Source organism: Morus notabilis, unplaced genomic scaffold, assembly GCF_000414095.1.
Source record: "Morus notabilis unplaced genomic scaffold, ASM41409v2 Scaffold196, whole genome shotgun sequence".
Classification (NCBI taxonomy): domain Eukaryota; kingdom Viridiplantae; phylum Streptophyta; class Magnoliopsida; order Rosales; family Moraceae; genus Morus; species Morus notabilis.
In genome coordinates this window covers 65141-181774 of record NW_010361517.1, presented here as the reverse complement: position 1 = coordinate 181774, position 116634 = coordinate 65141, and the positions used below count along the sequence as shown (strand labels likewise).

The 116634-nt window shown below is 34.2% G+C and overlaps 13 protein-coding genes across 15 annotated transcripts; 7 read left to right on the top strand and 6 right to left on the bottom strand.

The window, feature by feature from the left end:
- The first annotated feature begins 6971 nt into the window (after window positions 1–6971).
- On the top strand, window positions 6972–9307 carry LOC21391060 (F-box/kelch-repeat protein At5g60570). Its single transcript, XM_024166802.1, has 2 exons — window positions 6972–7122; window positions 7424–9307. Exon 2 carries the CDS (start codon window positions 7833–7835, stop codon window positions 9006–9008), a length of 1176 nt encoding a protein of 391 aa, XP_024022570.1. The 5' UTR covers window positions 6972–7122; window positions 7424–7832; the 3' UTR covers window positions 9009–9307.
- Window positions 9308–13466: 4159 nt separating this feature from the next.
- LOC21391058 (probable E3 ubiquitin-protein ligase LOG2) lies at window positions 13467–16911 on the top strand. The gene is made up of 4 exons (XM_010099900.2): window positions 13467–13681; window positions 13947–14553; window positions 15330–15810; window positions 16423–16911. The coding sequence occupies exons 2-4, from the start codon at window positions 14051–14053 to the stop codon at window positions 16537–16539; spliced, it is 1101 nt and encodes a 366-aa protein (XP_010098202.1). The 5' UTR covers window positions 13467–13681; window positions 13947–14050; the 3' UTR covers window positions 16540–16911.
- Window positions 16912–18664: 1753 nt separating this feature from the next.
- LOC21391056 (zinc finger CCCH domain-containing protein 24) lies at window positions 18665–28157 on the top strand. Its single transcript, XM_024166795.1, has 14 exons — window positions 18665–19289; window positions 23480–23572; window positions 23665–23994; window positions 24120–24192; window positions 24421–24553; window positions 24669–24822; window positions 25082–25165; window positions 25462–25584; window positions 26036–26206; window positions 26300–26434; window positions 26533–26628; window positions 26762–27136; window positions 27455–27498; window positions 27587–28157. The coding sequence occupies exons 1-14, from the start codon at window positions 18768–18770 to the stop codon at window positions 27831–27833; spliced, it is 2580 nt and encodes an 859-aa protein (XP_024022563.1). The 5' UTR covers window positions 18665–18767; the 3' UTR covers window positions 27834–28157.
- A 1491-nt stretch (window positions 28158–29648) lies between these two features.
- LOC112091954 lies at window positions 29649–31111 on the bottom strand. Its single transcript, XM_024166789.1, has 2 exons — window positions 30259–31111; window positions 29649–30172 (listed from the first exon to the last, which is right to left on the bottom strand). Exons 1-2 carry the CDS (start codon window positions 31109–31111, stop codon window positions 29649–29651), a joined length of 1377 nt encoding a protein of 458 aa, XP_024022557.1.
- Window positions 31112–40671: 9560 nt separating this feature from the next.
- LOC21391055 (E3 ubiquitin-protein ligase MARCH7) lies at window positions 40672–46449 on the top strand. 2 transcript variants are annotated; one of them, XM_024166800.1, is made up of 8 exons: window positions 40672–41118; window positions 42175–42672; window positions 42903–43068; window positions 43698–43995; window positions 44551–44623; window positions 44718–44808; window positions 45112–45191; window positions 45701–46449. In XM_024166800.1, the coding sequence occupies exons 1-8, from the start codon at window positions 41035–41037 to the stop codon at window positions 45854–45856; spliced, it is 1446 nt and encodes a 481-aa protein (XP_024022568.1). In that variant the 5' UTR covers window positions 40672–41034; the 3' UTR covers window positions 45857–46449. The 2 variants fall into 2 exon arrangements, with proteins under 2 accessions (XP_024022568.1, XP_024022569.1); XM_024166801.1 differs by lacking the exon at window positions 40672–41118 and adding an exon at window positions 41424–41461.
- Window positions 46450–47927: 1478 nt separating this feature from the next.
- On the top strand, window positions 47928–50130 carry LOC112091955 (yrdC domain-containing protein, mitochondrial). Its single transcript, XM_024166807.1, has 5 exons — window positions 47928–48116; window positions 48239–48473; window positions 48957–49132; window positions 49390–49681; window positions 49811–50130. The coding sequence occupies exons 1-5, from the start codon at window positions 48023–48025 to the stop codon at window positions 49875–49877; spliced, it is 864 nt and encodes a 287-aa protein (XP_024022575.1). The 5' UTR covers window positions 47928–48022; the 3' UTR covers window positions 49878–50130.
- Window positions 50131–51660: 1530 nt separating this feature from the next.
- Window positions 51661–58404, top strand: LOC21391054 (4-hydroxy-3-methylbut-2-en-1-yl diphosphate synthase (ferredoxin), chloroplastic). Of its 2 annotated transcripts, XM_024166793.1 has the most exons (21): window positions 51661–51906; window positions 52437–52667; window positions 52887–53044; window positions 53425–53531; window positions 53625–53725; window positions 53808–53884; window positions 54406–54525; window positions 54625–54855; window positions 54998–55114; window positions 55209–55283; window positions 55382–55459; window positions 55578–55637; window positions 55725–55787; window positions 55971–56033; window positions 56237–56318; window positions 56514–56652; window positions 56795–56872; window positions 56956–57115; window positions 57207–57305; window positions 57420–57524; window positions 57883–58404. In XM_024166793.1, exons 2-21 carry the CDS (start codon window positions 52460–52462, stop codon window positions 57982–57984), a joined length of 2223 nt encoding a protein of 740 aa, XP_024022561.1. In that variant the 5' UTR covers window positions 51661–51906; window positions 52437–52459; the 3' UTR covers window positions 57985–58404. The 2 variants fall into 2 exon arrangements, with proteins under 2 accessions (XP_024022561.1, XP_024022562.1); XM_024166794.1 differs by lacking the exon at window positions 55971–56033 and having other exon boundaries at window positions 56174–56318.
- Window positions 58405–59680: 1276 nt separating this feature from the next.
- LOC21391053 (vegetative cell wall protein gp1) lies at window positions 59681–60909 on the bottom strand. Its single transcript, XM_010099895.2, has one exon. It carries the CDS (start codon window positions 60468–60470, stop codon window positions 59961–59963), a length of 510 nt encoding a protein of 169 aa, XP_010098197.1. The 5' UTR covers window positions 60471–60909; the 3' UTR covers window positions 59681–59960.
- A 2483-nt stretch (window positions 60910–63392) lies between these two features.
- On the bottom strand, window positions 63393–67778 carry LOC21391052 (protein disulfide isomerase-like 1-4). The gene is made up of 12 exons (XM_010099894.2): window positions 67131–67778; window positions 66862–66991; window positions 66224–66389; window positions 66002–66120; window positions 65777–65857; window positions 65065–65151; window positions 64879–64953; window positions 64711–64779; window positions 64510–64590; window positions 64304–64438; window positions 63993–64049; window positions 63393–63896 (listed from the first exon to the last, which is right to left on the bottom strand). Exons 1-12 carry the CDS (start codon window positions 67694–67696, stop codon window positions 63711–63713), a joined length of 1752 nt encoding a protein of 583 aa, XP_010098196.1. The 5' UTR covers window positions 67697–67778; the 3' UTR covers window positions 63393–63710.
- Window positions 67779–70092: 2314 nt separating this feature from the next.
- Window positions 70093–74647, bottom strand: LOC21391051 (probable serine/threonine-protein kinase PBL28). Its single transcript, XM_024166809.1, has 9 exons — window positions 74558–74647; window positions 74079–74214; window positions 73637–73980; window positions 72896–73131; window positions 72582–72708; window positions 72063–72125; window positions 71794–71971; window positions 71183–71315; window positions 70093–70421 (listed from the first exon to the last, which is right to left on the bottom strand). Exons 1-9 carry the CDS (start codon window positions 74640–74642, stop codon window positions 70179–70181), a joined length of 1545 nt encoding a protein of 514 aa, XP_024022577.1. The 5' UTR covers window positions 74643–74647; the 3' UTR covers window positions 70093–70178.
- A 5933-nt stretch (window positions 74648–80580) lies between these two features.
- Window positions 80581–82737, top strand: LOC21391050. The gene is made up of 3 exons (XM_024166808.1): window positions 80581–80653; window positions 80780–80899; window positions 82491–82737. Exons 1-3 carry the CDS (start codon window positions 80633–80635, stop codon window positions 82605–82607), a joined length of 258 nt encoding a protein of 85 aa, XP_024022576.1. The 5' UTR covers window positions 80581–80632; the 3' UTR covers window positions 82608–82737.
- Window positions 82738–90581: 7844 nt separating this feature from the next.
- LOC21391048 lies at window positions 90582–91425 on the bottom strand. The gene has a single exon (XM_010099890.2). The coding sequence runs from the start codon at window positions 91378–91380 to the stop codon at window positions 90955–90957; it is 426 nt and encodes a 141-aa protein (XP_010098192.1). The 5' UTR covers window positions 91381–91425; the 3' UTR covers window positions 90582–90954.
- Window positions 91426–96583: 5158 nt separating this feature from the next.
- Window positions 96584–99177, bottom strand: LOC21391047 (aquaporin PIP2-7). The gene is made up of 4 exons (XM_010099889.2): window positions 98770–99177; window positions 97801–98096; window positions 97144–97284; window positions 96584–97020 (listed from the first exon to the last, which is right to left on the bottom strand). The coding sequence occupies exons 1-4, from the start codon at window positions 99062–99064 to the stop codon at window positions 96907–96909; spliced, it is 846 nt and encodes a 281-aa protein (XP_010098191.1). The 5' UTR covers window positions 99065–99177; the 3' UTR covers window positions 96584–96906.
- Between the last annotated feature and the right edge of the window lie 17457 nt (window positions 99178–116634).

The following is a 116634-nucleotide window of genomic DNA, read 5'->3' as shown; positions in this document are numbered from 1 at the left end:
CCCTTATATGATCCCCCCCCCCCCTTTTTTTTTCTTTTTTTTTTTTTTTTTTACGTTATGAAAATAAAAATAAGACATTTTCAATTTTAAACAAAAATTATTTTTAAAAATACGTTTAGTAATTTTATTAAGAGATTATTTTTAATGTAAAAAAATTTATTAATATTTTTTTTCTCTCTCAGCTCGAGAAAAGAGAAAACGAAGACGAAAAATGAAGAGTAACCAAACTAGACAAGCAATCAAACTTATGCCTTATTTTTTTGCGTTTTATTATAATCAAACTTATGACAAATTATAGGGTGGAGTGGAACCCACCCAACAACTTTCACCAATAAAAGTTCTATTTTTTACTGTTAAATTAAATTTTTAATAATTAAAATTACATATATTTATATTAAAAATTTATAATGTATTTTTTTATAAAACTGACAATTAAAAAAGTAATTTAACGATTAAAAATAAGAACTCTGGGAGTAAAATTTTTTTTAGGTTCCACAGTAAAGGCTGCCCAAACTTATATATAATTCCTTCATTTTGAAACAAACAAAAAAATTATGATGTACCCTTTATTGCAAAAGTTTCTGTATTTATTAATTATTGATTCCCATTTTTAAAAATAAAAAAATAGCAAGAACTGATAATATGCAATTTATGGATTTTAGACGCCACTAAAGTTTTTTCTTTTCTCTCCAATTTGATTTGGTAAGCCGTCCAAGTTTTTCCAACCTGGCTGGTTTTGGTTCAGAATCCAAAGCCTTTTTTTTCACTTATTTTTTAAAATCCAAAGCTGCATTTAATGACTCGTAGTTGTTTAAATTGTCATTATCTATCATCTCCGGCTCCAACCAATTAAATGTCAATATCAATAATAGCATTTTCGTCGTTTCCAACAAATATTAGAAACCTTATTTTGTACTCAATGATTGAATTTTATCGTAAATATGACAAATATAATAACTCAAAAGAAACAAAGAAATAAAAGACACCTGTAGATTCCTATTTATGACCAATGATATTTTATACACATTAAAAGGTGTAGCTGAAATCTCCATACCTAATTAGAAATTGGAAATGAGAAATTATTTCTATGATTCTTCTGTTTAGCATATGAATGATGCATGTGAAAACCTGCAAATGAAACACATTTTTTGTTCAAGGCTGTATTTATTTATTTTGCAAATTATTTTGTGTTTTTTGTATTCTTAATACGTTTTTAATATAATTTAGGAAAGGTTTCAAGCTTTTGAGGTTGACAAGTGGCTTAAAATGAAGTGGTCCTGTTTTATAGTTGAAGAAAAGTATTAGATTCCCCTCCATCTTTTTATGCAATATTATTATGTATAAAAAGGAATTTACAAATTAAATTATGCAAATCAAAAGCAGAATAAAAGCACTTGGTGCTTCCAATACCATGTTTATTATTTTAATTTTCTGACAGTGATTTAGGAATTTTTTTTTTTTTTTTCATTTTCCTTGGAACCATAATTAAGTACTGGTACTTTTTTTTAATAGAAATTAACTACTGCTTAACAAGCCGACTTCGCTATGATAAAAGCTCAATTTAGTTGGACCATATCTTAACACGTGGACTTTCTTTAATCACGTGCAATCAAATAAAATAAAGGTTAATGCGTGTATTAAAGCCTAATGCAATACAATACTGATGAAAATGAAAGATTGGGCAATTTATATTTAAATAAATTAGTATATTCCAAATTAATAATCTTCATTAACTATTTATGAATCAGTTGTTTTTTAATGATTTGAAAATGTGATGCATACTCTTCTTTAAGAATTTTAGAAATGAAAGATGCAATACACTACTGGAAATTTCTCCCGTAGGACCAGAAAATAGAAACTATCGGTAGTTTTATTTTTTTCAACCGTTTTCAGTCGTCATATTTGTATCAAAAATTATCTATTATGCATATTTTTTTAATCTCATTTAATTCTGACTAAATCTAATGATTAAAAAACTAGTCATACTGATAGAACAACCTACTAGAAATAGTCCCTACACTATTTTACTTATTTTTAGTTTTTTTTCCCCTCTGGAAGTAATATTTGATCCATGAATCATAAGCCCAAGCAACTAGTGGTGCATGTATTTTTTTTTTAATTTAAAAGAGTTTCTCCTATAGGATCAAAAAAATAAAATTATTAGTAGTTCTATTTTTTTAACCGTTTTCAGCTGTTATATCTGTATTAAAATCTGTCTATTCTGTATATTTTTTTAATCTTATTTAATTTTAATCAGATTTAATAATTAAAAAATTAATCTTATTGATAAGACGGCCTATTTGAGACATTCTTTAATTTAAGAAATTGTCATAATTACCCTTTAACGAGAAAAAACTTGTTAATTTAATTGATGGGCTAACCACAATAGGTATGATTAAAGTATAAAAGTCACAGTTGATGGGATTAAGGAGTGGACGACAAAGAAACAAACAAAAGAAGAAAAGATGAAAAAAAAAGTAATAAAATAATACGAGAAGGATAATCAATTGGTCCAATGCCAATAGTAGTGCTTTTGGTTGCACTTTCGGCCAAAAATAAATAAATAAAAGGAAAAAAAAGTTATGATGGTGCCTTTATTTTTCTCAAGTAGGTTACGTCAAAGTTCAAAATTGTCTGTAATTCCTTCCTTGCTCATTTATTACATACTAAACTTGAGCTTTTATTTTTCTCTATTTTTCTTTACTTGAAAATAATATATAACAATTTAGGGTCCGTTTAGTTTGTTGATTTGAATTTTTAATTCGAGTTAAAATGCGACTTTATGTAATAATTTTTTACTATAACAAAAAAATTAGATGTGGTTGTTTCTAAGAACATTTTACTATAGCAAAACTCGAATCGATAAAATGAACAAGACCTTATTTATTGACTTTGTTGAGCTTTTGCATCATTACCATGGAAAATTCTACAGTATGTTTGAAAAAATAACTATTGGTGGTGTTTTATTTTGAATTGTCATATGCCTTATAAATTCTATTAATTTTGTCTAATCTCTTAGTTTGACGTAACTTTAAGTGAATCTAATACTAAAACATACGATGCCAATAGTGACATAAAAAAGAATCCTATCTTACAATATTTTTTAACGTCACCTTAATATTTTTCATTCTACTTTATCAAAGTTGAATATTGGTCAAAATTGTTCCTTCGATTAACCTATATTCTAAAAGAATGAAGCATTTCATTTTACCCAAATATTATCTGCCATATGGTTGTAGATAGAGATGCAAGTTCAAACAATTCGGTGTTCCAGATGGGAAAATTAAGCTTGTTTGGCTCAACCTGATTTAAAAGTTTGTGCAGGTCGAGGTTGGATTGATTTATAAGATGATATAAAAACAAAACAGTTAAAAAGGCAATTGAGCATAGATCTTCGATCCATCCCAACTTGAGCCTTTATGTGAGTCAGACTCAGGCTAAGTATGATGAGCTTTGAGCAGGCAAAACAACCCCAACCCAAACTTGTAACCCTAATCATAGAATAACAAATAAAAAGAGAATTATTGAACTTACTCTTAAAAGTACAAGAGTTTTAATTTTTATCTATTATTTTTTATTAATACATTTTTAATTAATATAGTTATTTGACTAAATATATTAATCAAGGTAAGGGAAAAAAATCTCTAATCTCTTATAATAAACTTTGAGAAAGCTCCCAATATATATATATACTTTGAGGAAGAAGGAAAAAAAATAGTTTAATAAATACTTTTTCTTTCCTAAATTTTTGGTCCAAATGCATTATCCACACATGAACCTACCATTCGTGTTGCAACTTGCAAAAAGAACTTTTCATTTTTTTTTTCCCTGTGGAAACTTCAACAGAATGCATCAAACTGAAAAGAGATTAGGTACTTCAATACTTTTGGTACTTTGAATTTTGTTGCCAACATTTTTTATTTTATTTTTAATGTGGATAGATTGATTGTACGATTATGCTTTAATTTTCACCGCATTCAAACTGGCGAATTGTACTTACTGTTATATTGTATAATGGAGCTATGATCGAAAACGTACGTTCCCACCGCAATAACTGTACGCATTCGTAAATTTCCATTAAACGCCGCCACTTTGACTGCCTTGTAATCGGTTTCGTTGACCCCCCTGAAATCGTACTGTCCACCATGTGATTTGACTAAACCATAATGATGGTTAATTGAAGATTTTCTCTACTTATTATTATTATTTTTTCCTTTCCAGAACGAATAATTGATTGTGGAGTGGCAATTTTACGAGAAATAAATTATGAGACGTTTGGTTCATGAATTAGAATCATAAGAGTATAATAATTTTTAATTTATGTATATTTTTTATGAAAGAAAATATTATAGTGAATCATGAATCATGATTCAAATCGGAGTACGAATCTCTCAATCAAACAACCCCTTATGTGTATTTTTTATGAAAAAAAATATTATAGTGAATCATGAATCATGATTCGAATCGAAGTACGAATCTCTCAACCAAACAACCCCTTAGTTGCCCATTCAAGTCAAATAATAATAATAATTGAAAAAAACACAAACAAAACCATATTCCACTTTATGTTAGTAGTTTATTATTAATTTCAAAAGCTACTATAGGGTCGAGATTTCAAAAGATAAAACTAATAAATGTTAGATGATAGGATAATATTTTTATTTTTAAACGAAATGTTATTATAATTTAGCAATAATTCTATACATGAAATTTCACTAAGATTTAGAGTTCAAATCTCTTAGTTTAAAAAAAAAAAAAAAAAAAAACTGATTTCTAGTCCCTAACACATGCCATTAAATCCACGATATAATTTATTCTTCAAAGTCTAAGAAAAGAAAAAAAAAAAAAACTTGTCACGCTTTATTTTTGTTCGACCAAAAGTTTCATTTCATTTAGGAGAAAAAACAAAAACACAAAAGTTTAATTTTTACAAGAGGTTGTATTCCTCAAAAAAAAAAAAAAAAAAAAACAAAAAGCGCCTTGTGAATAATTTTGCAAAATTATTCAGAGCTAATTATAAGTTCTTTGCCAAAAGTCAAGGCCTGTTGGTGCCGTGTGGAATAGTCAATTTTATTCTTTCTTAATTAATTTGCCTTTTTCTGTCTCTAATATTATCCTTCTATTAGTTGCCTTAAAAGTCCTATTTTTAATTGTTTTCACACGTTGGATCGTTTTGTGATATATTCTAATTCAGCGTTATATTGACAATTTCGTACGTTTTATAATTGGTACTTATTCCCCAGCTTTTGGAAGAATATTACACATAATCTGATTTGTCCCAAATTATCTTTTCTTTTTGCACAAATTTCTATGAAGTCCCACTTGTTCGTATCTTTGCTGGGAAGTCCTGTTTTATGTTCTAAAGTACATATTCGCAACTTCGAGCTAACATGGTTGCAAAAACTTCCAAAGCCAGAAAAAATAAAAATTAGAGTATCTGAAGACTTCCATTTAAAAATTTTGTCTTCTCATGAGTTCTTTCTCTCATTAAGAACTCATGAGAAAACAGAAGTGCGTATCAAGTCTACATCTTTCTAATACAATTTATGTTTTTCCATAAACAATGAGAGGATAAAGTCATAAGAAGGGAAATTAATGTACTTCTAATTATATAGTTTGTTTTTAATAACTTTCAAAAAATATATATCTTTATATATATATATATATATTAGCTGGAGTTCGGCTTGAAAATGTTGAGTTACAATTTACAAAGCAAATACGTAACTAGAATCGGTCAAAGTGATAATATGTCTTAGCCACATGAAATAAAATTTGTCTATGGATTTGACCAATTTACATTCATATTGATCATGTGTAAAGGGCAGGACTTTGTTCAATTATCTCTCCAACCGGTATTTGTTGCAATCAAGTATAATAAATTAATATGCCACGTACTAATATAACGAGACATAATTAATAGTAAATTCACATCTTATCTTTAATGTTAAGGTTTAAAACTCCGCTCCTAATTCATAACCATAATATTAAACTCGTGTAAAAACTGTGTTTCATGTTTTAAAGAAGAGCTAGACCAATGTTTGAATGAAAAAAATGAGGTTAATTAAGCTATGCAAACTAGACATTATTGTTAGGTAGAATTAACATGACAGACAAACTGCCTACATAATTGACCCACAGTGTGCATCCAATATTGCATTATTGACCTTGTGTGAGATCAAAGTTTGATATTTGACAAGTAATCTTTTGTTTAGATAGCTCTTACCGCCAAGATCACCTTGTTTTCACATTCTCTTTCTACTGCCAACTATTGCAATGTTCAACGATATCCAACAAAAAGAGAAAAATAAGAAGATATATTACGCACCAAAATAATGTGAAATAAATCGAGCATTAAGGGGTGTCACATAAGAGTCGTTTTTTACGTTATTTGTAAGGTTTTTCCGCAAGGGTTTTTTTTTTTAAGACCTAAATATTGTAATTTCTTTTCTCTCAACCGATTAAAGTTTTTTTATTGATTGTCGGGATTAGTTTAAAATAATCAATTTCTTTTCTCTCAACCGATTAAAATTTTTCATTGATTGTCAAGATTAGTTTAAAATAGTTAGTTGCGCGTCATTAGATTGTATTGGTGGGATTAGTCACATGTTTGAATTAAGTATCCTTCTATACCAAGATCAGTATTAGTATTTGAATTTTTTCCTAATTTGCAATACATATTACCGAAAAAGAAAGAAGGAAAGAAAGAAATTGATTTTCTGGTACATTTGTCATAGTAGGTCAAGTTTTTCTAACTGTTAAATTTACATATTTTTTGACTCTTATATGATTTTATACAGTTCTGATAGGTAAAAAATTTGGCCTACCAGTAGAGTACTGGAGAAGGTTCCAATAAAAAATTTGGGGAAGAAAGTATAATTTTTGAAAATATAGCTCCGATTATGAAATTATAAAATAGTTTTCCTGTTTTATAACCCAGGCCCTGTGTTCCAAAATTATACCTCTGAGTTAATCCAACCTTCTCTCTCTCTCTCTCTCTCTCTCTCTCTCTCTCTCTATTTCCCGCCGGTGAAGGCTCCGGCGACATGTTTGATGGAGAACATTTTCAGGAAGATTCTCCGGCGACTAAGAAGATGAGATCGGGCTTGTCGCCCATACTGTTTGGTACGGTCACATTTATTTCTCTACTAATCTTCGCATGTGAAAGTTTCGCTCGTTTTTTAATATGTTTTTTTAGTTATTTTTGCCCGAGATCCGAATATCTATGGAATTCTGATGATTTATTCCGGCATTCGATTCGGATCGTACGGCGCCTCTGTGTTTTTTTTTCCTTGAAAGAAAATTTGCTGTTCGTTTCTTCTTCTTTTTCTTCATCTTCTTGTTTTGGAAGCGGAAATTGATTTTTGTTTTAGTTTTTCTGTTTATGGATTTATATCCCTGACTTTTGATTCTTATGATTTTTCAGAAAATCTGTTTGGATAGCTGGAAATAGGCGGGAGAAGTTCTTGGTAATTCGGCAGAGACAATAATCCCGGAAACCTTATAAAAGAGAGTTTTGTTTGTTCTCTCACTTCTGAGATGATCTGATTTTCGGTTCTTTTATTCTGAAATCTGTGTCTCGAAGTTGGAAGTTTTGGAGTCCGAAGTGTGGCATGGATTTTGTTGTCTTGATTTAAAAAGAAATAAATGGAGGTTGATTGCGTGCAAAAAATCAAAATTTGTTTTCTGACTATTGAGAGCTGATTATTTCAAGCTTTTCAGCTTTTTTTTTTTCCCTTTCCTTTTGTTGAACCACTTTATGAAGATAAGATAATTCTTTGGTTGCGGGGATTTGGTTGATTGTGTAAAGGGGGGTATACTAAAGATTTGTTAACATGATAGAGAAACCAAACAAGGATTATTTGATGGAGAAGGTGGAGAAAAAAGAAGTAAATACTAATTTTGATGTGAGTTCGAAGGGAAGAGTGAATGATGGTCGTCGAAGGATCGGATCAAGTGATTCGCTTCTCCCTGGTCTTGTTGATGATGTCGCGCTGAATTGCCTTGCTTGGGCTTGTAGATCGGATTACGCCTCTCTAGCGTGCATTAATACAAAGTATAATAAGTTAATCAAAAGCGGGTATCTGTATGCATTGAGGAAACAGTTCGGGATTGTGGAGCATTGGGTGTATATGGTTTCTGATCCAAGAGGGTGGGAGGCGTTTGATCTGGTGAGAAAGAAATGGATCACATTGCCTAGGATGCCTTGTGACGAGTGTTTTAACCACGCGGATAAAGAGTCTCTGACTGTGGGCAGTCAGTTGTTGGTATTTGGCCGTGAAATGTTGGATTTTGCTATTTGGAAGTATAATTTGGTACATCGCAGTTGGGTTAAATGCCAGGGAATGAACCGCCCTCGCTGTCTTTTTGGCTCTGGCAGCCTTGGTTCATTTGCCATTGTAGCAGGAGGGAGTGATAGGAATGGCAATGTATTGAAGTCGGCAGAGTTGTATAACACTGAAACGGGTAAGTGGGAAATGTTGCCGAACATGCACAACCCGCGTAGATTGTGCTCGGGGTTCTTCATGGACGGGAAATTCTACGTGATTGGTGGGATGTCAAGCCCCACTGTTTCGTTGACATGTGGAGAGGAGTATGATCTTGAGACAAGGAAATGGAGGACAATAGAGAATATGTTTCCACATGGACCACATGCCAACAGGGCTTCTCAGGCTCCTCCTCTTGTGGCAGTTGTGAGTAACCAGTTATATGCAGTTGAGCATCTAACGAATATGGTGAAGAAGTATGACAAGGTGAATAACACTTGGCATGTTTTGGGAAGGCTTCCAGTGCGAACTGACTCTTCAAATGGCTGGGGATTGGCTTTCAAGGCTTGTGGAGAGGAGCTTCTGGTTGTGGGTGGGCAAAGAGGCCCTGAAGGTGAAGGTATCGTGCTTAACGCTTGGCGGCCTACATCGGGCGTGAAGGATGGCACTTTGGATTGGAAGGTTCAAGGTGTGAAGGAGCATGCTGGTGTATTTGTATACAACTGTGCAGTTATGGGTTGTTGAAGATTCTTTTTAGATTAACACAAAAGAAGGAACCAGTTTCTGCAATCTGACATGGCCCTTTTGGGGTTGTATCCTGTGTATTGGATTTGACTAGAATTTGTAGTTTCTGAAATAGTGTTTCTCTGGCTGAGAATTTGGTTTTCATTTCTCAACGTTCATGTATCGAGTCTGTTTCTTTCTTTGTGTCCTAGATTTGCTTTCAAAGAAATTAAAATTGGGGGTCCCTCTTGTAATCTTCTGCTTTTCTTTGTTATATTTAAGTTGCTTCTAACCTACAGCTGATTTAATCTTCTAATAAATTGAGAAACCTGCTGTTTACTCGTCTTCATTGTTTGGGACTCTATATGCTATAATCTGAGTGCAAATTTCATTCAACATTCTGCACAATCTCAAGGTGAGGTTTAAGTTTGGTATCTAATATATATATATATATATGACTTGTTGTTTGTTCTCGAATGGAGCCAATTATATTTCTAATCCAAATTTGTTTCTTCTTTTTTTTCAAGTACAAACTCAGCCTGAGGTCTGTAGCTGAGGCCTGAGCTAGAGTTTGAGAAGTAAGATGTCGTTTTTAGGGAGTTGGTAAGATGTGATCATCCATCTCTCTCATGTGCCTTCATTTGAGCTTTTTATTTCCCTCAAATGGCTCCCCTCTTTCCAATTTTCAAGCTTTCAAACTAACCGATGGTTGGATGTTCGTATTTATTCAATCTCGATTATTAATTCCGTTACTTCTGGCATTCAGATGCAATTTTCTTGGCTCTTCGTCATCCCTTTTTTTTGGCCAATGATGTCAACAGATTCCCATGAGTATATGTTCTTATGAAGGGCTGATCTCCAAGATCTTGTCATTTTGTTATTGGACAAGCTAAAGTGTTTGGAAATCAGTTTGTGGTTAGGATTTTTCCACAAATGATTTGGAATCGGTTTACGTATACAGATGCGTGAGTAATATGCTTGCCAATGCGCGTAGATGCGAAAACTAAAAGGTTCTTATTCTTCTTGTCGCTCTAAATTCCATGACAACTATAACAGGACTTGCACAATTAAGTAATTTCAGCCAAAAACGTAGAACACAAAGATGGAATAATTGCATATTAGTTTTTATTCTTTCCTGCTAGAGAAATAGCATATAGATTACTCTTAAGGAAGATTGCATATATGTCACGCGCAGATATGACTCAAATTCAAGATCTTATTAAGAAGAGTGAGCAGTCTTATCACCGCATCAAATGAGCGGTGAATGAAACCGGAATCGAAAGTTCTGTCACAAATCCTATTCCGATCCTGTGTTTTACTAGCCAGAAGTATTATCGAAGGCCCACCTCAGTAATGTTCTCTGGCATTAGACAGTCACATGACAAGGATTTGTAACATGGCTCGCTAGAGAAACAGTACACCCCCATCATCATTGTTGTCTCTAATGAAAGCAAGTTGGATGGGGAAAATTCCCAAAAATTTATTTACTTTCTGTGCCTATTTTATTCACCTTCTTTCGAAAAATAAACCGCAGTTGAATATTGAAAACGTAGGTTTGAAGATCATTTTAGCTTCTCCTAATTAATCTTCTTAATACAAGAGAACACTGCTTAGAAATCTGCCACTTAGCTCGAATAGAGTAACTAATGAACAACTGAAATACTATTTGCTACAGTTCACGATATAATCGAACACCAAACCTATTGAGTAAGAACATGATCCTATATTGCTATTAATCGTCTGTTATTGCATGGACGAGTTAAAAAAAAAAAAAAAAAAAATCATTCTTCACGCCAATGTGTTCCATCTCTGAGCACTTTTCTGGGTCCCAAATTGGCAGGGTTTGCAAAAACGTGATCTTTCTTTTGGTTTTGCCGGTCCCATCTGGGAGAGACTCCACAGAGGGCCAGTTTCGATTGGATACTGTGGTGTGGGCTGCTTCTTCTTTCTCTTTTGTTGTCGTTTGTTACTGTTATATTGATTTGCTCGTTTAATTGTGGCCTTTTCTCTCCCCCCCCCCTTTTTTTTTTTTTTTTTGAAATGTCTCTCTCGCTCTATTATTTTTTTGGGTTAATTCCATAAATATTCATTGAGGTTTACTCTCATTCCATTTGAATTCATGACTTTTTAAATGTGAATCACAGTTAGCTTCTGAAATTTTTTTTTTCAAGTTTTGATCATTCTGTTAACTAAGTGCTAAATATTTGATAGAATCTATATAAATTAGGGATCAAAATTAAAAACAGTTAAAATTTACAGACTATATGTGTAAATTAACTTTTATTTTTTGTATTGTTCTGATCTATATACTTTAGATGTTTTTAATTTCGGTCCTTAATCTCTAGAGATTTTGTTAAATATTTAATACTTTGCTAATAGAAGAATCGAAATTGAAATAAAATAAAATATCATGAATCAACTGTGAGACATTTTAAAAATTAAGGACCATAATGAGATTGAGGGTAAACTTCATCGTGGGATTATTTTTTTTCTCTTGGAAATTGTCACTTTTGTCCATGACGTTGATGCAATTGCAGTGTCGCTTCTTGTTTTATGTTGTTGCTTTTGAATTTTATGTCGTTTCTCTAAATTTTGGCGTTTCATATTTGTCCTCATTTTTCATTTGTCGTCTTTTATTTTTGGGAGTTTCGTTTTACTTCGGCTTGTTTACGATGTGTAGTTCATTCTTCCCTTTTGTACGTTTACAAACATCGCTGCTTCCTTCAATACATACATAGGCATGTATGTATGTATGTATGTATGTATGTATGTAGTGTGTGTGTGTATAGTGGTCGTTTCCATCTTTTATTTTTGTGGCAGGTATTCTGGTACTGCTTTATTTCTGTTATTTTGTAATGGGCCCTTGAACTTTACACTCAATTTCAAATGAACCCGTGGTAGTAGAAAAGTTCAGGATATCATGTTGTTAAGACTGTATAGTTCGGCGATCATTTCTAGAAAATAATCCTTTTGTTTCCGTTGTATTCCTTTCATTGTCGTTTTAATTCATGGCGTCGTTTTTATACTTTACTATTGTCATTTTCAATGTGATTGTAATCTGCTGTCATCTTCTAATTCTTCATTGGTCTCGTTTTCAGTTTCTCTCTCTTTTTCTCCCCGTTTATTGCTTCTATTGTAGATTTCCAATTTGCTTCTCATTTAATAATTTTTGTCGTTTATAATTACTTGTCTTTTACTTTGTTGCCGTTTTCTCTGTTGGTCTCGTCTTTCGTTCGCCGTGGCTATTCTAATTTGTTTTTTTTGCCTCTTCTATTGTATTTCTGGCAAGTAAATTATCTCTTCCATCATTATTTTCTTCTCGTTAATTTCGCCGATTCGAGTTTTGCTACAAAAAAAACTCTCAGAAACAGTTATATCTAACTTTTTTGTTACAGTAAAAAACTCTCACATAACGTCATATCTCAACTCGAATTAAAAACTCGAATCAGCGAACTAAACGGTTGTTATCGTAATTTTCATTGTCGTTTTCACCTTTGTTTCGGTTTGAATTGCTTATCGCCGTTTTCTCTAGTGTGCTGGTATTATGCATTTTTTTTCTGTTTTCGTCGTTTGTCTATGATATAATCGTTTTTCGTGGGCTTCTTGTTATGAAGTTTAATGCCGTTATTCTTTGTGTCGTTTCTTGTTGTCTGTCGACTTTCCTGTGATTTTCTTTTTGATATTTTTCTTTGTAGTTATAAGGTTTCTGATTCTTTTTCCTTTTTTTTTTTTTTTTTTTTGAGGAAATCGTTTTATGGTTTCCACGTACTCATAAAAAGCCTGATTTTCTCTTTTTTTGGTAGAACCATAAACCCGTTTAGAATTTGTTTTAAAATAATTTTATTTTTTATATAAAAATATAAATAAAAATATTTTTAATTTCAAATATAAATTATTTTTAAAAATACATTTAGTAATTTTATTAATAGATTTTTTTAGTGTAAAAAAAATTATTAATGTATCTATTTCTTTCTCTGTTAGAAAGAGGAGAAAATAAAAATAATAAATAATAAACGACTAAAAATTATTTTTTATTTCTCTCTTATTTTACACTAAATTAAAAAATTATTTTTATTTTTATTTTTTATCTTTATTGGATTTTAAAAACGTTTTCATTTTTTTTCTTGAAAAACATAAAAAAAAAAGATCAATTCTAAACAGTGTCTGATCTTTTTTTTTTTTTTTTGAAAATGTAAAAACCCTACTGACGATACGTTAATCTGTTCTGCTTCTTTTCACTCGGTGTTGCTTCACGCTCATGTTGCGTGTGTGTTCTTTTTTTGTTTTGTTTTTTCCGTCCTATAGAAAATGGGGTTACTTTACTGAGAATCAATAATAATAAAACACTTATCATTATTAACAAAAAAAAAAAAAAAAAAAGAGATGAGAGTTGGATTAAAATGACGTGGCAGGTTGGTTTCGATTAGGCGATTTGCCATGGGCCTCAGCTGGTGGTGGTGGTAGTGGACCAGTGGTTGTGGTTGGGTGGGTGGGTGTGGGTGGAATCTCTCTCTCTCTCTCTCTCCCTCTCTAAAAGATTAACAATAATAATATAATAATATATCAATTATTCGACCTCCATTGTGTGTCCGTTAAGTTTAAGCAGATTCCTTCTTGCTCAGGAGAGAAGAAAAAGGTTTCCGCTTTGGGCTTGAACAGATTAGGTAGCTTCAGAAACAGGAACCGCCTCTGAGGTATTAATATTTATAACCGTCTTTAATGTTACGGCTTTTTTTTTTGCCCTTTTTATTCTGTTTTCGGTGAATTTGATCCGCTTGTTTCCCGAGAAAATTCGGGAGGAAAACAAGTTGGGAAAAAGAATAATGATTACTTTAATCTAATTTGTTATTTATCATGCCTGTTTCGCCTGCTTTTAGCGCGTTCCAACATTTTCCTTTTATAAAATATTTTATATATCATTTAATTCGAAGTTCATCGTATTTCCTCTTTCGATTTTAGGACCAACCAAAGCAGAAGAAGAAAAAGAAAAACAAGAACAAGAACAAGAAGAAGCTTCCCAAGCTTCCCGATTCTTCCGAAATTCCCTCGATCACACACCGACGATGGGAAACGTCGGAAGCAACGGCTCCGGGCGCCGGAGGCACCGGAGCCACCCGACGCCGGCGAACCCTCCTCCTACTCCTCCGCCTCTGCCACAGCCTCAGCCGCAGCCCGAGATCACCGGGAACAGATACGTTTTCGCCGCCGCAACTCCTTACCCGGCCCAATACCCTAACCCCAATCCCCCGCCGTTCTTCCACTACCCGGCGTACTACCCGCCGCCGCCTGCGCCGACGCAGTACCCGCACCAGTTCCGAGGCGGCGGAGGGGCTTTCCCCGGCCCGGCCCACGGGAACTGGGCCCCCAGCGGGCCCCAATTCCACCACTACCACCACCCTTGCGGCGGCGTTCCGCCCCAGGCCACTCCCTTTGTGGATCATCAGAAGGCAGTGACGATTAGGAACGATGTGAATGTAAAGAAGGAGACTTTGAGGGTCGAACCGGATGAGGAGAATCCTGGGACGTTCCTTGTCGCCTTCACGTTTGATGCCACTGCTCCGGGAAGGTAAAACACCAAAAATACTGTATGAGTTTGTTTAAATTGGATTGTGTTATTTGAATTTTGGATTATATTGGGGTTTTGATTGGTGGTTTGAGAGGTTTTTGGAATGGGTTGCTGGGGGTTTTAGTGGTGATGTTGAGTGGTTTATTGGAAGTAGAATTTGATGTTTAAGGATTGATTGGTGAATGAGATTGTGAGGGCTGGTATAAATATGTACTCAAGGGGTAGAAAGTGAATGACTTGATTGAATTAATTCTTATATGTCTGAGCTATCTTTTCCTGCTATTAAATGGAATTGAACATAAAGGAACTGATGAGACAAACTTGTGGAGAAGAGGTCAACAAAACGGTGTTGTTTCTATTTTTTTAAATGTGTTGAACAATAAGTATACAAAACCTTGTTACTATGCTATTCACATGAAAGAATGTTGGATATTTGGTGTGAGAAAAGTTGAAAACAAAGTGGACAGGTCCATGTAGAAAATAATCCACAGTACCATGATAGATAACTGGAAAATAGATTCATTTAAGTGACTGAGTTCGTAGTCTCTTCTAGAAGGGAAGACTGAAAATTTGAGTTCCACATCCAAACTTACAGGATTACTAAAATTTGTTGAACGTGGTTGTAACTTGACTTTCAACGCAACTGAATTTATGGGTTGAATCCAGGGCTTGAAGCTGCAGCCTACTTTGCTGTGTATATATTTTGTTAATTGGTGAATGCATATATGGTTAAAGTTCCTTTTTTTTAATTCATTTCCCTTCCTTGTCTACTGCAGCATTACGGTTATGTTTTTTGCTAAAGAAGACCTGGACTGTAACCTGATAGTTACCAAGGAAAGGTTGCTTAAAGCAGTCACGGTGCCTTTTCAGCAAGGTCTTGGTCAGAAGTTTAGACAACCTGCTGGAACTGGAATTGACTTCTCAATGTTTGAAGAGTCTGAGTTAACAAAAGGGAGTGACGCGGAAGTTTATCCTCTTGTGGTGAAGGCTGAAGCATGCCTGTTGAATAATGGCGAACAGGAACAAGCTGGAAATTCTCAGATCACCCAGGCAGTATTCGAAAAGGACAGAGGTCAATACCAGGTGCGGGTGATGAAACAGATTTTGTGGGTGAATAGGATGAGGTATGAGCTGCAGGAGATCTATGGAATTGGGAATTCGGTCGATGGTGATTTTGATGGGAATGATTCTGGAAAAGAATGTGTCATTTGCTTGTCAGAACCTCGAGACACAACTGTTCTCCCTTGTCGTCACATGGTAAATAAACATTTTGTTCTTTATTATTATTATTAATTGGTTTTACTATTGAGATGAAGACTGAATGAACTTTGTTATACGTGGAGAACGGTGACATGCCGTTTTTAGGCTGTTTGAGTTATCAATTCTTGCTAATAGATCAGACTTCCCAGTCATCCCCAGCCCCCCCCGAGTATAAACCTTTTTCATCTAATTTTGGCCGGAGAGTTGTTTGGGTGGAATTTATTTGAAGTTGTTACATTTTATCTGATTGGAATGACTTGATTGGGTGACGGAAAAGTACAGCACCCATTAGTGCTTAAAGAGATGATTTCAAATAGGATATTCAAGCTTCTTATTCGTAATGGCTTGCCCGTGGATGTGCAGTTTATCTTAAACCTGAAGCTAGAATAAAAGTATGGTGGAAGTTTATCTGGCTACCCTGTAGCACTACTGTTCATTGTCCCAACCTTTCCCTTGTGAAAATACAAGAGTGTTGGATACGGATCACAATCCACTTTTATAATCTCCCTGTTCTTGGACACAAGTTCTTTTCTAGTTATGCCGAGTGTTTATAATATGCCCTTATTTTTATTTGTTCTTTGACCTTTTTTTTTTTTGGTCGGGTTGCAGTGTATGTGCAGTGGCTGTGCTAAGGTTCTGAGGTTCCAGACAGACCGATGTCCGATCTGCCGGCAACCAGTTCAACGACTTCTGGAAATCAAAGTAAACAATGGAGCGGATGGTTGATGGTGGTCTTCGCTGTGAACTGAATGCTGTAAATTACACATTACACAATGTCCTTGCTTTTGAAACGCCCCTCGTTTTGCCTGTAACTGTAATAACGAACGGGTGGTCAGACATGGCACTTAAGCACTTTTATGGCCACGACTTCTGACAGCCCAAATCTTGTATTTAGGCTTTCATAAATAGATTTTCCTTTTACTTTTGGAACAAAACTGCCCGAAGAGGGTTGGTTAGCTAACACTACGTTAAGAAAAGGAGATCCCATGTTTTGTTTGTTGTAACAAGGCTGCCAACAATATCAAGATCTTTCTTTAGTAAGTGGTGTTTTGTCATTCCCATTCTCTGTCTTGACTATAGACTCGACCTCTTGGCTTTGGTAGGAAGCTCTGAAGTCGATGCAGCTTACTAATAAATAAATATTTTCATCAGTGAAACAATTTTTGTTATTTTCAACGGATGGTTGTACTTGGACATGCACCGGCTCAGTCGTCATCAAAGTATCAAAAAAAAAAAAGAAAAAAAAAAAGAAAAAGAGAGAGAGAGTCGGACAAGTCCATGGTAAGCAATTAGATGACACCTTCAAGATAGTTAAAAGTAATGAAGGTTTTTTGATACATGTAGGCTGTAGCTAGATAGATTTTACAAGTCAGGTTAAAATTTAGCAAAGAATTTGGAATATTTTCAAATAGCAAAAACAAATATCATTAAAAGAATTACTATGTCATTTTGTGGTATAAACATGAATCTTTAAAATAATTACTATGTAATATTTGATGACTTTCACTGTGTGGAGCATATACAGGTATTTGATTTTTGAAATTGTTTTGTATTTTACCCTCTATCCTTGTAAGCCTTTTTCTTGAGAAAAAAAAATAGAGAATTAAAAGGAAAAAAAACTTTACTCGCCTCTTTAGTCACTTAAAAGTAAAAAATGAAAATGAAACAAAACAACATTTATTTAACAAATATTTTGAAAACGAAAATGAAAAAAAAAACAGTGAGAATGATTTTTGTGAAGAAATTAGAAAACGGTTGACATTTGTTTTTACTTTTATGTTTTCATTTTTTAGTACTTATCAATAATATTATAATATATTAATTAATAAACACGATTTTACTTTTTTATTATACTCAAAATAATTTCTTAAAAACTAACCAAACGTAATTTCAAAATCGGTCTCAGAATGATTCTCAAAACAATCTCATTTTTATTTTTTATTAAAAACATAATCATTTTCAAACTAATTCCAAACGCACCCTTTATGTTCCCTAATTAGAGGAATCTCTAGATTTCTAGAAGAAAATATATTTAAGACTACATTTGGCATGAGGGGAAGTCAATAGAATAGAAAGTAAACAAAAACATATAATCTAGGGGAGGAAAATAAACTCTCATTATGTTTGGTATGGGGTTGAATTTAAATTATTTCTTAGTTTCTAATGTTCGAAATGGCGTGTAACCAGTCATATCATTTAATGAACTAAAACTGTTAAACATTAAAATATGGAAATGACATTTTAAATTTTTAAATGATGCGGCATAATATGATTGGTTAGAGACCATTTTGAGACATCAGACAAGTAATATCACTTTTTTAATCTCTCTAGATAATTATGGTATTTTGAAAGATTTAAAATTTCTTAGCTATCGTATTTTCTACTTTTTTGTCATAACAAAATTCTTTTACTAATCCCTTCCTTTATCACCCCATTCCTTTCACTTTTCCGGAAAAAAATCTCCTAGTACAAGTTTGGGCCTTCGCATTGGATTAGTGGTGAAAGTTCAGACCGGACAATCCGAATGAAAATTTTGAATCAATTGTCAAAATGTTATAAGATATTTTAAATAAAATAAAATAAAATAACGTTTAGACCGGGCCAATCTAAATTAATGTTTGGACTTGAAACCTCAATTCGGACTAGCAGTGAGGGATCTCGAGCTGGTTCAGGACTAAATTTGTAGCTCTAAATTGGATGTTGATGTGAGACCATAATAATATGGGCCCTTTAAGGTCTGGATTCGGGTTAATCCGTTCGTTTTTGTTCCCCTCCTCACACGCACGCACGCGCACTGGAGCACATAACAACAGCAGCAACTCACAGTATACAAAACGCACACGCACACAACATAACACAACTCAACTCAACTCAACTGAGGAAAAAATACATTTAAAAAAAAAAAAAAAACACAAAAAACGACAGTAGTAAACACTTGGAAGTCCTAAAGGCCAATGGCGGCATCTCCGACTCCGACTAACGCCCACTCCCCAACCGAAACCCTAACCGCCTCCGACCCCATCCCAACCAAAGGCCAGCCGTCCGATTCCACATTCGCCGCCGACGCCACAGCTAACGGCGAGAAGCGCAAGAGGGAGGCAGACCAAGCTGAGGAGAACCACGAGCTTTCCTCCTCTCACCCTCTGTGGAAGTCGAGCCTCTGCTCCTTCTTCAGGCGTCAGTCGGGCTCCTGCAGCCACGGCGCCGCCTGCCGCTACGCCCACGGCGAGGACGAGCTCCGGCCCCGCCCCGACAACTCCTGGGATCCCACCTCCGAGCGCGCGAAGAAGCTCGCCAAGAAGTCCGACGTCGACGGAGATAAATGTGGGGCCAACGAAGATGTCATGATGACGGAGGATGTGGTCGCCGACGAGGACGGCGATGGCGGTGGGTCGGATCCTGGGCTCAGCAAGTGCTTGGTTCATCTGCCTAGAAAGTGGAGGTCCGATGATTTGAATCGCTTTCTTAGCGAACAGGCAAGTTTGACTTATTTCTTTTATGATTTTTCATTATTTATTTTTGGTGCAATTGAAGAAGCATGGTTTTCAATTTCAAGTTCGAGAATTTCAGAACTCGTATATAAGCTCAGAGTTATTACTTTGCCTCAATTTTTTGTTTTCTTTTTTGGTTCACCTTAGTGTTTTAAAAAGCGCCTGAGGCGCGCCTCGTGGCGAGGCGCTGGAAAAGCGCCTCAACTCCTACGCCTCACAGGGTAGGAGTTGGCTGAGGCGCACGCCTTTGAGCGGCGCCTCAGGCGGTTAGTGAGGCGTACGCCTTGCTTGTATAGGTTTTCAGTGGGTTTTTTTAACCCTAACTGAATTTGGCCCGCCGACTCCAAAAGCCCAAATATCAGAGACGGTAAAAATATAGGACGTGTTTGGAACTCGTTCTAAAATAATTTTATTTTTTGTATGAAAATAAAAATAAAAACGTTTTTAATTTCATATATAAATTATTTTTAAAAATATGTTTAATAATTTTATCAAGAAATTATTTTCAATGTAAAAAAAATTTATTAATATTTCTTTTTCTCTCTTTTCTCGAGAGGAGAAAAAACGAAAATAAAAAATAAAAAATGACTAAATTTTATTTCTCTCTCATTTTACACTAAATTAAAAAATCGTTATCATTTTCGTTTTTTGTCTTTATTACGCTAAACGCCGTTTTAGAAATGTTTTCATTTTTTCTTTCTCAAAAAACGTGAAAAATAAAAACGGGATCAATTCTAAACACGACCATAACCTCTCCCTCACTGCGAAATCTTCTCCTCATTCCTTCGCCTCACCTCTCCCTCCTCGCCGTGCCTCCTTCTTCTTCTTCTTCGCTGGCCGCCGTGCGCCTCCTTCTTCGCCGACCGCCGTGTGCCTCTTTCTTCTTCTTCTTCTTTCCCGGTGCCGTGCCTCCTCCTTCTTCGCAAGGTTCCTTCACCTCTGCTCCAACCAGCCGCAGCCGCACGAGGACTTCACAAGAGCTATCTAATCTCTTCTCAACTTTTTTTTTTTTTTTTTTTTTTTTTTCATTTTAAAGGCTTACTTTAATATGTATATTAGAAATTTTTATTCTTATGCATTGATGTTCGGTGTTCCTTATCTGTGTTTATGAGAGAAACCATTTGTTACAGTGGCCACTTTTTGCCATTTTAATTTATGTTGTACGTAGCTTATCCAAAGGTCGATTAAGTGGGTCGTGTTACATGTGACAAGTGTTATCTTTAGTTTCATAAATTAGTTTTGATTTGTCATTAGAAGTTTTGAAGTCTTAACAATCTTCAATTATATGCTATATTGTTTGTTTTTTCACTTGTATTTTGTGTGTGTGTGTTTAAGTTAGGAATTAAGATGAGACCTCCCCAAAATGCTAGCGGTAGTTGTAGTGGGAGACGGAATCTGGCTTGAAAATATGGAAAAGAAATTACATCGGAAAATGACAAAAGGACTTATGTTCACCTTTAATGTGTGCTTTGCAATCAAATTATTAAATGAGGTGTTAAGAGAATGAAAGAACACCTTGCTTGCACTCATAAGAATGTAAAGCCTTGTCCTAAGGTTCCTGATGATGTGAACAAGTGGGCTGTTGAAAAACAGTTAGTGCATCAGAATTTTGAAGAAATTGTGGATGTTGGCTCTTATTATGGTGATGGATTTGTCGACTCTTGTCAACCGCCGCAAGTGGTTAGTGATAGAGGAGTTAGAGGTCCTATGGGCAGGTTTTTGAACAATGTGGATGATAAGGAAGCAAACGAAAGACCTTCCCTTAGAACGACATCAAGTGGGAAAGAGGCTTGTTCTCGAGCATGTCTCGACATTGGTAGGTTCTTTTATGAAAATGCACTTGCTTTCAATATTGCTAGGAGCCTCTCCTATTTTAATATGTGTAGATCAATTGGCAACTATGGTAGAGATCTTATACCCCCAAGTATGCATGAGCTTAGAACATGAATTTTGAAAGAGGAAGTACTTACTACTGAAAAATTTGTGAAGGAGGTTAAAATGACTTGGAAACAAAAAAGAGTTTCTATATTATCTGATGGTTGGTCGGATGCTAGAAATCGAGGTTTGATCAATTTTTTAGTCAACAATCCTCATGGAACTATTTTCTTGAGATCTGTTGATGCATCTGATAAAAAGAAAGATGTAAATCTATTGTTTGAGATGCTTGACGAGATTGTTGAAGAAGTTGGGGAAGATCTTGTTGTTCAAGTGGTGACTGACAATGCAAGTGCTTATAAGGCTGCTGGAGCAAAACTAATGGAGAAAAGAAAACACTTATTTTGGACTCCTTGTGCTGCTCATTGCACTGATTTGATCCTTGAGAAACTAGGAGAATTGCCACAACATAAAAGGGCTTTGGTGAAAGTAAAAAAAAATTAGCAATTATGTGTATAATCACCCTTGGGTGTTGTTATTGATGAGAAAGCTTACCAAAAGGGATCTTGTTCGACATGCTGCAATAAGATTTGCTATTGCCTATCTGACGTTGGAGTGCATCTATAGACTAATGCAGCCTTTACAATCTATGTTTGTATCGGAGGAATGGAACAATAGTTCATATGCAAAGAAACCGGATGGGAAAGAAGTAAAAAAGGTAGTCATGAAGGATAATCAGTTTTGGGCAGTTGTTGGGTATGTTCTTAAGTCTACACAACCCATAATGAAGGTGTTGAGATTAGTCGACTCTGAAAAGATACCCGCCATGGGATTTATATATGGGGCTATGGACAAGGCAAAAGAGCAAATTGCTAAAAACTTAGGAGATGAAGAGAAAGACTACAAGGAGATTGGGGAGATCATTGATGAAAAATGGGATCTTTAGTTGCATCAACATTTACATGCTGCAACATACTACTTGAATCCAAGGATTTGATACTCCGATAATCCTTCCAACCATCCTGAGATCAAGCTTGGTTTGTACCATTGCATGAATAGGATGTTTAAGGACCCAAATGATCTAGAGAAGGCCGACCTCCAACTAGATGAATTTCGACAGAAGAAAGGGTTTTTTGGCCTTCGTCAAGCTCAAGCATCATACATGAAACGCAATCCCAGAAAGTAGAAACTATCTTATTAATTTTGACTAATAAAACAGTTTAGATTGTTTGGCTAATTATTTTCATCTCAATTTTAAATTCAGATGATTGGTGGTCCCAATTTGGAGATGGTACCCCAGAGTGGCTAGCTTTGCAGTTAGAGTTTTGAGTCTCACTTGTTCATCTTCGGGATGTGAACACAATTGGAGTACCCACGACCAAGTTCATACAAAGAGAAGAAATCGCTTGACTGCACAAAAGATAAATTCCTTGGTCTACATCATGTTCAACAAGAAGCTAAAAGATTGACATTTGAAAAAAAAGGCACTTCAGCAAGATGAGGATCCCTTAATCATTGATAAGTTGCCATCTGATGATGAATGGATAGCTGGAAATGAAAATGAAGGCGAAACTCAAACGGAGGAAGCAATTGACAATCTTGACATTGATCTTTTTGAGGATGGAGAAGGTACTAGTACTAGAGCTCAAAAAACTATAAAAAGCAGAGGACAAGTTAGTGGCTTGATATGCCTTATGAATTATTAGTTTTCTTCTCTATTATTTACTCTAATTATCATATAAGAGATAGTAACGTAAGTTTAATTTTGATTATTAGGTGATAGAGGCAAGGAGACCGTGCAAGAGGATGAAGAAGAAGAGTGGATAGATTCTGATTTTGACACTAACAGTCAAGAGTTCATGGACACTGAGAGATTTAAATTGGCTGATGCTTCTCTTAGTAGTGATGATGATTGATGAGTTGGGCGATTAGGCTTTTAGAAGTGCATTATGAACCTTTTGATATTAGGATTTCATAATTATTCAGTCTTATGTGGATGTTTGGTTAAATTTCTTGTTTTTAATGATTATTAAGTATGGATTTAGTTTTTGTTACTATTATTTTTTTTTTCTAAATTTTTTATATGCATTTTTTTAAGCTTACACCTCAAAGCGCCTTGAGGCTTACGCCTCGCCTCGTAAAGGCAAAACGCCTCGAGGTCCAATTCCGCCTTTTAAAACCTTATGGAGGCTTAAAGCACTCATTTTTAGATTGCAATTGAAACTTAAGGTTATCAGTTGTCAATGTGGTATAAACTTATTTTGAAGTTTCATGTACGTGGGGTACTTTTATTTTGCCAGGGAATTCCTTGTAAATCTGCAAAGAAGAAGAAGGGCATGACCGTCGGCTTCGTGAGTTTCGAAAGTGTGGAACAGTTAAAAGGCGCTCTGGAGGTATCCCTGCTTCCTGAATGTCATGATGGTTGTTGCTCTGCGAAAGTGCGAGTACTTTTATTCGCTGATTTATTCTATTTGTAATGGAACAGGAGCTGGAAGGAAAATCTTTTGGCAACAAGGGAATAAAGGTCGCAGATGTCAAACCCCGATCGTTTGAGAAAAAGAACATATCAACAATGGCTATCCCTCCAAATGCTGAGAAAACCGACAAAATTGCGATATCTGGTGATGTTGTTGATGTCTCTGTGTCCTCTAATGGGACTCAGGATGTTGATGGCGATGAAGAGAATTCAACACTCAATGGTTCTGCGTCTAGTGGAAAAAGTGCCCGAGATGTGGTGACTCCCCTTGCCCATATGCCCTATAGTGAGCAGTTGGAGCACAAAAAGAGTTCTCTTATGCAGATTCTAAAGAGACTTGTCAGTATCTCATCTTATTACTTGGCTTATCTACCTTGTCATTTCTTTTGCATCTTTTGGTCTCCATTTTATTTGCATTTTTATCCAACCATTGTTTCTGAACCATTACAGTTTTTTATTTTCAGACTAGAAATGCACGTAAAGCTTGTCCTAATGGTGTTTCACTACCAGAATGGGTTCTCAAGTCTAGGGAAATAGGTGGTTTTCATATCTTTGCTAACAGACTTCGAGAAATCATTATTCCCTAAAAATTTACAACTTTATTGTGATATCCTGAGAGTTGTAACAGTAAACATAACGTCATTGCTTAATAATTTATCTGATATCCTTGACTGTTTATTTTGCAATTCTATTTCATTTTCCGATCAGTCTACTTTATAGTGGAATGAGATCCAAGCTCAATGTTTTCTTCTATACATCCTTTAGGTGGCCTTCCGTGCAACTTCGAGGGTATACTTGCATCTCCACTTGTAAATGGATACCGCAACAAGTGCGAATTTTCTGTTGGATATTCACTACAAGGCAAAATAACAGTGGGGTTTATGCTTGGAAATTTTAGGTAATCTGAAGTTTTTATGTGCATTTTGTGGTTTTTCTTTGAAATCCACCATCTTCTTTCTTTTAAATAAACCCGAACCATTTTGTCGAATAACAAAGTTATTTATATTTTACAGGGAGGGCGTGACAGCAGTTGAAGAACCTGTGGACTGCCCCAATGTTTCGACAATCGCATGCAAATATGCTTCAATCTTTCAGGAGTTTTTGCAGGATTCTGGCTTACCTGTTTGGAACAGATTTAAGAATACTGGCTTTTGGCGTCAATTAACAGTAGGTGGCCGAATCCAAGGGGCTTTGCATGCAAAAGATTTTTTTATCATCATTTTTGCCTGTGTTTCCATGGTGGTGTAGATAGGGAGCACGTGTTCTACTAATTCTCTCCTTGGCCTGGTTTCAGAGAAGGACTTTGGATGCCTCCTTCGAAACCTTGCAAGTTGCAAAAAAAATTTATGGACAGTGCCTGAGCATATTTACTAAAAAGTTATTTTTCCTCTTCTTTTACTGAACATTATTTGTTGTGATTTTTAAGGTCCGAGAAGGTAGGAGACCAGAAAAGGTTGCTGATTCTGCAAATTCTGAAACCAACACTGCTGAGGTCATGCTTATGGTTCAGGTTAGTTCTGAACTTGGATTTGGCAGTTTGAGTTCTTTAGTAAAGTCATAAATCTTCGGCAATAGCATGTTCAAACTTCAACTCCAAGGCTACTAGAATGTACTGAGAAGCCGGAGTTGGCTTTTTGCAGTCTGGTTTAACTAGCTGCTCGAGTAAAATAGTTTTCCTTGTAATTTTCCATTGGCAAACTCTTGTTGACTATATAGTTGGTTTACCATTTAACCATGTAGGCGGTGATTTGAAAACAATTTTCGGTTTCACTTTTTTATTTTTTTCGTTGCTGTCTTGATACACAGGTTTCTACCATGGGGTTTGATGATGTGTTAGTAACTAGTGAATTTGAGAGGCTGGCTCAAGCATTTGCTGCAGGAGCTGCTGCAAGTTCTGCATCTTTGCCTCTAACAGCTTTAGTTGTTCAGGTACCAACTCATCACAGAAATTTCTGTCAAAATCGGCGTGTTTTCTTTACGGTCGTGGTTAGAGTCTTCTAGATTTGCTACAGTATCCAGGCTAGTTAGTTGGAAGGTCAACTCCTTTTCATGTCTCTTATCTTGATCAGATTACTATTAGGTTGTAAAATCTCTTCCGATGTCAGCCTGAAACCTATAAATATCAAAACTCTGTCCCTATCAAGTGGTGTGCCAATGCAACTTTTTTGGCTTCTGTGAAATTCAGTAATTTTCTTTAGCACATCAAATTAAAGCCATATTTGCGTTGAATCATATAGCATTTTCCCCTTGGTGCTTTCGATTTACAAGAAGTACTTCTTGTGCGCATCAGCTTATTTGATTTCTTGTATTTTAGCGTAGCATGATGTGGTCTTTCTTAAATGCCTTAATTTTCTATCTGATCGCCTTTTCATCTTTGCAGGATCATCAAGGAATATCAAATGTAGCACCAGCCGATGCACCATTGCGGTCATTAACAATTCCTAAAGTGGAAATTTCTCCTGAAACGGGGACTAACATTCTCTCCGAAGCAAGAATTCACGATTATATAAGCAATCTAACATTCAGTATCTCACCTACAGCTTTTTTCCAGGTAAGAAGCTCAGGTCGTCGTTTCTCATGCTTGACAGTTTTTTATTTTTTTATTTTCTTTTTCAGTGAATACTGAAGTCCAATTGTACTGCAGGTTAACACCCTAGCGGCAGAGAAGCTCTACGCTTTGGCTGGGGATTGGGCTGGTTTGGGCCCTGATACTTTGCTATTTGATGTCTGCTGTGGAACTGGAACAATTGGACTGACTTTAGCGCATCGTGTGGGTATGGTAATGGTCTCCAACTTGGTTTCCATGTTCTTCCCTCTAGTTTATTTTCTGTCGTCTCAATAACGATTGAACTTGTTCTGCTTCTGAATTCATCTCAGGTTGTTGGCATCGAAATGAATGCTTCTGCTGTTTTAGATGCTCAGAGAAATGCTGAGATTAATGGCATCAAAAATTGCAGATTTGTCTGTTCAAAGGTGAGATTTGGACTCTCAACTTTCAACTCGGTTGATTTTGGTGATCGGCAAAGTAACTTCTTTTTGGTTGAATAATTAAGCTTATTGTTAGTTTGTCACAGTTAACAAATGTGTATTTTTGTATGTCACATAGGCGGAGGATGTGATGGGGTCTTTGTTGAAGGAGTACTTGAATGCTTCTCAGAAACAAGATGAGAATCAAAATATCTCTGAGAGTGGAGATAAAGTAAGCTCCACAGCTGAAGAGAAAGATATCTCAACGGACAATGGACAAGACCCTAAAGGGAGCTTATGTCACTCTGCAGAGAACGTAGCGGAGCATGGAGAGAGCTCTAGCCATGAAGTTGAAAAGGTTAAAACTGGATCTGATTCATTGGAAGACGGAAAGCCGGAACCCGATAGCCAAGTTGAAAGCAACTGCACTTCTGAAAATGGGAATCCTTCGGTGCAATGTTTCAAAAATGTTGTTGCCATTGTTGACCCTCCACGCGGTGGACTTCATCCAACTGTAAGTAACACTCCTGCCGTGTTTGGTAGTCTCCTTGTATCTCCTTCATGCAATGCCCCATTTCTATCTCGTGGTTTGGAGAAAGATCAATCTGATGCCAAATGGAAAAGGAGATTTTTTTTTTTTTTTTTCCATGATGCCTTTAGTTCTCTAAAATATCCATGGCATGTGTGCGTGCACAAACTTTTATGGTTTTTAAGTGTTTTCTTATTATTCATTTTCTTTTCTGGATCCTATATGATTTTATGATGTTCTCACTAGTTATCCGCAAAGTAAGGGCTTACTGACATGACTCTCTCTCTCTCTGGGGTAATGCAGGTGATTAAAGCTCTAAGAACTCATCCACTTCTGCGTAGACTTGTGTTAGTCCTCCTAACTCTCCAATTCTTCTCTCTAGTTCTTCTCCTTAATTTATGTCTTCAATCTAAACTCGTACCCCATTTTGTGTAGTTACATTTCCTGCAATCCCGAAAGCTTAGTGGCGAATGCTATTGAGCTTTGCACGCCGTCTGCTGAGAAAAGCGAGAAAGGGAATAACAAGAACCGAGGATGGAGGAACATGAGCGCTGCCGGTCTAGCACGGCACAGGGCCAAGTCCATGCCGGTCTCGGAGCCCTTCCGGCCTCTAAAATCCATGGCCGTCGACCTTTTCCCGCACACGGCACACTGTGAAATGGTGATGCTACTAGAGAGATAAGTATATCAGTCCTGTCAGTTAAAAACAGGCCTCGGAAAGAATTCGCCAATAAATTTTGTTGCCAAACGCTTCAGCTTATTCTTGTTTCCATCTTCCAATTTTGCATTGATTGTCCTAATTTAAGCACTGAACCCTGACTACTAAAATATTTTGTCACATATTTATTATACATTCTCAGGGCCCTTAAAATGATATAAGAATATTACAGCATTCCATGTTTTCTTTTATGCCAAAGTCACTGGTTTAACAGTATTAGGACTTAATAATTATCGGATGGATTTGACAATTGACATGACTCCATGTTTGGTGGGAGTTGGACTTAGCAACCCAAATGAATTATACTTGTCGGTTGGATGTTGACACTCTGTTGATCATATTTTTAGATATTTATATGCTCCTAATTAAGTTTGCAACGAATTAATTTACTTGTATATATGGAGGGTATGCCACAAAACATATATAACGTATAAATGGGATTTGGTCAGGCTTTTTTGACTCTTCGTCAAATGTGATTTTACCCTATCTGGCACATATTTATTTTTAGCTGCATGATACGTTCAAAACCAAAATTTCACAAAACAGGGATGTGGCGGTCACAAGCTTTTTTATGGGGCCACTACATAAAAATTAGGTAACAAGTATTAATGTTGAACCTGTCGCACTCTGTCGGGAAGAGTAAGAAGATAGATTGTAAGCCTTATCTTTTTTTTTTCTCTTTTTTTTAAAAAAAATAATTTTTTAATAGTAAAATGGCTATCTCTAGACCAACCTAAGCAATCGGACCCAAATTCATTAAGAGTTCGTTTGGTATAAGGATTGAAATCAAGGTGATTTGAGTCATTTGATTCAGATCCATGATTCATGATTTGAATCATGATTCAGAGTGATTAGAACCTTCGTTTAGATGTGTATATGCATGATTTTGATTCTAACCTGAAATGTGATTCGAATCAGTGTTTGGTTGTCTTATTTTCTGAATTTGAATCATGACCAAAATAATGTAATTTAAAAAATTATATAATAAATATAATTCTTTGCGTGTAATTTGAAAAAAAATATAATTCGTTATATAATTTAAAAAATGAAGTACTAGAAAAAAATTATGTAAATAATTATAACTCAAAATTATAACAAGCTAAGTGAGAAATAAATGGAAAAAATGTGAATAAAATTATATAGCATGCCAAGCATATATCAAACTTGTCTCCCACGGCTTCCATTATTTAACAAGCCGGTTTAGCAAATTTCTCAACTTCTTCCAAGTACCGATTGTGGGAGAATGCCAACCATCTCTCCCAAGCCAGGGAGTCTGTCGAAAACCTTCCGAAAGAGACAGATTCGCCTAGTGCGTGGAATGGGTCCCCTGTAATAACAAATGCATTCAATTTTCTCACAAATGCAATAATAATAATAATAATAATGATAAAAGCTAACAAACATTATAAGATCAAACCGAGAACCACCAACAACCAAGAACCACCAAAGCAGCATAAGTTAACATTTTTGCAATGCAATACTATTAGTGTTACAAACTAACCTCTTTGGCTTCACGAAAACCTCCAGAAAGCTAAGAGAATGATCTCCTGAGACATGGCAACTCCCCCATACTCTCTTCGGCACACTAAAATAAATGAACAAATATATATACACACAACATACATAATATGAATAGTCCAAGCAATGTGTCCACGAAAAAGCAGAGGAAGAAAATGAAAATGAAAGGTCTTAACAGAATGTATATTCATTCATATTTCAAATATAATTGATACAAGCATATGAAGTAATATTGTAGAACCCCATTGCTGATTTGCACTGTCAACCTTGTCTCCCGCGGCTTCTTTGATATTCCACCCACATGTCATTCGCTAGGCGATCCCTAAAATGACCCATCTCTGTTCGGCTAACTGTAGCTCCTGTTACTGTTGGCTCCTCGGGGACATTGTCGTCATCGTCATCGTCATCAAATCCATCACTATTGGTTGGATCTATTTCACTAACCGGTACTCCATCACGATAGTACTGATTTAGAAGCGAGTCCCCCTCATTTACTATGTGAATGAAATTATGTAAGATTGCACATGCCACTGGAATCTTCACTTGTTTAGTCATTGGATAAGTGTTATTGGTCCGCCTTAATATAGGGAACCTAGCCTTCCAAACACCAAATGTCCGCTCTATACAATTTCGCAGGGATGAGTGTTTGTAGTTAAAAACATCTTTAGGTCCCTTAAATCCACCACTTCTCCTTTGGTAGTCAGGCAAGTGGTAAGTCCCACCTCTGTACGGAGCAAGAAAACAACTATTGTTTGCGTACGCCGCGTCAACAAGATAGTATTTTCCTACGCAAGTTAAACGAATTTTGTTGGAATTTGGATGTTGTAACAGGTAACAAATTGAGAATCATATAGATGGGTTGCGGTCTTACCAGGCGGTGGATGTGGGAATTTGAACTTGGGTTCGGCGACCGCATCCGCAAGCACTCGTGCATCATGTGCTGAACCTTCCCAACCACTAAATATGTATGTGAACTTCATATCGAATGAACAGGCTGCCATTACATTAAGAGAGTTGAACCCTTTCCTATTGCGGTACGCAGTCTGATTTTGAACACCAATCGGTGTACACGGTATATGAGTCCTGTCAATTGCACCTATGCAGTCCTGAACAACAGATCCATAATGAAATATGTTAGTGTGTTTATAAACCAAAGTTGTGGCATACTGATAAGACTGAGAAACAAAACTTACGTTAAACCAAGTCCCATATCTATGACGATTGCCACGGACAAAATCACTAACTTTGTCATAGTTGGGAGGTTTAATGAAATCATCGTGCAACGCACAAATTGCACCTAGGACGTCACTGAATCTTCGTGAAATTGTCTCCCCCGAATGTTGCCATACATCTTGTGACTCACGATTAGTTTGACTTTGTGCAACGATGGTTAAGAAGACAAATACTTGTTCTGGGACGTTCATATTGTTTGTTGGTTGTAACAAACCTCTCTCTATTAGTATTTCACAAAGAATCCTAAATGCACGTGGTCCCATACGCACCTTGTTAAACATTGCAGCCTCATTAGTATTTGCTAATAACTCGTTCACTTTGTCTATACCCCTTAAAGCAGAGTTATGCATCGGCCTTGGTACCCGGTACTCATCATAAACAATGGCGGCGGCTGTAGCGAGGCGTATTGATGCACGAAAGCCCCTTCTACGGCGTCTCGTTCTGCTTGACTCCACTTCATGACTTTCGTTTGCTGAACCTTGTGGCTGCATGATGTTGCTTTACGCGTTAACCTGTAACGAGAAAATAAATACAAAAAATGTGTCAAGTATGATCTCAATTATTGTAATCCACTTCGTCAACCACCTGCGTTCCAAACTAAATGAGGAGTTGGTTATAATAACTCAAATGTATTTAAAACAATTACTCAGAAATAAACCACAACTCAAATGGTCCAAGTCATGATTTTGGAATTAAAAAAATTACACCACAACAATCCGGATCAATGGTCCAAGTGCACTACTCAGAAATAAAGGATACAACTCATAATCAACTTAAACATTACACTAGAGAACACGACTCAAATAAACCTCACTAAGTAGATAACACTCGAATGAAAATAGTAGACACTAAATCGTGGTCCACCATGGCGGAAAATCGGACCATTTGGCACTAACATTCGCCATTTAAGGCGTAGGTGGGCGGTTGTAATGGTTTGGTGGTTGGTTATAGGGCTGTGGAGGCTGATTGTATGAATTAGGTGGCTGGATGTAGGGGTTAGGTGGGTGATTGTATGGGTTAGGTGGCTGGTTGTAGGGATTTGGGACTTGAGAGAAGTTGCGAGGTGGCTGGCTATAAGGATCCCGAAACAGATGCAGGGCTGGAGTTTGTGGGACTTCAATAAAGTCACTAATAAAGTTCCGCCTAATGTCATCATCAATTCTGCCCCAAACTGGCCGCCAAGTAGGGGAACTCATGATTTTGTCAAAAGCATGTGTTTGCATACGCTTATCAAGTCCCATCTCTGCAAGCGAATTTAGGATGATATCAGCTTCATTAGGGCCATTGACGGTGTTCAAAGATGGCTGGCTTTCCTTGTCTGTATGAAGATCCTCTCTCAAATCATCTCTCATGTCCTTAACATATGAGAGTAGCATCTCCCGCGAAGAATCGTTGGATTTCCTTGCTCTGGACTGTCTTTTCTGAATCCCACGTGACGATGAGGCGATATTTGTTGCATTTCGCCGTCCATAACGTTCAACGCGGCTGGAAAGATCATCACGCACATCGTCATCATCACTATTTTGGTATGGAGCATCTCTGGTTGGCTGTTGTTGTTCATCGGTAGCAGTAACATCCTCCATGTGTGCATCATCCGCTGCCTCTTTCTCCTACACTTGGGTGATATGCACCTAATCCAGTTGCTCTAACTCTACTGGGGAATAGGGCAGCCAAGTACGCCTCGTTCAGCTTCCATCCATTAGTAAACAATGTTTTCACATCGCGGTTTCGCTAAAAATAAATTAGAGAATTGGTTAGTAACCTCTAAGTAGAGAGGTAAGTTTGTAACAATTTAAATATGTCACTGTTATTGTGATTATAATCAATGTCATATGTTACCTTACAAAGATCTTTCTGTAGCTCCTCAGAACAAGTGAAAGTTGAAGTGGTAGAATCCCATCCTACTCCTGTATGACTTTGTAACATTTTGTACGCGGCGTATACCTTACCCAATCGTCGGCGTTTCTCCTTAAGACGCTCACCATCGGGAACATAGCCATCAAAAAAGCCGGCCATTTTTGAGGCCCAGTGATTATAATGATGAGTTTCTGGTAGGCGACCATGGTTAGTGTCGTGGTATTCGTAAAATTTCTCTAGCAAAAAAGCCTCTGCAGCAGGGCTCCAAAAAAGTGGCCTCTCATCTCTAGTTTTTCTTGGCATCTACGCACGCAGATCACAACCAGGAGCAGGACAACACATGCAAAAACGGAAGACACCACATTCACAAAATGACAACAAAACTAAAAAACAACTACAACAACAACAAACCATACTAAGGGGGACCAAACCTGCCTCCCGGGGGGCTTTTAACTCAAAAGGGGACCAAACTTCCCTGGAATTTTGGTATCCAGAAACCTCCCTGGAATTTTGGCCACAGACATTTTAACACTGTTTTTTTTTTTTTTTTGCTTGCAGATGCGGATCACCTCTATTGATAGGGGTATTTTGCACTGCTCGTTAGTATATATACACATTGGATTCTTGGTAAGACATATTGGATTAGTATATATACATACATACATACATATATATATATAAAATATGTCCAGATGCAACGCAACTAAACATTAGGACCTGAGTTCTTTCTTTTTATTAGGTCAATTCATTTTTTTTTTTTTTTTTAAGTTTCAAGTCCTTACGACCTGAGTTCTTAAACAGAACATCATTCCTATTCATTATTAAAAAAAGGGCCCACCGAAGTTAAAAAAATAAGAAGAAAAGAAATTACCATCTCTAACCGATTCTTGGTAAGATATATAGGATTATATACATATATATATATATATATATGAAAACTATAGTCCAGATGCAACACAACTGAACATTAAAACAAGCTTAACACAACTGAACATTAAACACAACTATAGTCCAGCTTAGTTATACTTATCATTATTATTGTTGGCATTTCTTTAAAAAAAAAAAAAATAGTAGATCTATTACTCACAGTCCCCAAATTACTTACAGGAACTATTGTAATCAAACGTAAAACAAATCAAAAACCATATCAGGATTATCAAACCAACTGCCAGAAACAAATCAAAAGTTATCAAAATTCCTTGTTTCTCAAAATTTTGGCGTTGTCGTTTTCCTATTTTTCTCACTATTCGGCAATGAGAGTTGGAACCATTTTCTTAGAAGTTTCAGAGGGGGAAAGAAGCTCATCTATAGACAAATTTTTCACTAGAATTCTTATGCGAATGAGCAAAAATTTTGTTGATATTTAACCTAGTTCAGAAACAAATGCACCAAGATCTCAGAAAGCAAACACTATCTCCAGAAAACAAAAATTGAACCCGGAATCACAACCAAGTCTAGCACTGTCTCGACAAACCACAATCACAACCAAATCAAACACTATCCAGTCTACAGAAACTAAAGTCACAGACGAAATCACTATCCACTTTCCAGAAACCAAAAGTCACATCTAGAAACCAACGAGAAATACAAGGTGAGGAGAACTTACCGTTACAGAGTTTGAATCCGACGACGAGATGAAGGACAACGGATGCAGCACTCCAAACGCAGAAGATGATTTCTTCCGAGTCCTCAACGACCTTTTGACCTCTCTCCGGTGAAGTCGAGGAATGAGCTTGCTTCCATAGTATCGGTGAAATCGGTACCGAATCTGGAGTTTTCTTTGATTGTTGATAAAAACCCCTTTACTCCGGCCACTTCTCATCAACAGCGACCGAGGGGGAACTTGCGAACAACGTTCGAGGACGTTTGGGAATAGACGAGAAGACTGGAGAAGAGAGAAAAAGCCAGAGGGAATCTCAGCTGTTCACCCATGCGAGAGGCAAAAGGGACTGCAGATTCTCTGCTGAAGCATGGGAGAGGAAGCCAGGGTCGTTGGAAGTTGGGTGTGAGCATTAAGTGCACAGTAAATTTTACTGTGCACTGGGGTTTCAAACGGGTGAATCAGGGGGGCCTGATTCCGAAATCAGGCCCCAAAATGATCCCAATCACTTTTCAAATCACATTTTTTACTGTTTATTTTTGTCTTTCCAAACACTGATTTGATTTTAATCAGGGGATTTGAATCCCTCAATCCCCCTACCAAACATGCACTAAAATTGAAAGGTATTATTGTTCACCATTCAATTCGAGTCACACTTTATAATTTAGGAAGTTTCTCGGGTAAAATTAGAAAAAAATAAATTATCAGTAGTTTTTTATTTATCAATTGTTAGATTTGTATAAAAAATTGTATGTTTTGTATACTTTTTCAATTTGATGTGATTTTGATCAAATTTAACGATCAGAAACTGATTTTACTGGTAGGCCGCCTTACAAGAAAAGTCTCATTTAACAATTGTAAAATTAGGACTCGTTTAGTTCGCTGATTTGAATTTTTAATTTGACTTGAGATGTGACTTTATGCGAGAGTTTTTTACTATAGTAAAAAAATTAAATGTGATTATTTCTGAGAACTTTTTATTATAATAAAACTCGAATCGGTGAAATGAACGGGACCTAGTCAAGTAAACATCATTTTAGCTCTTTATTCATGCTTCTTTTTCTCACTCTCTTTTTGCTTTCTCTTCTTTTAATCCAAGTATTGCGTGTTGTCTCTCTCGGTAGTATGTAGACACCTGCACAGAGGACCATGGATCAGCATGGGAATAAGGGAAAGAAATATATCAACTTTGGGATGATTTGATTAGGCCCTATTAGATAATGATCTGAGAATAAGCCAATTACCTTTTACTCTTTCTCTTAATTTTATCGTTTCTTATGGCTGTTTAGCAGCCATTGAAGACTTTAAAGATAGAACCACTTTAGTGGTTGCTTAAAATAATCCATTGCCATATCCCACTCTTAGTTTTTGATTATCTTTGTGGAGACATGAACTATCACACTGCCTAAGGAAGAAATCCTTTGTAAATATCAATATCATTATTATTTTATTATTTTTTGTTCACCACCATGGGACAGTGGAAACGTTTTCATTGCGATTAGGAAACTTACGTCTGGGATTTGCTTTTGTCCTTTTCTCTCTCTTTTTCCCCCCTTTAATTAAAAACATAATAAATTTGGAGATATATGATACTTAGAGGACGTTTGGTTGGAGGATTCAAACCATGTGATTCGAATTATTTTCGATTTACGTGAATTTTTTTGAGAAAAAATACTGTAGCGAACGACGAATCATGATTCGAATCAGGGAACGAATCCCTCTACCAAACATCCTCTTAGAAAGCCTACGATCTAATTAACATGTTTTCATTTGAAACATACGTGTCACATGAATGAATGAATTTTAGTCATCTCTATAGAAAAATACTCTTTTAGACAACATAACGGTATAATATGGTTTGGTTCATTCTTTTCCTTTTTATTTCATAAAACAATAATACAGTGTTTTATTGGTTCGAAACATAATTCAACATTTTTATTACAGTATTTTTCTAATAAAAATTTAAATTATTTTAGTTTAAATTTTCTACTTAAACCTTTAAAAAGAACACTAAAAATAATTTAAGAACAAAAAGTTTCAGGCATTTATAGTTTATTGAATTAGGGGCATTCTCCGGTACGTCAACATACTTGTAAATCAGGTTTTCTGTCTGTCAGATTTGCATAAAATCACGTAAAAGTTAAAAATACGCAAATTCAACGATTAGAAAAACTTAGTTTACCAGTACGCATAGCGTACCAAAGAATATTCCTTTGAATTAGTGCCACTTAATCGGAATTAATTAACCATTCTTTCCAAAACGCTATGAATTAGATGATATGTCTTAATCAATACACAGAATGTTGACTGCAATCTATATGCTTTTTCTGATAGCAATCAAGGGATTTCCCGCCTCATAAAACGTAAGATCCTAAAACACTTTTGCTAAAAGCAAAAGGCTGGAGTTTTCAACCATAACCTTACGTACATTTTATTATTAGGCCGACCTTTAACTCTCTTTTAAAAACAAGTCTGCAAAACCAAGTTTGATTTCGAACACCAGTTCAAATAAAAATAAACTTCAAAAGCATCCTTAACATTTTCAGAAACCTCCTTTGTCTATTCTTGACCACCTTTTTTCCATTTCTATTATAGTGAAAAGAATGTTAAGCTACAAACCTTTGCGATTGAAGTTATCAAATATCAAGTGCACATAGGGTAACTAGCCATCTCTCTCTCTCTCTCTCTCTCTCTCTCTCTCTCTATATATATATATCTTTTTTTTTTTTTTTTTAGAAGGTGTTTTCTTTGATGGATGTTTCTATGGATACTTTTGTTTTAGGTTGGTCCAGGATACAACTTTCTAAAGTCAGGGCCGTGATGATTAAAGACTTTATAATGGATTCCACCTTGTCACTAATTAGTTATTATGTATGGCATATACCAAGATTTTATACCCACCAAAATCATTGCATTATGATCTGTTTTACATATACAGTTAACACAGTTCACTACTATTATTGATGACACAGAATTACACCCCAAGTTGAACTGTTTTCGTTCAATATGCAACTTTAGTTGCAACAAAAGCATAGTTTTGATGGCAGCTCTCAATCACACACTTCATGAATCACGGAAATGAGAGATTTTTCTTTACTTTTCTTCTTTGTTTTTTTTCCCCCTAATGTTATAAGTAAACACGAGTGTTACTGTAACCCCAAGAAATTTTTGGTCAACTCTTTATTTTGTTCCCAAAAAAGAAGGGAGCTTCTCCACTAAGATAAAAAAAAATATACTATCAGTAATTTTTTATTGTCAGCCGTCGGATCTGTATCAAAAATTGTCTGTTCTGTATATTTTTTTCAATTTAATGTGATTTTAATCTGATCAAACAATCAAAAATTGAAATTACCAGTAAGTCAGACCTACTTGGGAAACTCTTCAAAAAAAAAGACAATCTTAAACAAAAGAATAAGCGGGCTTAAATTAGTGATGTTGATATGATTTTGTATGAATTGTCATCTCCCATTATGCTCAATGGCCTGGTCCACCCGTTTTCACCCATAAATTCGTAATTTCTCTTAGACTCATCATGAGATTTAGGATTTACCTAATACTAATAATGCATAAAAAAAAATACTGATATAAAGCACAACATCTTGCCATTTCTGGGGTTATTGAATGTCGGCTCGCACACTTTACTTCTATATAATCTATTTTATTTGTCATTGAAAAGAAGGATGTGAGGACTCTATTAAGCAACAAAAGCAAATATTTCCGGTGCAAAAATCGGTTTTTCTTTAATTGTAATGCAACGAATCAGTGCCTAAGTTTACTAAAATAGACCAATCAGCACTCACCCCTTAAATTTTTGCATATTTGGGACTTTATTCTCTAAATTATTTGGTCATGTACTAAGAACCATATATTTATCGTTTACCGACACTTTACTCTTTGAGTTATCTCATTATCCAAATTATTTTACGAGGCATTAAAAACTATATTATTGTTCATTAATACCTTTTTTTTCAATTCAAAAGTTAATCAAATTACAATTATTATATTTAATCAATAAATCGGTTGTTAACGACTAAGTTGACTGATCAAGTAATGCCGTATTAGTGAGAAAGGAAACAAAGGTTACTTTGTATGCATGATGATATTGGCCCCGTTTGCTTCGCGGATTCGGATTTTCAATTCAAATTGAAATGTTTTTTTTTCTTGAGAGCGTTTAATTATAATAAAAAAAATTAGATGTGACATTTTTAAGAGTTTTTAACTGTAAAAACTTAGAACTGAAAATTTAAATCGGCCAAATAAACGAGACATAAGCCTCTTAGTGAATAGAACTCAAACTCCATATCTCAACGTGCCTCCGAAATAACAGGTTTCAATACATAATAAAAGGGAGTTAGCTTGCGTTGGTTTGTAAAACACATCAATCATTCTGCAATTGATTGCCAAACCGATAGACTATTGGAAAGCTCGACCTTTTAACTTACGGCCGGAATTGGTGTTGATATTGCCTTGCTTTGTTAGTCACCTTTTCATTGTTGGTCGACTTGCCAATTCTTTAATTGAACACCCTAATTTGATAACTTTTCATTGAAGAGATAAAGTTCCAATAAACAATAATACATAATTTTTAGTGTCTAATAAATAATTCTAGAGTTAAAGCAGCAATGAACAATAATACAAGGTCTTAATATTTCTCAGGACAAAGCGTCATACATAATCCAGATTTATTGTTTTTATTTTCATATTTTGTAGCTGTCCATAATACAAGGTCTTAATATTTCTCAGGACAAAGCGTCATACATAATCCAAATTTATTGTTTTTATTTTCATATCTTGTAGCTGTCATTTAATTAATTATTTATCGTGTCATCTAAACTTATAAATCTGACCACATAAATAAAAATAAAATATTTGAACAATTTATAAGGTGTCAAAATTTAATTGGAAAAACTACTACTTAAATAAAAAATAGGACAACATATAATGATTTATACATATAAAAGTTTAGGAGGTGTTAGTGCCACTCAGTCTTCTAGATAAGATGCGTATATTCTTGACAGAATAATAACAGAAAACAATAAACAACACTCCTAATACTTAATAATGTTTCTCAAATCCGATATCTTATGACAATGTGATAACTTCAACGGTTTGTAATGCTCATTTATTATACAATTTCCAAAAACAAAATAATATTGAGTGAAGTATTTTATGTTATTATGTGAGCCTATCAATAACAATCTAAAATTATTAATATTTTATCAAGTTAAAATTGCCATGATAATTAGGATGTGAACTAGCATTCAAAACCTTATTATGTTTATATGTATAACCAAATTCTCCCAAAGACTTATAAATTTTCTTGGAAGATCAGTCGTACTTAGAAAAATAATGTATAAAATTACATCTATTACGTGTAATAATTACTTTATAATGTTGTTACGCATAATAAATATAACGTTACAGTTTTATTCTTATATACTAAAGCGTAGGATAGAAACATTATATTAATAAAAAAATAAGACTTTTCTTCGATCTCTTTCCTCCAACAAAAAGGTAATATGATACTTATTTAACATAATACTAACATTAAAAATGTGAGATATCAAGATATTTAATTTTTTCTCAATAGTGTTACGTCTTTTTAGCGTTTATGTTACCTTAAAAATTATTATGTTATGTTGAGTTAAAAAATATTTGTGTTATGTTAAATAACTATAATGTTACGTTTTCACGTGCATATGTTATGTTAAAAGAAAAGACTTTATGAAGAGATCGTAGATAAAGCCTAAAAAATAAATCTTATACACAAAACATAATTAGTTGTAGCATCTCTAATGTAATGATATAATTGATGTGTCAATTGTAAATTTAATATTTGAGTGTAAAAATACTCTTCAATACAATGTTATTTATTGTGTTAAATTTATTATATTATTTTGTAGTAAATTTTTCACTAAGTATAACATGTAAGAAATAATTATGAGGAATGATTTAACATCTATTTATTGTGTTAAATTTCTCTATAATTTTTAAAAATTAATAATTATGAGAAAAAATAAATTTTAACATTTTAAATAATATTATATAATAATGATATAATTGATGTGTCAATTGTAAATTTAATATTTGAGTGTAAAAATACTCTTCAATACAATGTTATTTATTGTGTTAAATTTTTTATATTATTTTGTAGTAAATTTTTCACTAAGTATAACATGTAAGAAATAATTATGAGGAATGATTTAACATCTATATATTGTGTTAAATTTCTCTATAATTTTTAAAAATTAATAATTATGAGAAAAAAATAAATTTTAACATTTTAAATAACATTATATAAGTAAAAATTAAAATTACATACTATATAACGCTTTTTAATATTAAATATATAATTAACATTTGAATGGGGAATGATTTAACATCTATGGCCTCCAGATAAGAAAAGATAATTTTTAATTACAACAACTAAGAATAGTTTATTAATTATTATATTCATCAAATCAAAACGAAAAAGAGAAAAAAGAAAAGAAGAAAAGAAGAAAAAGTGGATGTTGAAAAGGAAAAGGTCCATGAAGCATGACTATGAGTCAGCAGAACTGGAGAGGAGGAGACGCGCGCGCACTGCGAGAGAGTTAGAGAGAGAAAGACAGAGAGAGAGAGTGTCTTTGTGGGGGTGGAGTGGGAGGGTGTGGCACAGTGGCAGTAGGCCAGTCCCACCGCCTCCTTTTGCCATAAATGGACACTCCCTCTCTCTCTCTCTCTCCATAGTTTCTCACACCAACTTCTCCTATTTCACTTCTCCTTTTTTTATTGCTCTCTCTCTCTCTCTCTCTCTCTCTCTCCTAAACATTTTCTTCTTCTTCTTTACTGTCACTTCTCCTATTCCCAAGCTAACTCCAGAACTCTCTCTTTCAATCTTTTCCTTCGTATTTCTTAGCTTTTTTGAAATGCAGGGAGTTTTTGCCTGAATTTCTTTGAGTTTTTGTATTCGAGGAAATGGGAGCTGATCACGGCGCTGAACAACTTCAGCAGCGTTCATCCGAACAAACTTCTGCTTCTCTTCCACTTCAGAATCAGAAGGTTTTCATTTTCTTTCTTCCATGTTCCATTTCTAATCTGGTTTTTTTTTTCTCTTAATTTTTTTTTTCTTTCTTATTTTTTTTTTCCTTATCCTTTTTTATCACGCTTCTTTCACTTCCATGCTTTACGGAATTCCAGACAAGTCTTCCATAAGCGCTTTTTAGGTTTGGGTTATTGGTCAGCGTTTATACGTTTCTTTTCCTGTTTCTACTTTCTAATATTTAAATTGGGGAACTCTGTATTTTAGCTTTTTTCCCCCCCCCCCTTTTTCTATTACTTTTTTTTACGTCTTTTTAGTTTCTGCTCTGATTTTTGCTTTTAGCTACCAATATATGCGAAACCAGTAAGACTCTTATACCATTTTTCACTTTTTTTTTCAGCTACTTTTTGAAATTAGAATTACCAGTATGTTTAATTCAAGTTATATATGCCTGCATAATGTGTTCAAATCGTTTAAATTTTTCAGCGGCCACATAAACATAATCGGGTGGGCTTAACCCTTAAGCTTAGTTGAATAGTAGATATTCTGATTGGTCAAAAAATCATACATAACGTTCATTATTACATCTATGTGTGTGTGTGTAGTAGATAATTATTTTATATCAGGTTCCAACCACAGCAGATTCTGTTCAATAACCAAGTTTAAATCCTTCCACCCGATTATGTTTTTGTATGATGCTCATCGTTGTAGAACTTCCGCAATCTACCCCATTTCAATATTTAACCTCTTATGACACTTGGCTGCCGTGAGACATCTTTGCCAATCAAGAACATAATCAAATGGTATGGAAAAACCGATGAATACACCGGAAATAAGCAAATGTTGATGTTTATACGAGTGTCAGGATATGATTTAGTTTGTCATGAAATTAGTTTCTCAGCCTTCTGTCTCCAGCTTGTCTCTGAAGCAGTATGTTTTTTGTACTGCTATTAGATTGGAAAATTGATTCTTTTTTGCTTGGCCTGGTAGTAGTTTCCGGTATCTATAGTATGACTCGTGATGGTTTGATTCTTCACGTATTCTTAGTTCAATGTGTGAATCCTTGTTCTTTCCAGGCTGAAGGGTCAATGAACATAACCGAAGAAACACAACAAGCTCATCCCTGGAAGCGGCAAAACCTCTTCCTGGAGATCCCCTCCAGACCATCAGATGCATCCTCACCAGATTTTGTTGGAATAAAGATGCCATCAACAACACCTAGTCCTACCCCGAGGAAAGTAAATTTTCTCCTGACACCCGATTCTGCCGCAGCAAGGACTAATGGATCTCCCGGACCATCTTCCTCTAGGGCCAAATCATCCATAAAAGGCCTCTTTCCAAAACTCAGCTTCAAGTCTCGAACTTCTTCAGATATTGAGAAGGCTGAAAACTTGCCATCAGAAGCATCTGCTGCAGGAACACGAGAGAAGCCTGCAATCGCAAGGTCATTGTCCCTTACAAAGCTATTCACACCTAGGATAAACAGAACATCATCTCTACCGGTAACTCAAATTATGGATTCAAACCCAGAGTCCACACCTGGTGGAAGTGTAGGTGGCACCCCAAGCCGAATCGTAAGTTTTTCCTGATTATTACCACAAGAAGAATAGTGGCCTTTCTAACAGTACATGCTGCTGAACATTCACGATATAGATCCTTGACTTGGTCAGCTATAGAAGCCTAAGGGCATCAGAATTTAAGTTACTTTTGGACTTACATTTTGTAGAATTTTTCTGATGAAAGCATCTAGGGAAGGATGTCTATACATTTTTTTTTTTTAATTTTAGGTTTTGTTTCCTTTCAGAGAAAAGGAGATCAGAATCGAAATATAGCTCGTTCACTTTCAGTCCCCGTCAATAGTAAAGAAAAAAGCATGAGGAGAATGGATTCATTTTTTCGTGTAATTCCTTCCACTCCCCGAGTGAAAGACGGAGATGTGATTTCAATTTCGTCGCCAACAGTTGATGCTGGTACTTCTAATTTTTTGAATATTTTATGTGCATTACCATAATTTGTTGACTTTATTTTGTAGTTTTTCCCATGTCAAACATTATTTGGTCTACATGGCTTTGGCCATAGTTTCACTTTCAAGTACTGCTGAGATTTTGATCATTGCCTAATTGCCACTTTAATTTTAAATTCTTAGCAATGTGCAACACCTCTATGCACAAGTATATTGCACTAAGTCAAAACTTTTCTAAAGATTTCCTTTAGCTATTAAGAAGGCTGAAAGATGGAGGAATTGTAAATGAATAGGTCTTAGAATCTGATTCTAACTCCAATTATGTTTGATTCATCTTTTTTTGTTCTTACTTTGTTTTTTTGGTTTTTTTTTTTTTTGAAGTCTTGCGTTGTTCTTTTGGAATGTAACTTGAGTGTAGTTTTTGAGTTGAATTTGAGTTAAAGTTGTAACTTGAATAAAGTTGAGTAAAGTTGAATAAAGTTAGAACTTAAAAGAACGTGAACTTGAATAAAGTTGTAACTTGAGTTTAAACTTTTTCTGAGTTTTGTTGCAAAAGAACAACCCTTCCGAGTTCCTGAAATCTATTTCTTTGCGATAACCAACTTATGTCCTATGCTAATTTCATGGTTGGCTTAGAAAATGACGATGCCAATGGTGAAGACATACCCGAAGAAGAGGCTGTATGTAGAATTTGTATGGTTGAACTATGTGAAGGGGGTGAGACTCTGAAGATGGAATGCAGCTGCAAAGGCGAACTTGCTCTGGCCCACAAAGAATGTGCCATAAAATGGTTCAGCATCAAAGGTAACAAGACCTGTGATGTTTGCAAGCAAGAGGTTCGGAACCTATCTGTCACCCTTTTACGAATCCAAAGCATCCAAACTCGAAACACTGGAGCTGGTATATCTCAGATAGCAGATGCTAGTGGATTCAGGCAAGTAACGCAGACTCCTACAGTCATAGTAACGCAGACTCCTACAGTCATACATATGCATCTGTATGTGTTTGTGCCTGAAAAAAAAATGATTACATTTTGCTGTTCATTGTTGAGAACTTGCGAAATGAGAGAGGATTTTATGCTGCGAAAAGTTTGAGTCCAAAGTTGAGGTGATATCCTTATGTATAGACGAAGATTACTTTATTGTCTTGTTTTTGTTGGAATCCGGAAGAAAGTTCCTGATTCTGTCGACTAGCTTGCCAGTCTTCATTATTGTGTACCAATAGAACGTTTTGTCTGTCACCATCATTCTATGCTATACATAACTGCATTAACATGATATTTTTCATGCTTCAATTATGTTTACGTGTTAAAAAACTACTTTATGTTTCACCTAATATACAATTCCAACTAAAAGTCACTACAGGAAACTGTTTTTTCTGATGTTCTTTTCTTCTTTCTACATTTTTGTTTGTTTATCTTATATACTAAATGTAAGAAATGTTCATGCACTAACTTTTTTTAATTATTTTTTAATTCAAAACTTATTAGGGTTTGGCAGGAAGTGCCTGTGCTTGTCATTGTCAGCATGCTTGCCTACTTTTGTTTTCTTGAGCAGTTGCTGGTAACATCAGATTTCGCTCTTATAGTCCTTTCATTTCTACATTTATATGTCCTTGGTGACAGTGATGTAATATGTAGTTATCTACTGTGTACAGGTGGGTAAAATGGATACAGGAGCAATTGCCATATCTCTGCCATTTTCCTGTGTACTGGGTCTCCTCTCATCTATGACTGCATCAACCATGGGTATGCCTAAAAAGAACCTTTGAAACTTTTAAAATTTTGGCAACTTAGGAAAGCAAAAGGGCTATATGACCAATTGTGACACATTTTGGTGAAGAACCACGATGTGTCGAATTAGAAAACACTCGAGAAATATAAATAGCCCATGTAGCAGCTAGGATTAGTCACTAACTATGAACTACGATGTAATAGAGATAAATATTACCACGTATCTCGTGAATTTCTTGTGTTGTTTTTCACAGCCCTAGATGATGATATAAATTCTTGGGGATTTGTATACACTTACCTAACGCCTTTTCTGTTCAGTGAAGAGAAGATTTGTCTGGGTTTACGCATCGATTCAATTTGCTCTGGTGGTTCTTTTTGCTCATATATTTTACTCCTTGGTAAGATGTGTCCCTCTGTACTGTTTGTTTTTGTTTAATGGAAGCTCAAATATTTGCCAGCATTTGTGCTGAAAACCCTTTGCAAAAAGAAACAATAGATTGAGAAGTAGTTAGTTACTACTGTTCCGTGGGCAAATTTGACCTTAAATTTTCTCTCAAATTCATTTTATTTATGTGCGGTAGATTCAGATTATCGGGATGGTCTTGAATCAGAAATAAAATGTGTGCGGTGTTAGTGAAATCCCAATGATGTTCTTTCTCTCAATTTACTGAAACCAGTCCAAGTTTATACTGGCTTTATTTCTGATTTCCTCAAAACATGGTGCTTGCATGGACCTTGGTTTGAACACAGATTAATCTGAATGGACGAAGGACGATGTCCGCTCTGAAAAAATTAATTAATCAATAGTATTATTAAAAAAAATTGAAAACCCTGTACACAATTACTTATTTTAAGATCTGTTCATTTCATATACTTGTTTTAATAGTGAATTATTTTGTGAACTCAGATTCATGTGCAAGCAGTTTTGTGTATTCTGCTTGCAACATTTGCTGGGCTCGGTGTTTCCATGAGCGGGAGCTCCATCATTGTTGAGTTCTTGAGATGGAAAAGAAGATGGCGAGCTTCATCGCAGCAGAGCCACGCTCCCCAAGTAATGCGGTGAGTGGTGACCAGGCCAAGCCAATCCCAGGAACTGTAAAAAATTCAGATAGGGTATATAGCCTCCAAACTGTAGGCCAAATCCCAGGTACTTTCAGTAGGAGTTGAGTTAGTTATTGATGGTTCATACAATATATTTTAAGCAGTTGTGGAGAACTTATTTCAATCTAGACGAGAGCATTCTTGATTTTGGTAATATGGGCTGCTACTTGCCAGGATCTTAAATATTTTTACACCAATTGTACAGGCTTCTATTTGTAGTGTCAATCAGATGCTTAAGAAGAAAGTTTAAAATGAAATCTCATGCTTGACATAAATTCTCAGTTGAAAATGCCCAACACGACTAATTGATGATGTTGTTGATGAAGATGATGATGATGATCATGTCGTAAGTTTCAACATTGTCACGCGGTAGTGTGATCTGACCAAATTTGAGATGAGCGACGTTTCTATTAAACTTGTTCAACACTTGTCATCTCCATAAATGCTTCACAATTTGTTTATTTATTACAGTATTCATTACAAATGTGAATGATTCAACTTCTTTTCTTAGCTTATCCAGTTTGGTTACCAATTTTGAGGCGAACCCATTCTATAACAAACGACATGCCATTTTCTGACAAGCTGTGAATCGTTTTTTCTTATATAAATACGAAATACCCCCTTTGTTATTTTGTTTACCGAAATGGCCGACATTGTCGTTTCATATGAAACCGACATTTGGTTTATTGACAAATCTAAGTTGAGTAACATTTCTTGTTGTCACGTAACGACGAATGATTTAGATTAGACGAGATGTTTACACAGAAACAGGGAGCAAATCTTCTTTGCAGGAAACGACATGTGGCTTCAATATGCAAATTGTTAAAAGAAATGTTATATTATCGAGTTAGAAGAATGGAACTGTTTTTAAAAACGGTTTTCACGTATTTTGAAAATTAAAAAATGAAGATGAAAATGAATTTGTTTAGTAAATATTTTAAAAACGAAAACAGTGAAAATAATTTTTGTAAAAAAATTAAAAAAACGGTTGAATTTTTATTTTTTAGTACTTATTAACAATATTATAATATATTAATTAATAAATATGATTTTATTTTTTTATTATACTCAATATAATATCTTGAAAATTTAACCAAACACAATTTCAGAATCGGTCTCAGAATGATTCTCAAAATAATCTCATTTTTATTTTTTATTAAAAATAAAATCATTTTAAAATAAATTCTAAACGCACTCAAAATTTAAAACCATGCACAGTCGTCTATGCATATACGACAGCTAACTTTTTTTCTGTTTTCATGTGAACGACAAAAACTTGCAGACGACAAAGGCCTCGTTTTCGTGATTAAACGACAGAAAAACTTATCAAATGAAACCACATGTAGTTTATAATTTATTTTTTTCTAAAAGATTCCCGAAATGATGGATAATTTGTTTTTTAAGTAAGAAACGACAATACTTTAGTTAGCTTCAATACAAACAACTACGTGTCTCTTGTTAGGCTTATACAGATCAAACTGAAACAACGAACGAGAACGAACTTCCACGACAAACGAAAGCCACAACTGATGTGTCGTTTCCAAATCAAACTACGGAGAAATTGAACTAAAAACTGCATGTCGTCAAGAGAAAACAAACGGGATGTCGTTTTCAGTAAAACACATGCTTTCTGAGAGAATCAAAATCACATGTCTAATTTTTTCTGTTGTAAATGACATCTAAACAATGTCATCTAATAGATTCAAATACTAAACTATGAAAAAAATCAGTTGAAACAAATGACGTATCGTTATTTTTGAGAGAATCAAATCATATGTCTAATTTTTTCTTTCTAAAAGATATCTAAACAATCACATATTAATTCTCGAAAAAAAAAATCACATTTTATCATTTCATCTAATAGATTCAAATACTAAACTACGAAAAAAAATCAGTTGAAAAAGAATTTCAGAATTTTCAAATGACGTATCATTATAGGGACCAAAATTGGACAGCTGACCCGAGTCCTTTCTCGCAAAGATAACAAAATTCGACGTCAAAACGACAATATTTTGAGACGAGCCGCATTTTTCTTTTCCTTCTAGGGCATCGTATGGTATCTATCCGTGCGTAGGGGTGACTGACTGGTGACACATGACCAGACAAACGGTCAGTAAAGCAGAGTAGGATGAACATGAACTTCCCAACGAGAATTGCAGTTAGACTTCCTCTGTTCAACGCTCCTTTGCTTCCTTATTTCACTGCCCATCTCAGTATCAGAGGTGCTCTTTAATCACATCCACCGTCAGTCTCTCTCTCTCTCTCTCTCTCTCTCTCTCTCTCTATGCAATTCTATTTTATCTTGAAGTTTCACATGTTGAACTGAATTACGTGACTTTATCAGGCGTACCCAGCATTGGGTTTGTGTCGTTCTCGCGAAATCATACGGTTCCGAGAGCAAGCTTTGGGAAGAAAATGGCGTTGAGTTCTGAGAAAAACGGCGTTTGCGTCGAGAATATATGTGGGGTGGTTCTTCCGGCCTCCGAGACTCACGCTGAGGAGGCTTGCGAAGCTCTTAGAGCTGGAAAGGTCATTGCTGTGCCCACTGATACTCTCTATGGATTCGCCTGCGATGCTTGGTATGGTTCGGTGCTTCGAATTATCTGTACCGTGTTTTTTGCCTTGGAACTGTTTGACTGAATTCCTCAAAGAGACATTGTTGTTGGTGATATTTTTTTTCTTCTTTTTTAACTTGCATTTGGAGACCGCTTAAACTTTTGTTTGAGTCAAAATCTTCTGAAACATAGTCATGTTGTCAACTTGAAAGTTATTTGTAACTACCAAAACCAAAGTAATAGTGGTAAGGTAACGGGTATATTAACATTGGATATTAAGTGAACTTTCCAAATGGAAATTTATGACTAGCAATCTTATACAAGTGTCAACTTACCACTTAATTGGCAAAAAAATAATAATAATAATAATTGGCAAAAAAAAAAAAAAAGAAGTAAAGTTACCACTTGCCAAGTTTTGCAATATATTGGCCAGCCTTTTTTTTTTTTTATGGTCAGTGCTACACTAATGCTAACTTTTGGTTCCTTTCAATGGGAGCCTAATTGCAGTTCTTTGGAAGCAGTTAATAGGATATACAAGATTAAAGGGCGTAAACACACAAGCCCACTTGCAATATGCGTTGGCGATGTATCAGAAATAAAGCGGTTTGCTGATACGGAGCATTTGCCAAATGGATTACTCGAGTCTCTCCTACCAGGACCTGTCACTGTTGTACTAAAGCGAGGTTTGTTCTTGAGATGTTTTACTTTCCTGGAAAAGAAGAAATTATGACTTTCTAGTCTAAAAAATGTGTCAGACAATGTCAATTATGACTTTTTAGTGTAAAAGATGTGATACATAGACAATGTCTTGCTACTTCCGTGAAATAATGGGTGGCTATCATGTCACTTGAGATCTTCAGAATTGTCATGAATAGTAACGTTTATACTTAAGGTGATGACGTATTGGAAAACCTTTTTGTGGTCCTTCTGATGTTTCTAGGGGAGGCAAGCATTCTTGAGAAGTCTCTAAATCCGGGACTGGAGAGTATTGGAGTCCGAGTGCCCGACTATGACTTCATAAGAGTCATTGCCCGTGGACTGGGAAGCGCGCTGGCTCTTACAAGCGCAAATCTAAGTGGGCAGCCAAGTAGTGTTAGCATCAAGGATTTTGAGAACCTGTGGGAACACTGCGCCTATGTTTATGATGGCGGCGAGCTTCCTTCAGGTAGAGCAGGCTCAACTGTTGTGAACCTCACCAGACTAGGGAAGTACAAAATCCTCAGACCAGGAAGGTAAAGTCTAAATATCCTACTTTCCCTTATTTATCCTGTCACACCCTGATTTTGTATTTGTTTTGGGCATGCGTACATGTGAATTTACGAGCATTTAACTGTGTTATGTTTTGGCAATTGAATTTGCAGTGCAATGGTGGAGACTGTTGCAATCCTTGAAAGGCATTCTTTAGTCGAAGAAGCGATGGGTACTTGAAACCATGTGTAGCTCATGTTTTTTGTTTTTGTTATTTTTGGAACTGGGATGGGAAATTCAAATTATAGACCCCAGCATTAAAGATTTGGAGTGCGAGTTTACCGGTAGGCTACAACCATCCCATGTTTGTTTGTAGGTTCGATATCATATGGCATTGGCCAAGGGATTTATTTCTATATGGGCATTGGTAAAACTATTACCACGTCTACTTCATTGTATTTTAATGAGTTTTTTATTTTTATTTTTTTTATAATCAATTATTTTAATTAATTATACTAAAATTCATAGTGCTTTTGCATAAGCCTTCTCTATTTTATAATCTTTACAAGAAACGTGCGTCATTCTATAATGAGCCCAATGTATATCTATCTGCCTTCGACGCAATTGTTCTGAAACCATACCACCATCAAAGTTTTTTTTTTTTTTTTTTTAAGCTTTTTTAAATTGGCCAATATAATATTTTTGCTTTATGGTTTTACCATTATGAGGCTGTGCAGGATTCCATTCAAAATTGGCACTTAATAAAAAAAGGTCCGAGCACTAGCCATAATAAATCAGCTTCTAGTACAGGTGGTTTGTTTTCTTTCTTTGACTTCCAAAATATTCAACTAAGCTTTCTATCTTTACTATATTTAATATTTATTTGAATAATCCAACAAGTTTTTGCAAAATTACGATTCAACAACCAAAATCAGTGAATGAGGATCCAATCTACTCTTCCAACCAAGGGGTGTTGACCTTGGACCATCTCATCTTCAATTGATTTTTTTTTTCCCCTGTTTTTGACCAATTTTCATTACATTGTGAAAACTAGACTATTTGTTCAAGATTTGTAGACATAGCTATAATACTATACCGATCTTAGTTTCCTAAGAAAATGAAAACAGTTTAATTATAATATTGTCTTGTAATGAAATGTCAGTATTACACATGAGCCCACTTGGCTAGCACATTTTGTACCGGAAATTCAAGTATCATGTACATGTCCTAATGCTACTCGTGAAAGGTTATTTAAATATATATATATATATGCAAATAATAAATATCAATATATATATTTTCATATAAAAAAATAAATATTAAAAAGAGGAGGACTACCGAAATAAAAGGCCAGCCGCCTTCAGCCTTCTCCTTTGATTCACGTGCTCTCTCTACTTTGGTTGTTAGAAGTTATAAACTGATATACTAAAGAAAATTTTAGTAAATAAAAATTAAAAAATATTTTGGTTCCTACTTGGCTGCTGTCTCGCTGTGTCTACGTAATTTTTGCACTTTAGTCCTTAAGAGACCTGCAAATTACAAACCCAATATTGTTTTCGGTCAAAGTCCAAAACAGGTGGTTGAGAACATATAATAATGGAGGGAGCAAATAGTAATCAAACATGTTAAGAGTGAAAAAGGAAAAGGTTTCAGGTATTTAAAAATTATTACCTTTAAAGTTCCCATCACGTACTATCGTAATTCAATTACTTATCCCATGTGACAAATACGGCTAAAAAGGATTAGGAATAAAGATGGCACCATCTTCAAGATGATTATTTGCTACTCAATTATTACATGACAGCAGTAATTCCTCAAAAACTTAATAATAATAAAATATTTATGAACGTTTTATAGTGGTATAAAGTCGATAAAAGGCTCAATTACAAATATATAAAGATTTGGGGGAAATAAGAAGATAGCGCAAAAATACGAGGACCACAGGCATAAAGAAAAAGCAGTCAACGACTAACGGCTGCAAATATATAAGAATAGATAAAGATGCCGAGGGAGAACGTTTTTGTCATTTAACTCTCCCTCTCACAAATCCCCATCCGCAAACTGCACAAAAAATTTTCCCTGAAAATTATCAATTTTTCTGGGAAAAAATAGATGTCCAAACAAAACAAGGAAAACCATTTCTGAACTTGTGAAATTCCTCGCCTAATAACGACCACCAGTTTCGTTCTCCTCCAGAGTCTTCTCTGCCGCTTTTGATCGAAGACATTTCCAAGCTCGGAGACTGACAGATTATTTGCTATATTTCCAGGTAAAGCTTTTTTTTTTTTTTTCTCCTTGACCGGAATCCTTAATCTCTATCTCTCACTGATTGAAGCTTCTTTCGAGCTTGTACTGCTCGTCGTTAATCTTCAGAACAAAAAGAGCCATTTTATTCCGTAAAAATTTTGAGTCTTTTCAGTTAACAATTACGTTCAATTTCAGGTAATTCTGGTCGTTATGTGAATTGTTCTTTTTAAAATTCTATTTAATATGATTTTGATTTAAATTCGTCTGGTTTGCTGGTATAAGCCGCTGTTTGGTTGCTTGGAAACTTGTTAAGAGGAAAGTGACTTTTGTAGTTTTTTCTTTTAAAGGTTTGACTTTTGTTGGTTATTATATATTTGTTATAGTTTCCCGCTGGTGGAGGAGTGAGTTTCGTCGAAATCTGAACTTTTTAATTTAATTAGCTTGATTTTCGTGGCAACCAAACAAGGCGTGTCAATTCCAAAACACGAGATAGTAATACTATTGACCAGTTAAAGTGAAATTCATATTGAATTCTGTTGTGGAATTGTGAAGGTAAAGTCTCAGCAGTTAAGGAAATGGCTGCCGGAACTGTACCAGCTGCGTTTTCGGGTCTGAAAAGCAGGGACTCCGGCTTGGGCTTTGCCAAGAGCTTGGATTTTGTGAAGGTTTCTGATTTGAAGAGGGTTAAGTTCGCTAGAACAAGAGTCTCGGTTATAAGGAATTCAAATCCTGGTTCAGATATTGCTGAACTTCAATCCACATCAGAAGGAAGCCCTTTGTTAGGTAATAATTTTTTTCCATAATTTAAGATGTTCTGTGTTGTTTGTAGTTGGTGCTATTTGGGAGAAATTGAAAGAAAGAAGGAAAAAGAAGAGAAACTCTTGGTTCAATGTTTTCCCTTTAGGCCTCGTGTTTTGGTATCTATGGAGATTCAAAGTCTATTTTCTAACCCCTTTTTTTTTTAAAAAAAAGCTTTATTGTTCATTTTTTTTCTGGATGTAGTACCAAGACAAAAGTACTGTGAATCCCTACACAAAACTGTGAGAAGGAAAACGCGAACTGTGATGGTGGGAAATGTGGCTCTTGGGAGTGAACATCCCATAAGGATTCAAACAATGACCACAAGTGACACAAAGGATGTTGCTGGAACAGTTGAACAGGTTCTTTCACTTCCTTCGTGGATCAGCTATTTGTAAATGAGTGTTCTGTTTATTTTCTCTTTGGAAACTTGATTGACTGTGTATCATTATGTTAATCACATCTCTGGCTATGCTAAGAATGTCTGGCATTTTATGTTGTGTAGTGTGGCTATCTAAAAAGTAGCTACTTGAATAGTTAACTTGACACTATGAATTCTTTTAAAACGTGTGGCTATTTATCTGGTAAAGGTTGAATAATATTTTGAGCTGTTGAGAATATATTGCAAACAAGTTTTTCGAAATAATAGAAGAGGTTAAGGTTCGGCTGATTTATCAATAGCCCAAATGTTAGTTATTGATTGTAACGACCGTTTTGATCAAAATTGCTATTGTATTTATAGGTAATGAGAATAGCAGACAAGGGAGCAGATATTGTTCGAATAACAGTTCAAGGGAAGAAAGAAGCAGATGCATGTTTTGAAATTAAGAATACACTTGTGCAGAAGAAGTAAGTTCGAGGCATTTTATGATCAATGTGTGAGAATTTTAGTTACACTCGGAGTATGGGGATAGATAATGTTATTGTCATTTGCTTGTGCAGTTACAACATACCTCTAGTGGCAGATATCCATTTTGCTCCTTCCGTAGCATTGAGAGTTGCTGAATGCTTTGACAAAATCCGTGTCAACCCTGGAAATTTTGGTAAGAATTTTTTATTCGATTGTTTTGTTTCTCGAGTAAATGATGTCAATTCTTCTAAATTCACGTAAGTTTCTTGTTGCAGCTGACAGACGGGCTCAGTTTGAGAAGCTAGAGTACACTGATGAGGACTATCAGAAAGAACTTGAGCATATTGAGCAGGTTAAAGCCATTCATTATCAATTCATGACCTCTGATAATGTCTAATGTCCAAAGCGTTCTTAATTTCATGAGCTATTTCGTTAACTATGCTCCACCCTTTTTTGTTTAGTAAACATTTAAAACAAGAATGTGTACGTTACAGTGAATATATCTTAGGAAGATGATGAATAGAGTAAGAGGATGAAACAAGTAAGAGTTTTGTAGACTATGTTGTTTCATTTATCCACTCAATGCTCTTTACTTTTTAAACATATGAGTCATCTACGAACAGTAAATTCACAAGAGCTTTTAAACACACATTCATTGAGTGGATGAACATTCATTAATAAAGACCCTATGTCTCATTCTTATCTGTCACTTGTACGTTCATTTCTCAGCTGTTCAGCTGTCTTCTCATTAGCTAAAAAATCATGTTGTGCGGACATAATACTTTGCTTAATAAAGAAGTGGTTGATGGTTATTCGATACTCACCAATGTAGATTTATATTCTACTTAATTGCTCTGTGGTTTACAATACCAGGTTTTTACTCCGTTGGTTGAGAAATGTAAAAAGTATGGAAGAGCAATGCGTATTGGGACAAACCATGGGAGCCTTTCAGATCGTATTATGAGCTACTATGGAGACTCTCCAAGGGGAATGGTGAAGAAACTTTTTCTGTCCTTCAGCCGAATCTTTTTTAGACTGACTTCTTCCACTCAAAACTAAAGGGTGTCACTCTAAATGCTATTGCTCAAACAGGTTGAGTCTTCATTTGAGTTTGCGAGGATTTGCAGGAAGTTGGATTTCCATAATTTTGTATTTTCAATGAAAGCAAGCAACCCAGTTGTCATGGTCCAAGCATATCGTCTCCTTGTAGCTGAAATGTATGTTCAAGGCTGGGACTACCCGCTGCACCTCGGAGTTACTGAAGCGGGAGAAGGTGAGGATGGGCGGATGAAATCTGCAATTGGCATTGGGACCCTTCTCCAGGTACCTTCCTGGTTTAGCTTCATAATTTGATGCACTCTTGGTTTGCTTTCAGTTTGCTAAAGCCACCATAATTTTATAGCTGGATTCAGAAAGGATTTTTTAGATAATTGTTTAGTAAGAGAATGTGGTATTGGACGTGCAGGATGGTTTGGGTGATACTATTAGGGTTTCACTTACTGAACCACCTGAGGAGGAGATAGATCCTTGCAGACGTCTGGCCAACCTTGGCACAAAAGTTGCTGATCTTCAGCAAGGGGTGGTAGGATTCTACAATATCCTTTCATTTAATTGAGATACTTCAAAGTTAAATTTAAATCCACTCCAACTTCCTTGGTGTTATGAATTTGCCTCAGGCTCCATTTGAAGAGAAACACAGACACTATTTCGATTTCCAACGTCGATCTGGTCAACTGCCTATTCAGAAAGAGGTTAGCTTTTAATATCTCAGAGAGTTGAAATCATTTGATGAAATCCTGCTGCCTAAGTTATATTATTTTAGACAACTTTTTGATACTTCATTTGACAGGGTGAAGAGGTAGACTACAGAGGTGTCTTGCATCGTGATGGTTCCGTTCTCATGTCTGTGTCCCTTGATCAATTAAAGGTAGCACTTGGTATCATACGTCCGTTTATCCCATTTTCTTTCTTTTCTTCACTTTTGTGGATGTGGGAAAGCTGATCTGGAAACCAGAAAAATTTCTAAACTTTATTGTTTGTTCCAGACGCCAGAGCTCCTCTACAAGTCACTAGCAGCAAAACTTGCTATTGGCATGCCATTTAAGGTCCATAAATTTTCCATTTTGTACTGTTCAGCAATTGCAAGAAATTGATCTTTGTTTCGTTGACAAGTTTTTATTCCATTGATTCAGGACCTGGCAACAGTAGACTCGATCTTATTGAGAGAACTTCCACCAGCTGACGATCATGATGCTGTGAGAATCCTACTGAACCCTTTTTTTTGTTTTTTCATTTTAGGATCAATAGCCTCTCTATATCTCTTAATCTTCTTTTTAGCCTATTCTCTCATAATTTTATTCAATGCCTTAATGTGCTCTTGCAATATTGCAACTTAAAGAGGATGGGAATGACTTTGATCTTCCTGTTTATTTAATCAGCGACTGGCTCTCAAAAGGTTGATAGACATAAGTATGGGGGTCATAACTCCTTTGTCAGAGCAGATCAATAGCCTGCTCTATATCTCTTAATCTTCTTTTTAGCCTATCCTCTCATAATTTTATTCAATGCCTTAATGTGCTCTTGCAATATTGCAACTTAAAGAGGATGGGAATGACTTTGATCTTCCTTTTTATTTAATCAGCGACTGGCTCTCAAAAGGTTGATAGACATAAGTATGGGGGTCATAACTCCTTTGTCAGAGCAGCTAACAAAGCCATTGCCGAACGCCATGGTTCTAGTAAATCTCAAGGAGTTATCAACTGGTGCATACAAGCTTTTGCCAGAAGGTACAACGATGTCAAAAAAGCTATTTGAAGAACTAGTATTTTGTTTAACATTTTCTTCCCATAACCAAGCTATATTTCTTGTTTCCTAGAGGGAGAGGGAGGGCTAGGGTCCATTAATTGGAAGGAATAATTTCATTTTGGGCAATAATTCCCATCGTGTACCCTACTTATACACGTTAACCTACTCCATTTCAGGAACACGCTTGGTTGTCTCCTTACGTGGCGATGAGTCTTATGAAGAACTGGAGATTCTCAAAGGCATCGATGCTACTATGATTCTTCATGATCTTCCCTTTGGTGAAGATAAAACTAGCAGAGTGCATGCAGCAAGGAGGTAATAAGAAGTTATCTGACAGCATAAATAATTGCTTAAATTTGTAATCCAGTACTTAATTTCTAGTATTAACATTTTTTTCCCTGCTTCTGCCTGTCTTGGCCACTCCTAACGTTGTCTTGTAACTTTACATTGGATGTAGGCTTTTCGAGTATTTGTCAGATAATGCCCTGAACTTTCCTGTAATACACCACATTAGCTTTCCAAATGGAATCCACAGGTATTACGAGATACATTCTCCTATTGTCCTAAGATAAGAAGGCATGAGGTGAGGAGTTTTGACTTGAGACCATTTTCTTGCAGGGATGACTTGGTCATTGGAGCCGGTAGTAATGCTGGGGCCCTATTAGTAGATGGACTTGGTGATGGTGTTCTATTGGAAGCACCAGATAAGGATTTTGATTTTCTTAGAAACACATCTTTCAACCTACTTCAAGGGTGTAGAATGCGGAACACAAAGACAGTACGGGGTTTTTTTACATGTAAAAGGATTTAGAACACGAAAAAGATATGATAGTGGAAATAATTTTATCATTGCTTAAATGTTGTTGCAGGAGTACGTTTCATGCCCATCCTGTGGCAGAACATTGTTTGACCTTCAAGAAATAAGTGCACAGATTCGGGAGAAGACATTACATCTGCCTGGCGTTTCGGTAATTACTTAATTCATGTTTTTTGTGATCAGATGGTCTTGAACGAAAATTTATTTAACTGTAAACAATACTTTAAAAAAAAAGAACTCATTTTCTTTCTTTTTCATGTGATAGATTGCAATCATGGGTTGCATCGTAAATGGACCTGGAGAGATGGCTGACGCAGATTTTGGGTACGTTGGCGGTGCTCCAGGAAAGATCGACCTTTACGTTGGGAAGGTATATTCTCATTTCCCACTTAACTTATAATTGGTCCGGTGTGGAAATTTTTGGATTATTTAACGCACTCTAAGAATTGTTCCTTTCTCTTCCTTAAGTCCTAAAATTATTTGATTCGATGGCTCAAAATGATTAGACAACCGGCCTAGCTCTAGGGTCTTTTTAATTAGTTAATTTTGGTTTCTCCTTACAACCCATAGAATTGGACATTATGCAGCAAAAGGAATTAATCGAGGCACTCCTTGAGCTTTTTATTACACATACTTCTTTAAACATTTAATTCTTTATTGTGGATTTGATTTAAAAAAATATAAAAAAAAAATGGCCTGGATTGATGGGATATTGGATTGTGTTTCAGACTGTGGTGAAGCGTGGAATTGAGATGGAACATGCCACCGATGCCTTGATCCAGCTAATCAAAGATCATGGCCGCTGGGTTGACCCTCCTACAGAAGAATAAAAAGAGTTTTGCATTTTGCTGTTTGAGAGAAAAATAAAGGCATTTTTAGTGAGAGGGCATTCCCCATTTCGGTTATATGTTTACTACTAGCTCAGAAGATATTAAATTACGGACAAATTTTAGCAAAAAATTAGGCACATATTAAGCTCCAACATATGCATTTAATAATGCATAAAAAAAGCAGCGTAATATGGACGATGTTCCTCATCTACCGTCAGAAACAACATTGTAATGCCCACGTTAATCGTTATCTATCGGAAATCTTAAGTTTTACTGCTTTAATGCGCAAGAGAGATTTAGCGCGATAAATTTCTGTAAATTTGATTACTTAAAATTCCTCGATTGTATATCAATGTAACAAATAAATTGTGACATTATGTATCAACTTCAATAATAATATGCGATTATGATTTTCTGTTATTGAAGAGTGTCACGTTCAGTCAAAGACGTGTGACAAGAAAACTGTTTGAAGAGGCAAACATTGGTGTTATGCACTATAATTCATAAAAGGTGGATCCAATTCATAGGTCTCATGCTATGTTTTATGCTCCCCAGAGAAGGTTTTTTTTTCCCCTGAAGTGTACCATAGCAATATTCGTGTACCAACTCAAAAGTCAAGTCGAATCAGATAAAATTTCTGACATTAATTTCTCCAAAAGGGGTAGATAGACGAATTGAGCGGCTGATGCTACATATTTGTTTTCAGTCTCACTCAAAAGGCAGGAAAAAAAATCTCAAAAAGAAAAGGCAGGCCGAAAGAAAAAAAAAAAAAGAAACAACAACAACGACGACAACTATTTGCATGTTAATACATGTTGATTTAGGCATTTAGCTTTTCCTGTTATTTCTTTTTTTCTTTTAAGGATTTTTTTCCCTTTTGGTACATGCATTAACATTATTATAATTTTTTTTTTTCGGTAGAAACATAGATAAACTGCATAGCCGAGAGTCAACCATTTAATAATCAGTAATTCAGAGAGAATTTCAAACACTGATAAGAAAATAAGACGAGACATTCTGAGTAGTCTTAAATCCATCTTTAATTAATCTCTTTCCATTTGATAAATTATTCAAATTCAAAAGCGGACTTCATTAATACGAAAAGAACGTGATTTACGCATTATTCACATTTAAATTGCTTCCTCTAAAAGTTCATGTGAAAACCAGCCAAACATTAACTCTTTTTTTTTTCTTTCTTTCCAAAGAAAGTCAAATGTGTTAACCAAAAAAAGAAAGTCAAATGTTCACCAAAGCACTCCCGTACATGCATTTTGTTTTCAGAAACTTTTTGTTTTTACTGCAAAAAATCAAAAAGAAAAAGAAAAACTAAAAAGAAAGGAAGTAAAAATCACCCCAGTTCGTTGATTCGAGTTTTTAATTTGAGTTGAAATGTAATTTTATGTGAAAACTTTATACTGTAATAAAAAAATTAGATGTAATTATTTCTGAGAACTTTTTACTGTAGTAAAACTCAAATTCTAAACTCGAATCGGTGAAATAAACGGGCCAATTCATGACAAATTATATTACTACAGTGTCTTTTATCGTAAAAATTTAAATTCTAAACTTTTATTAAAGCGTTTTTTTTATATATACGACTTGAGTTGTTTCTGCTGAGAGAAAGAGAAGTACCAATGGAATTATATGTTTTCTTTTTGCTCAGCGACAGACCATCACCACGAATTGATAATGAGGCATAAGCGCAGATCCGATCAACCAAAAGCAAAATCAAGCTACATAATGGCTCCAAATTCAATATTCTAAAAATGAAAAACATCACTGACTATTATGGACTACGATATCTCTTTTCAACAAAGAAATCATATCAAATCGAAAATTCATATAATCCCCGGTAAAGAATATCAAGAATCGAATTCACCATCTCCAGAACTAAAGCACGGTATATGGCAGAGACATAAAGAAACTAAAAATGGCGGAAAAAAATTTCAGTGACCTCTAAGAGAAGCAATTAGATCTCAAAGTATCTCTCTCCTCGCCGAGTAGCCGTACTGAGATCGGCGAATGTTGTCCTGGCGTCTCTTGTACACAAATCCTCCCAATCCAACCAAACAAGCAGCTGCAAGTACTCCGACCGCAATCCCTGCCTTCTTGCCTCCGCTCATTCCTCCGGACGATCCCTCCGGTACTTCTCCGTCCACGTCCATGTCGCTGTGGTTGATGTCGCTCGCATCCGGCGAAGGAGACGGAACTGGAGATTTCTCCGTGGAAGGAGAAGGAGGAGGAGAAGATGTTGGAGAGGAACCTGGAGCGTGAGTCTCCGGCGGAGGAGACGGCGGCGAAAAAGTCGGAGAATCAGACACCGGAGCGCCGACAGTTGGAGCGGAAGACACAGGAATAGGCGAATCCGCGCCGAGTGCCGGCGCCGGACTCGGTGCGCTCTCCGGCGACTGCGCAGACACTGCAGATCCTACGCAAACGATGAGCAGAAGAAGCGTAAAGAAGAATTCGCCAAATCGCTTCGCCATTGCGGAAACTTCTCAGAGTCGTGAAGAGATTCACAAACAGGCAATGCGGATCTTGGATTTCGACTTCTTGATGAAGAATGGAGCGAGACGGAGTGTGATAAGCAGCGGAGAGAAGAGAAGATCTGAATGTGAGAGGAAGTAGAAAAAGGCGGTTGAAAAAGAGAAGATCTCGGGAGACGCGAAAAGGAGAATGTGAAACCTAGATTGACGGGAACGGAAAATGAGAGAGAGAGAGAGAGAGAGGATTTTGGGGAAGAAGAATCCGGAAGTTTGTGAAAGATACAGGATGGTTTTGTTTGGGGATTTGGATTGGGAATTTGCGAGAGCAAAGAAGCAGGAGTTATACTGGTTTTTTTTTTTTTTTTTTAATACATTGGGGAAATAAAAGTGTCATGGGTGGTTTGAATTTGAAGGGAAAATTTTGAAAAATAACTTTAAAAAAAAGAATTTGAAGGGAAAATTTATACTCTAGATCCTAAAAATATATATATATATATATGATTTTTTCTTTTTTTTTTTCCTTTCAGAATTAACGTTATTAAATGTAGTAAAGACCCTTTACTTGAATAAATGGTGATTTGTTATACACGCCAAAAATGGGAGTAGAGATTTCCTTTTCTTTATTTTCTTTATTTATTTATTCATTTTTATTTTTGTATATATTGGATTTATTTATTGTCGGTGTAGGAAGTTTCCTAATTAGTACGCATCTCTTTTGGTAAATAAGTTTCCTTTTTAAATGCATGGACAGAATGTGAAATGTTGACCATGACAGCGTACAATAAATTCTTATCATAAGGGCTTTAATGCGGCTCAACGTCTCGTGATTAATAAATCTATCACAGTTGCTTAGGAAAAAATATAAATATATCATAGTTTTTCAAGAGAAAAGAAGACAAATATTATTATAAAGTGTGTCTCTATATTTTTATTTTTTATTATTAATTAATCTTTTTTAATCAAATAATTTTATTAATTAAAAAAGTATTAATTAAAAATAAAAGGTAAAAATTCAGATTTATAAACTCTAAAAATAAATTTTCTCTGTTTTCAAGACTCAATTAATAGGTCTCCAGCCATGAACGCCTTCTTCAAGTGTTCTCTTTTCTCCTTTATTTTTAAAATAGCTTTCCTCAATTATTATCTTAAGCAAATAAAATAGAAAATAGAAAAACCTTTATTCATCGTATTGTTTTCTTAACCGCTAATCAATAGGCATGATAGCTTAGCTAGACTTCCACTATTACAGAGTTGAGAAGGAAACAACTTTCACGGCATGTCTATCAACGCATAATAAAAATGTTTATAAATTGAAGTGGACATGATCGGGAGCAAGTAAGATTTAAAATGAAGAATCAGAGTCAGAATAAGTTATTTATTTAGTGATAGAATTTGAAATTAAAATCATTTTAAATTTCATTCATATGTTTACTTACACTCATAACAAAAATGAATTAGAATAAAAATACTAATATACCTTTTAAGTCAACTATATATCTTTAATTTAAAAAATAAATTGTGTACTTGTTATATTAAAATTAATCATTATTAAAATATTTAGTATAATAATAGGGTAATATGATAATAAATATAAATTGTACCATTATTTAAAATAATAAATTTTCAACATTTAAATAAAATATATAAAAATAAAAATAGTATTAAAAAATAAAAAAAATATATTATTAATTTATTAAAGAAAATAAAGTACATATTTAGTATATTAAAGTTAACAATAATTAGGCTAATACTATAATATTAGGCAAATAAAATAATAAATATAGATTGTAATTATTATTTTTTATTTTATATTTATAAGTAATATAAGGGTATACTAGTAATTTAATATTAATATCAGGAATGAGAATCTCAATTTTAACGGGGGCATAAGAGTGCCGTCCCATTTTTTAAAACTAAATTTGAGTGGACCCACCAATCTCACTTCTTTTTTAAGATAAAAAAGAGTAAGTAAACATAGAATTGACTCTTATTCCTCAATTCTGATAAGTAAACATGCCATCACTAGATTCTAAGCCACAATAACACGTGAACAGCTGGCTGTTTATAATAGTTAATCAAAATTCTCATCAGAAGCAATGCCCACGAAAGAATTTCATTATAAGTTAATGCTATGAAACTAAGCACCGTTAGCTATGATAATACAGCTTATCTAGCACTAATGACTAACTTTCCTTATACACAACACAACAAATAACACCACCATTTAAAAGAAAAAGAAAAAGAAAAAAAAACTTGCTTTTCATGTGGAAAACGAATTCCAATTTGCAACACTCGCCCAAGTCCCACCATAAATGAGTTGAAAACAACCAAACAACGAATTGCTTAAGCTTGGTGTAGAAGTGCCTAACACAACCACTTGAGCATGAATTTTCCAAGTAAAATGCCAAGAAAAATAAAAGACGCAAATTGCTGTTTAAAAAATTAAACACAATAATCTCTTTCCTTTCACCCAACTCCTTGTGCCCTTTTTAACTTCCATTCGTTTTCTGAATTCCGACCACAAAAAGTAGTGATATGATAAGTGAGTTAGGCGTGACTCGTGAGAAATACCTAAAAGTGGAGATTCTAGTGGGTCAATGTTCTTGTGGATGATGACAATAGGCAATACTCTTTTAACACACAATATCAAACAACCAGAATGTTGGAAAGTTCCGGATTCCCAGCACAAGCTCTTTTACTGTTAAATAACTAATGCTGTTTGTCAGGTTAAACATCCAATTCTGATCTTCCAGGTTATTTTGTTCCAAAGAAAAACAGGTATACAAAGTAAACATTTGTACCATCACCCATAAACTTAGCATACGTTAGCCAAAATAATAATAATAATAATAATGAAATAATAAAAGGGAAGGAAAAAAAAATAGAAAGCTTAGCATACTAACACAACACAAAATAGAATAAAACTGTCCTGCTGTGTACAAATCAGTTAAAAGCAAATAGAAGTCCACATAAACACTCAAAGAATCAAGAGGTAGAAAGGAGTCTTTATTAATTCCTCAAAAGAACTCTATTACAGGATATAAACTCAAAACTTAAATGCGTTAATACACCTCTCTTTTAACTCGATGCACTCTTTCTTTCTTTTTTTTAATCGTTTTTGTCCCTTTTTCCCAGGAAGAGGGGTTTGTTTTCTTCCTTTTCTAGTCCGTCTGATCCTATCGTCATCTATTGATAAATATTCCTTGCTATAAAGCAGGAGAAGAAAAAAAATTAAACTCCTCACAACTCATCCTTAAGATCTTTAGTGCTAGTTTCAGTGCTCTGAGTACCATCCGAGGTCTCTTTTGCATCAGGACTCTCAGATTTCGGAGATGTAGTCGGTTTCTGGAGCTTGAAGGGGATTGATGCATGTTTCTTCAGAAACTTGTAAAATGCTACCACCGTACGGTCAGTGTCTACGGTAATCTGCATACACCAAGTAACCAGATGCTCCACATGATATCCAGAAACGAAGGAAAAAAGATACAGAACCTACTATTATACCGCTGAATCACCACTTACCGGATCAAAGCTCTTGTTTCCAGCAGGGAAGAAGAGAATTGTTGGAAACCCATCCGACTGTACAGGAAAAGGAACAGATATTTACTACAAAGTCTACGCTTCCGGTGAACAATAAAGATTTCAAAAAGAGTGTAATAAATGCAGAGACTAGTTGGCTATATGGTATATTGAAAACAAGCATAATAGATTTCACACGTCAATAATTGATCGATGAACAAAAAAAATGGTGCTTTGCAGCCATAAAGGTGGACCTCGTGCATAGAGTTAGTTTGTATCAATCATGAATTTACAATATTCAACTCTGGGATTACCTTTGCCCTGGGGTGCTCATTTGTGGTTCCATCCATCTTGGCTATAACGATAGATTCAATGCCCCGTAGGTGTTTCGCAAGCTTGTTGTATGTTGGCTCCAGAGCTTGGCAATGGCCACACCAAGGTGCATAAATCTGGCATATAACCATGCATCAGTTCAGCCTCTCGCAAAGATAAACTAACTAATATATTTATTATTTCTTACCTCCAGAAGCACATCCTTTGATTCGTCCAAAACAATCTCATCAAAATTATTTCCAACAATTATCTTTACATCACCGTCGTTCTGCATCAATTGAATTATAATAATAAAATAAAAGTTAGCCTATAAATCTTGCAGGAAAAAGTAGCGCCTTAAAATTAAATTATAAAACTTACAGTTTCAGGAATGAATTATAAAACTTACAGTTTCAGGAATGGGGTCCGACTTTAAGAAAGGCTTTAGCTTGTCTTGCAAGAAATCCTCCCCAAAAGCCTGAGGAATTTACGTTAAAATTAGCGAGTATTTATCATCTAAGCTTATCAAACATGTAAGTAACCCGGTATCTTTCTGAGAGTTTGAGAGAGATCCAACCTTAATATTATCCACGGTCACTTCTCCATCAAGCACAAATTTCTTGCCATCATCATTTCCAGTGTACGCAATAACCTGTGAGAAACGAGATATTATTAGCACCAAATCAATTAAGCAGATAAAATAACGTTAAAATTTGTGAATTAGAATGAGAGATGTAAGGAGATGCAAAAGAGAAATGATTACCTTCGGAGCATCTCCACTAACACCAAAATATTCTGAGACTGGCTTCCCAACATCTTCATTGTCCATTTCGATGTAAACAAAAATAAGCTACAAGTAATAAGGAAAAATCAATATGAATGAGTGGTTCAATTTGACCAAAATGCAAAGTTAAACTTCAATTCCAAAGATTTCTAGAGGTACCTACAACGAAGTGAAATAAATAGGATAAGCTAATTCCAGCTCTAATTTATTGTCTCTTAGGTCGGTAAAACTGTCCCTGTAGCTAAAGTAAAGACAGGAGTTACAGTTCCAATTCTTGTTCTATTTTTGTAGACCACATGGACCTAAAAACTCTCTACATTTGTACCTCCAGCTCAGAGGACAGAAGTATACCTAAATCCGGGTTAGCTGTTCTAGCTCTAGTTCAGGACATTGTGAGTCCTCTTGCTTAAAACTTTCAAAGCCAGCAACCGAACTGGCAGAAATAGATTGGAAGGCTACTAAATCTACCTCTAATTTTTCAATCTCAGCATACTGAATCTATGTTATGAACATGTAAAACGGTAAACGTCATAGATAACAACCAACTAGCTAAAGGAAAATATTATTTAACCCTGAAGCGGTTTTCATTCTTACGACAATGACAAAAAAATCCACAGAACAAACCAATCGAAGATTCAAAACTTCATTATCCAAAAACAAGTCCAAAGCTATTTAAAATTAGAGGCAATACCTTTCCCTTGAAAGACTTTGCCGCCTCTTGAAAAATTGGGACAACCTTCTCTGTATCGTTTTTAGTAGAAAACAGCAGCAACTGAGTGCAGAAATTTAAAAGTGTAAATACCGTCACCAAGAAACTATTAACTTTCTCAGTTATTTCCAATATACTTAAATACATACATACACCGTCACGGATCACAGGCATATATGCTATGTTCAGAATTCAAGATTGCCGAACCTGTTTCTTAATTGTACTTTCAAAAACTGCAGGAGCGTTTTCCCTCGTGAAAATGGTAACCAGAGGAAGCTTATTGGCAAACACGAACTCAGATATGGACGACTTATCAAATTTACCATCTGCAGAAATGATAAGCAATATGAGGCATGGCCTTTCCGTCTTCATTCGGACAATTAGAATTTGCATTAAATGAAAATTGAGAAAAACACTAGAGAAACAAACCAAAGTGGATCAATTTTTCAGGCTCCTCCTTAAGTAGGACCAAGGCGGGCCGTTTCACTTCAGGCTCAATGTGGAAAAGCTTTGCCACATCAGGATTCACTGTTTGGTAAAAGTTGACATCATCTTCAAGTCGTGATGCAGAAGCAAGTACATCACTTTCCGAACCCTGTTAAAAAATGGGAAAATGACATGAATTAAATAGGCCATCTAATCATCAGATTCTGATTGTGATCTTCTAAACTTTGTATAGTCTCATGACTGCTGAATTCTATAGGAACATTAAACAAGACACACGGACCATAACCTCTCACTCCTAATCCATACGTTAGGATAGATTAGCATTGTCTACAGCAGGCCATTTTCCATGCTAAAGAACACCAAGCATCTCTTATACGTACTTAACAATCTAAACGCGTCAAAATAATTTCAAAAATTAATAAACTTTACATAAGTCACAAAACATGCTTTTATTTTTCTCTCCTTATATTAATTTTCACCCACCAGCAACAAAGACGAACATTTCAAAGAGCACGCAAAATAAAGCTGTGATGTCATTATTATCAGGAATTTCAAATATTTTTCAGGTTAAATTGGCCAAAAATTTAACCATTGGTAAGAAATAAAGGACAACGACATACCACCAAAGAGTTCAAGTAAGCCAAAACGACTTTGCTTTCAGAAGTCAAAATGCGTTCGGCGTCCTCCGTTGTTGTAATGTTGTTGATACCAGGTCCAATCTTCTTCTTAATCCAAGTAACTATGGCCTCCCTAAATTTTCACACAATAAAAAAAAAAGAAAAAAAAACAAATTCTTCAAAAGAATTTAATAAACAATTTCCTCTGAAACCGACGAATTTTAGCCGTAATCAATAAGAGAAGGAAAATCAAACAGAGAAACAAAACTCACTTGTTCCTCGCACCGGAATAAGGCTTGTGAACGCCATCGACGAAGAAGTAGATAGTCGGATAGCCTTGGACATCGTACTCGTGAGCCAACTCGTTCTCCTCCGTGGCGTCGACTTTCGCCAAAACGACATTCTCTCCCTTGAGCTCCGTCGCCGCGGCGGCGTACTCGGGAGCCAGAGCCTGGCAGTGACCGCACCACGGCGCGTAGAACTCGACCATCACGAACTGGTTGTTCTCGATCACGCCGGTGAAGTTCCTCTCCTTCAAAACGACGACGTCCTTGTCGTCCACTTCTGGCTCCTTGTAGGCCTCCTGATCGGCGTCCGGCTCGTCGAAATCGGAGAAATTCCCGAAGTCGTCATCGCCTTCGTCGTCGAAATTGTCCGGATCTGGATAGTGGTTGTGGCCGCCGTGATTGGCGTCGCTCTTGTCGTCGGATTCCTCGAGAAAGCTCAGATCCTCATCGTCGTCGTCCAGGTCTTTGGCCTTGGATTCCTTGCAGAGAACGGAGTTGGAGAAGAAAAGCAGAGCGGCAAATGCTAGAGCGATAGAGAGTCGACTCGCCATTTCTGAGTGAGTACGAAAACGGATCGGAAGGAGTGAGATCCGCGGGAGTAGGGTTTACACTTTAATAGAGTTCAGTTTAAAGGAAGAAGACCAGCGACTTAAAAATTAGACAAAAAATAAATCTCTAAAAATGATGAGGCATTTTTGGAATTTGGACCAATCCCGTTTCACTTACATGAATTAATTAACGAAAAAATGCTGATAATTTATTTTAGAATGGAATAATGCTAATAATCTTTTTGCATCATACAAATTTAAAATAAATATTGTTTGTCGTCTTTTTTTTTTTTTTGTTAAGATAAGAAGTTGTGAGATATAATAGGTAATTCTTTATATTTATATTGCTATACGATTATAGTGGATAAATGCAATTGATATTTTTAAAAATCTTGTTGTCTTGTAGGAATATAATGGTAAATGCAATTGATCATTTCTTAATCTTTTTTTGTTTTCTTTTCGGAATATAATGCAGAAATGCAATTGGTCATTTTCTTAAATGATAGTAGATAATCCCATGCACGTCTCAGTGGGTACTCAATTCTTTCAATTTATGAGCTGGCCTTTAATAGCTTTGAAACTTCCCCTGAAAGAAAAAATATATGGCCCGTTCATTTCACCGATTTGAATTTAAAATTTGAGTTTTATTATAGTAAAAAACTCTAAAAAATAGTCACATCTAACTTTTTTGTTACAGTAAAAAGTTCTTATATAACGTCATATCTCAATTCGAATTAAAAACTCGAATTAACATAGCTTTAAAAACTGAAACTATTAGCCTTTAAATTAAAAAGCATGCCGTTTTATCCCCTCCAATAAAATAAAAAAGTCCTTTTGTTCTCTTTAAAAGAAAAACATTTTTTCTATAAAAAGCAACCAACCATACTGGAGTGATCATTTATTTGCTTAAAATCAATTGCATTGGTTTGTTTGCCTTTAAAGAATGAGAAGGGCTTACTCAAAGTTAAAATTGATTAAAGTATAATGTTAAGAGACACTAGTTCTAAGCCTAAATTTTTTGTACTAATTCACGTATTATGTGAGTTGTCATCCTTTTATTAATAGTTATTTAAAAGATTGTCAATTCAATTAATAATAAGTGACTCTGTCTACCAATAAAAATATGAGAATTCTATACTACATAAGTTAATACAAAAAAATTGAGATCAGAATTAGTGTTCCTAATACTACTACTGAGTCAACGTTGAGACCCATTCAAGCTGCATGAAAGGGGGGAGAGAGATGGACAGGTAAGAAATCATGAATTAAGAAAATAACCTTGCTTAGTATAATTAAAACTGCCAATTAACATATTATATTATTTTTCCCCAAGTCAACAATTAACGTGCCAACAACTGCATTCAATTTGGGCTAAAAAAAAAAAAGATGTACTCTAAAAAATACGACAATGGCCAATGCCACTAATTCTACATCACAAAAACTTTTTTCTTTTTTCCCCTTTTGTTTTGATAAAATGCCTCAAACCATTAAATTTGCACCATATGGAGTGTTCACACTTCCGATGCTGCCGATCGAGCAGTTCGCGACAGTAATCGATCAATAGCAATTTATTTTTATTTACTCTTTTTTCTTAGACCATACATACATACATATATATATACATGCATATATATATATATATATGTATATATAATTTTTAAAGTTACGTTTTGTTAGCCTTCAACGGCCAAACAGACTCAAACAGCGGCGCGATAGCAGGCAATCTGAGCATACAGATGTCACAAAAATTTGTAGGTCTCACTATAGTTTGTGATTTATTTGCTACTACAAAATTATCGCCTTTTCTTCACCTTTAATCCGTAATCATTTTTCTCACATCTGTAAAGGGCAACTACGTATTTTTCTATTTTTCTTCGTACAAGAAATTTTAGAGCGCGTTTAAAACTCATTCTAAAATAATTTTATTTTTTATATAAAAATAAAAATGAAAACGTTTTCAATCTTAAACAGAAATAATTTTTAAAAATATGTTTGGTAGTTTTATTAACATATTATTTTCAGTATAAAAAAACTCATTAATGTCTCTGTGCTCGAGAGAGGAAAAAATGAAAATAAAAAATGAAAAACAACAAAAAATCTTTTTTCATTTCTCTATTATTTTACACTAAACCAAAAAATCGTTTTCATTTATATTTTTTGTCTTTATTGTGTCAAACGCGTTTTGAAAACATTTTCATTTTTTTTTCTCAAAAACGAAAAAAATAAAAATAAGATCAATTCCAAATACGGTCTTAAATTTTGGGCAACTATGTAACAAAGTAACGAGGAATCAGAATGATCTTTCTGGCCAAGTACAGGAACAAAGATAACGATATGTTTTAAATCTTGAGACCTTTTTTTTGTACATGTGATTTATTTACTTCAAGAATGTTGCTACAATTGAAATCCTCCTCTATGTTACTATAGTAAAAAAATTACACCCAAAGAAAAATCAATAAGGAATGACAAGATTACTACCAGAAACTCATCTGAAGAGCTCACTCCCAAGAGTCACAGCACCTATCTGAAGATCAAGTTCAGAACTCAAGCGAGCATTTTCTCCCTCTTGAATTCTTTCTAGCTCTTCGACGACGAATTTCACCGGCGGTCTTCTTGCACTTCCATCTATACACATCAATGCCAATTCCATCATCTGCTTTGCAGCTCCCGTAGCTTGCCTTCCTAATGATTTATCTACAAATTCTTCAAAGTCTTCTGTTTGTTTGGCCTTCAGAGACAACATTGAATTTGTAGTTAAAACTAAAAGGTTCAAACAATAAGGGGTTGTTCTTTTACATTTTTGAGTTAGAGTGACTTGAATGATGATCTTGAGTTGAGTTTGAGTTATAACTTGAGTTAAAATTGTAATTTGGGTTTGTATTTTGATGTGTACATTTGAGTTATGATTTAAATTGAGAATTTATTTTAGTTTGTATTTGAGTAGATTAAAACTTAAATTTGCATTTAGATAGTATTTTAATAAAAACTCAATGGTGATAAAAAATTTTAATAGGATATATGGGTGGAGTTTTATTCGTCTTTTGTTATGAATGCATAGAAAAAAAAATCATCTCAATCAAAATTAAAACGAAAAAGTTATGGCATTTTTAAGAATAAAAAAAATAATGATTATTAACTTGAGTTTGAGTTTATGAACTCGAGTTGAAGGAAAAATTTGAACTCGAGTTGAAAGAGAAACTTGAAATTGAGTTTAGCCCCAACTCGAGTTCAAACTCGAGTTTAAACTCAAATTTTATAAAAAAACATGAACTTAAATAAGGTTATAACTCGAGTTTAAATTTTTTACTGAGTTTCGTTGCAAAAGAACAAAATAACTCTATGCCTCATCACATCTTTTAGCTTTCTGACCTTTTTTTCTTAATTGAATATCGCACGTCCATTTCAGAAGAGCTGTTTTGATTATGGAAAACAAAGAACAAATTATAAGGAACAATATGGGTTGGCAAGATTTTGCAGTTTAAACGTTACCTGCAACACTAAATTTTCGCCCGAGTTTGACCGGTTTCTGACATTTGCTCCACGTCCACTAATCAATTCCAGTAAGAAGACCCCAAAACTGTACACATCACTTCTGTCTGAAACATTCTTTGGCATATCTAACCTTTATGAAAAAAAAAAGGCATTTTTAAGTATCAGTAAGAAATTTACTTCAACCCCCAAAAATCTGATAACTGAAGAATGATATCTTCAAATCATAGATTTGCCTGTCTAATACTCCCATGGGACTGAATAGTAGTTCAAAGTATGACTCGATCGAAATTTCGAAAGACTAGGACAAAAAACTTGATCAAACAGTGACATTTAAGTTGTTTTCTGGTACTGTATATAAAGCAATCAAGAATCATCTATGTGGTATTGCAATAAGTTATTTTGTTGCATCTCTTAATTCATAGGTCTGATCTTGGCCCACCCCCTAACAATTAAATTTTTGGAATATTTAGCTAACATGGTATCAGAGCACGGGATAGCAAGCTGCACACAAAATTTAAAGTCGGCTCGTCTCCCAACGGCCTAAGGTTCCATCAAAGAATATCATGTAGTTTGCAGTGAGTAGTTAGCTTCAAGGAGGGATAACATACTCTGGGTCAAGAAAGCAATCAATGGCTGAAGATGAACCAGCGTGATTGCCCTCAATTAGCAATTTGGAAAGACCATAGTCAGATACTTTAGCCATAAAGGTTTCATCAAGGAGAACATTTCTCGTCCTGAAATTCAAGTGCAGTTGAGGAGGCACCAAACTGTGAAGATGTCCCAGTCCTGATCCATAATAAGAGACTAGAGAAATCAAATTGTTTGTTTCTTATGAAAGATAAATAAAGTGGAAGAGGAAATGGACCAGCAGATTTACCTTTGGCTGCACCCAAAGCTATTGATACCCTATGTCGTATGCCAAGCTTTCCAATTGGTAAACCTTCACTATCTGAAATAGAAACCGGTCAGTTAAAAATTTAAGTTAATTCGCACCAATGCATCCTGAATTTTTCATCATTTGCAAGTTGGATCATGACCTTTTAATTTTCGCATATAAGATACTAAATTTGACGATTCTTGACAATACAGTCCAAATTGATAACAACTGTAAACTATACATATGTGCCAAGAAAGGCAAAAAAAAAAAAAAAATGCTTTAGGGTCCAACTTGCCAACCAAAAAAAAGTTTTTTGGATACATGTGTGCAAAAATCGTGGGGTGTTTCTGTCCATTAATTGACATGTGTTCAGTTATTGGACTACAATTCAAATATTTAAGATCCCATTTGTCAAAATTAAAAGTTTGAATTTCAAGTTGTCAACACTGACAAAATTTTCTGGTACACCAGTGCAAAAAACCTATATATATTTTTTTCACATCTATGAAGAGATAGTACCATATAGGTGGTTCCCGACATTTCCATTTAAGAGATAATCATAGATAAGTAGGTGCTGATAACTATCGTAATAGAAACCAATAAGCTTGACAAGATGCACATGCTGGACACGAGCTATTTGCTTCACCTGTTATTTGCATCATAAGATTTCAATATCAGTCAAAATTATAGATCATAAGAAGAGGTTATAAACACTAGACAAGTGCCAAGGCCCAAACTGCATGAAAAAAAAAAAAAAAAAAAAGAAGAAGAAGCAAAGGCGCATATTGGAACGAAGGCCTTGTCTGTATTCTTGACAGTTTTCTCAAGTTTACCTGATGAAAGAAAGACCGAGTTGGAGTTTGTAGGCGCCGCTTGATAGCAACAATAGATCCATCTTGAAGCATTCCCTTATAAGCCAAACCAAATCTACCTTCTCCTATGATATTATTTTGACTGAAATTGCATGTAGCTTGCTCCACTTCCAGAATACTTAGCTCCCTCAAGTTCTGTGTATCAAATGGAGAGAGAGCCACAGCATATGGGGATGTACCCCCTCTTTCCCATTCAACTAAATCAAGAGAGAGAGAGAGAGAGAGAGAGAAGAAACTATTGTTAAGTAACACAGCCAAACAATGAATCATACCATGTGGTACATCATACATGTATACTATACAATGTATCATATCTCAACATCATGATATAATTTCGTCATGATCATCATCATGAATCCAAAGGCGTGTGTAATAATTTCACACCTACAGTCTAAATGCCCCACCCCCAAGTTCAAAAGAATATGGAGATGCCATTGTAGAAATTTCAGAAACAAAGGTATGATTAATTGTTTGTCCTCGATTATTTACCCCTAAGAAGTCGAGTGTAATTTTCATGATATGTCACGACACTTTTTTTTCCTCATGATTAGTATCATTTTCCTAAATTCAATTTGTCAACCAGGATCAAAATATTAGTTGTAATCAAAAGCAAAGTGATTAGCAAGTCTTATCTGTGTGCCATTTGAAGAGTTAATTTATGACTATTATCATCCTGATATGCTGCTTAATAATTAATCGTACCAGGTGAAGAAGGTACGGAAGATGCTGATTCAGATGTTCTCCTTATGAGTTTCTTGACACGCATCAAACAGATATACACAAGAAATACGACAACCACCACGAGCAGAGCTGCGACAGCACCGCCAATTATGGCTGCAACTTTCTTTTTGGGCCTCTTGTAATCATGACCACCTTCTTCTTGCTCAGTTGTGAGAGTTGGAACACCACTATCCCCATTGGCTGCAGCTGATTTATAAATTCTTTCCTGTAGATGAATTGAGGAATGTGAAGGAAAAGCTCCTGTACTAAATGGTGATGGATTGAGTATTTTGGCCTGCAGAGAAAGTGTACAGATTCCGGGGAATCTGCAGAAGCATAAGTTTCTAATATGACTATGTACTGAGCATTGGTGTGACAAATGCAACTTTGTTCTGCAATCAAGCACACAGAAAGGGGTGCTTACAAAGAAACAAAACCTGGGTCCTTCAGTTTATAGCAATTCACACATGCCCGTTGTCTTAGGCACGGATTTCTTTCAATCACGCTACTCGGTTGCTGAGAACTACCTACTGTGGTCTTGAAAGTGAATGAAGCTTCAGCTGTAGGTGAGAAGACAAAAAACAGCCTTGCACTGAAGCCACTTCTTTGAACATGAACAAAATGCACTTTTTTGGCAAAAACTAAACGAAAAATACCGCGGTTCTTTTAGCCTAAAACCCAAGTCAACTCAACTCTTTTTGTCTGTTATCCTTCAAATAGTGTCTACCAAGCTTATAATCAAAACCATTGAAAAAAAAAAAAAAAAAACTCAAATCATTTTCCTGCCTCAGCAAGACTAGTAGTATGAAAAATGTGTTCAGTCTCTTATAAGCTTCTTTGGTTGTATGAACAACGCACACGAATTATGAATAAGGAAAGTTATAAGAGTAGTAGTTATAGTACCATATAACTTGTGGCTTGTTCTGCTGGGCTCTAAGAGCTGAATCAGTATGAGCAGCGGAAGCTGTTGCCACCAGAACAAGCGCATTGTAAACAAGCATCACTCCATTGAAGAAGCCCCAAACCAAACGGCAACTAACTTAGGGGAAAAAAACGATAAACATTGATCAGCAGAATGTTTGTAAAGTATTAACTCAATTTCATGAGTAAATCCACCCACTAGACTGAAAACTTGAAATGGGTGTTTTTTTATTTCCTTATGGGACCTTTTCTGTACTAATAAGCTGGAAAAAGTGTACTAGAAAAATGCCAAAAGTTTTTTTTTTTTTTTTTTTTTTTTTTTTTTTCAAGTTATCAATATTCTGGTGTACTGGCTTGAATAATTGAATACATTGGGATCTTTTTTATATTCGTAGATTTGAAAATCAAGCTTATACAGGTAAAGGGAAAATATATATTTATATATATAAATGAAAAACGAAGAGCTGAAGAAGGCACTTATGGGGCTGTCTTTATTGAAATGGACAGGGAAATGGCTGATCTTTGTTCAACAGCTAAAAGCCCAAATACTCAAAACCAGCCAGAAAAATCAAATTACACATCCCAAAAGATTCCCAGGGAATCTCAAAAACCTGGAACCTCTAAAGAATGCTCATCAGAACATCCAAAGCAATGACTGAGAAAAAACTTGAAATTCAAAAACCCCAGATGAAGATAAAAAGAAAAAAGATCAGAAAATTCAAGAACTTGATGTTGGAAACTCTTCAGCATTGACCAAAAAAATACAAATAAAAAATAAAAACCACCTTTTTACAATTTTTTATAGTTACTTTTTTCCAAAGACAGTACTCATCAGCATTGTAATGTAAGTCCAAAATCTTAGAGGATTTATTCGTTATTTATTAATTTATTCTTCTTTTTTTTTTCCTCTTAACCCCGCAACAATTAGTACAACTGGAGAGAATCTAGACAAAAAGTTACACCGACGACTCTAGAAGTACTTAGATAAGAAAAGTCTGAAAACTTTTTTCATTTTCCAGCTAAACTGACGAACTTTACATCCCATATATTGAATCCATGACTCATGACAAGTGCAGCTTCATAATTCAGACTTAAAATGACAGTATTTTTTTTTTTTTTTTTCCAGAGGAAAAACACTTCAAATGAAAAATCAGTATACAAAACATTAAAAGAGAAGAAATCATCGTATATTAAATGATATGGCCATTAAAGCTTGTCATGCCCTGCAAAGTAATGGAGCTTAAGAAATCATTAGAAACAAAATGTAAACTTACCAGAGAAAGACCTTTAGAGTCTTAGACCAGTTTATCAGATGTTTTTCTTTGCAGGTTCTGCAATAAAAAAAATTTTTTTTCCTAAAAGGAAGACAGAGACTTCTGAGAAAGCAACCAAAAGACTAAAAACCATAGTCACATATAACACATTAATTATTAAATGCCACATGCAATCTTACAGGTAGGACCGAATGTTCCTGTGACACAAAAAACAGTTGGTCAGTTTTAAAACCAGATTGAGTTTTTTGGCTTCTTCTCTTACTTATTATTTCCTGGTATTTCATAGGACTATGGCGAGTGATTACCGTTTGAACTGTCGACATTTTTTCCCCTCTGTAGCTTTAGTCAAAAGGAGGATTTGCCTAGAGAAATTTCCTCCTTTTATTTTATTTATTTATTTATTTGTTTTTTTTTCAACTTTATTTTATTTATTTATTTATTTGTTTTTTTTTTAAAAAAAAAAAAAAAAAAAAAAAAAAAAAAAAAAAAAAAAAAAAAAAAATTGCACTGAGAAAATTGAAAAGGGTCGGGGAAATTGCGCCACACAATTATGTCTCTCATATGTACCTCTTTTTGGTAACATAGCCTTGAAGGTAACATGAAACATGATATGTCGACCATATCGTAATATGATATATATTTTTTTCCTTCTTTTTTTTGGCAAAGAAATCATATTAATTACGTAAGGATATTTATTTTCTTCAAAATATGGTGTTACAACTTTGCTACAGGATAATTAGACTGACTAAACTCATTATATTTGTGCAAATCATATTTATACAATAATGAATAATTAATGATGATCATAACCCTCCGCCAAAAGGTCAGACATCGTGACAGGTTGCTCTGACATTTTCTTCATGAGTTATATATATATATATATAATCTCTATATATATATATATATATATGTTATTCTTCATCTTATGCTTTCATCAGCATTATTCTTATTTCGTCAAAGACATCTTACATTAATGGAACACCAACTTTTAAAGCGGTAGTACTGCTATACTATGAGCATTTATTTACATGTCGGCATAAATGCATTACTAAGAGATTGCATTGGAGCTCTTAAACGACCAAACTTTTAGCCAAGCATTTAAGGTACTAATTAAATTTCCAATTCCAGGAGCACCGTTAAGATGTAACTCCAAAGCAATTATACCGCTTATGGATTAACGTTATTGTCTATTTGATGTAAAAACTTATAGTGAGAATTGTTAGATAAGACATGAAAATATATCCTACCAATAAAATACAGATCTTCAATTTTCGTTGTTTTATTAAATTAATAAATTTTTATTAATCTGAATGATTCTGGTGACGAATAACAACTATATATAACTATTTGTCTTTATCTCATGACAAAAGTCGTTTTTGGTTGGGAACCAAAAGAGAGGGAAAAAAAAAAAAAAAACATGGAAACAATAATGTTTAGCTCTATAGAGCAATTTGGCTCTTACCCCATTCTTTAATTTAGAAGTCAAAATTCCACATTGATGGGGCCCAAGGATCCCTGTTCAACGGCTAGGACATGAATATATAACAAACTGAAACTGGAACTATGCTGTATTTTGGAAGGGCACCCCCAAAACTGAAATGGGTACAGTGTGATTGCAGCACATCAGTCTTTTTTTTTTTTTTCAGCACATCAGAGTTTCTGGATTCACATCAAGAGCACGTCCGTTTAGTCAGTAGATTCGTATAATAATTTAAATTATAATTCATCATTCGTTATTTTTTTTTATAAAAAATACACGTAATTTAAAAATAATTTTAAATTATAATTAATAAATCTATAAACTAAACGTTCACAAATAAAAATAAAAAATAAAATAAATAAACTCTTTGTTTTTTTTTTTTTTTTTTTTGGAGGCAAAGGCAATAAGGGGACCAAACTAATAGTAACAAGGCTCAAGTCATAAGGCTGGTAGTGACAGTCACATGATTGAGGATGTAGGTGGGGCTGAGAGGCTCACATGCAAAACCCACTTTGCAATTAAGCCCTTTTCGGCTTTTACCTACCAATCCCATGCCATATGTTCTGTAGAGACGTCAATTTAGGGCAAACCTTTTTCTTCTACTCGCTAGCAGGTAGCAGCTAGCTTAGACGTTGGTAAGTCTTTGTTTGATATCATGTAACCTATGTGTTGATTTTTCAAGGCCTAGACTCTATATATCAGCCTAGACTTGGTACTGCAATTATTTATGCCTCGGAGTTTTTTTTTTTTTTTTTTTTTGCCCTTTTCAATTTTTTTGGATGTTCTCTGTTAGTTTAGGAGACGTTTGGTAAAAAAATTTATACTATAATTTAAATCATGATTTATGATTCGTTATAGTATTTTTTTCATAAAAAATATACAAAAATTAAAAATGATTATAATCTCATGATTGTAATTCATAAATTAAACGTCTCCTTAATTGCTGATAGGAGATTTTAATTTAGACTTATGTGGGCAAAACACTTCCAATAATGTATGTTATCGCAATCATAAAGGCAACTGTAAAATATGGAACTCACACTTTATAGTGGCATTGGCATTGCGTTAGTAGCGTCAGGCTTACTCTAGGGTAGTTTGGTTAATGGCAAGTTTTAAATTCAATCTTAGGGAAGTGTCGGAGACTATTTTTAGACTACTGATTCAATATTTATTAATCTTTATAAGATTAAAGTAACGTGTTTCGTCTTTCGATCTAAATAGTTATAACTTAATAGACTTTGTTGGAATATCCGAACAGCTATGTTCACATACTAAGGAGCTAGCAACAAGTTATCCCTCCCCCACACTTTAATTCACCAAAAAGAAGTGTAAATAATAGAACTCACACTGTATAGTTCCTACAAAAAGGAAAACTCAGAAACTCTTATAAGCCGTATTTCGGCAGTTTAACGCTAAATTTAGGGCCACATCAACAATACAGAGAGCTACTAGAGAAAAAGGTTTTCGGATTGACCAAAATACTTAGAGTACGTTTGGTTTATATATTCAGAATCATGATTTATAACTATTTTTATTTTACGTGTATTTTTTGTGAGATAAAACACTATAAAAAATTATAAATCATGATTTAAAATCAAGAATGAATATAGAAAATAAACGTCCCCTTGATAGCTAAATGTATCATACTCGGACCGCTCTCCACATGCTGTTAATTTTTTTTTTTAATTTAGAAAAATAAAGGATTAAGACAGCTCAAAATAAAATTACGCAACAACAATTACACTTGTCCCAAGAAGTACGTTATCAATTTACGGCAGATTAGATTTATATAGAATCGCTATTAATCATGACCAAGGGACTTATATGTATGTATGTGTATATATATATATATATATATGTGTGTGTGTGTGTGTGTGTGTATACATTATTAGATCAAACATGTTATAGTGTTTCAAATAATGGAATTTACCACATCAACCACTGATAAATAAGATGGTTTCTCACCCAATAAGCTCAAAAAAGCAATTTTGATTATAGAAGTTGAAACTAATGATGCTCAATCAAACTTCTAACTTGTTTTTGAAACTCTTGGACGATGAAGAGTTTACCCCAGGTTCTGTTCATTCATACATTTTGGCTCCCTTTATTATTTGGTCTCTGGTTGTTGGCAAAGAGCACGTTTGGTTTCAGTTACCTTAATCTTGTATAAGTAGGCAAGTGGAAATATAAAAGAGTGTTGCATAATTATAAAACCTCTCTTGTATTTCCAATTCACATATATATTATTTATTTTTTAAAATTATAGTCCACTATTACATAGCTCAAGTTTTTTTTTAAATAATAATAATACAACCAGTGTTAGATGGTATTAGAGATTTGAAAAATATTAGCATCACTCTTTCTGTTACTCTCTCTTTCTGCATTCATTATTTGACATGTGGACTCCATAAACATGATGTATTATTGTTTAAATAGAAAATAACATAGTGGAGTCCACATGTCGAACAGTGAACAATGAAGGCTGTGAATGACAAAGAGAGTGAGAGAAAGAGTAATGCTATAATTTCTCATAGGATTTTTAGTATTCTAATAGCTAAACAAATCTAAAGCAACACAATATTTGTGTATGTTTTCTCCAATCTTATCCTTGATAGGGGAGGGATTTGCAAAGAAAATCAAATTATAATTCTAGAGTACGTTTGGTTGGTGGATTCGTACCCTGATTTGAATCATAGTTTGTGGTTCACTACAATATTTTTTTCACAAAAAATATACGTAAACTGAAAATAATTTTGAATTATGATTCTGAATTCACGGACCAAACGTCCTTAATTGATTAGAAAAAAAGGAGAAAGAGAGAAATAGGCCAAGACTTGAGATGAATTAAAATTAATAGGCCAATAGTTTACATAAATTAATGAATAGGCTAACTGTTTTCGTCTATAACTAGTCTAGTTATGAACTATAACTTGACAAGTTATTGTCCATAATTGTCCATAACTTGTCTGACTATAAACCATAACTTGACAAGTTTATCCATAACTTATCTGGTTATGAACCATAACTTGATAAGTTATGACCTATTAATTTTTATAATTAAAAATCAACCTATATATTTTCTTAAGCTTTTCATATTGACTTATTTTCTACTATTTCTCAAAAAAAAAAAATAATAATAATTCTAATGTTCAGAGACGAGTTTAGGCCCATTGAATCTGTAGCAGCCCAACAAGCTAGAAAACGGGCCCAAACTCACAAGTTCGTCTTCCTCATTTGCTTCCTGTATCAGAATCGACTAGAAGGAAAAAAATTTCTCATTTTTTGCAGCCGAACGAAGACACGATGATCAGCGTTCTTGCCCAGGTAAACAACGCTAATTCTTGTACATTCGATCCTATTATTCTGTAAATTCTTTGGTTCGATTTCCAATGTTCTTCTAACTGAAAAAATAATGGAAAAAATTGGGGTTTTTGGGGGTGAATTATGCAGGAGCGCCTTTTGGGGGCTGCGTTGGGAAGCGCGTTCGCGGGAATCGTAGTATTTGAGCAGAGAAAGAGTATTTATAGATCAATTTCAGATCCTCAACACCAATTGCCCTCCCAATTTCACGTAAATTCTCTTTCTGATTTTATCTTCCGCATTGTGATTGTCTATGTGACCGGAACCCTAGATTTCGATGCTGTCTGGTACACGTAATTTTTTTTTCGGGTATTTTTTATGATCATTTTTGTGTTTTTGCGTTGGTGGGTCATGAACAAAAATTGTCTCCAAGATGAGCTTTTGTGGAATTTAGTTATATACACTCGGGGAGTAAAATGGAATTGTGAAATAGCTCCATACGAACTAGTGTTCTTAATGCTTTGTTGTGTTGTTTAGTTCGCTGGTTCGAGTTTTTAATTTGAGTTGAGATTGTGACTTTATGTGAGAGTTTTTTACTGTAACAAAAAAGTTAGATGTGATTGTTTTTTAGAGCATTTTACTGTAATAAAAATTGAATTCTAAACTCGAATCGGTGAAATGAACGAGACTGAAGTGTTTTTTGGAGACATTTTTGGTTGCTTTACGATTGTTGAACCAAAGATGTCTAATCAAAACCCGTAATTCCAACGGAAGCAAAAGAGATCTTCATGATCTTTTGATGCAGGGGCATCACTTGAACACGAGGGGTAGGCCCATGTGGTCCCTGGATCTCGAAAAATATGAAAGATCTCCCTCCAAGCCGCACATACGACTTTCATCGAATACGGCTTTCCATAGAATTCTATATGTATCTATGAGATTGAGTATGGAATTATGTTTACTCACTTTAAATTGAGTATCCATTTCCCTCCTTTTCCTGTCAGCATTGGAAATCCTGTATTAAGGACTGGGCCGGTAAGGGTCTTCGAAGAAACGCCTATATGGGCAGAGCTTGGAGAGTGCTCTCTCGAGCTCGGTCTTGAGTGATTGTTGGGATTAGATATTTAGATTGTGTCTCTCCTATCAATTGTAACTGTTGGTAGAGTTGGTTGTGTTTGTACTTTGTTCTATATCACCTTATCCTTTCCATAATTTTTAGAAGGATGAAGTTAAATCAATCAATTTTAGGTTCTTCATGAGCTTATTCGTTTAGCCATTAAAGCTTCGATTATCCTTTCATTTCTTTCTCCTGCTAAATTTTAATTGCAGTGAAGTTGTGATGTTGTGTCAAGGTCAAGGATAATGGTGTTCCTACTATAAAACAATTAGTTGCCCGTTCTGTTATTGCTCTTTAGTCTTTTGCCTAAAGATGACGAGTAAGTAGTAACCAATGCAAACCACAACTTGAAAAATGGAAGAAATAGTTGGTAAAAGTTTGAAAAAAGCATGGACTATTGATGGTGCCGAAAGTAGTCATGTTTTGAGTTCTATGAGGAATAGTTTATCTGATGCTTTTGAGTGTAGCCTCATCAGCATTTTATGGCCGTTCTTCTTTTAGCATAATTCTGATGCGCAGTTATGCCTGCAGATCAACGGTTTTTATGCTAATGATCTGATGGTACCCAAGCTCATGTTTTGGATCGTCCAACTTGGGTTTTTTATTTCCCATGTGGTAGAAATGATGAACTTTACAATTAAAACGTGCAGATCATAAAACGAACTGTGTTCATGAATTTCCAGTTTCGGTTTTCTGGAGTGCTTATCGAGTAACTTAATGGTTTCAATTTGGAATTTGTGACAGACGAAGGAGCCCATCTTTGGAAAGGAAACCCGTGCAGAGCTTGCACGCCTATGGAACAAGGCTGTAGACCAGTCATTTGGACCTGTAATCCAGTATCTCAGCTCTCGTGGATGGTAGATCTTAAGTAATATGATTACCAATGTATGAACGTCCGTATTGTTTTGACGTTTGTGCATTGCTACAACAACATGGCCAAATTTCTATTTTTCACACACTCTGAACAAATAAAAGAGTTTTTTTTGCTTAATGAGACAGCGGCCTTGATTTCAAGTTTTTTTTTTTTTTTTTTTTTTTTTTTTTTTTTTTTTTTTTTTTTAATATCCTTTGATCTATTTTGCTAGGATTTTTTTATATCCTTTTATCTATTTTGCTAGGAAAATTATTTATTTATTTACTTGGTGAAAAATGTTTTAGACAAATCCAATTTATCGTAACAATTCAAACCATCGCGAAAGAAATAGCGAGAAAGAGGGAAATAACATATTGTAAGTAGGGGTGGCAATTTGTGTTGACGGGTCATGTTCGTGTCGTGTTAAATTCCTCAGTTAACACGAATAGGTCTAAGACGAACACGATCCGTTTATTAATCGTGTCAAAATATAAAATCTAAACACGACCTGTATATTAACGGGTTGACACGACACGACTAATCCGTTTATTAAACAAGTCGTAAACGTGTCATATCAATCCGTTAATTACCTGTCAACACGTTTATGAAATAAGTGATTAATAGGTTGTGTTAACTTATTTTTGAACCTATTTATGAAATAGGTGATAAATGTGTCGTGTGGACCTATTTATGAATCTACTTTGAACATGTTTATAAAATGAGTGATAAAACATGTTTCTCAACCTGTTTAACATGATGTAGAGACATTACATAATCTAAGTTCAAAATTAAAACAAACACATAAAAATTAGAAAATAAACAAATAAAAGTCTCACAAATTAAAAAATAAACACACATGATTAATAATTAAACATTTAAATAATTTGTTGCAGTGGGAGGACTCTAAGTACATCACGTTTAAGAGAAGTTGATCTCTGTGAGAAAGGCTCCTCATCTTTCAATGAAAAGTTAAAGATATCTTGTGTAAGATCCTCCACATCTTCATTGAAATTTACACGAAAATAAATATATATAGATACAAGTTAGTTCAAAATCAATATAGAAAATATAAATAAATTAAGTAAGTTTGAAACCACCTTTGTCACCATATAACCAATCTCCAGTACAAACAAGTGCTTCAACTGTCTTTGGTTTAAGTGAGCTACGAAATGAATCAAAAACTCTACCACCAACACTAAATGTAGCTTCAGAAGCAACTGTTAAAACGGGGACAACCAATATATCACAAGCCATAGAAGCTAGTGCTAGATATCGAAATTGGTTTGATTTCCAAAAGGAAATGATATCAAGCTCCGCGTTCCGAGCCAGTCTTGGCTCATCCAAATAAAGGTCAAGCTCTGATTTCTGTGATGCGGCAGTAGACTCAACCGAAGACATCTCATCAAATTCCTACAAAATGAGAAGGAGATAAGATAAGAATACACAAGCAGACATAAGCATAGAGCATCCGCATTACCAATAAATAGAGGAATTACCTTGAATATAGCATCCACATCATCATTTCTTTCTTTTTTCATCATAAAAGATTCAAAAGCATTGGTCTTTTTGCTAGTTGAATCCTTCTTGTTTTTGTTGTACTCTTCAAAAATAGAGTACAACTTACTCCTCATTGATATGCATTCAAGACAATCATCTCCATAAAGCTTTTTGTAACTGAACTCAACAAGCCCAAGCTTAAAACGAGGATCTAGAAACACATGCTATAGCCAAGGTAAGATGGAATTGAGACCAATACTTTTGAAACTTGCCCCACATTGCTGTTGCCATATACTTTAAGTACTCATTATCACCTTCTGAATATTGTTTCAACATGAAGCAACAATGTCAAATGGAAGGGAAGTACAAGTTGATAGTGAGATACTTTGTTCCATAAAATTTAAGAGTTGCATCATAGAACAACTTCAAAAAAGTTGTAATCTTTTCAACTTTGTCCTACTCGGCAGTAGAAGGACAATGCTTGTAATTTGAATCACTCAACTCTAAATGTTGAAATACACGGCGATAGTAAAGAGCACTTTCAAGCATAAGATATGTCAAGTTTCACCCAGTTGGTACATCTTGACACAACCTTTTCTTATCACAAATTACAACTAACTTCACACAATCTAAAAACTTGTACTTCCTCACTTGGGATCCCTTGACATATTTGACACTATCACGGATCTTAACAATAGAAACATCAATCTGCTTCAAACCCTCTTGCACAACTAAATTTAGTATGTGCACAGCATCGCATGTGAAATAGATCGCCATTGTGTACGAGAATCCCTTTCACAACTAGTTGCTCTCTTAACATGTCTTAACATGTCAACAAAAACACCATTTACAGAAGCATTATCTAATGTCACACTAAACATATTGTTCTCAATTCCCCAGTCACTCAAAAAACTATAAAGTTTTTCATATAAAGCAACGCCACTATGTGGGGGTGGCATAAAACTAATGTTTAACACTCTTTTCTGCAAGTTCCAATTATTATCTATGAAATGCGTAGTGAGACAAACATATCCATCACTAGTCAAGGAACTCCATACATCAAAAGCAAAGCTAGTTCTACCTAGAGTAGCCTCTAACATGCATTTAATTCGTGACATTTTCTTTTTGTAAAACTTTAAAACATCAGCCTTTGCAGTATTTTTAGAGACCAATTGAATTTGAGGGTGCAATAACTGAAATAGAGACCTTATTCCCGCATATTCAACAAAACTAAAAGGTAGATCATGCATGATTATAGCTGCTACAACCAACTCACGTAATTTTTCAGGATCATACTTACCTCCACTAAGTGTCACTGCACCAGCTTCTTGGGCAATGAGCATCTGCCCTATATCACGGTAGGAAGTTTTTAGACAACTCACAAGATGGCGTTTCGGATTACCAGTTCCGTACTTGATGTTCGCGAGGTACACAGAGTTACAATGTTTGCACTTGCCCTTCAATTTCTTGTCCGGACCCAAAGGAAGATGAACAAAATGACTCCAAACTTTTGAGGTCAGCTTCCTTTTTCTTCTTTAGAGTTGATCGCCTTGAGTTTCATTATTCAAACTCGATCCATAAATCTCTTCAACCTTAACATCCACACTTAGAGACTCAATGGACTCAAGATCAATTTCCATTGTGTTAAATTAATCTGCACAAAATAAAACATTACTTAAACAATAGTTTAAGAGAAAGCTTTCAGGGGCGTGTTCAATTTGTTACAAGTTGAGAAACATCGCAGGAAGTATACAGATTACAAAAATAGTGTAATAAACAAGTTTGCCTCTAAAAAATATGCCCATCAATCCTCTTTCCGCTTTAAAGAAAACATTTCAAGATGGTAAGAGTCTAAGAGAAATAACCAACACAAATTAATGGGATAAAAAATGAGTTAACAAACAATGGATAAAAGTACCATATACACACATACAAACACACGACATAAGAATTGGTAGGTATTGTCACCAACTAATTAAACATTAATCTGTCTAATAATGAATCCAACGCTTTAAGACTTCACTGCCTTGTCCCAATAGTTCTCCGCTATCTCTAAACCCCAAGAATTAAAATAGAAAGCATACAATTTACTGTTGTCCCGAATAAGGCTACCCAAGAGGGGGATGAATTGGGTTTTGAATATTTTTCGAGAGTTTATACAATTATTCGAAGATTAAAACTAAATATAGACAATTAATTGAACAAGGTACTTTTATCAAACACTTGGTGTACAGAAAATTATGTAAGTTAATGTAATAGCACAACCACTTGATGTACACAGGATGGACCAATCTAATATCATAAAAAGAGTTCAATAAACTTATCACGATGAGTTAAAACAATCAATGTCAGCAATCAAATTTAAAGTGCGGAAATTAAAGAGATAGAGTTAGAGAGATGCAAACGAGATTTATAGTGGTTCGACAAATAAATTTGCCTACATCCACTGTCGCCGAGATATTCCGCCTCTCGACCTCTTTCACTATTCGATCAACTTTCCGGCATGATCACTCCTCTTACAAGAAGGCGAATCTTTCTACCCGAGGCTTCGCCTAACCTCTTACACAATGTCGATTTTTCACGGAGATCGACCAACCAAGTAACCCAATACTAAAGTAATGATTATGAGTAATGAAGCACTTAGTTTTACTCTCCTAACAATGGTTTTACACAATTTAAAATCACTAGGAGATGATGAACTCACACTATCACAAGATAATTCAAGTTAGGCTTAATTATGTGTGAGAGAGTTAAGGATTTAGAGAAGATGATGATTATGTAGACACAATGGAGAACTCTCTTTTTGATTTTTGAAACTTTGAATTCGTTCTCTGTTTTTCACAAAAGATTCATGTTGAGAAAAATGACTTTTCTCTATTTAACCTCTCTTTCCAACGGTCATATTTTTGCCCGTTTACCCAGTACCGGTCGACCGGAGTGGTTGACCGGTTGAGACAAATTTGAATTCGAGCTGTTCAACATTCTTATTGAGTGACTGTTGAACGGAACCGGTCGACCGGAGCAGTTGACCGGTTGAGGCATCACCGGTCGACCGGTGCATTTAGCCTTCTCTGTCACCGGACGACATAGGTCGACCGGTTGACACTTAATTTGCCTCAAATCTTCACACATTTGTACTTTTAGGCCAAATGTCATTATGCACTAAGTTTAGTCTCATTTTTAAAGAATAATGTGAGTGTGTGCATGAGCCTAAACAAGAATTAATCATGATAGTATGAAGTCAAAATCAAATACAAGACTAAGGAGATATTAAAAACCTATTAGTACTTGTCTAGCTTGATTTTGTTTGCTTGCTCTTGATCTTTGGTATTTTAGCACTTCAAGCCTTGAATTCCTTCTTCAATTTGTATTTGTCAATCTTGAATGTATTTGCATTGTATTCCGCAAAATGCTTCTTGAGTTGATTTATAACATTAATTACGCTAAATACACAACTCAAAATAGAATCATTAGAAACATAATACATTGTGTTTGTGATCATCAAAACATGAGAATATTCAACCTTAGGCCAACATTTACTATCGCCGTGTATGATATAAAATTCCTAATTACATATTGTATATAATATATACATAGGAACTATCTTGCTTGTATGATACAAAATTACAGATTGATAAAAAAAATTAAAAGGAACTGAACCGATTTAGGTTAATATAGCTCATAGCCCATCTTTACCATCAATCTCAAAGTGAATACAGATAAAATAACAAATAAAAACAATAATCATAGCAAAAATCATCAAAACAAAAACAAAAAAATGGACAGGAGAAATACCTGTCGAAGAATAAGACCGAATCCGTTCCCCAAGCAAAGAATTTGTTCCCCATGGCCGATTTTGACGAAGAATGAGAAGAATATGGACCGAATCTATTCCCCTGCCTCCCCAAGGTCGAATCTGACGGAGAGAGTGGAGAGTCCAGAGAGAATGAGGCGGAGAGGAAAGAAGAAGAAGCGGCGAGGGTGGGTGAGGGCGAGGGTGGGTGGGTCTGGACTAAAAGAAGCGGTGGTCCTCCAGTGGACTGAGGGCTCAGGTGAGCTCAGGCGGCGGAGAAGAGAGTTAAGATAGAGTGGAAGTCGAAAGAGAAAGTCGAGACTAAAGAGAAGAAGAGGGTTTGGACTTTGGAATGATAGGCGGCTGCGAGATTAGAGAATTATAAATAGTGAAACATTTTTAACATAGGTAATAAACGGGTAACAAATTGGTTGTATAATCGTGTTATCTAAATATGACACGTTTAATAAACGGGTTATCGCAGGTCAATTGTGGGTTAACGGGTCAACTTAAAAATGATACGTTATTTAATCGTGTTTCACAGATTCAATCTGATTTTAATCTGAACCTATTTATAATAAATTTAAACTCGTTAATTTTATACAAATTTTAAATCATATCGTCATATGACTACCTGAATTATCAACCCTAATTGTAGGATGATTAGTACTCTTTTTCCATGGATGATTAGTCCTCTTTTTCTCCTTTGTCTCAGCATTCATGCACTTAGCAGTTAAGATGGGACTTCTAGGAATATAAGCTGCTTTTTCCTTCAGGCTTATCCACTATGTACCCTCCATGTACATAATAGTAATATGCAGGCTCTATTCTCCCACTTTTTTCTGCCCTATGTTTATCATGACTTGACATGGCCACTAATCACCATCAATAGAATTGACTGACTGGAAATTGCTTCTCGTAGTGGCTTCACGTTGCTTCTCGTAGTGGCTTCACGTTCCTTCTCAGCAAAATAAACAGATAAAATTATTTTGGTACATGCATTAAAGTGAAATATAATGAAATATGTTTTTAATATTTTTTATTTTTTATAATATTAAAATAGTACATAGATATGGTTAAAAAAAAAAATTTATACCAGAGCCTTTTTTAAGACATAAAATGGTCATTTCCACCTGTCTATTAAGTTTCTTTATTGTTAATTAATTTCTCAAAAATGCAACAATTTCTGGGGAAAAAAAAAAGATCTTCATCATCTCCCTCCCATAAACAACACAGAAAAATCCAAATGCTAATATTCCAAACAATAATCACCGAGTAATTGTTCATCCAGAAGAAAAAAGAGCCTCATCTGTAATTGATCATTTCAGACACTAATCTTTCTCTCCTCTCTCCACAAACCGTCTCTCTCTCCCTCCGGCGACGACAGCCACCGCCGTTCCCCAAAGGTCCGACCCCACACCAGCAGCGACCCCTCTCCGGAAAGCTGTCTCATGGTCTCATATCCTCGTCGGACTCCAAATATATATCCATTCCTATTTTCTTAATTTCTCTCTGTCTCTCTCTGTTCCCATTTTTTCCCTCAAAAGGTAGGCACCCCCAAACCCTTCTCTTGATCTCTCAATTCCATTGAAAGACAAAGACGCTTAGAGAGATATTCTTGTTCGATTTGCCTTTTGACCAAATACACCAAGAAGAAATAGAAAGATAAGGGAGATGATAAGCATTCACGTGGACAATTATTGATGGGATCTAAAAACTCAGACCTGAGGGGAAAGCCATTGAAAAACTCAAAAAGTGGCTATCGGACTAAAACCTCATTTACTTCGTATATTTAAATTTTTAATTTAAATTGAGATATGACATTTTCTTAAAATTTTTTATTATAATAAAAAAAAATTAAATGTGATATTTTTTAAAAATTTTTTATTGTAAAAATTTAAAATTAAAAACTCGAATCAGTGAAATGAATGAGACCTAAATTTTTACTGAATATTGAAAATCAAAATTGGGCCAAAATTTGTTGAATTCTTGAATGAAAGAAACTTTTTGGGCTCTTTTTTTTTTGGGTTTGTTAATAGGTTTGTAAATATAAATTATGTATAAATGAAATAGAAGGGTAAATTTAACATTTTATGTCTCAAAAAAGAAATTAATCTTTAAAATATTTTTTAAAATATTAAGATACTATTTTAATATTATTAAAACGGTATTAAAATAATTTTATCCTAAATAAATAAGATTTGAGTAAAATTTTGTAGCGTGGTAATATCATAAAAATTAAAAATTCTGTGGTTGAAAAAGTACCCTATTTATAAGGTTCTTTCTTAAACCGTGAAATTTGTATTAGGTGACGTTAGTTTTGTATACTCGGGTAAATTTTTTACAACTCCCGCGGAATTCTCTTAAAAATTGAACAAAGATGGTGCATTCATGTTCCATTGCATCTCCAAGACTCCAACTAACTTTTATAATTGTTTCTTTTCGCAGCCCTTTCCAGCATTTCAGGAACTCTTTTCTTCTGACTTAAGTAGAAAGTTTCCACTAGCTTTAAAGGGAGGAAACTATTTATGGGAGAAATTCTCAAATATCAGGACAATACAGGCTTTTGCTTGCGTGTGTATGCACACATTATTCAGATGATTTTGCTATAAATTTGTATTCGTTGATCACAAGTTATCAGTGATACAGTGGAAAAACTTCGTGAATATCAAACACTGGAACAGAAGTTGGTAAATAGAGGTCACATGGGAACTAACACTTGATTACTAATATCATCTATAGATACAGTACACAAGGACCATAACCTGAATTGAATACAAACTAATAGATCTATAGATACATTCCATAAGCGCCATAACCTGATTAAATACAAGAACTAATAAAAAGAAGAATTGAAGGAGGAGAAAAACAATAAAAACGGGATGCATGGAGAGTTGCAGCATTTTTTTTAATAGAAAAATGCTTCGAGACAGCGTCGGAGTTAAATACTACGACTCATAGAAACTCAATCCCACTTATAATTAAGCTCGTATTGCTGGATTTATCTTTTATTAGTGGACGGTGTTCAGAACCACCGGTGGCCTATAGCATTGTCCTTAATGTACTCAAGCATCAGGTTGAACAGTCTTCGCTAGACTCAAGTTTTGTCGCCGAGTAGCAACCACATAGTAAACACCCATTGCTAGTAACACAGCAAATGTTATGCCAAACACAATCCCAGCAACCCCACCAGCTCCCAATCCGGACCCACCACTGTGGGAAGCCATTGTTTTCCTCTCTTGGGCTTTGTTGGTGGCATCTACTTGGGCCGCCAAAGGCAACGGCGAGCAACTGGACCCAGTACTGCATGGGCCTACGGATTTGGGCTTTTGTGTTGTGGGATGGAAGAACTCATAGGCAGATGGAGAGAAAGCCACTGGGTTCACGTTGGCCAGCCCGTGGGGGGCTCTGCCCTGTGCTATGGCAATGGAGAGAAAGGAGGTTAGAGAAGAGAAGAGGAGGAGTATCAAAGAAACTGTTTTTGAAGTCATGTTTTGCTTTTTGAGTGATGGAGTTTGAGAAATGTTGGCTCTAGTTTGGATGGGGAAGTTGAGTTTTGGTGTTTCTTTGGTTCGGCTTTTATAGTGTCATGTGGGAATGTTGATTGTTGCTTGGACGTCAATTTTTGGTGGTGAAAAAGAGGCCACAAAGTAGGCGACAGAATGATGTACAGTATTCTCTCAACATTATCACTAAAAGGAAATCATCTAGATTTCCCAAATTGCCCTTGCCAGATTTATTCTCTTCACTTCCCAGTGTAAAATGGCATGACATAAAGAAATTTTTATTGAAAAGGGGAGAGAGAGAGAGAGAGAGAGAGAGAGAGACGTGGCGTTGCATGAGTATCTTCCGTAATTAATTTTGGGATCTTCCGTAATTAATTTTGGGATCTTACGTAATGTGGCTAAGCTAATACTATAATATATGGAATTATGGTCAGTACTTGAGTGCCTTAAAACACAATATACAGAATGGTTATAATTAATGGAAAGGTACTGATTTATTTATTTATCTACCTACTCAAAATTAAACTACTGTGCCCATGCGTGTCGCAAGGAAATGACTGCTACAATTTTTAAATTGCTGCTCTTTAATTATTTAAGAATCTCTTCTTTATCGTCATGCACATAGAATTAAGTATGTGTCGTGATCCAAAGTACACAAGCTTTACATACACGCGAGCATGCGTTCATAAGTGTCTTCTATATATATAATGGAAATGTTCTAAAAAATAAATAATTAAAACGTATAGATGATATCTATAAAAGGGTCTATTTTATCTCTGCTTTTTTTTTTTTATATATATGTAAAAAGATTTTATTTTATTTTATTTTTTATAAGCGAGGGGAGGCTTGGGATCATGGTGTTTCTTAGCTTGAAGGGCCAGCAAAGGGCACACAACATAGTGCGTATGATGAGTGTGTAACTATAATGGCAGCTCTAGAAATGTCCATTAATTTATTGCAGAGGGCCAAGCGCAAGCCCTAGCTAAAATAAATGCATTCCCTTCTACACTTTTCTTACATCATATTCATGTACGTCTTGCGTCTATAGATACTGCTACTAATTAAGATTAGTAGATGGAATTATGGAAAATAAAAGAACTAAATACTAATATGATTGTGTCGTGTGATTCCAACAATATTACTTTAACTGCGTAATCCTGTATTTTAGACTACTACGTATAAACGGGGATATGATTTCTCATTTGCTTTGCGTGATTCGTAATTGTGCTAATTAATGAATGGTTCATAACGTACGTATCGATAAGAATTTTTTTTTTTTTTTAGCCTACGACATATTTCTCTATTTTGTAAATTTTTGTAATTTTTGTAAATTTCAGTTCTCTCATAAGTCTCCTTGTGAAGCAACAATTCTCTCTCTCTCTCTCTCTCTCTCTCTCTCTCTCTCTCTCTCTCTCTCTCTCTCTCTCTCTCTCTCTCTCTCTGCTTATTTATCTTGCACACTCTCTCTCTCTGCTTATTTATCTTGCACACAAGATCCTTGCTCTCCGAGCTAGTTGTGCACAAGATCCTTCAGAGCCTCACATGTTTTGGCAATACACCTCTATATATGTCATCACGAGACTTTTCCATTGGCAATCTGAAATTATTAATGTAACTATACGTTTCAAAGTTTGATGCGTACCTTTCAAGCATTATTATTCCATTTCAAATTCTACATACTAAACAAATTCAAAATGTTTATTTTTCAATGAAAAGCCCATGAATAATTCGTAGGCCTCAAAAAGAGTAACAAGGAGTAAGTGATCCTTCATCACTCTTGTGGTGAAGTTCTGACCCATTTATATCGAATTCACTGAATTCCCTGAATTGGGCCTCACGGAGAACTTTTTTTTTTTTTATTATTATTTTTTTAAAGTTCTCGAGTATTAATCAAGACTATAAGAGAATTCTACGATAGTATAAGGGAAAAAAAAAAAAAAAAAAAAAAAAAAAAAAAAAAAAAAAAAAACACTCATATTCATCACTATAGAGATGAAACCTTTCAACAGAATCCGTATGTGAGGAGGGACTTATTTCATGGGATGAATCCTTTAAGAAAAAGAAAATACCTTATTAATATGGTTCTATTTTGAACAGTTATATTTTTTTCCCCCACAAGAAACCATCATATTTATATTACATTCCGTTAATTTTGAATATTTTTTTTTACTTTATTGTAATTTTGATCAGATCTAACCTTGAACTCTATTATGAGGGTTTATTATAACAATTTTAAAATAAATAACGAATGAATAATGCTAAACTTATGCTTCAAGCACAAGAAAAAAAAATGGGGGGTAAACTTGGCTTCTTTACCGGCCGAAAAGAGAGACCAAATCGCTAGCTGCTTAAACTTAAAAGATAATATTAGATATTGATTATTAAACTTTTTTTTTTATAGTGACAACTTAATTACTACTTAATGTTTTATATTGTTTTTTAATACTTAAGATGGAGCTCTTTTCATGTCTCCTCTTCAAAACAAAAAAAAAAACAAAACAAAAAAAACTGCGTTGACCCAAGAAGAAGAGAAGATGAAGCTCTTAGATTTTTCATGCATTGTTGTGATGACTCCTTTCTGGTAGGAAACATAAAACCGTTTCCCTAGCTTAACCATTTACTTGCAAGGAAATATAAGTTAAAAGATCTAGAGTCAAGTTTTTTTTTTTTTTTTTTTTTAATTGAAATTTAGAGTCAAGTTTTCAAATATACAGAAATGAGTTTAATTTCCTGGTATATAACTTAAAAAAGAAAAAGATAATTAGGTAAACATAATTGTCGTTAGCATAAATAATAGGTGTATCATAATTGTCGTTGAGAATTAGTCCATACGATACGGCTGGCATGTACAATGAGTGGGACCACCTAATTAGAAAACGAGCAAGAATATTAGTTAGTCCTGAATCATGCTAACGACGTGATAACGGACACTAAGAAATAAAATTTCCGAACCTTTCATGAAACTACGCCTAGTAAAGGAATATTAAATATTAAATATATAGGAAAAAAAAAAAAACAAGTATAGTTGAGTACAAATAAGATGATGTTTTTATGTCGTTTTCTTCCGATGCTTCTCGCTTTTTCTCCTCACTATCTGCTTTCAATTGAAGATAAAATCAATAATCAATTTTATACATTACACGAATGAAATGAAAACGACGAATGCTAATAATAACAAAGTATTATTGTTTTTATTTACCGACTACGGAAAAATAAACTGCCATTGCTAGGTGGGTTTTTGCTCCATGAGTAACAATGATTAAAACTCTCCATGAAATATATTAATTAATAAATACGCACATAAATTATTACTGCATGATTTATTATCTTAATACTTGATAGAATCCTAGCCGTAGAGATAAAGGCACATAAATATTTTGTTTGGACAATATAGTAGTCACTTAAATAATTAATGGATAGAATTTCTTTCTTGAGCACAAATCCTTATCAATTCCTTGTATATTAAACCAAAGCCTACATCATCAAACAGCTAACACCTCACCTAATATGATGCCTTGAGAAACGACTTTTTTTTTTTTTTTTTTTGCTGGAACCTTGAGAAACGACCTCAATGCCATAAAATAGGGACAAAAGATAAGATAAATTAATACAGTTGCCAACTATAAGATAAACATACCCACCTTTAAAAAAGAGAGAGAGAGAGAGGAATCACAGGCACTATATTGACTTAAAAAAATGTTATATTGACTTAAAAAAATGTTTCCTTTTCCCTATATATGTTGTCCCTTTTCGCAACTACTACAAGAAATTATAGGCTTATTTTTTTGAGTGAAAAATTTAAAAAAAGACAACTCGAGTTACAGTTTTATTCGAGTTTATGTTTTTTTTAAGTTTAAACTCGAGTTTAAACTCGAGTTCAAACTTGAGTTTAGGACTAAAACTCGAGTTCAAGTTTCTCCTTCAACTCGAGTTCAGAAATTCGAACTCAAATTAATGAACAATATTTTTTATATTCTTAAAAATGCTATAACTTTTTCGTTTTAATTCTGATTGAGATGATTTTTTTTTCTATGCGTTGCCAATGAAAAGACGAATAAAACCGACCCATATACCCTATTAAAATTTTTCATCAGCATTGAGTTTTTATTAAAATACTATCTAAATACAAATTCAAGTTTTGACTCACTCAAACACAAACTCAAAAAGATTCTTATCTCAAACCATAACTCAAATGTATACAACCAAACACAAACTCAAGTTACAAATTCAACTCAAATTATAACTCAAATTCAACTTAAAAATTATACTCAAGTTAAACTCTAAAAGAACAAGCCCTATGAAAATGCACCATTTCATCATCCTAGAACCAGCACCACTAAAGTGCCAAGTTTTAAAACCTTTATGATTTATCTATCACTAATTATTTAGTAGATTGGTCATAAGAAAGATTTTTTTCCTTTTTTTAATGGGAGATGATAAGAATGATTGCGAAGCCCATGGTTTTGACAATATGAAAATAATTTGTTGAAATTTACACCTTTAATAAATTGAAGGTCTACAAGAGAACACTTGTCTCAATAAGAGAGATAGAGAGAGATTAGGTTGCTCTAATCTTTTTTCCCCGTCTTCTCTGTTTGCTTTTCTTTTGCGTTCATTTCATAACCATTGATAACGATGATTTCCTAACATGTCAAAAGGTCCAATCTTAATTTGTCGTTATCCTCCGTTTTCTCAAGTACTAGCTTATAGGGAAAATGCAAATATTGATAAAATGATTAAATTCTTTACTGAATGAAAGCAAGCGTTTAATAAAGTCCCACTACATTTTTTTGCTTTTGGGTAAAGTGGGTAAGAAACTAATCATATTTTTCTGTGTCTCAATCTCATAACTAGAAATTCAAAGCCAATGTCGGAAGAGAATTCTATTTTTGCAATTAGTGATGGCATGACTTAAACCTAATGGGTGTGATCCTCATCACATATTATCAACTAATTCCCAAGCGCGCGCGCATATATATATATATATATATATATGTATATACACACACTAGCATAAAAGTTGGAATATTGGAAGGCGTCTCCCATTGGAAGATGTTGATTGAAAGATCACAAATTTTTTTTTTTTCTACTCAATACTTAATTTATGTGGGAAAACATTCACACTCCACTTAGATTTTTTCTTTTTTTTTTTTTAAAAAAAAGAGAAAAAAGAAAATAGACTTCAAAATAAAAGGATAAGGATACACAAATTCTGACCAATACCACATAAATACAAGCGAATATAGCATCAAAGAAAGTACAACATGAGAGAAAAGAGGGATATGCAAAAATACACCCTTTGCCCATATAGTCCATAGTCCACAGAACATGCTTATCTACAATTCCAAATTTGGCCCTCACATTTCTTCATTCCCACTAGAGAGGCAAAGGACATATATTAATACACAGAAACGAGCTTGATCAGAACAGACTTTTGCACTCTTCATGTTTGTTGTTATTCTTTTGGAAATTAACTGCATAGAAACAGGAAAATGCTTAATTAAATAAAAATTAAGCAGTGCTCCTGAAGGATCCGAGAGCCTTAATAGCGCCTGCTCTGAGGATGTATTGGTGGTAGAATGCAGCAATGGCAGCTCCAATGAATGGTCCAACCCAGAAAATCCACTGAAATTTTTAATCACCAAAATAACCATGTAATTAGAATATTATAATTAATTACCAATAAATAAATTTATATTTTTTAGGGGAAAAAAAAAGGTTAGGTAAAGAGGAATGTTGGATATATACCTGATCATCCCAGGCCTTGTCATTGTTGTAGATCACAGCGGCTCCAAAACTCCTAGCTGGGTTGATACCAGTTCCAGTAATTGGGATGGTTGCCAAGTGAACCATGAACACTGCAAATCCAATGGGCAATGGTGCCAACACCTATATATTTTTTAACCAAAAAATAAAAATAAAAGAGAGAGAGAGAGAGAGAGAGTTGTTAGATTGGAGACAACACAAAAACGGACCAATTCTGCAACTGTGACCTATGGATACTTATATTGGTTAAAAAAAATGGAATGTTTTACTTATATATAAACAATAATAATATTAAGCATTTTAATTTTTATCCCAACTTTTTAATGATAAGGATAAGGATTTAAATTTTCATACCAACTTTTTGATATTAATTAACTGATTTAATATATGAGTTGTCATTTTTTTAGTTGTTAAAAATTATTAGGTTAATGTTAACGTTATATGATTTATCAATAAAAAAAATGACAATTAACTACCTCTCGAGGTATTAAAAATTTAGAATTCATATTCATAACACTGCTCTTCTTAATAATAATGGCTTTAAATTTAAAATTCATATTCATAACACTGCTCTTCTTAATAATAATAGCTTTAGATATGAGTAATTAAGGGATGCATGGTTAAAATAATTATACGTACAGGAACATGGGAGTCTCTGGCATTCCTCTTGGGATCGGTAGCGGAGAAGACGGTGTAGACGAGAACAAAGGTACCGATGATCTCGGCGCCTAGGCCGACGCCCTTGTTGTAGTGGTCGGCGAGGGTGTTGGCGCCGCCGCCGTGCCTGTTGTAGTAAGATGACTGGAACGCCTTAACGAGGCCGGTGCCGCATATGGCCCCCAGACACTGCGCCACAATGTACAACACTGCCCTTACCAGTGACACCTTCCTTGCCAAGAACAACCCGAACGTCACTGCCGGATTTATGTGCCCTCCTGCATATATTTCCCAATTTAATTATTTTGGCCCACAATACTAATTATTAAATTAATTAATTTCCTCACCATATATATATATATGATCGTTAATTAGTATTAATAACTTTTAAATCGATCTCATATGATTACCTAACATACAGAAGACAAATTGAGTAAGAAAGCAGGAAAATAATGATAAGAACAAAAAAGGTAAGACAGCTAATTTTCGGGGTGTTTTCTGAATATTTTTGCTAGAAACTGTTTTCACCATACTACGTGAGAATAGTAATACCTCAGTTTTTCTCTTCTTTTTTAACCATAAAAAAAATTCCAAACCAAATTTTACATTTGTTAACCTTATTAGAGGAAAACGATGATAAAACAAAAAAAGGTAAGACAGCTAATTTTTTGGGTTGTTTTCTGATTATTTTTGCTAGAATGTGTTTTCACTATATTACGTGAAAATAGTAAGACCCCAGTTTTTCTCTTCTTTTTTAACCAGGAAAAAAAAAATTTAAACCAAATTTTAAATTTGTTTCCTCCGTCAGTGCTCTGCTCGAGGAAAGCTAACACTACTTCGTCTTTACTTAATAAAAACAAACAAACAAAAAAAGAAGAAGAAAAAGTTTCTGCTTGTTATCGGAATATTAACAGAAAACAGCAAAAAAAAAAAAAAGTTACTCTGACGCACCAGAGATACCGGCGGTGCAGTAAACGAGGATGAAGATCATGCCACCGAAGGCCCACGCAATGCCGAGAATCCCGACGCCGCCGCATTCGTCGGTGGCGCTCTGACTCTTGTATCCGATCACCGTCAAGATCGTGACGTACAGAAACAGAAGCGTCGCTATGAACTCCGCGATCAGAGCTCTGTAGAAGGACCACTGGGTCAGCTCCTCCGGGTCTATCAGCGGCGCCGGCGGCGGGTCATGGTAGTCCTTCGCCTGAAACTCTCCTCCCTCAACTACTTCCACGTCCTTCGCCATTGATTTTCTCTGTCTTTTTTTTTTAGAGAGAGAAAGATAAAGCAGAGAGCTTTCTAGTAGTCTTGTATGCGTTTGTTGAACTGTCTGAGCGATCTGTGGATGGACAAAGTGTGTTTAAAGGGGGGTATTTATGGGTATAGAGAAAAGGGTGGGCAATAATTATGAGTGGGGTTTAATTTAATTTTTTTTTAATAATGTGACGATGATTATCATTTGATGATGTTAATTATTGTAATCCTTCCATTTTTTTTGGCCGCCCATATAGCTTGATTTCGCTTGCATGGGTCCCTCATTGTGTGCGCTTCAACGGCTATTGATTTGGAATTGAAGTCATCAATCAATAATTTTGAGGTTCAAGGGATAAGTGGATCAACGAATAGAAATGATTCGGCATCATTCAGTTTATCGATTCGAGTTTTCAATTTAAATTGATATGTGATTTTATGTGAGAGTTTTTAACTGTAATAGAAAAAGTTAGATGTTATTTTTTATAAGAACTTTTTAAGTGTAACAAAATTAAAATTAAAATCTCAAATCGGTAAAATGAACAAATTAAAAGTTTGGATGATGTGAACTGTAGCTAACATTAATAAACAAAAAAACACGAAGACAACGCAAAATGTTGTGTGTGTGTGTGTGTGTGTTTTTCCTTTTTTGAGAAGACAAATGTACGTGAGTTGGCAACTAGATATAATAATAATAATGATAATGATAATGATAATGATAATGATAACAGTAACGAATGATGATAATAAACTAAATGTATCAAGTCTAAAACAATATTTAGGACAAAAAAAGGTAGGCAAAGCAACGGTCCATGGGGTTATGGTTTACATATGTGGTAGTCGTTAGGCTATAATTCACTTTTCTATATCATTTTTCACTTTCTTTAGTAGCGGGGACCCGATTAAAAGCATAAAGAAGCATCATCAAAGTTTTTTTTTTTTTTTTTCCCTGTCCCCTCCTTTTCTTTTTCTTCCTTTTAATCCACTTAGTTTATAATTCATCAAGCGCGAAAGGTGTTGTGTTCTTTTTCCTCTTCTGTCTGATGAGACTGATTATAATTAGTTCCAACATGTATGCTGGATACCGTTAATAGTTTTCTGTTTTTTTTTTTCCGGTTATAGTTTATATTTACATTTTGACATAATGAAACATAGGAACAAGTGCATTTAGAGATTGAACACATATATGGATATTTACTCTGTTTTTTTCCCTACTTAGAAGAAATGAATTAATGAATTGCAGTTAGTATCAGTACAAAAACATGACTACTTCCTAAATAATCCTATTTTCTGAACATTAAAAAAAAAAAAAAAAACTTTGATTTTATTTTATACATTGTTATGAACAGGAAAAATTAAAAAAAAAAAAACCTTCAAAAATCTAAAGAGGAAAGGAAATTGGCTTATAAGCCTAGCTTCGAACAATTTTAGGCTGGGTCCAACCCAAACGTAAATTCCCTGTCAATACTAACATGTGCAGTGTGGGCACAGTTTTCATCCACAAATTATTTTATTACCAAAAAAGCTCTAAAAGCTTTATCAACATAGGGGTCTAAAAGAGAAAAATACAATAAAGTTGGACCCATTATCTTACATTATCTAAAGATTACCAATTAAATATTATTAATAGCAATTCACGAGTATTAAGAAAGATGTTAATTTATGTACGATAGTGTTGTCATATTATTGGCTGACGAAATTTTGCCAGCTGAACTTATCTGTATTATACCTAATATCACACTTTGGCGTTTGAAACTTATATGTGATTGTTATCCATAACAGTCGTCATTGCAATTATGAAGCTGCTTATCATTTTTTTTTTCTTTTTTACTTTTATTGTAATTCGCATGATCAATTATCAATCAATTATCATTTTCTACGTAGATATGAGAATCCATTAAATCAATTATTTTTTCCGTATTCTTGCATTCCCTGACAAATTGATGCCAGCTATATATAGAACACAAGCATTTTTATGTGCGTGGTGAAATTAAATAAGTTTCAATTTTCAAATTCACCAAGGAATTATCATATCTAAATGCTTTAGAGAAATTTTTTCCATATGTAAACCATAAAATGATATGTAAATAGAAGGTTTAGGGGAAGGAAAAAAAAAAGGGTCATGTTTCTAATATCCTTTGCAACACGTGAATGAATTCTAAGGGGGCGTTTGGTAGAGAGATTCGTTCCCTGATTCGAATCATGATTCGTGGTTCGCTACAGTATTTTCTCTCACAAAAAATACACGTAAATCAAAAATGGTTCGAATCACATGGTTTGAATCCTTCAACCAAACGAACCCTGAGTTTTTAGAAAAGGTGAGTTTAACACTCTTGCACTTACAAATAATGGTCTTCATGGCATCAATAAACAGTTCTGCACAACTTATAACTTGTACAGTTATACTAGATTGAAAACAAAACAAAGCAAATAACAAAAAAAAAAAATAAAAGTGCAATTTTATTTCCTCAAATTTAGTAAAATTATGCTTGATCTTTTTGATTAGTGGAGTATCTATTAATGATTAGATTAGTGTGGTTCATTTTGGACAGCTCATTAGTTGTATTTTAGTGACTGAATTACAAGAAAAAGGTGCTCTCTCCCTCTAGCTAGTTACCCAGATTTTGAGATGCATAAACCGAAAAAGTGGCGATCAATCAGCAAAAAGAACAAAACCAAAAACAAAAAGCCAAAAAGAAAACAACATAGAGACACGAAGACAAACCAATAAGTGGTCCAAATACGACATGTATTTTTCATAGTAGAAAATTCAATTCAAACGTAATTAAAAGCGAAAACAGAAGTTAAAACAAACCTCCCAATTCAAGCCTGACAATGTATTATATGAGGATTTCTCTCGTAGCCATCGAATGAGCTATTAAAAATTTTTATTTTCAAACGTTAAATTTATATTAAAAACTGTCTATTTTACGTATTTTTTTAATTTAATGTAATTTTAATTAAATTTAATGATTAAAAACTGCCTTTATTAATAGGTTCGGAAAAGACCATATTATAAATTGTAAAATTTTTAATGCGATGAACTTGGGAATTGACCTTCAATTCGTAGCCACCCTATTCCGACTAAATCCCTAATTCGATTCGAATTATGTCATCAATTGACATTCCATTATAACATTTTGCACATGATTTTATTATTATTGTTTTTATAAGAGCTTGACGTTGCTTTTCTTGGAAAAATATTGTGATCGATAGTGTGCCACGTGTCAAAATATGGAGCGTAGGATTAAATCAAACAAAAATTAATGATTAATGTTGGTTCTTCTCTCTTAATTTGGGAGGTATATTATATGGTATTGGGATTTTAATTTTTAAGGTTGAGGGCGACTCATACTTGGTCGGTGCCTCCTCCACAAGTTTTTTAGTCATTATTAATTGTCTGTGTCACGGCTTAATTAGGTATCCCAATAAATGAATTATTCTATTCACAAACTTAATAAAGGACTTGGAGAGATGCATGGTATATTGTTTGACAATTTATTTGTTGAAGGTGTGGGGTAATGTGAAAGAAAACATCAAGAAATGTCACAAAAGCTCAGGATTTAAGCTCGTCATTGAATTAGTATACGCAGTTAATAATGAATAGAATGCAGAAAATAAATGAACCAAAAAGAATTTTAGAGTGGCACATCTCAATTTTAGAGTTGCCTTCATTTTGGTATTTAAAGTATTTTTCACTATAGAGAATGTGAATACACACGGTAATGCTTAAAATGAGATCTATTTATAGTCTTTGTGCGATAATTATAATTGATAAAAATAAAATAGAAAAAGGGGGAATGTAATAAAATTCTAGTAATAACATATTTATACGATGAATTATTATTTATTTTAAATAATTTTAAAATCTACTATTTACTTAATTTAGTTTAAAAAATTTACTATTTACTACCATTTCCCATTGTGAAATCACCTAATTTCCCCTCAGGAAATACTTGGTTTCTGATCCTGAAGATATCTCCTCTTTGAATTGTGGGATTTAAATTACAAAAGTAGCCTTCCAATCGTGATTTTCCTTCCTTCCTTTTTATTTTATTTTTTTTTCTGGATTAACAATTATTCAATTGCGTCAATGCCTGGATAGTAGCTTCATCGAATCATCGCCCAATCTATGCCCCTCGTATGCTTGATTACCTGGGTTTAATTAATATTGGGCTTTCAGGAAAACAAAAAAACAAAAAACTATTGGGCTGAGCTTATGTGAGATTTGGGCTATGCCCAGGACGTCAAGGAAACTCATAAAACTGTTGCCCCGAGCTCGGACGGACTCTGAGTTTCTTCAAGCTACAACGTCGATCTTATTCTCTAGGATTAATTTCAAAAATTCTTCCCCAAATATAACTCTTTTAACATTTTATTTTTTAAATTTTATAAAGTAATATCCGTTCTGTCTGAACTTTATTCCGTTAATACGTTTTCTCATTTTGTTATAATAAGTGACAGAATTACCACGTGTAGCTTATTTAGTGAGAATTGAAAATGCAATTACGCTTATACTCTCATAATCATCAGATAATACTCCATTTTTATTGAAAAATTTCATCATCTTCGTTTCCATTTTACCTTTTTTTTTCGTCGTGTGTCATAAAGAAGAAAGATGTAAGACCCAATTCATGTTTCTTTTTTTATATATATAATTAATTCATGTTTCTTGTTGCTAGTTCAGAATTACCGCTAAGATCCAAAAACTGAAAAAGTTTCCAAGGTAATGAGGAATTTCTCCCCGGAAGTGTAAGCGAGACTGAGAGTGAGTGCCAATAAAACTTGGGATGAAGTGCTGCTCATAAAAATCAATGCCACTCAAGTCCAAATACTTCAAATAGTGAAGATTAACCAGTGAGAAACTGATATTACATCTTAGTTCGTAATAATCTCGGCCAAAAAATAAAGCAGAAAGATCGAGCTTGATGACTTGACTGGATTGGTTGTCGCACCAAATTCCAATCCATTTGTAGCACCCTCTTTTCTCTTCTTCTTCCCCTGGGATGAAAGAAGACCATACTGATCATCTTCATAAATACCCTCTTTGATCCTTAGCAATGCATGTCTCTCTTCTCTTTGCACCTGATTTTTGGCTCTCCAATTTCTGGAGTTGATCCCCAGCTACCCGTCAAATGAATCAAAGGAGGTGAGAAAAAAAAAAAGAAGCAAAATGGAAACGAAGATGAGGAAATTTGTCAATAAAAATGGAGAATTATTTGATTAGGAGAGTATAAACGTAATTGCGCTTTCTTACTAAATAAGCGGCACGTGGTAATTTCGTCACTTTGTAACAGAAAGAAAAAACTTATTAACGGAATAAAGTTCGAAATAAACGGATGTTACTTTTTAAACTTCAAATGGCAAAGTGTTAAAAGGGTCCTAGTTCAGAAAGAATTTTTTAAATTAATCATATTCTCTAATTACCAATTTTTCTTAAACTTGATAATTTCTTCGCTTATTATGTTATATCCATAATGATATATGAAGCTGAGCGTACAACTATCAAAGGCGTTTTTTATCCCCCGGAAAAAAAAAAAAAAAAAACATAAGTTGTATCTATTTTAGAAAAAAAGCTAACGGCTCCTCACTCACAAGGATGGACCCATGCCCTTTGTGGGTCCACATGGGGTCCACTCCTTGTGAGTGCACAGCAGCTTACGGAGTTGCATAACACAGTTTATTTGAGTCATGTTCGTTTATTGATTCGAGTTTAAAATTTAAATTTTATTACAGTAAAATATTTTTAAAAAGAGTCACATCTAATCTTTTTACTATAGTAAAAAACTCTCATATAAAATTATATTTTAATTTAAATTAAAAATTCGAATGAGCAAACTAAACGGACCCTTATGATAGTCATATAGAAATATCTAAACATTAATAAAAAGTCAAGAATCTTCGGATACCATTATTTATACAAATGCAAGAATAAAGCTTAGTTTGGCAGTGTTATGTATTTTGAAAAATTTATTTTTAGATGTACTGAAAGAAAAAATATCTGTTATAAAAAGTAGCTGAGTGTTTAGTAAACTATAATTATACTAGTAGTATTTAAAAATACTTGTTTAACTTAAAAGAAAAAACATAATGCTATGATTCTGAGTTTTCAAATAATAAATTTATGATAATTAATTCTTTTTTTTTTTTCATTTCTTCATTCACAATAGAGTTACAACAAAAATGAGTATTAGTGAGTAATCAACATATATAACAAAAATGTACATTCCATGTTCAAGAACTGGTAGATGCATTAAAAGAATTAAGTCGTGTTCATTAAACTTGCCATAATTTGATCTCGTACTTCATCCGTTTCTTGTGATAGTAAAGTTTAATTTTCTTCTACATTGTCCTTTGATTGATTCTCTTCATGAACGAAAATAACTCGATTATCGTCGACTTTTTAAAAATGTCGATCATGCTTATCATGCTTCCCAATATAGTTATGGAGCACCATTGTTGCAATAACTATTTTCACTTGCTTCGTAAATAAATAATTAGGCATGTCTCTCAAAATTTTCTGTTTTTTCTACAGTGTTAGAGTCCATATTGCTTTATCTTGTAGTATAGTACCCTCCATTTGAGAAATGCTAACTGAAAGTCTAAAACATCACTCTCCTTAGTAAACAAACAAACAAACATCAATGACATTACATAAACACTTTCCAAATTCATAACAAACACCAAGAATCTGAGATCGAGGCTTACCTCAAATTCGGATTTACATCCTCTCAAACACTAACACGATGCAAGGTGCACTAGAGTGAAACATAACGTAAATTAGATGTATGACGGATGGAATATCTACCCACAACTAAATAGTTTGCATATGTATTATGCAGCGAAAACACATATCTATAACAAAGTTACTACACTAAAAGGAACATTTTCAACATGAAAAATAAAAACAATGGGAAATCTCCAGTCACTATTTGGCTTGCTCCACCAAGGACAGGAAAACTTAAAACGCTTGGCATATGAACAAACAATTTCAGAAGAAAATCTGAACTAAAAGTATGAGGAGGCCCGTTTAGCTTCAAGTACTTTAGAAGCTTTCGAGCTGTGTGAGATGAATGACATGTTTTTCAATCTACAAGAACTCAGCCAGAGAAATCCAACGAACCACCAAGAACATAATCTAAGCACTAATAAACAACGGTAAAGAGTAGAGATTTGTCGAAAATATCAAAAAACGAGGCTGTCTATTGTCTAAGAAATAAAAAAATATGGATCCTAAACTCTATCCCAATGAATAGTGTCCCCTCATACTTGAGATTCTGAAGCAAGAAACATCAAGCTTCGCTGCACTATGTGATGAGGACATCAAAAATGCAAGAAATACTCATGATCCAGTTCATGTCCCAGTTGGTCCGGTGATGAGATATCGAGCTAAAAGTTTAAAAAAAGAGAAAGAATCGGCCAAACACGTCCAATTAAGCCATTGCATGGCCAATTCACATGTCATTCCAAGATACACGTGCAAGGGTAAGACCAAGAGGCTTAGGCGTGTTTTCCAGCCAGGAATCAAGTCAAGATTGCGGATGAAGACTTAATTTCATCCTAATCCTATCTTTTTAGATTTAAGTTTTAGTTCTAAACATTTAAATTCCATAGTAGGCGTTTAGAAGGAAAGAGTTGGAGTCAAATTCAGATTCCTTCCCTAGGATAAGCTTTTAGGCATGCTTTATCTTGTTTTTAGGTTTATCTTGCTTTAGGCACTCTACCTCATTAAGGGTATATTAGGATTTTTAAACTCTTCATGTTATTTTCGGCTATTTAAGGCTGAAATCCGGATTAATAAAATAGTTTTGATGTTTTATTCACATTGTGAGATATTCTTCTTGAGTTCTTGAAGAAACTATTCCGAACTTATCAAGGTTTCCTTGTGGCGTTCAATCTTGACTTATCAAACAGATTTCCATACTCGTTTGTGGTGTCTTCACCATACCAAGGTTCTTGCTTTGCTAAGCAACAAGTCATGGTTTCCATCAATTCCTGATAGATCTTGAATCATAATTCCATATTTGGTTTCGGGTTTCGTCACGTTGTTGACGGGGTTCGTATCACTATGCACTTCACAATGGTCAGTATCATTTCACAAGCAGGGTGTAAGGGCTAGAAAGGATTTAAGATTGGTCATTTGAAAACTAAGATTTAATGCTAAAGAGTACTTTCAACAGTTAATTTCTAACAAATACAAATTAATCTCAAATTCAATACATAGTTCCCATTGTAGCCAAATCATTGAAAAACCATTCCCTCGCTAAATTCTCATCTAATCAACTCAATTTCTACAATAATACAAACAGGTGCAACAAATAACTGAAGGTGACAGGAACTAAAATTTAATGCCAGACAGCATTATATGTTCCCACTGTGCTATAATAGTATACAAAAATATTAACAGTAGAACTAAAACCAACCTAAGTTCATAGATTAAACTTTTCCCCAATCGATGCTACAAATCTAAAAACACACAGATTAAGCAAGAAAAAACATAACCCACATGCCCTTAGAGTAAAGCAAATTGATAGAATCGAATAAAAAAATAATAATCCTAGTGAAAACATAACCAAAATGGAGAGCAATGAATCCAGAGCAAAAAATTTCGGTGAAACATAAACAAATCGAGATCGAGTACTTACAGAGGCGATAGTCTTGATCTGATAAGCTCCAACTGACAATCCCATAATCGCACAACGAGATCACGAAACCCTAACCACCACAGTCCTGCCTGATCGAGAGAACGGAGAGAGAGTCTCCTAAAACTTCAATCTCAAGAGGAGATCGAACCCTGACAAGCACAGAGGGAGACCAAGAGAACAGAGAGAAACAGGGAGAGAGAGAGCACAAAGAGAGAGCAGAGAGAGAGAGACGAGAGAGAGAAGAGAGAGAAGAGAGAACAAGACCGCGAAGAAATTTTAGGTATGGAATTATTTTCATTTAGCAGGGGTAAAATCAGTAATAAAAAAAATTTCATTAAAGAGAGTTTCTTAGGTCCCGTTTAGTTCACTGATTTGAATTTTTAATTCGAGTTGATATATGATTTTATGTGAGAGCTTTTTACTGTAGCAAAAAATTAGATGTAACTGTTTCTGAAAGCTTTTTACTGTAGCAAAACTCGAATCGGTGAAATGAACGGGACCTTAGATTGCCGCACAATCTAGAGCTACTTCTGATTTTGCCTTTAAATTCTCCCTAAATTCTTAATTTTTTACGTTTTTACTAAACGCAAAAACAACTTTAACTGGATAGACAATTGATTTTGGGCTCTCAAAATGCCTACCAAACACACCCTAAGTCAAGCGATTCAGAACATCAAAATTTATGTTGCCTAAAGCTCTTCAGGCACAAGTGGGGCACGACCTTCCATTAGATATCCTTCTGAGCTTTTGTCATCAATTTATAATAGAGAGCAAACCCACCGTGATGGCAGCCAGGCATTTTGGACGTCATGTTCTCCAATTCAGTCCGAGGTATTTAGAAGAAACTCATGAGTGCACATTCTAATCATGGACAAACTTTGCAATTCATGAATTAAGTCTAAAAAATTTCAAACTAACCATTGAGACTGCATAAAGATAAGCGACTCGAAGGCATGCATCTCGAGCATTAGAATACAAATTTTTAATCTCCTTTGACTCAAGAGTGCATTTGATGAAGCCAAATTATGCTGCTGGCCGGACGTTCAACTCCCAACGTGATAGGCCGATAATAAAACCGGCTCGCTTGCTGCATACGGATACAAAGATCAAACCTAGCTAGGAGATGAGTTGCTTTCAAGAACATAACTACAAGATGGAGGTAACACGTGTTCATGGTCCAAATTATACATATAGACATATAGAAGAGACAATAAAATTGTATGAGCATTTAACGTAATCTAATCAATGTTGTTTTGATTAAGAAATTATTCATTTATTAGCATCAAATTGTTTCCTTGAACTCTCATTCAACCAAACAAGTTGATCTTCTCGTTCAAGTTGGTTTTGATCTATGATATCATATGTCATTGTGGTTGCCATCTATATAAATAAATATTTTTTTTCAACATAATATATAGTTTTTGTCTTGTATTTTACATTATTTACTTGACAACCTATTATGTTTTATGTTGTATGAGTTTTTATTATTGTTTGTTTGTTAGCTTACAACTTATATATTTAAAATTGTTTTTTATATATTTTATTTTAATATTGGATTATAACTTATGTGATCATTTTGAAGCTTTATAAGGCTAATATTGTAATAAAAGTTAGCTTTCTTTTTAGACATTTCTTATTTCGGGTTGAATGATTAACTTTATTTTTTTATTATTTTTTTATTATATTCAACCCAATCAACCCACTCAAACTTAATTGAGTAGGTTGAAAAATCTCAAAAACCCACTCAACTCACCTGATGTTTGCACCTTGTTATCAAACAATTTGGTGCACAATTACTTTTCTACCCATAATTTTTAAATGTGTAGTTTTAAAAAATAATTTTAATTTTAATTTAATATGATAATAGATAAAATAAAATGGAGTTTTCTATAGTCCCCCAGTTTGAAAATGGGGACAAGTCCCCCATGTAGTCCCTCATGTGCCATCCTAACGGGTCCATCTGTCAATCGTAACCGGCTAAAGGCTTAGCGTAATTCTCATGTATTGAGTCGTGACAGTTACTATTTTAAAAACCAAAAGTTATTTTTAAACATATAGCAATAAATAACTGTCATGTACACATATCATGAAATGAATAATTATATGAAAAATATTAAAAGACACATCAATAAATGACTGTCATTTTTATTGTTATTATAAGTTATTTCATCGTAACCAACTGTCGTTTGGAGCAGTTTATGACAGTGTTTTATTTGCCATAGACTTAAAAATGACTTATGGTTCTCAAAAAATTACAACTCAATACAAGAGAATTACGCTAATCATTTGACCGGTTACATTAATCCTTTAACTGGTTACGATGGGGGAAATTTCCTCCACAAAAGTGGTGGGAACCATAGAAAAAGCCAAATAAAATAATAACATAAAATTTTTAATTTTATTCTTCTAATTAATTAATTAATTAAAAGTTACTTAAAGGTTTTAGTTCTTAATTTGTAATATTTTTTTAATAACGTGAAGGATTACTAAAATACCCTCTAATTATGTAATATGAACCACTTTTTTGTTAGAAAACTGATGAATGATCATTTTTGTTAACAATTTATAGTTTAGGGGACCGAGTGTTACGTTTTAAAGATCGAGGGTGAAGTGTTATATAGGTCATAATTCATGGATAATTTTTGTAACTAATCCTTAGCTTTATTTTGTTCTTAATTTGTGGTTTATCTTAGTTTATATTTTGTCATCGTTTTGTGAATGGATTATAAATAACCACTTAACTATTGTATTAAGAAGACTTAGATAAAAAAGAATTGAATACTAGACTTGGGTTTCTCTCCTAATTGGGGATTTTCCCTTTGTGAGATCTATTTAGATAGATTTGGGATTTCATGTTCGGGATAGGCCGGTAAAATTTTGTTCTATCCATTCAGCTGCATCATAAACTGGCCTCACTGATAGAGATGTCCTACAAAAAAAGTCTCTTAAAGGCTTTTTTTAAAAATTATAAGATCGATAATGTCTTTTTACCCCATGAACCTATTGTCCTTGATTGTATGTAAAAGAGCAGTCTTATTTATCCCGATAGGATTTGTTCCTAGCAGACATAAAAATAGGCCCTATTTATAAGATACACGTAGATCCTATCATGTGGAACATATCTCTTTGTGTCTACAAGAATAAATCTCTACCGGGACAAATGAGTTTTCCTATGCAAACATGGAAGAAAATTCCCCCTTGGCAGATCAAATAAGCAAAATGGCCCCCCTTAAATCTTTCCCTCTTTTTTTTTCCTGCCCTCCCACCTTCCCACGTCGTTCACATAACGATTTTATTTTTATTTTTTATCACGACCGTAAAAGTGTTATTTAATTCAATTAATTTCAAAATTACTAGTTGTTAACATTGTTTTCTTATTTACTCTGGTTTCTATTTTATTACATCATAGATGTACAATTCTTAAAAATTTCAAAGATAATAGCCCCTTCTTGTCTTCGGGTCCCATTTGAATCCCATTCTTATTTTTGTTTTGAGGAAATCTCTTCTATTCACTTCACAATACTAGCTTGAGAGTCGTGTGTTATGTGATCACTTTTTTTCCATAAAAATTGTAACAAATTTACATAGAAAAAAAGTACATAAGCTTTTTTGAATTAATCGTAGTTAAATGTCAATCTACTAGAGTTCAAATTTTTTTTCCCACTTTGCAATTACCATGTTTTTTTAAAAAATTTATTTAAAATTATTAATTATAATAAGTAATGTTTCAATACAAACATGTTTTTTAATTGTTTCTTTATGATAATATATAAATAAATATTCTAATAATTCGAATTTTTTTTAGTCAATCTGGAACAAGGTATGCTAACCATGTTTTTTAAAAGGAATGCCAACAGTGTTTTAATAATGATAAACATAAAATAATATAGCCAATTTATAATTATTTTTCAAACTAAAAAATGATATTCATAAAAATTTTTACAATAACATTGTAAATTATCGGAATTTTTAAATTTTAATCTAAATAAAACTCTGGTTCTATGAAATCAATAATTTCATTGTATGCATAATGATGGTTGAATTATGTATACATCTTTAATACTATAAGTATAGAAATATAGAAAACAGTATAGAGATTTATAAATGAAAATATTTATGACAGTAAAAAAAGGATAATAAATGCTATGTTTAAAGAGAAAATTAATGAAAAATATTTTAATGGGAAACAATACAAAATAGAAGATTTAAAAAAGAAGAAGAAAACAAGAACAACATTTAAAATGCAATTAAAGAAAGCGGGAAGAAAAAAAAAACCTGAAAATAGAATTTTTAAAAAACAAAAAAGAAAGGGAAAAAAACAAACTTGAAAGCAAGCAAGCAAGGTTGTTGAAGTACAAAAACTTCAAGACCTTATTCACGCTTCTTATATTACTAGGTTTGATGCACGTTCTTTGGACGTGCTTGCGGTATACATAGTAATCTACACTTTTTTCATGTATATTTAAATTAAAAAATAATTATTGTTAATTTTTATTATAGTAATACTTTCAACAATTAATAGTTTGTATTTTTTTTTTTTTTGGGACTACCACAATCTTATTTGTATTTTTAATAAAATAAATACTAGTTTAGAACCAATATGGAATGATAATCTAAGTTTTTGTTTCGACCAAAAAATATTTTAATGAGAAATATTCAGACATAAAAAGAGAAACAAAACTAGACGTTGAAGTGACAAAATCCAAACAGAAAGAAAAATGAATTGTTATAAAATAATTTATTAGGGAAAATAGTTTTTAAAAAAAAGTATTGATTAGGACTATATTCGAGAAAATGATGGAAAAAGTAATTAACATGGACAATTTAAAAAAAAAATAAGTTAATAAGATGCATTTTAAACAAGGTTTTTTAAGGGAAAAAAAAAACAAATAAACAAATAAATTAAGCACACAAACAAGCAAGAACGAAAGCTTAAATGACATCCACTCTTCTTATATAGAAGAGAAGATTATAGGTAATAGATATGTAATTGGTAACTTCAAGACCCTATTGCAATTGGTAAACAATGGTATGGGAGATTATTGGTATCTTATTAATATTCAGTTATTTGTGCATGAACTATTCTGAAACTGATTCAACCCATCCTTTTTGCTAAGAACGATCTTAAATCCTCGTTTTATCTTAATTAATTGCGGATTTGAAAATTTCAAACCTCAAACCAAACTGCACCGCATGGTTAAAGTACAAATTAGATCTAAACCAAATCAATTTCAATAAGAAAAAACCACATCACTCGGTGTAAGGTTACTGCTATAGAAAACCAACGAACAATTTTTTTTTTTTTTTTTTTTTTTTGTAAGTGTGAAAAAACATTTAAAAGATAAAGAAATTATAATGCGCGCGGACGCAGTAAAATCAACTAAGATTACATTTAAAGATCTATATTACAGATTACGTATAAAGACATGAACCATGGTATATAGACAATATTATATTATAAACAAAAAAAAAAAGTACCAAAGATGACTAATATTACAACAGTTATGGGCAATATTCTTGAAGAGCTAACATCTCTGAAAACTCTCTTAGTTTCCCACTGAAAACTGGAACATGGATTAATCCCCATTTTTCTTGAACAAGAAAAGTCGCTAATCTACCTAATTTACATTCAAGCAAATACCAATCTAACAAAAAATAAAAGGGTTATTGGTAATCATCATCGACTTCGTCATCATCGTCACATTCCTCTGCTCGCTCTTCCACAATAGTCTCCAATTTTGGACAAACTGAGCACTTCCATGGGAAGTCAAGCAGCACCGGCGCAACCTCGATCCAGGGCTTCATCACATGCCTAAACAACTGATTTGCCATCGTAATTTTCTTCAATCAATATGATTATATATCGGTTCTGATATGAAATGTTGTGTAAGATATATATATATCTCTCTCTCTCTCTCTCTCTCTCTCTCTCTCTCTCTCTCTCTCTCTCTCTCTCTCTCTCTCTCTCTCTCTCTCTCTCTCTCTCTCTCTCTCTCTCTCTCTCTCTCTCTCTCTCTCTCTCTCTCTCTCTCTCTCTCTCTCTCTCTCTCTCTCTCTCTCTCTCTCTCTCTCTCTCTCTCTCTCTCTCTCTCTCTCGGTGTTTTGGGATGTAGAAAGAGAGCTCAACGGACACTTTCCTAAGGAAGTTTGAAGCAACACAACAAAAATAAAAAGTGAAGTTAGGTTTGAGGGTTTGAGCAAAAATGTGATGGTAATATATAGAGGTGGAAATAATGACTCAAAAGAAACAAGCCAAGAAAGCGTGTGGAATAATTGAAGGTAGTGTGAAGTCCCACGTCTTTGGTGAAGTTACTACGCGGACTATGCGGAACACCGTGATTCTTGATATTAATTGAGTGAGAGATTAGTGGCTCTTGGCTTTATCATGGGTCTATGGTTTAAAGCACTAACGTAATGTTATTTGGAGTTTTTTCTTTTTTTTTTGGTGGGAGATTTTTTGTTTAGTTTTGTTTTTTTTACTAAGATTTAAGGCACATTCTTGGCGTTTTTCACAAGTCCCATGATTCATTAAGTCACTAGGTGGTCGTGTGTTTGATGTGGACAATGGAAGAATGATTGTAGCAGGCAACGCAAGCATGACGAAAACGTTGGGAGATTGACGAAGTTTGGCTAGTTCAAGGCTGCACAAAATCCCCTTTCTGGTATATAATTGCGTTGAGGAGGACATTTTTCTTTGTTTCTTCTATTTAAAACTCTTGGTTAGGAACCTATTTAATTGCAGATTCTGACTAGGAAAAAATTCAGTTCTGTGACAAATAAAAGGGTTAATGAAACATACAATCAATTCCAGGGGTTCTTTTCTTATAAGGGAAAAAAAAAATACAAAAATTTAGGATCATGAAGTAAATAGTTATTTCTGATAAAACTTTTGAACATAGCCTACACCTCCTCCGCCCTTTTTTCTCCCCCTAAGAAGAGGTTCGAACTTTAATTTTAGTTTTTTTTTTTCTATTGAATTTCAGCGGCTCTTGTAAATTTTTCACCTTTATTAAATTTTTACGCTGTTATTGTTTTTGGCTTCCATTGACAGCCCCCAAACTTCCTTTGGTCAACTAAGTCAAGTAGAAAGCTAGGTATGGTAGAAAAAATGATAACTCATACTGCGTATTTGTAATTTTATGTAATTGGACGAGGAGGAACTAACATAGTTATTGTTTACTAAATTATTCAACGACGTTCATTATTACATGTTATTTTTGTTAAAAATCATCATATAAAGAGTTTTTTTATTAATTTTTGCATTTCACGTAACATTTTCCGTCAAAAAATTTACATATGGGGAAAAATTTGCAACAATTAATAAAGTTCAGAGGGAAAAAAATAAAATTAAAGTTCTGAGGAGCATTCTGTGAAAAGACATAATTCAGAGAAAAAATGCGTAATTCATCATAAACCATACCTTTTTTTTCCCCCCGTTTTGCCCACAAAAATTTAACCCGATACATCATACTGGTGAATAAGGTGAACTACTATACCTTAAATGGCAATGTGATAGAAACTCGTGACTATTGATTTGTGTTTTGGTTTGTTCTAAAATTGAGTAGCAATAATAAAGAGAAAAGTACAAAATATATTCTTAAAACTGTATAAATCTAATTTTTTACTTCTCATTCTTAATTAATATCTTTTTATTAGTATAATTATTTAACTAAAAAAATTATTAATCAAAAGTAATAAATAAAAATTCTATGCACATATATTTATTTCCTTTCTCCCAACATAAATAACGAAGTTGGCTTGGACTTTATCTACTTTATCAGCCCAAACCCTTTATGTGAGAACTTTTTACTGTAGTAAAAAAGTTAGATCTGATTGTTTGTGAGAGCTTTTTACTGTAGAAAAATTCAAATTCTAAATTCGAATTAGTGAATTAAACGGACCCTTAAAAAGGAGGGACACGCAATAATAACGTGCTAGGCTCACCTCAACATGAAGAGGCGTACGCCACCACATCTTCAGGACTTGAATGCGGAGCGAAAACAAAATTGAAAACAACGCTATTCTCTTATAACTACCAAAAGTTCCTCTAAGCATTTCCAAGCGCGCTCTCCATGTCTTTAAGCAAATGGCTAATCAATTTTTCTTTTTAAACTCTTTTCAACTCCAATGGTTACCCAAATTTTAGCTATTTTAAAAAAGGATTATTTTGATTATTTTCATAATTACTTCATGAACTATGGATTTCGTTTCAAAATGCCCCAGCAATTTTATAAAACAGTTCAAAACACCCTTAATATATAAAAAATAAATCAAATCACCCCTCCGTCTAATTTTGTGTAGATTTTTAACAGATTTAATGACGTGACACATTATTAATAATTAACTAAATATATTAAATTCTAATAAATAAAAATCATTAAATATTGAAAAAAAAAAACTACTCAGAGAACAACCAAAACGAGAAAAAAAAACATTTACTTTGACTTAAACTTCTCAAAGTGCAGATTGACTTAGGCTGTGTTTGGTATTACTTTTCGCTCCCAAAATCCGCTTCTGTTTGTAGCAAAAGTTGATTTTAGTGTTTGGTAAATATTCTCAAAAGTGTTTTTTGAAGAACTTTTTAAGAATCTACAGCCAAAATCAGAAGCAATTCAAAGACAATTTTAACTTTCAAATTGTGCAGAAATTAGAATAGTACAATTAATGAAACTTTCATAATACCCATAATGAAATTAAAAATTTACAATCTTCCCAATCTAAAATTCAAACTCATAATATAATATAATATAATAATACAATAATATAACGTAATAATAATATTGTAATAAATAATATCATAATTATATTAATAATTATAATATTATTATTTTATCATATAATATGATACTATAATAATACTATAATTATAATATGATATTATAATTATTATTTTATAATAATATTATATATTATTGTATTG

What these genes read in the sequence shown, in the direction of transcription:
- LOC21391060 (XM_024166802.1), top strand. Translation starts at nt 7,833, where the DNA reads ATGATAGAGAAACCAAACAAGGATTATTTGATGGAGAAGGTGGAGAAA.
- LOC21391058 (XM_010099900.2), top strand. Translation starts at nt 14,051, where the DNA reads ATGGGAAACGTCGGAAGCAACGGCTCCGGGCGCCGGAGGCACCGGAGC. An exon ending in GATGCCACTGCTCCGGGAAG is followed by an intron (nt 14,554 to 15,329) that starts GTAAAACACCAA and finishes TGTCTACTGCAG; the next exon opens with CATTACGGTTATGTTTTTTG. An exon ending in TTCTCCCTTGTCGTCACATG is followed by an intron (nt 15,811 to 16,422) that starts GTAAATAAACAT and finishes GTCGGGTTGCAG; the next exon opens with TGTATGTGCAGTGGCTGTGC.
- LOC21391056 (XM_024166795.1), top strand. Translation starts at nt 18,768, where the DNA reads ATGGCGGCATCTCCGACTCCGACTAACGCCCACTCCCCAACCGAAACC. An exon ending in TGCAGATTCTAAAGAGACTT is followed by an intron (nt 23,995 to 24,119) that starts GTCAGTATCTCA and finishes TTTTATTTTCAG; the next exon opens with ACTAGAAATGCACGTAAAGC. An exon ending in TAGCGCATCGTGTGGGTATG is followed by an intron (nt 26,435 to 26,532) that starts GTAATGGTCTCC and finishes AATTCATCTCAG; the next exon opens with GTTGTTGGCATCGAAATGAA.
- LOC112091954 (XM_024166789.1), bottom strand. Translation starts at nt 31,111, where the DNA reads ATGCAGCCACAAGGTTCAGCAAACGAAAGTCATGAAGTGGAGTCAAGC. An exon ending in ATTCCCACATCCACCGCCTG is followed by an intron (nt 30,173 to 30,258) that starts GTAAGACCGCAA and finishes TAACTTGCGTAG; the next exon opens with GAAAATACTATCTTGTTGAC.
- LOC21391055 (XM_024166800.1), top strand. Translation starts at nt 41,035, where the DNA reads ATGGGAGCTGATCACGGCGCTGAACAACTTCAGCAGCGTTCATCCGAA. An exon ending in GTCGCCAACAGTTGATGCTG is followed by an intron (nt 43,069 to 43,697) that starts GTACTTCTAATT and finishes TGGTTGGCTTAG; the next exon opens with AAAATGACGATGCCAATGGT. An exon ending in CTCATATATTTTACTCCTTG is followed by an intron (nt 45,192 to 45,700) that starts GTAAGATGTGTC and finishes TTGTGAACTCAG; the next exon opens with ATTCATGTGCAAGCAGTTTT.
- LOC112091955 (XM_024166807.1), top strand. Translation starts at nt 48,023, where the DNA reads ATGAACATGAACTTCCCAACGAGAATTGCAGTTAGACTTCCTCTGTTC. An exon ending in TGCCCATCTCAGTATCAGAG is followed by an intron (nt 48,117 to 48,238) that starts GTGCTCTTTAAT and finishes TGACTTTATCAG; the next exon opens with GCGTACCCAGCATTGGGTTT. An exon ending in CACTGTTGTACTAAAGCGAG is followed by an intron (nt 49,133 to 49,389) that starts GTTTGTTCTTGA and finishes TGATGTTTCTAG; the next exon opens with GGGAGGCAAGCATTCTTGAG.
- LOC21391054 (XM_024166794.1), top strand. Translation starts at nt 52,460, where the DNA reads ATGGCTGCCGGAACTGTACCAGCTGCGTTTTCGGGTCTGAAAAGCAGG. An exon ending in TGTCCCTTGATCAATTAAAG is followed by an intron (nt 55,460 to 55,577) that starts GTAGCACTTGGT and finishes TGTTTGTTCCAG; the next exon opens with ACGCCAGAGCTCCTCTACAA. An exon ending in AGAGTGCATGCAGCAAGGAG is followed by an intron (nt 56,653 to 56,794) that starts GTAATAAGAAGT and finishes CATTGGATGTAG; the next exon opens with GCTTTTCGAGTATTTGTCAG.
- LOC21391053 (XM_010099895.2), bottom strand. Translation starts at nt 60,470, where the DNA reads ATGGCGAAGCGATTTGGCGAATTCTTCTTTACGCTTCTTCTGCTCATC.
- LOC21391052 (XM_010099894.2), bottom strand. Translation starts at nt 67,696, where the DNA reads ATGGCGAGTCGACTCTCTATCGCTCTAGCATTTGCCGCTCTGCTTTTC. An exon ending in TTAGTGGAGATGCTCCGAAG is followed by an intron (nt 64,954 to 65,064) that starts GTAATCATTTCT and finishes CGTTTCTCACAG; the next exon opens with GTTATTGCGTACACTGGAAA. An exon ending in CGGACCCCATTCCTGAAACT is followed by an intron (nt 64,591 to 64,710) that starts GTAAGTTTTATA and finishes CAATTGATGCAG; the next exon opens with AACGACGGTGATGTAAAGAT.
- LOC21391051 (XM_024166809.1), bottom strand. Translation starts at nt 74,642, where the DNA reads ATGCGCTTGTTCTGGTGGCAACAGCTTCCGCTGCTCATACTGATTCAG. An exon ending in CTCGGTCTTTCTTTCATCAG is followed by an intron (nt 72,709 to 72,895) that starts GTAAACTTGAGA and finishes TGCAAATAACAG; the next exon opens with GTGAAGCAAATAGCTCGTGT. An exon ending in TGTCGGGAACCACCTATATG is followed by an intron (nt 72,126 to 72,581) that starts GTACTATCTCTT and finishes CAGATAGTGAAG; the next exon opens with GTTTACCAATTGGAAAGCTT.
- LOC21391050 (XM_024166808.1), top strand. Translation starts at nt 80,633, where the DNA reads ATGATCAGCGTTCTTGCCCAG. An exon ending in TGATCAGCGTTCTTGCCCAG is followed by an intron (nt 80,654 to 80,779) that starts GTAAACAACGCT and finishes TGAATTATGCAG; the next exon opens with GAGCGCCTTTTGGGGGCTGC. An exon ending in AATTGCCCTCCCAATTTCAC is followed by an intron (nt 80,900 to 82,490) that starts GTAAATTCTCTT and finishes AATTTGTGACAG; the next exon opens with ACGAAGGAGCCCATCTTTGG.
- LOC21391048 (XM_010099890.2), bottom strand. Translation starts at nt 91,380, where the DNA reads ATGACTTCAAAAACAGTTTCTTTGATACTCCTCCTCTTCTCTTCTCTA.
- LOC21391047 (XM_010099889.2), bottom strand. Translation starts at nt 99,064, where the DNA reads ATGGCGAAGGACGTGGAAGTAGTTGAGGGAGGAGAGTTTCAGGCGAAG. An exon ending in CCAGAGACTCCCATGTTCCT is followed by an intron (nt 97,285 to 97,800) that starts GTACGTATAATT and finishes AAAAATATATAG; the next exon opens with GTGTTGGCACCATTGCCCAT. An exon ending in ACAAGGCCTGGGATGATCAG is followed by an intron (nt 97,021 to 97,143) that starts GTATATATCCAA and finishes TAAAAATTTCAG; the next exon opens with TGGATTTTCTGGGTTGGACC.